The 139,994-nt window shown below is 45.5% G+C and overlaps 12 protein-coding genes and 1 pseudogene across 22 annotated transcripts in view; 7 read left to right on the top strand and 6 right to left on the bottom strand.

Annotated features, from left to right (window-relative positions):
• LOC8082355 (protein ULTRAPETALA 1) overlaps window positions 1-1,507 on the top strand; it is a 4,573-nt gene extending 3,066 nt beyond the window's left edge. For all 3 annotated transcript variants that reach the window (XM_021458024.1, XM_002458552.2, XM_021458025.1), the window contains one exon: window positions 1,047-1,507. In XM_021458024.1, coding sequence (XP_021313699.1) covers window positions 1,047-1,221 — 175 coding nt within the window. In that variant the 3' untranslated portion in view covers window positions 1,222-1,507. The remainder of the gene's footprint in view (window positions 1-1,046) is intronic.
• LOC8054710 (BTB/POZ domain-containing protein At5g03250) lies at window positions 10,418-13,239 on the top strand. The gene is made up of 4 exons (XM_002458551.2): window positions 10,418-10,632; window positions 11,011-11,080; window positions 11,159-12,484; window positions 12,564-13,239. Exons 1-4 carry the CDS (start codon window positions 10,574-10,576, stop codon window positions 13,062-13,064), a joined length of 1,956 nt encoding a protein of 651 aa, XP_002458596.1. The 5' UTR covers window positions 10,418-10,573; the 3' UTR covers window positions 13,065-13,239.
• On the bottom strand, window positions 13,347-18,947 carry LOC8054709 (secretory carrier-associated membrane protein 2). Its single transcript, XM_021455288.1, has 12 exons — window positions 18,675-18,947; window positions 17,645-17,758; window positions 17,288-17,350; window positions 16,410-16,443; window positions 15,896-16,018; window positions 15,276-15,338; window positions 15,095-15,188; window positions 14,956-15,001; window positions 14,813-14,880; window positions 14,321-14,369; window positions 13,954-14,019; window positions 13,347-13,786 (listed from the first exon to the last, which is right to left on the bottom strand). The coding sequence occupies exons 1-12, from the start codon at window positions 18,729-18,731 to the stop codon at window positions 13,700-13,702; spliced, it is 864 nt and encodes a 287-aa protein (XP_021310963.1). The 5' UTR covers window positions 18,732-18,947; the 3' UTR covers window positions 13,347-13,699.
• Window positions 19,854-28,813, bottom strand: LOC8082354 (katanin p80 WD40 repeat-containing subunit B1 homolog). 2 transcript variants are annotated; one of them, XM_021455286.1, is made up of 17 exons: window positions 28,491-28,812; window positions 27,759-27,889; window positions 27,542-27,659; window positions 26,306-26,635; window positions 26,001-26,071; window positions 25,558-25,632; window positions 25,343-25,486; window positions 25,104-25,275; window positions 24,326-24,988; window positions 24,184-24,240; window positions 23,963-24,099; window positions 22,305-22,430; window positions 21,370-21,444; window positions 21,173-21,285; window positions 20,816-20,932; window positions 20,466-20,534; window positions 19,854-20,320 (listed from the first exon to the last, which is right to left on the bottom strand). In XM_021455286.1, exons 1-17 carry the CDS (start codon window positions 28,519-28,521, stop codon window positions 20,251-20,253), a joined length of 2,499 nt encoding a protein of 832 aa, XP_021310961.1. In that variant the 5' UTR covers window positions 28,522-28,812; the 3' UTR covers window positions 19,854-20,250. The 2 variants fall into 2 exon arrangements, with proteins under 2 accessions (XP_021310961.1, XP_021310962.1); XM_021455287.1 differs by lacking the exon at window positions 22,305-22,430 and having other exon boundaries at window positions 28,491-28,813.
• On the top strand, window positions 32,586-34,128 carry LOC8082353 (serine/arginine repetitive matrix protein 1). The gene has a single exon (XM_002458550.2). The coding sequence runs from the start codon at window positions 32,933-32,935 to the stop codon at window positions 33,800-33,802; it is 870 nt and encodes a 289-aa protein (XP_002458595.1). The 5' UTR covers window positions 32,586-32,932; the 3' UTR covers window positions 33,803-34,128.
• Window positions 47,418-59,168, top strand: LOC8054708 (helicase-like transcription factor CHR28). 5 transcript variants are annotated; one of them, XM_021457638.1, is made up of 13 exons: window positions 47,418-47,811; window positions 50,441-50,510; window positions 50,617-50,763; window positions 50,870-51,055; window positions 51,163-52,073; window positions 52,801-52,872; window positions 52,956-53,033; window positions 53,109-53,991; window positions 55,021-55,151; window positions 55,532-55,753; window positions 56,947-57,507; window positions 57,592-57,801; window positions 58,660-59,047. In XM_021457638.1, the coding sequence occupies exons 1-13, from the start codon at window positions 47,629-47,631 to the stop codon at window positions 58,762-58,764; spliced, it is 3,759 nt and encodes a 1,252-aa protein (XP_021313313.1). In that variant the 5' UTR covers window positions 47,418-47,628; the 3' UTR covers window positions 58,765-59,047. The 5 variants fall into 5 exon arrangements, with proteins under 5 accessions (XP_021313313.1, XP_021313311.1, XP_021313312.1 ...); XM_021457636.1 differs by having other exon boundaries at window positions 47,419-47,811; window positions 50,870-51,079; window positions 58,660-59,168; XM_021457637.1 differs by having other exon boundaries at window positions 47,419-47,811; window positions 50,635-50,763; window positions 50,870-51,079.
• LOC8054707 (L-type lectin-domain containing receptor kinase IX.1) lies at window positions 60,547-63,024 on the bottom strand. The gene has a single exon (XM_002456398.2). The coding sequence runs from the start codon at window positions 62,770-62,772 to the stop codon at window positions 60,730-60,732; it is 2,043 nt and encodes a 680-aa protein (XP_002456443.1). The 5' UTR covers window positions 62,773-63,024; the 3' UTR covers window positions 60,547-60,729.
• On the bottom strand, window positions 67,056-78,966 carry LOC8054706 (insulin-degrading enzyme-like 1, peroxisomal). The gene is made up of 26 exons (XM_002456397.2): window positions 78,566-78,966; window positions 78,329-78,404; window positions 76,947-77,014; window positions 76,198-76,289; window positions 75,996-76,069; window positions 75,499-75,542; window positions 74,961-75,012; window positions 74,430-74,549; window positions 74,250-74,362; window positions 73,976-74,138; window positions 73,773-73,865; window positions 73,573-73,658; window positions 73,257-73,343; window positions 72,923-73,026; window positions 71,990-72,092; window positions 71,783-71,878; window positions 71,446-71,635; window positions 71,272-71,333; window positions 70,993-71,097; window positions 69,588-69,789; window positions 69,286-69,494; window positions 68,548-68,672; window positions 68,367-68,418; window positions 68,179-68,265; window positions 67,685-67,807; window positions 67,056-67,466 (listed from the first exon to the last, which is right to left on the bottom strand). Exons 1-26 carry the CDS (start codon window positions 78,719-78,721, stop codon window positions 67,212-67,214), a joined length of 2,937 nt encoding a protein of 978 aa, XP_002456442.1. The 5' UTR covers window positions 78,722-78,966; the 3' UTR covers window positions 67,056-67,211.
• Window positions 82,083-87,395, bottom strand: LOC110433904 (vacuole membrane protein KMS1-like). 2 transcript variants are annotated; one of them, XM_021456957.1, is made up of 8 exons: window positions 87,017-87,395; window positions 86,413-86,624; window positions 86,185-86,263; window positions 84,984-85,286; window positions 84,108-84,265; window positions 83,707-83,823; window positions 82,756-82,941; window positions 82,083-82,644 (listed from the first exon to the last, which is right to left on the bottom strand). In XM_021456957.1, the coding sequence occupies exons 1-8, from the start codon at window positions 87,090-87,092 to the stop codon at window positions 82,465-82,467; spliced, it is 1,311 nt and encodes a 436-aa protein (XP_021312632.1). In that variant the 5' UTR covers window positions 87,093-87,395; the 3' UTR covers window positions 82,083-82,464. The 2 variants fall into 2 exon arrangements, with proteins under 2 accessions (XP_021312632.1, XP_021312633.1); XM_021456958.1 differs by having other exon boundaries at window positions 86,185-86,254; window positions 87,017-87,363.
• LOC110433751 lies at window positions 101,937-104,238 on the bottom strand (annotated as a pseudogene).
• LOC8079293 lies at window positions 104,694-105,728 on the top strand. Its single transcript, XM_002458548.2, has 2 exons — window positions 104,694-105,100; window positions 105,236-105,728. Exons 1-2 carry the CDS (start codon window positions 104,992-104,994, stop codon window positions 105,367-105,369), a joined length of 243 nt encoding a protein of 80 aa, XP_002458593.1. The 5' UTR covers window positions 104,694-104,991; the 3' UTR covers window positions 105,370-105,728.
• Window positions 127,631-136,521, top strand: LOC8054704 (protein STICHEL). 3 transcript variants are annotated; one of them, XM_021456993.1, is made up of 8 exons: window positions 127,631-128,113; window positions 128,231-128,290; window positions 128,771-130,792; window positions 131,420-131,639; window positions 133,128-133,691; window positions 134,771-135,452; window positions 135,796-135,871; window positions 135,955-136,521. In XM_021456993.1, exons 3-8 carry the CDS (start codon window positions 128,837-128,839, stop codon window positions 135,985-135,987), a joined length of 3,531 nt encoding a protein of 1,176 aa, XP_021312668.1. In that variant the 5' UTR covers window positions 127,631-128,113; window positions 128,231-128,290; window positions 128,771-128,836; the 3' UTR covers window positions 135,988-136,521. The 3 variants fall into 3 exon arrangements, with proteins under 3 accessions (XP_021312668.1, XP_021312667.1, XP_002458591.1); XM_021456992.1 differs by having other exon boundaries at window positions 128,225-128,290; XM_002458546.2 differs by lacking the exon at window positions 128,231-128,290.
• On the top strand, window positions 136,682-137,274 carry LOC110433912. The gene is made up of 2 exons (XM_021456994.1): window positions 136,682-136,930; window positions 136,988-137,274. Exons 1-2 carry the CDS (start codon window positions 136,888-136,890, stop codon window positions 137,269-137,271), a joined length of 327 nt encoding a protein of 108 aa, XP_021312669.1. The 5' UTR covers window positions 136,682-136,887; the 3' UTR covers window positions 137,272-137,274.

The raw sequence follows: 139,994 nt of genomic DNA, 5'->3' as shown, positions 1-139,994 counted from the left end.
TAGTTCTCAAGCTTTTGTGGTAATAATCAATGCTATAGCCTAGTTTTGTACGTTTTAGATTCATCTCAGCTATTGTGGACTTTTGTTGTTTTCGTACTATTAGTTTGGTTGCTTTTAGTGTTTATTTCAAATCAAGCTAGGGACTGGTACCATTTACTAAAATTGCAAGGAGACTTCAGCTTTTCTGCTCTCTGTGTTTACTGTTTAGTACTGATATGAACTGGGCCTGTTTGCTTTCCACCTTCCTTTAGGCTTTAGCTCCTGAAACATCCTATTTTGTCCATTATAATAGTGACAGCAAACCCTGAAAGTCCAACTCCTGGCTCTACCAATGCAAGTGGTTGATGCATATCAACTACTACATCCAAAAATACTCAAATTGCACATTGTTGGTAATGTCCCTTGTGATAGCAGACCACTGGTAAAGCACATTGTATAACTGTTGCATACTGATGGCTGGTAAAACACATTGTAGAGGTACTGCTGATGGTTGTCAGTATCCTACTGTAGGTAAGTACGTAGAAACTAGAAAGTGCACGGCTCTAGTACAATCTGTGAACTGTTGCCGTCCAAGTTTCTGGCCGAATACCTCTACTGCAGGTTCCTGTCACTGGGCAGTGGGCATAGCAGTACACTGAGTGGCATTAGTGCTGCATCCCTCAGCTTGCCTGCAGGGATCAGGCAGAAAAATTTACCAAGGGTATCTGGCCATTCTTGTGTACAGTGTACAGAACTGTATGGTGCTGCCTATTATTCAGAAGAGAGGGGGTTGCTATATTTCAGATTCTTGAATTTTTAGAAATTTTCAGAAAACAATCTTACACAAGCAACTGTTAACAAAAAAGGTCAAGTTACAAGAGACACTTCATAATTCTTTTTCGACAGCCAAACAAGGATAAAATTGCATGTTTTGAATTAACAACAAAAAATCAGACCCTAACATATAGGAGGAGTGCAGAAGAAATAATGGTTGCTTTGTCTAGGGTATTTTGCTGTGACTAAGTACTTGATTCATGTGGCACTTATTCTATTTTCTTCGCCACCAGGGTCACCTGTGACGACGAAGAGGAGCGTGCAAGCCGTAAGGTCCTGCGAGGCTGCTCCCGCGCACCGTCCTGCTCCGGCTGCATGAAGTGCGTGTGCTTCGGGTGCGAGACCTGCCGCTTCAAGGACTGCGACTGCCAGACCTGCGTCGACTTCTACCGCAACTCCAAGGAATAAATAATAGGAGGATCTAACACCATTTTGGTTGGTTCCATTGGCCAAGACAGCAAGAATGCTTCTCAACCATGTCGAGGCCAATGCAATTGCACCCAACGATCTCGCCCACAGGACTGTAGGGCAGGCTGCTATTCTAAACAATTCCATTCGCCTAGTATTTTCCATGGCTAGTGCTATCGGTTGAGTAGCGCGGGATGCCAGCCAATTTTGCTACATTACTGTAGTACAATCTGCCAACGGTTCCCGTTAAAATGCGCATTATTCACATCGTTTAAAGATCCTTTTATGTTCAAGTGAAATGCTGGTTTGCTTTGATGCGCAGGTAGGACTACAGGAGTATAACTATTATCAGGTACTTTGTCCGTCCATAAAAAAAAATTGAAATTTTACATTTTGAGAAGTCAAACAGTGTAAAGCGTGACTAAATTTATATAAAAAATATACTAACATTCATAATAATCATTAGATCAGTTATAGAATATATATTTATTATAAATTTATTTACAGACATAAATATTAATATTATTTCTATAATATTAATCATAGCGCAGATCCAATCTTATATAATCATTTTTTTTCTGAGGGAGTACTCCTGTGTATGTCTCCTTTTATAAAAGGAAGAATCTCTGACATGTTGGGCATGGCAGCCACAAAGATTGACTTTTCCCTGTATGCTCGTCAGCGCATGTCAGGACGCAGGGCTATAGCTGTCTCTGGTAGAGCAGGAGTACTCTCTCCGTATTTGACTTCTATAATTCATGTTTCACTATTATCTTATTTAAAATTTTTAATAAATATTATTTATTTTTTATGACTTATTTTACTGTTAGATATATTTTTATAATAATTTATTTATTTTATTATTTACATAAAATATTTAAATAAGACGAATGGTCAAACATAAATTGTACAAGTCAAAAACATATATTTATTTGTGGGATGGAGGGCGTAGCTGTGAAGATGGGTGCTTTGTGAAATTTTTTAGATTTGACTACCTAGCATTTTTGTTTAGATTTGATAATTGTTGTCTAATCATAAATTAATTAGACTTAAAAGATTTGTCTTTCAAATTATAGGCAAATTGTGTAATTAGTTTTTGTTTTCATCTATATTTAATGCTCTATGCATGCGTTTAAAGATTCGATGTGATGGAGAATCTTGAAATTTTTTTGAAAACTAAAGAAGGCCTATAGCTGTGTTTGGTACATTGTTTTTTTAGATTTAGCTACAGTAGAACTTTCGTTTTATTTGATAATATTGTTCAATCATAGATTAACTAGGTTCAAAAAATTTGTATTAGAAATTACAATTAAACTGTATAATTAATTATTTTTTATTTATATTTAACATTTTATACATGTGCCGTAAGAGTTGATGTGATAGAGAATCTTGAAAAAAAAAATTATATTTTAGGTTGAACTAAATAAGTCTAGAACTAGAGTAGGAGTAACATGTTGGGAGAATAGAAGTGAGAGTGTCAGAGCAACGGCCATGTTTAGTTCACAGAAATTGTTTTGTATTTGATAATTATTGTTTAATTATAGATTAATTAGACTAAAAAATTATCTTTCAAATTATAGATAAATTGTGTAATTAGCACCGGTGGAGAGCAGTAAAGGCGAAGTTGGTCGCTTGCCCCCTTCCTCCATGGGCTAGCCACTGCTGGTCCTAACTCTGACATGCAGAAGCAAAGTGAGCTAGTTCCCTACCCAAAAATTTTTCATCCATCCCATCGAATCTTTAGACACATGCATAGAACATTAAATGTAGATAAAAAAAATAAACTAATTACACAGTTTAGTTAAGAATCACGAGACGAATCTTTTAAGCCTAGTTACTCTATGATTAGCCTTAAGTGCTACAGTAACCCACATATGCTAATGACAGATTAATTATGCTTAATAAGTTTGTCTTGCAGTTTCCTGACGAGTTATGTAATTTGTTTTTTTATTAGTTTCTAAAAACCCCTCCCGACATTCTTCCGACACATCCGATACGACATCTAAAAAATTTTCATTCCCAATCTAAACAGGCCCTTAAGCAATACGTGAGAGCTGTAGCCTCCCTTTAATTAGTTTCACGCTCTGTTGCTGACAATTAGTTTTTATTTTTATCTATATTTAATATTTTATATATTTGATGTAATAAAAAATTTATTTTTTTTAAAAAACTACTGCGACCGTCTTGTTAATGGGCAACGCGACAGGGTTTTGCTGCATAGGCAGGGGCAGGCGGACCTCGGGGGCCACGGCCACCCCGGCACCCAAGGCCGGCACTGGCCACTGCTGCGAGCTGCTGGTACGAAAACAGTGGCGAGCGCTCCTGGCCCTGGCCTGGTCTGACGGTGTTTACGACAAGTGGAGCTGCACGGGTGGCAGAGACCTTCCATAAAGAGGGTACGGTCATACGGTGAGACGCCAAGGGAGTACGGTGTACAGTATCGGTTCAGATACATACGGATATAACTAATCATATAATTTTTTTATATTTTTTCTTTGGATCTAGAGTCGCATAGCTAACGATATATAAACATGAATACGAATAAGTGTATACCGAGTACGTAATGGGTTGGATACGAATAATATCCGGCCATGAATATCTCTTTGAATAATGAGTAAAAGCAACGCTCATATTATCATCGTCATCGTCACACTATAAAAAAGATCTTACATATAATATCAGCCACGAATAAGTTTCCTGGCTCGTGCTATATAATATCGGCCACGAATAAGTAGTTCTTTTTGTTCTCTCTATATATAATAACTGTTTGATCATTTAGGCTTGTGCTATATGAGGCATTTGTCATCTACGATCTTACATATAGTGTTTGATTTAGACTCATGCTATATGAGCCATCTAACTTCTACAATCTTGCATATAAAATGTAAGACTCCTAGTACCAAAACAACTGAAGCCTATCCCACCACGTCTGGATTCCCCCTTCCTATGAACCTTGAGTCAGAGGTCTTACCTTGAGTCAATAGGTAGGGTCAACTATACCAAAGTGGAAGGGCCACTATCTAAGCTATTAGTGGGCTGGTTTGAACTATTGATTTACTGAATCGAGTGAAGTCCTTTTTCCAATGCCAAATCGACGACCTATGTATAAAAAAGAGAAATTTTTTGGATTTGAAGAAAAAATAAAAGGAATTCTATCAATTTTTATTTTCCATTTATTTAGTTTGTTTTTCTTAATGAAATTGAAAGATTCCTCCTAGACCTCAAACTTCAACACCCATGAGCCAAATTATCATGTTCGTGGATTTCGATGCCAATACATCATCCAAGGTCTTACATGTAACAAGACTTCTAAACAAAGGGCAATCGGTAAGGAGATTAAGGATGAAGCATGCCGATGGAATTTCATGCATGCCTCATACGTTGCGGCTAGCTATGTGCTAGAGTCCGAGCTTTCAAGGAAATAAAATTGATTGACTGTTGGTCACCAACGTGCTAGAGTCCACGCAGAGAAAGCACCTGCATACATACACCGATACACGTTACTACCAGGTCTCGGAATAGGAATTGTAATGCAAGGCAACGACCAGTACTTGTATGACTATTATTGATGTTTTTTATAAACATGTGCCTGGTGCACATGTGTATTTGCTAGTATATTATATGTTGCACTAATTCGATCACTCTATCTTTTGCATTTCATCCAAAAAATCGATCCATACATCTTTTGTCGTGTGTTACAATGTGGAGTGATCCCAAATATTGGATCTTTGATTATAATGTAATAAAGGACTACCAAAGGACTAAGGATTAATTCATAATATCTGGTACTCCCTGCATCCCAAATTATAAGTCATTCCAAGAATCTCGGAGAGTCAAAACATCTCAAGTTTGACCAAAATTATAAAATAAATTACAAAGTTTTGTGGCATCAAATAAATATACTATAAAAATATAATTAATTAAGAACCTAATGATACTTAGTTGATATCAGAAATGTTATTATCCTACTATATAAATTTGGTCAAACTTAAGGTGCTTTAACTCTCTAAGATTTTTGAAATGACTTACAATTTAGGATGGAGGGAGTATGTCTGAGGGTGGGTGGATGTGGTTATGTGTTGGGTTGGGGTGGTGGTGGTGGGTTGGGGGAAGAGGGTTGTTCACAACACCAACATTTAAGTTGGAGTAGTTACGTATATGATTATTATAATACATTTGCACATATTATATTTGTTCAATTTTATCTATTTTGAAGGAGTGGGATAAACCCGGATACAGGTAATATTTCCTTGTGGTTGCACCCAGTTCTCGTGGCCTCAAATACCCTGAAAAATAGGTTCAATCCAACACAACCCTCTTCAATACCAAAAGAAAAGTCGTGCTTATTTACTAGCCAATCAAAGAAAAGGGTTGAATAGTTATTGAAAAGTATTTTTTTGGATATTTGTGATTATTTTCTGTAACAAATATAGATATGTCGTTGATGTTTTACCATCGATAGCCTGCCACGAGGATAACCGGGACAGTTGTTCAGACTTGACGTATACTGAAACTCGATGGTTAACACAAGAGACAATCGATTTATCTTGGTCCGGGTCCTCGAGTTCAATATCGAGTAAAAGCCTTTATGTTACATTGATCGTATTGTATTGTTTGTTGTTACAAGAGGTGCTCTCACCTTCTCTTTATGTCAATAGAGACGATTGTGGGGTGGTTTGTTATCCTGACAGATTCATGATAGTATTCCGATTATAGTACAAAAGGTACTTTCTACAAGAATCCGGCCAATCCGGTCTTATTCTACTTGGAGTCCGAGCCATGCCTCGCTACACTTCTTTCTGGAATTATGGGCCAGACCGAGGCCCATTTTTGGGTATCCTGCCAGTGGGGAGCCCTGAGGGCCCGTATCGACGTATATATATTGAAAATACCAAATACAAGAAGAATTTAATTATTATATCTACCCATCCATATATGATGATTTAGTTTGATATATCTAATCAATATCCGGTTAACACGACATCATCCTCGAGCGCGTGGGCAAGCGCTATGGGGTGCGGCGCCCTGGAGCTCTGTGAGCGGCAAGGGTTTCTGGAGCTCGAGGGCGCGGCGGAGCTCTAGGGACGAGCTCAAGGGCACACGGTGAAGCTTCGGAGCAAGTGGGCAGAGCTCAAGGGTGAGGTTGGAGGCGCAACAGAGCTTCGAGTTCAGTGCATTCAAAGCTCCGAGTGCGGCGAACGATGAGTATAGGGGCGGCGAGCAAGCATGGGAGAAGAGAGTTAGCGCAAAAAAGAGGAGAGAAGATAATGCAATGCAAGCCCATGTGCGAGATCCTCTATTTACATTTGTCTATAGACTGAACATTAAACTTGACTTTTTTTTTTGAAAAGATCAAAACCTGAGATAATATTATCTCTCTAATTAAACACGAGATGAGATGAAATCAATACCAACCTAGTATTTCACTTTGTTATCCGATCAAACAAATACTGATATCTCTACCGTTTTACGCCGCCGCCGCCCCCCCCCCCCCCCCCCCCACACACACACACACACACACACCGGAGAACGCGCGTTGAGCTCGCGTCCGCTCTGACTGGGTCTGGGAGAGCAAGAGCAAATACGAGGGCGAAACGTGGAATTGTTTCATGACACATATATATATTTCTTTATTAGGAAACATGAGTCGCATGCACCACCATGACATGCCGACGTGGGTGGAAGCGATGTGACGGTGACGGACCTGGCATGCATCAAAGAGATTCGCTGGGCGAAGGCGACAAGGGCGGCAAGGGATACGATACGAAGAGGATCGTACGTGCGGCGATCATCGGGTGTCCGATCTCCGATGCCGGCCACGATGAGCTGGGACTGCGAGTCCGCGACTGACCCACATGACTGACTACCTGAGGCTTTTGCTGGCTCGCTGTCGCAGTGCAACTGCGCAGCCCGGCTACACGCCAACACCCGCCACGCGCCTAGCTAACACTGAAAAAGAGCATCGGCGCGCATCATCGCGCACTTGCATTCACGTCTCTCCCTCTAGGGCGTGAGTAGTCGCCCAGTTTTAATGTGGTTTGACTCATTTGACCTTGTGAGGAACTAATGACTCTTTTGTTGTTCGGACAACCAATCACCTCTATGAGACTTGACTGTTGTAGTAAAGTTTGATCATGTCATTAGATGCTCTAATGTCATTGTCAATGCTAAGGCTGGTGAATTGAGGCAATTTTATCTTGTAATGGTCTGCCTTCTTGCTCACTCCATTGCTATTCATGCATTCCAGCAAGCTAACTATGGACATGGCGGCGCCTGGACATGACACAAACATGGTTTCGGTTTGGTAGTTGGAGTTAGTTGGGTGATTGGCATTTGTGCCTGGCCCGTTGGGTTCAAGGAGGTAAACAACAGCACTTGCGGCGGTTGGGGCTGGTGTGGCCTGGCCTAGCCTAGGCCTCGCGGACAGACCGGCTACCCTCAACCACCCCCACGAACACGCCCGTTGTGCCTACAGTTTCACTGTTCCAATACATATAGGGCCTACTTGGTTTTTTACATGTCTTACCCTACCTAGCCAGCGGTGGGGCAAGAGGGGCTCAAGCCCCCCCTACCGCTGCAAATCCCACAGAGCCCCCTTTTGAAGTTTCCTTAGAATTTCTAGCTTTCTGCCATTGTTGTACTGTATAGGAGGGGCTGAGTTCGAAGGTTGAAGACGACCTCACGACTTGGGCCTACCTGGGCTTTAGTTTCCTTCTCATTTCAATGCTTGTAATTCAACCGAAGCCCAGTAAGACCATGCGGTGTAAATCAACACATGTGTGGCATTGCGGTAGGCCTGTCAGTGCCTCACATGTGTGGCCGGCTGGTTGTTGTTTCTTTTTAATTCTACTTGGCACTACTACAGAAATGAACTTCCGTGACGTTGCTACTGTTCACTCCGTGACGGGCGTATTTTTTCCCCGCTTTGGTAAATCGTGCGATTTACCGCAGTGGACACTTTTAATTAACTGTGACAGACATTTTTGCCCGCTGGGGTAAATCGATTTACCGCAGCGGGCAACCTATTATGCCCGCCACAGTAAATTATTTTTAGTGGATGAGAACTTTAAATGAACCGCTGGAAAGAGAGAAGCAGCCCAGTCCCTTCCTTCCTTCCCCACTCGCGACTCGACTCTTCTCTCTTCTCTCACGGTAGTAGTGGGCACCAAGGAGGAGCAGGAGGAGAGGAACACCGAGAAGAACAAGGCCTCCAAAGGCACATCTATCCCCATCCATCCCTACCCCGATTCCTCCTCCTCCCTTGCTCGCCTCACCATCCAATCCCCATCTGATCTGACTTCGTCCATCGATTTCGTCTCTGTGTTTGCTTGCAGGCAGCTAGCTGGAGATCAACAAGAAGGCCATGAACATCCAGGTGTGTACCTAGTCGTCACCGCCGCTCGCGCCCTCCCGATCTCTCTCTCTTTTTCACTCATCTCACTATTCTTCCTTCTCTCTTTCCAGATCCGGTGAAGGAGCCACCATGAGCCAGATCTAGGAGGTGGAGGCCGGTCATGCCCATCTCCGCTGGCGGCGGGGGTCGTGGCTCTCCCTCCTATGTGGGGGGCGATTGGTTCCAGCGTGAGAAGGTGGATTAGAGCGGATCCATGGACAACGACGGCGACGACCCTGACCGGCGGCGCTAGGGTTTCCCTAGCAGCGGCGACAACAACCTGGATGGGCTCGTCGGGCCCCTAGATGGGCTCGGCGGGCCTGTCTAGGTTTTTTTGTTTTTTTAAATCATTAACCATGACGGGCAACATAAGGCACCCGTTGCATTAACCGCGACGGACAACATAAGGTGTCCGCTGCGGTTAATGGGATTAACCGTAGCGGGCACCTTATGTTGCCCGTTGCGGTAATTCCATTTTCCGCAGCGGCCACAGGCGCCCGCCACGGTGAGGCCACGATTAACCGTGACCTTTCATTCGTGGCGGACGCCACTGCCCGCTGCGGTAAATGTAAAGTGCCCGTCACGGTTAACAGTTGTGTAGTAGTGTTGGGTCCTATGAATTGAATGTGAGTATTTTGATTTGTAATTGGTATGGTGACATAGGAATTTTCAGTTGAGATTGTCGAAAACCTCAAAATGTCAAAACTCAATAAGAACTTTAGACTGCTATACATTGCTCTTGTATGGAGGGGTCAAAGTGGAGCTATGTAGTTGGCATTTTTGTTAAGCCCCTCCTAAAATTTTTTCCTGCCTACGTCCCCGTTGCCTCGCATTAGTTCAGCTAGGATTCACTGTTTGGTTACTTGTATCTTAGTCTAGTTGAGAAAATACTTTGTTTTTATTGATTGCCTTATCAAGTTATGTTGTGATATAAAAAATACAAGGTTATGACCATGATTTTTATTTTTATTTTATAATTATACTCTTAAAGTAATTATTTTATTATTTTATTTTATAATACCTTAGAATTCTTTAAAATATATTAGTATCATCTTATATGTACACATAATATGTACTGATAATATCATTAGTTGGATAAGAGCATTTTCAAGAGATTAGCCAAAAAGACTAGCCAAAAAGACTAGCCAAATTTACTGATTTAGATACCTCTAAAATAGATTTGACAAAAAAAATACTAGAGAAACCAAGAGATTGGATGGGTGGTGAGATAGTCATTCTAAAAGTAGATAGAGAATGAAGTGGGACGAAGAGCTAATAAATTTAGAGAGTTATTTACAGAGTCATTAAAGATATTTTTCCATTAATAATAATTTAATTTATCTTTAAAAAATAATTTAGCTAATCTGTTAAAGATACTCTGAACTCTTGCATCTAGCGAGCCATCAAAGATCATGGCTTCCCTTCATCAGTCTATAGTTTCACTTGCATGCGAATGGTCGAACAGACAACCCCCTGAGAAGTGGATCTTGCTGGCCAGGTGGCGCAAGGCCCAACAGCGAGTGACGTGCTCCTACGTCTCATGCATGCATGGCCGATCCATCCCCTTTTCCGTGGATCGCCTGGCAAAATGACCACGGGGACGTGGACGTCTGCCACCGATAAGCGTCTGACTAGTGGGGCAGGAGCTGGAGAAACACACAGGGTCCGGCACTGGCCGCACAGTACAGTCTAATTTTATCCAGTGCCCGCTCCCTTGGACCCGGGCCTAGCTTTGACTGTCCGCGCCATTTTCTTCTCGCCATTGTCTGCATGAGCACATCGACTTCTCTGATCTCTCCCGTAAATACTTGGCCACCGTCTTTCCTGGCCATCCTTTCAAAAAAAAAAAAACACAAGCATAAAGCAGTGGACACCCCTCCATCAGCCTGCTTTGCCTCGGCCGGCTGGCAGATCATCCCAGAGTAGTCGACTGGAATAACGAACTGGCGCAGGAGGCGAATGGCGACCATGAAGCTGGGTTCCAAGCCGGAGATTTTCGTCCTCGAAGACCTCACATGGTTATCTCGAATTTTCTAGTTTCCTTTCAGTTGTGTCGTTGATTCATGATACGTTCTGACGTCTTTCAAATTACTGGGATATGTAGGCCAGATTTATACGATAAATATGCCAATCTTTTTTTTTGGCACATAAATTATGTCTCTTTTTTTTGGAGGGGGAGTTTACCATCTCTATCCTTGTTGCCTTCAGTTTAAAAGCAAAATTTACTCCTGATGTCACAGTATGTGGCGTTTCAATGAATTTTACTTCAGTTTAACTGCATGTGCAAACGTGGCCCATTTCTACCGGATCAGATATCTTCCTCGGATCGAGCATTCTATCCTTATTAGAATTCAAAAAAAAGTTCACATTTTCACCTTGATGTCATATATTCCCAGGAGAAGCACGACCGAGCTTGAGAGTGATGTTGTTGTCGAAGTAGGAGAGATGTCCTTTTATCTCCACAAGGTTAGTGCCACATTCTTGAGTCTTGATTTCGGTTTGCTCTGAATCTGAACCACCGCGCGCTCTTGGGTACGCATGCAGTTCCCGCTGCTCAGCCGGAGCGGCGTGCTGCAGCGGATGATCAGCGAGTACCAGCCTCCGGCGGGCGGCGGCGGCGGCGGCATGTGCACGCTGCAGCTGGACGACATCCCCGGCGGCGCCAAGGCCTTCGAGCTGGCGGCCAAGTTCTGCTACGACGTCAAGATCGAGCTCAACGCGCTCAACGTGGTGTGCCTCCGCTGCGCCGCCGAGTACCTGCGCATGACGGACGACTACGCCGAGGGCAACCTCATCACGCAGGCCGAGTCCTTCCTCGCCGACGTGCTCGCCAACTGGAAGGACTCCATCAAGGCGCTGGAGACCTGCGAGGGCGTCCTCCCCACCGCCGAGGACCTGCACCTCGTCTCGCGCTGCATCACGGCGCTCGCCTCCAGGGCCTGCAACTCCGACGCCGCCGCGCCGCTGGTCAGGAACGCCGGCGTCGTCGTCGACAAGGACGCGCTCTGGAACGGCATCCGGTCGGGCGACACGGCGTCCGCCGCGGCGGCGGCGGCGTCCGGGATGGACTGGTGGTACGAGGACGTGTCCTTCCTCAGCCTGCCCATGTTCAAGCGCCTCATCCAGGCGATGGAGGCCAAGGGCATGCGCGCCGAGAGCATCGCGGGGGCCATCATGTTCTACGCCGGCCGGTTCCTCCCGGGTCTGAAGCGCGACACCAGCTTCAGCAACGCGCTGGCCAGCTACGGCGCCGACGGCGCCGGCGGCGGCGGCGCCGGGGGAATGAGCAGCCGCAACATCACCCCTCGCGCCGCCAGCGTGTCCGCGCCGTCGGAGGGCGACCAGAGGTACTTCCTGGAGGAGATCGTGGCGCTGCTGCCGACCAAGAAGGGCGTGGCGTCCACCAAGTTCCTGCTGGGGATGCTGCGCAAGGCGATGCTCCTCCACGCCAGCCCGCTGTGCCGGGAGAACCTGGAGCGCCGGATCGGCGCGCAGCTCGAGGACGCGTCGCTGGACGACCTGCTCGTGCCCAACCTCGGCTACCACGTCGAGACGCTCTATGACATCGACTGTGTGCAGCGGATCCTGGACTACTTCATGTCGTCCACGGACGGGATCGGGACGGGGTACACGTCGCCGGCGCTGGCAGAGGATGGTGGCGGCAGCCTCGGGATACCCCAAGGCGGGACGCCGTCGTCGTCGCTGTCGCCGATCACCATGGTCGCCAAGCTCATGGACGGGTTCCTCGCGGAGGTGGCGCCGGACACCAACCTGAAGCTGCCCAAGTTCCAGGCTCTCGCGGCCGTGGTGCCCGACTACGCGCGCCCCGTCGACGACGGCATCTACCGCGCCACCGACATATACCTCAAGGTACACATGGCTAAGCTGTGGGCATTCGCATTTCTTCTCGTGATCTTATCGGCATGCACCTGTACTGTACGTATTTCAGTCGCACCCGTGGCTGTCAGAATCGGAGAGGGAGCAGCTGTGCCGGCTGCTCAACTGCCAGAAGCTGTCGCTGGAGGCGTGCACGCACGCGGCGCAGAACGAGCGGCTGCCGCTTCGGGTGGTGGTGCAGGTGCTCTTCTTCGAGCAGCTCCGCCTGCGCACGTCCATCGCCGGGTGGTTCTTCGTGTCCGACAACGCGGCGGGGGGCGACGGCGCGCGCCCACACTCGGGCGGCGGCATCGTCCCCAAGGGCGCCGCGGCCATCGCAGGCAGCGCGCAAGCAGAGGCCGACGATAGTGACGTAGAGGGCGACGCACCCGAGGGGAAGGAGACCATGACCGACGTGAAAGCGCGGGTGTCGGAGCTGGAGAAGGAGTGCAAGAGCATGAAGCAGGAGATCCGCCGGCTCGGGAAGCCCCGGAGGTCCTGGAGCCTCCTCCCGAAGAAGTGCGGTTTTGGGGCCAAGGTGCAACAAGCTCAGACCGCCATGAGTGGCAAATAGATCATTTCCCTACTTCATTTGTTTATATTATATAAGCAGGAGCCTCGATTTCATTCCCTAAGTCCTATTATCTGATTGTTATAGTAACTGTTTCTGATCTAGCTAGCCCTAGTGTTATGCAATAATTACGTGCAGATGATTTGCACGGGATGATAATAAACTTAGCTTCAGCACAGCCAGCAATATCTTCTCATGTTTCTGTTGTTACTGGAACTTCTCTGTTGCCTAATACAAATCTGAACCAAACCTTGATAAGCAAAGACAAAGGAAAACAAAAACAAGAAAGGAAAATTACCTGAGTATGCACTTCAGCAAGAATTTGACAAAGTTCGGAACCAAGCGGTTTAAGGCCGTGCAAAGAATCACTCAAGATAAAAAGAACAACAACAATTGTCTCGCAAGTTAAGAGCACAAATCAGGTAGGAAAATGTATTACCAAAAAAAAAAGGAGTTATCTATAAGCACATCTGAACCTAGGTATAAGAGATCAAACTCTGGTGGGTAGGTGGTATATATTGCATGAGGGGAAGAAGGCTATAAGCTAGTATAAGTAATCTCAGAGACGAACAGCATATGTACATGACGCAGTTACCCATTGTCACACCCTGTCTCTTCCAGTCACCTAGGCCGCTCTATCAAAAGGCATTCCTCATAGCACCACGGGCTGCCTCTCGCTTCATCTCTGCAGCTTTTCCACTTCCACGGAAGTACATGTATACTTGCTGTATTTCCACAAGTTCAGAATAAGAATATCTCAGAAGAGTTCACTTCTAGAATAATCGAAACTTGAAGAGAGATTATGATGCATGAGTCATGGACAGCATATTCCTAATGAATGTCCCTACACATCAGTTCTAGGGACAGCAAAAGGTAAAAACATGAAACCCACCTGAATAACAACGATGCTGAGCAGTGATTCAAGGCAGAACATTCCAAATCCAATGAAGTAAAATATCTGGCAAACAGAAAATGTGACATTGTAAAATGAGTGAGCAGTTACCAGACACGATGTGAATTTGCTTACTCAAGAATAATTGAATATATTCGATCAGCCAATCAGAAAAAAAGGCAAAGCGTCAGGTGCCAGGCCTAGGACTGGTGCAAGATGCAAGAGGTCCATCACATATTTAAAGGTTGGATAATGTTTAGCTAGGGATCCCTGATATATCAATCGTTTGCTGGTATTGTATAACTTCGTATGATGATCCAAATTAACTTGAATCAAACCCCCAGTAAGTTAAACAGTTTAGACTTACCCCCACAATAGCACTCCTGCCTATGATATCAATAGCCGGCAAAATCCCACTGTACAGACAAAAAATGGAAATGCTGTTAGATATTAAATAATATGAGTGAGTTGTAACCTCAAACAGAGATAATAGTCAGAAATATAGTTGCTACAACGTTCTTAGCACTTTACTGCAGCAATAGAATTGGTCTAACTATACAACCTAAATTTTAGCAGCACTACCAGTACCAGGTGACCGTTAAAAGTAACACAAAACTAGTTATTCAACAAACAAAACAATTTGACACATCACCAGAGTAGTACATTAAAATCCACTATGGCTTGTGAAACATACGAAAAGGCCATACAGCAGTAAATTTTGCCCTAGTGCAAAATGGCACCAGTAGACTCAAAATTCTTTCAGGATCCAAGCAGTGCCTTATCCTCAAGTAACTACCAGATTTGAGCATGACCTAATAAATAATAACTTCATTTGTACTCAAAATCACATAACACTTACGCCAAAGATTTTCCTTTGAATGGAAATGGAGGAGCCACAGCTGACCAGACACAGAATAGTATATGGAGCTGGAAAGGGTAAAGATCATTAGCAAGGAGTGAAAAGCCTTTTTTGTCTAATATATGACATGATGCTAATCTTACCAGGTAAAACAAGAAAAACCACCCAAACTTCAAAGCACTTTCAGTCCTGTAATACAAATTTAAATAAACATGATGTGAAATGAGTAAGGTACAATGTGGCAATGAGCATGAATAGCCAAGGCAGAAACATATATGCAACCTCATCGCATTGTAAAGCGGGCGATACCAAAGCACGTAGGCCCCAGGGACACCAGAGATGAAGTAGATGATTGCTAGCAACCAGATCATGACACCTATTCAAGCGAGCCACTGGATTAGTTCCAAATTGGTAGTTTGATTCACAAGTTGTAGAAATGAAGTGCTCTGCCATATGCCCATACCTTCTGATTTAATCCATGCTGCTGTAGTTGCAATGATGTTCCAAAAAAGGCAGGCTGTCAATCCTGCATAACATCAAACTTTGCACAATAAGGACCTTGATCGAGCAATGCTAAGACAATGCACAATGGTGTCTAGATATCGTCTCCCATCTTTAATGTCTGCTAGCATGCTTGTCATCTGGGGCTACCACTATACTGATTCCAAACTACAACTTGTAAGAATTGCTTTGGACATTGATCGATGATGATGAGAAATTTAAGCCATGGCGAAAAGAACAGTGATATTGTTTACATATGTTGATCAAGGAACGCACAGGATTCACTATCAAGAACTGCATTTTGGAAATAAGGCCCAGGCTTTGGATTTGTTTGAAATTCTCTACCTCAGAAGGTAAATGCAGTCAGCAGAAAGAGAAAAATGAAGTCAAAATTCAGATGAAATTTCTCGGTATTACAATGCCATTTCCCTTGTGACAATAACAGTTTCATATACAAGATAATGCTGCGATGCCATTTATTTCGACATACTGGATGTAAAAAAAATGAGGCTTACCAAGTAATTTACTCCTTTCATCAAATTATTTCCCACGATAGGAGGGCAACAAGTAATTGACACTTACCCAACAGTGAAGAAAACGCCAGGTACTGCATCCTTTGTAGGTGAATTGGTATCTCGTTTGCAATGTCATGATGAATAATGGGCATAAAGGGTGGCCAATTCTTATCTTCAATGACAATACCAGCTGCCAAAAGAAAGGAAAAGGACATATTACTAAAAGATACTCTTAACATGTAAAATTACTACAGCATGAGCAATAAGCAACACAGTAGCTTAACTAGTTATTCTAGGTGAGAAGGGAGATAAATGAAGTGGCTTTTGCAAGAATGGAGCACACAAAAGTAACATTTCAAACAAAGGAGCCTCTATAAACCACCAGTAAGTGGGAGTACTAACAAAAAAGAGTAAACTAAAGTCCTAACCTCTAAAGCCTTAGAGAGCATCACATAAATGACTAGACCACTCGAAAAAACTTCCTATAAATCCCTCATTCACAAACTATCAGTTTTATACCATTACATTATTTCTGTTTTCAAATATGTTCTGTTCAAACCCAGACATAAGTAATAATCTACCTCTGGCTGCAGCTTCCTCCTTCCTTTTCAGTTCCTGAGGTTCAAGGAAACAAAGGGAAGAAAACCAGGTCAGCATCTAAAGAATTGAAAATTTGGGTGAACAATTATAAACGGTACTGTCTTTTTCTATAAAATTATAAAATGAAGTGCTTGGGGATCTCCCCCACAGTTTTTGCCTTCAAAAAAAAATATAAACGGAACTGGATTGTTCCAAATATGAAAATCGCAGAAGCAACTGTTGATTCTGGGTAAAACTGGTCGACACAGGTCACTGTTAGGTTCAGTATATTGGACCAATGTGTCACAAAGTCTCTCATGTGAACAACACAACAAATATTCTATAAACAAACAAAAAAAAAGAACAAATGAGTAGAAGAACTGTTGGTAACAATGTGCAATTGGCAAATACATTGTTAGCCTTCACCTAAAAGCACTATAAGTGGCTGCATGGAAATGCCATGTTCTCTGTGTTACTCATTCTTTAAAAGTTTCAGCCCAAAAGTGAACTTATTGATGATCTAATTAATGGTTAGGAGCGGTCTGTTAAGTGTGTCATGTCAACTTAAGCTGCATAGCTACCATATTGCATCATGGTTAATTGGTTACTGTTTCAGTAACTCTAGAAAAGTAAACTTAGTACTTTGCTGGCTCTGTACTGCTACATATTTAAGTTCAATAAAATCACAATATCCAGGAGCCTTGCAAGATATCATCCAGAAGTATGCCATGATTTTTATCCAGGAGAGTAAATGACTATTGAAAGCAGTAGGACCACTTTAAGAATTCGTAACACGTGGTTTGATAAAAAAAAACAGGGCACATAGGATAACATGCAAGCGCATATTGTGGTTTCAAGTTTTGATCACAAAGGCACATACCCTTTCCCGTTTGTTTAGCTCAGCTTCCCTTGCCTGCAGTTCTTTCTCCTTTTTACTAAGGTCCTACATTTACATACAAGCATCACATAATCAAACGACCATAAACACATCAATGAAAGAATATCTGGAATTTATTTTGAATCCAACATTTAAAAATGAATAACATGACCTCCACCCTTGATCCATAACATTGTACATGACCTTCGGGGAAAAAAATCCAGATGGAAACATATATGCACAACAATTACATACTTACAGTGTTAGAATGAATGATCATGTAATATTTTTCTTAGGCAGAGCAGATGATGTCAAATACAGAATCCCACAATAACAACAGAAACAATGGAAGTCTGTTACCTTAGTTGAATCAAGAGGTATGTCCACTGTCGCAACACGATCATTGTAGAAGCCTGCTGGTTCATGAGGAAGAGGTGGCATCCGAGAATTAGAAGCAGGAGGTACACTTCCACCCTGCAGAATAGGATGCAATTGGAAGATCGATAAAAAATTTAAAGAAAACAGGTGGAAAATTAGAACCAGCTGGAAGCATGGTTTGCATTATCTAGAAGATATCAGAAAACTATGGCCCTAAAGCTCTGAATTGACAGTACTGTAAGTGTTAGATGGAGCACATCAAGCAGGCATACAGAGTCACAAACTCATGATGCAAGAGCACAAGCAGCCACATGTCAATTTCCCAAGGAGAAAGAACTTCGGCAAATACCTGATGCTACAAACAGCCCTCAATTCCCTTGTGCCCTTAATAATTCTCACCCCCAAAAAAAATATGCAGTCAGCCCTCAATTCCCTTGTGCCATTAGCATATTGTAGCTTATTAATATTGATGCCAACAGCCCTATGTGTAAATTGCCCTATAAAATAAGTTTTCACACGTCCACTACAATGAGTAGGTTCCTAATATAACCCCGCAAATCCACGGCTGCGAACCCCACACCCCCCCCCCCCCCAACCCAAGCATCAATTTCCATGTTTAAGCATCATTCCTCCCTTGAAAACCCCAGAACAACAGCTACAAGCACAACCAATCCCTATCCTTGCAACAACTCGAAATCAGCTAGCAACACGCAAGCACAAGCACAAACACGGCACCCCATAACCGAACCCGATCCTCAACCACCAATTCTAGCGCCAACTATTCGACAGATCCGAGCATCAACACCTTCCAGGGGTCTCAACGAAGCGTCAGGGCCAGAAACCAGCGCCAACGACCTCAAACCCGGACCCAAGCCCAGCTCTGATTCTGATTCTCTGCATACAAGCAAGCGCGGGACCAAACTTCCACAAGGCTACTAGATGAATCGCGGCCTAGTCGCCTAGAGCGGGGAACAATTGCTACCCAGCTACAACAAGTACAACGATTACTCACCGCAAAGGGGTTGACGTCGTCCTCCTCGAACGGGTTGCGGTCGTACCTCCCCGCCATGGTTGCCTCCTCCTGCTGGAGCGGCAGCTGAGGCGGCGGGGTCTCCGGCGGAGGAAGGCAAGGCGACGAGCAGCACCAGCAGGGGGGCGGAGTCCAACCTCCAACGTGACGGTGGCGACAACTGCTACGCGCGGCCGCTTTTAATTCTAGCCGGTGTTGTTTACTTGACGAAGTGGGTTTGGAATTTCTGATTTGTTCCTAGTCCTTGTGCAGTGCAGCCGTGCAGGTGTGCTTGTTGCGCTTGCGTTTGCGTTCCCGTGCTGACTGGTGCGATTTTACGCGTGCCGGTGTGTAGCCGACAGGTGGGGACGGGCTGGCAGCTGGGTCTAGGTGACCCGGTAAGGTCTTGTTTGGATGTTGTCGGATTCACTTCACATGCGTTGGAGTGGATTGAGGTGGAATTTAGTTCAAGTTCCACTCCAATCTACCCCAACACATGTGGATTGATGCGAATCCGACTACATCCAAACAAGTCATAAGGTGGAACAAAATGGCGGTACGACCGCAATGGCGTCTCTTTCAACCCTGAAGGACAAGATAACTGTCAGCGATTATCAACGGGTACTGGCAAGTTTAGTAATGTTCATTAACGAAAGAAGCTTTCAAGTTTACGTATGCTGGGCTCTTTTTTTTTTGAGACTTTTAAATTCATTACTCAAACCGACAAGTCATTGTCAGAAACTATTACAAGAACATCTTTAGGGACAGAACTTGTGACACTGTCAATGGCTAATTTCAGCCATGACTTGTCAGAAACGATTACAAGAACACTGATTATATATTTACAAGTCATAATTTTCCCGCTAGGCAACAAACAAGCTGAATTTCCAGGCTAAACAAATGGAAAATCCCAGGCGGAACATTACTTTGTCCTGGCATGTCATCCGCAAACTAAACAAACATGCCATTGGACTGGAACCGTGGAAAAGAGTAACATAATATGTGTATCATTTCTTGATACACGGCAGAAGAATGATTCACAACTACCCAAGAATGTCATTAAAAAATGTACTAGTAAATAAAGGAGAGAATGTGCTATACTGTTTTTTTGTATCCTTAGCGCTGAAGGCAATGCAAGTCCAGGACACATTCGCACGCTAGGCCTTGTAGCAGACAGTTTGGTATATCGATATCCGATCCAAGTCAGACTGATCATTGGTCATTCCTCATTCGTTCAAACTTTACTGGGTTACGATTACAATGGAATGAACAAACACCACATGCTACATGATGCATCCTATCACCTGCATCGTAACCAAAATGGTCCCCTTTGTGATTGTTTCCTCTCAACTAGTCTTTGTTCAGGGCTGCCCATACAGCAGATGTGGCTAATTACAGACTGATGCACGGCCAGGCTCACATATACAACAGGGGACCAGGCTGAATGCCAGCCCAAGTCAAAACACAACTGCATGGCCCACTTGCAAAGCTATGACAAAATTACAAGCTACACAACTGTGGGTAATTTTTGCCAAAAAGAATGGTATCTACTCTGTCGTATACATGAACTTCCTCCGACCTAGATCACCACCAAATCTTGCAATGAAAGATTTAGTTCTTGAGCAAGTTGTGCAGCTTGACCACCCCGCCTGTACCAAAAAGGAAAAGAATATCATCAGGGAGGTGGGGTGGGGTGGGGGGGGGGGGGTTAAGAGACAATGTCCCATTGCAGCAACTGATACAGAATTGAGAAATGGAGCAAAAGATTGTGTAAAGTGAAAGGGAGAGAGTTACATAATCAATGGATTCAAAGTTTGTTGAATCTTTTGCAGATGGTTAAAGCACCGTGTGCAACGTTGCAACCTGCATTAGAAAAGCAAAGGTTTAGTGACTTCTATGTTCTATGGTTTGATTTAGTACAACAGTCTCTCATGACATCTAGTATAATCCAGCTTATAGGTGTGGAACAAATAAGCTGGGTCCAGGGCAGCTTATAGGATTATTATTATATAAGATAAGATGGGGTGCCTGGATTATAAAAGCTAGTTAGAATGTTTGTTGATCACTAGAGCTTGTGTAAGCTGGATTATACAAGATGGGGGTAAACAAGCAGGTCCTAAGATTTGCAGCTAAGCTGACAATACCTCTGCTCAGCCTGAATGTTAACTCCAACGCCTAAATTTGCTGATAATGTTGAATGAATTACTGGTCCAAAAATCTTTATAAGATCCAATAACATTTCCAAAGAAACTGTAGCATGCCTGCAAATTTGAGGCAAAGCAATGGCATTTTGTGAAACACGGTTACTGCTCAATCAATTGTTTTTTTTTCTAAAGTAGGATGACAATATTTGCATGAGTCAGAGATAATGAAGATGTTGGGATGTTTTCTCTTTCAAATAAGGATAGACTTGAAATGAAATAAAAAATCCAACACATTACCTTGTTTTCTCTTTCAAATAAGGATAGACTTGAAATGAAATAAAACATCCAACACATTACCTTTCAGTCTTGCTACACAGTAACCCGGAAAGAACAGGCAGAAAGCTTGAGAAAATTTCCAGGTTGAAAAGATCAAGCTTCCCTTTGAGAGCACTAACAACATCAGCTTGAACCTGTTATAATCTCAACAATCAGTAGCTAAAAAAAATTATGAAGTACAGCCATGCATAATCATCATACATCTTAAAGAAACTTACAGCATTGTCAGGTAGCTTTGCCACTGCAGCAATTGCTCCTTTGATACCACTTTGTTCAAAGACGTGCCGCATCATCTGAGCACATAAAACACAAAGATTATATCGGTTAATCACAGAATAAATGTAGGAGGCTGGTCAACATTACTTCAAGGGAGCATGTGTATTCTCTACATGAGCCTAAAGGATGTGAAAGATACTAGACTATACCACAGAATAAGTTTACATGTTCACAATTTGCCACTAATGTCATACTAAGGCCTTGTTTAGTTCCCAAAAAAATTTGGATTTTGGTACTGTAGCAATTTCGTTTTTATTTGACAAATATTATCTAATCATGGACTAACTAGGCTCAAAAGATTCATCTCGTGATTTACAGGCAAACTGTACAATTAGTTTTTGTTTTCGTCTATATTTAATATTCTATATATATGTCACAAGATTCGATGTGACAGGGAATCTTGAAAAGTTTTTGGTTTTTTGGGTGAACTAAACAAGGCCTAACATGTGGACCCATGAACCATAGGGGCTGTTTGGTTCCTGGCCATAATTTATTTGCCACCACTAACCTTAGGGGAATCTTGCCACACTTTTTAACTCTATGACATGTGGAGCCCAAAAGAATCTTGCCTAAGTTTAGTTGTCAACCAAACACTTGCCAACTTGTTCAAACTTGACTAAGGTAAAGTGTGGCTAGCAACCAAACACCACACCCCCATAGATAATACATTTGGTGTTCAACGTTCTAATTATATTGAAAAACTAACCAGAATGATTCTTCCTTCATGACATCTTCTTTATTTGTTCGAAGTAAGTTCACAGAGAATTCAATGAAGCTGTTATGGCAAGTAGACCAGTCCTCGGCTGGTCTACTCGCCATAACAGAAGCACATGAACTGGTAACAAGCAACAGTCAGCTAGTAAATAACAGGAGTCACCTCTAGCTTTGTCAACCGAAGTTTTACAGCATTTATGAATTCATCATGGTTCCGTACTAAATTGACAGGAACCATCACCTCATCCACTGTTGACAGATCCTTTTCATATGTTGTACTTGGTTCTGCCTGTTAATTGCAATCATCACCAAATTTGAACAGCCAAAGATTTTTCAAAAATGCTATAGCATGAAAAAATAAAAGTAGAGCAAAGTTGAACAATGTTCAAGTTGTATTCTGTACTAATATTTTATGAATGTTTCAGTATCACTTTAATCTCCAATCCAGTTCCAAAAAGAAAAAACTTTAATCTCCAATGGGAATACGGGATAAATTCCCTAAACATTAAAGCACAAGCTGTCCCAGCATTCTGCATCTAGTTTGTGAAAATACTTTCTGTCATTACTTCTTTCTGTAAAGGAAGAAGTCTACTTTTGGCCATCGAACTACCGCTCATGTCCAATTATGGCCATCAACTCCAAAACCAGACATCTTTGGCTGTCAAACTATCAAACCCAGACAACTTTTCAAAGGTGATTTTGCCTATATATGTATTTTTCTAAATAAAAAATATGGTTAAATCTCTGAAAAATCATAACTAATTCATTTTTAAAAAAATACAAAACAGGTACCAATTTTTGTTCTAGAAATAGAATCCATCTGATGGTACTCTATTTACTTATTTAGAACTCTTTGGATCTGACTTGTTCCTGTTGCTACTGTTTTATTGCTTGTAGGCACAACCGTTATTTATTTAAATTATCATTTTGCACTTTACTTTATGTTGATTGCATGATGTTTGAGTTGCCTTATTATCATTTTGCACTTTACTTTATGTTGATCCCATGATGTTTGAGCACCTGCCTTATTTGAAACCTAGGACTTAGGCCCTGTTTGGTTCCCCTTGTTAAATTTTAGCTAGCTAAACTTTAGTCATTTTAGTAGCTAAAGTTCCAAACACATTGACTAAAAGGAGCTAAAATAGTTTAGTTCCATTAGTTACCCAAGAGTAGCTAAAATAATTTTAGCTAGCTAAAATTTAGCAAGGGAACCAAACAAGGCCTTAGTCAAGCAATCAAAATAAAGTGAAGCACTAGCCATGCAGTGACTAAATAGGATCTACATGTGGTGACATATTCGAGAAAGGATCTACATGTGGTGGAACATGGCATCTGCGAGGTAAGCATCACCTTCGAGAAAATCCATTGGATATTTTTGGTTGAGCTCCTGGTTTAATAAAGTGCAAAGCGATAATTTAAATAAATAGTGATTGCTACTACGAGCAATAAAACACTAGCAACCTTTTGCAAGTCAGATTTTGATAGTTCGATGGCCAAAGGTAAAAGCAGACTTCTTCCTTCTCTAAATGCATGTGGCAGTCGGGACTCAAAAGATTCAGAGTTCACATCATTGTAACTAGTATAAAAATATGAAAGCGAAATAAGATTCAACGTAGCTGCAAAATTACTATAGCAAGTAAAAAATATAGAAAATAGGTAAGATCCAGTGTAGCTGCAGTAGTTTAAGCAAAACAGTTGTAATTCTTTAGGCATGGCCAAGACTAGGAGAGCACATAGGAGTAAAGATACCACAATACAAGTTGATCAAGATGAGCTACAAATAACTATGAATAACTATACTCAAAATGTATGGATACATACCAGATGGGACGGAGGGTTGTCATTTCTTGATGCCCGATCACCACAAGAACCAATTTGTGGTGAATAATCAGTGCTAGAAGACTCTCTCTTTTCCCATCTCTCAACAAGAGACTTTGTTTTCCCCAGTGGCACAGCAACTGAAAGGAGTTCACTCTATCATTAGAAAGCTATTTTTAGGCCATGAAGAATCCTTGACAACATCAATTAATATGCATACACACCTCCTCTAACATATTTGACCTTGGCAGTCTCTGTTGTTGAGCATGGAGATTCAAAGGCTGCATGAAACAGAGTTATACTGTTACATTACCATACTAGCAAAACAGCAGGTCAATGTTTAAGAACAAAGAGAAAAGGCTATACATTTATCATCATTTAACTGTGGAGAATGGTCCAGCAACACTGTTCTGTCCATCTTTTCTGTTATTTGTGCAATACCTTCATTATCCACATCCCCAAATTCTTCTTTCTTGTAATATGGAGTTAGCCCAAAGGAGAATTTTAAGCTAGACAAACCCTCTGAGCAAACATCAGGTTCAGTGTATACTGATGAGCTATCACTATCAGCAGCACTGCCACTAAGTGAGGGTTTTCTTTTGTGAAAAGGGGTCCGAAAATCATCTGGGGCTGCAGCTGTGTCTCCAGTCCCTCTACGAACATTGCTTACTGTTTTGTCCTCTAAAATGTCTCTGGGCACAACAACAGGTGCAGGAACAGCCTGAGATGTAGTGTAAATATCTTTCACTAAAGCTGATTCTGTAAGATTGCTTTTCTTAGCAGTTGCAGAATTATTAGCTCTCGCTGCACGAGATGCTGATGAAATGTCTCTCTGTCCAAAATTACGTTCCATGATTTTTGGGTTGGTGGAAGGACTATCAACAAGCTTCATACGCCTCACCGGGGTGGAACCCTGAACAGATGATTTTAAAGACGAATCAGGTCTTCGTGGAATAGTACTGCTCCTAGCTTTCTTGACCTTATCTGTAGTTGCTGGAGTCAAATGTGAACCACGAACCCTGCTTTCAGCTGCTATCACAAAAGAAAGAGAGGAGGGAAAGGTCGTTACTATGGGTGCCAAGCAGTAATAAGGAAAAAGAAAAATCTCAATACATATTAAATATATAAATAGTTTGAAACCTACCAATCCCAGATTCCTTGACTTTGTATGAACTTTTTGAATGTGCCATTGCTAAAGCAGGACGAGAATTTGCAGTGCTATCAACTGGTTTCACAGGGTTATCATCCATAGACTGCACAAGCTCAGCAAAAAAATTTGCTTTGGGCAACACACCAAGAGCATAGGGTCCAATGAGCTGGATCAAATAATGGAAGTTAGAAGAGGCAGGAAAATAGATATGGCATGGAAAAAATGACACTCACTGATATATCAGCAGCCCATAGACCAACACGGCGTTCATGGTAGGAGCATCCCAAGAGTTTCCCTTCATAAATACTAAGGTCAGCTAAATTACTCCACCCCATGTCAACAACATCATGGCACCTTACTGGTTCCCAAGAGAATACCTGAAAATATCCATGTCCTCAGGTACCAAGCAAATAAACATCAATCAAGAACCTATGAAAATAGGACCTACCTTTAAGCTTTGGTCTAATCCACAGAAAAGGGTTTTACCATCTGGGTGAAAGACCATAGAACGTACACTGGTACCCTGGAGATAGGAGTCATGTAAGCTATCACAAAAGACGAAAATGGATGTTCTCCTCATGTGTGTTTAGAGCAAGGGTTAAGAAACAGGGAACAAGACATAAGTGAAGCTCAGGCTAGATGTCAGACCATCTCTTACAATATTGAATCAACCGTAGGGAGATATGAGCTAAAGTACTCTGAGAAAGCTCTTACAGTTATGATTTATAGAAAGACAAAGACAGTAATACAAGGCCGGCAGCAAAGAATGTACTGTAGTTACCATGCCTATAGAATATGCACACTAAAGAATTGAGCCATAGTTTGTGGTCTTCAAATTATCGATTTCATAATCATAAGCAAATCTAACTTGATTAAAAAAACTTGCAATACCTCAGGTCCAGAAGAACCTATCAATTCAAAAGTTTCAAGATCCCAAAATTTCACCGTCCTATCAGCAGAGCCTGAAAAATGTCAGGATGATTCACTCAGAACACATTTCTACTTCTTTAAATTTCACTTCAGATGTATCCAACAAAACAATTTCTTTTCTTATTAAAAAATGAGATTTCAAACTATTACACAACAAAGATGTGAATCAAAACAAAGATTGAATTCATTTTTTTCTTGTGATTGCATTAGGTCATGCTTTGATAAGAAAAGGGAAGAAAAAAGAGATGCTGCGTATAGATCGTTACCTGTTGCAAGCAAAAATTCTTGAGGGTGAAAATCAATACAGTTGATTTGTCCACTGTGAAACTTGAAATCATGTAGAAGCTTTCCAGCTGTCAAATCCCACACCTTCACAATGCTATCTTCTCCTCCAGTGACAACCCATCGTCCATCAGGGGTAAATCTGATTGTTTTAATTGCTCCTCTGTGACCCTTATATGTGTGTATACATCCTTTTTTCTTTATGTCCCATATCTTCAGGTCTGTATCTGACGAACCAGATGCAAAAAACTCGCCAAATGGATGGAATTCAACAGCAGTGCAACTCGATCTGTGCCCAGCGAGAGACCGCACAACTACATTTCAATTAAAAAACAAATCATATATCTATTTTCTCCAAAGCATGTCATTATCCATTCACAGGAAGCGTTACTATACATGGTTAAACTTGATGAAGTTGGATGAGTTTCTGATGCAGGACAAAATTACATAGATCCGAGAACGCTTAACAGAAATTGTTAAGACAACATTGGCAGGCAATACTATCGGCCTTAGCTCAGTAGACCCTGGCCCCTTTTTCATGGAACCACCAAAGCGCATACGTTAAAAGTGGCCATTCAAGACATTTTGAAATGACTTGGAGGCTTGACAAACATATAATCATGGTTCTACCACAGGCAATCAAAAATGAAAAGGTAACGCAACAGAACATTATCCTCATAGAGCATTTTCCATCTGTATAACTGTATCACAATAAATCTAAGGTGCCGTTTGGGACTTTGGGTCCCTTCATTTTGGAGGAATTGAAAGCTACTTAATGGATTAAGCTATTTGGCTTGGAATTTGAGATTCCAAAAGTTGCCAAAATTCACATATAAGCCTATCTCAAATTCATAGGGTGGAAGATGGAAATCGATTCTATAGATCATCATGCTATGTTTCTACTCCGCAACTTATAGCACGCTCTTCAACTCACTTCTCTATAGTAGAAATGCAACATATAAGTATCTCCCTTGTATGGCTAATAATAATATACAAATATATTCCATATACAACCATATTAGCTTAATTAATTTGTGCCTAAATTATAATTATTAGAATGAATTCAATTCCAAGGATCCAAACAGGCTCTAAAGGGATTTTTGATGAAGTAAACATAAAATGGCCATTTTCATATTATGCACAGACAATAAATTAAGTAAGAAATATGTTATTAGGGTATAATCCAACTGTGGGGGCCTTATATAATTATATAGCCACACCTTTAGCTTCCTCCAAGTCCCAGAGCTTGATGGAACCATTAGATGAGCCAGCAAGCACAAGCACCTCTGCTGAATCAAACTGCACAGCCTCCACCGCACTTGTGTGGCCAGACAAGGTCTGTGCAAACAATTAGACTCCCATTCAGAAATACAGCATGATCAAATTTCAAGATAGCCAAAAAATGATAGCAGTGTCATTGACATAGGGGACACATACCAGAAGTGGTGTTTGCTTGCCAATTGCCCACAGGTTGACCTTGCGATCATTACCGCCAGTGATGAACACACGGCTAGACTTCTTGCCAATGGACAGGGACCTAACTTCAGCATCGTGCGCCACAAAATTCTCTAATTCGGGATGCTGAGTTAAGGAGATGCCAAGATTGAGCAGCGCTTACTTACTGACAGTTAACTAGTAGTCGTGGTGCTAGTTGTTACTATTGCTTGCATTCAACAAAAGTGACTGAAGAATTAGCTAAAACAGGACTAGCACATGTATTTCCGATACACATTAATGGAAATGGGGGCAAATGCTCGTCTAAAAGAAAAGAAAAAACAGAGCCAGAAATAGCTGAATCATCATAAAGATATTCGCATTCAGTTAAAGCAAAACAGATTTCGAATTGGCACTATGACCTAAATTGGGGGCAGAGGGGAAACTGTTAAATGAACCAGTTCCAACCTCTTAAGGTTTAGCTTGGATGCTTAAAACGATTCTTTCTTGACGCCGATTGCCAACAAAGTACAGGGGCGGCCGGAAATTTCAAGAATCTAATACAGGAAACAGCCCAAGACTAAGGGAATACGAGAAATTTCAAGAATCTACTCGCACTCTACTGCTGGAGCAATGCCCGCCAGGGTTGCTTCACGGGACGGCTGCTTCTTCCTCCTGCGAGCCAAATCGAATCAAGAAACACACCGGCAACTCGAAGACGGAGTGAGAGGATACGGAGCTCGTAGCCGCGCTTCTCGGGGTCCATCCCTCCGGGCTCCCTCCCCAGTCCACGGGCGCTGGGTGGCTGCGGGGCTGGCTCGCCCCGCGGGACCGTGGCGTCGTCGCCGACGTCGACGACGAGTAGGACTCGGATTGGGATCCGAGTGGTCTTGTGGAGCAGGGAAGTTGGCGAGAGCGCGTCCCTTTTCCTCTGGTTGTTTTTGTGCAGGGCAAGGGGCAGTGAAAACGAGAGAGGGGTGGAGCGGCGTGGGTGGGTGGGGAGTGGAGTTCTTGTCGTCTCCCCCCTCTCGCCTCTCCTACGCGTCGCTCCGCTTTTGCTCCCGTCCCTTTTCTTCCTGTACCGAGAAGCAGCAGGGGCTAAAAGCAAAGGTTCCCTCTTCTCGCGTTCCTTGAATCGGGAAAAGGCAAGGCTCACATGAATCAGGCGTACGAAACCAACCGTGGACCTTTCGTTGCTGCCAAAATAAATCCAACGGTTGAGAGCAATCTTGAGGTACAGGGGAAATGGAGACCAGTAGCAGTGGATTATTACTCCTCCTATTGACGAATGGCGGTCAAGGTTGGCAAAGACAGCGCACCGCCACGGCAATTCCCTTCAGGTTGGCCCACTGCCCGCCCCCTGGACAAGGGCTACAGTTTAATGCAAGCGCAACTGCGCAAGCCCTCCTTCGCTTGGCAGGGTGCGAGCCCCGAGGGGGCCGCGGCCGTCTGGTGGGACGTCGCTCGCGAGCGCCGAGCAGGCGGCGGCAGGATCCACTTTCCGGTCCACTCTCCCCCCTCTCTTTCCCTTCCCGCGCACAAACGATTCGAAGCAACCAAACGAACAAGGAAAACGCGCCATGCCCGCAGCGGAAGCAAGCGATCGCTCGGGACACGCGCGGCCGGTCGCGGAAGGTAAAACGTGCGCGAGGTGGCGAGGAAGGCAACCTGAGCCGTGGACGCCCCCGCGCCCTCACGGCTGCCGCCAATGGGGACGGAGGCCGCGGCGCACGGGCACATGCCGTGCTGGTTTCGTGCGCCGCAGGGAGGACGGGCGGCGCGGGGTCCCCCCACCCCAGCGTGCGTGGAGGGAGGAGGACGGCTTCCACCGCGGCATGTGCCGCCGGAGGCCGACAGTCGAGCGGTGACACGTGGTCAGCAGGAATGACAATGATTGTGCTCGGCGTTCCTCGATGACGGCTTGACGGGTGGCTACAATGCCCATACTTAAAAAGAAATTCCTCGGTATGACGCGATTGTGGTTTTTTAAGGGCTTGTTTAGATGTGAAAAGATTTTAGATTTCATTACTGTAGCATTTTTGTTTGTTTATGTCAAATATTGTTCAATTATGGACTAACTAGAATCAAAATATTCGTCTCGAGAATTTACAGTTAAACTGTGCAATTAGTTTTTATTTTTATTTTTATTTAATGCTTCATGTATGCGTTGAAAGATTCGATGTGACAGAAAATCTTAAAAACTTTTTGGTTTTTGGGGTGAACTAAACAAGGCCTAAGCAAAGATTCTAGCCTGGTTAGCGTCGTTCTGTTTGGTGCACAAGGTTAATTTTTTTAATGGGCAACGTATCTAGTGCAAACTCATCTCCCGTACAAACTATGCAAACTCTAATCTGGACCGCAGGATGTTGATCCAAGGGGGCGCATGAGAGAGGTGGAAGGAGAGATTTGTAAAGGTGTGATTAAAAGCGGGCGGTTAAGTGCAAAATTACCCAATCTTTCCGCGCCCCTTGGATCAACATCCTATGGTCTAGATTAGAGTTTGCACCGGAGATGAGTTTGCACTAGATCCGTTCCCTTTTTAATCACCTAGTTTTAGTTCTAGTAACTAAGGTCCTATTTGATTCACCCAATAAAGTTTATAGCTGGTTTAAATTTCAAAGGTAAACTTTAGCTGATTTAGAAAAAGTATGTAAAATTTAGCTGAGGTGTTTGGATCCTTCGTCTGATAGACTCAACTAAAATTTAACTGAGTTAAAACAGTTGAACTATAGTTGATCTTTTTAGTTATAATTGTTTAGATCCCTTTTAGCTAAATTTAGTCAGCTAAAGTTTAGTCGGTGGACCCAAATATAGACCCTAAATAGAAGAGCTGATACAGTAACACCTAATGATAGTTTCTTTTTTTCTGCCAAGTTTCTAACTAATTGTTGGTTAACTACTTGGACACCCCTAGCTATTTTTTTATTTTAGCTAATAACTACAGTAGCTCTAGTTAATTGAGAGAAAAACTGGTAACCAAATTTAGGCATATCCCTCAATGGAGGACTTATCATCCCTAGACTATCTCTACGTAAGCGAGAGTCGTGTGCCAAGTTTAAGATGTAATTGGGCCACACTTAGTTGTATTCAGCTATTGGATTTTAATGAAAGAACAAACTGGCAGTGCCGCCGTGGGCCGAGCCTGCATTAGACAATGATCTTGGACTGGAAGTTTATTTTCTCTTCTTGACACCCTCACGGACCCGAGTTCAGCTAAATGGACCAGAATTAACTTAACAAGGCCGACAGGACTAGAAACAACTTTCCTTGGCCCGAAAATTTTATCTGGCCCGTGCTGGAAACGATCCTATGGTCACGCCATCTCCCACGCGGAATTTGCAGTTTGGCAGGGGAGGCCACGGCGGTTCTTCTACAGAGCCCTAGCAGCACCGCGTGTCACGTATTCCTACACACGTGCTGCTCGAGTGCTCCAGCGGTCCGTCCGGCCTTGTGCTGCTGTATTGGATCATGATCTCCCAGGGCCTCTTTGGCTCCTGCCTCTACTTGCCTCAGCCGCAGCGCTGTGCTGCAAGTATGACAAGCAAAAACTACACCAAACTTTTGGCGAGCCACGGCGCCAAAATGAATCAGCACCGTCTAAGCAAAGTTTGGCACGCCATAACTTGGGTCACAAAGCAAACACTAGTTGGCTAAACGTGCTGGGCTGTGTCGAACCAAAGACACTCCAAATCCGAGGAGGCTCCCCAATCACTAGTTTCCAGCTATCTGAACAGGCGTAAATTGCCTCTATTCTGGTCTGCCACTTTGTCTCCGAGCCCTTCTCTTGTTTGCATTTGAATTGGTGGTAAATTTGTTGTAAAAATGCCTCAATATTTTATGAACTTGGAAATTAGGCTGTTACAGCCATGCTAGGTTGAAGCGGAAATGTGTCAAACTGTCAACGTCTTTCGAACTTGAAATAAGGTTGCCATTGCCATATTAGGGGCAAAATAATCTGGTGCAGGAACATTTCTTATTTTCCCTTTTTTTTCTGAAATTTGAAACGCTGAAAGACCATTTTTTGTAAGCAGGGGCCGCTAGCTGGAGATTATAATCATCACATTTGTGCTTCTCTCTCATAGCTGTGACAAACAAGTGTTGTCCTAAAGAGGACTAACCAAACTTGTCAGTTTAAATAGTAGTATCTATTTGTAAGGGTAATCTAACTGAGCTTTCTTTGCTTTATTTACTAACAACTTGATGTGACAACATATTATATTTTATTGGCAATAGAAAGTAGAGACTTTGCATTTGAGGCCTTGTTTAGTTTCCACTAAAAACCAAAAAGTTTCCAAGATTCCCCATCACATCGAATCTTGCAGCACATACATGAAGCATTATATATAAATGAAAACAAAAACTAATTACACAATTTACCTGTAAATCGTGAGACGAATCTTTTAATTCTAGTTAGTCCATGATTGAATAATATTTACCACAAACAAACAAAAATGCTACCGTAGCAAATTTCAAAAACATTTCACATCTAAACAAGGCATGAATGGTTGAGTCTAAATTGCACCATCTCTCATCTAGAAAAAAAAAAAACTATACATTGGGAGTGCTCTTTATGGTCTATATTTGATCACCTAGAACTAAACTTCAATTAAGTGATGTTTGGATGCCGGCTAACTTTAACTATGTGATGTTTAGATGCAGATGGTGCTAAAGTTGCACCATTGGCCTCTCTCAACACTCCTATGGCAGATCCTTAACAAGTCCATTAATTTGAATACTTTGAGTGATATTTTGTTTAACTGGATTTGGTATGTTTTGTACGAAAGTACACGATGCACGCCAACTTCCGTCCATTAAACAGGTCGCCACTGTTTAAATACTGTATCAACAGGTACTCATGTCAGACAATAGTACTGTACCTGGTTGCTACTGTTTCAAGCCAGCCAGCCCCAGCAGCACCAGCACCACTACTCCGGCTAGACCATACTACAGTCTTCATAGACTAGTTGGCCACTTTCTCCAATTCCCGCTGAACCTACTCGACCACCAGTCCCCCCCACGCCACGCTCCCATCCTCCCGCTCAGAAGCACCCCGTGCTGGAATCCAAGAACCCGCCCATTGCTTTCTGACTTCTCTCGCTCTCACTGATCTCCACACTGCAGGGTCCAGACCACGGCCACCGCGATGGCTGCTTAGTGCGTCCGCGGCAGCTGGAGACATGGGCTGCTGCTTCAGCAAGAAGCGCAAGACCCGTCCGGTGGCCGGGGCCTCCGCCTTCCCGCGCCGGTGCGAGCCCGAGAACCGCGACCCGCCTTCGCCGGAGGAGGAGACGGTCAAGGAGGTGCTCTCGGAGACACCGAGCGCTAAGCTGAGGGCCGAGCCCAAGCCCGTCGGCAATGCCGTCGTCCCAGCCGCGGACGAGCGGGTAGTGGAGAAGGCGAAGAAGAAGAAGCAGGACAGCGTCGTCGACGCCGCGGTGAGCGACCTCACGGGCAGCTGCGTGTCGCTGTCGTTCGCCACCGACGAGCGGTCCGAGGCGGCGTCGGAGTCGTCGGTCGCGACCAGCTCGGTGGCCGGGCCGGAGCGGTCGCCGGGGAGGAAGCCAGCATCCAGGAGGCGCCCGGTCTCCGCCGATCTGGGCCCAGCGCGGCGCGACCGCGACCGCTCCGCCGCGGCTGCCTCCTCCTACGGCGTCCGCTCCCGCAGCGCGCGGGCGTCGGCGTCCCCGCCGCCGCCGCGGCACGTGCCACGGGACCGCTCCGTCCGGCGTTCGCCGTCGCCGGCGGCGAAGCGGCATTCGTCTGAGCCACGCCGCGCCGCCAGCCCAACTGCGCCCGTAGTGCAGCGGAAGCCGCCTGTACCGGCAAGGCCGTCCGGCCGCGTCTCGCCGCGGCGGGCACAAGAGGCAGCGACTCCTCCTCGTCCCGCCTCCCCACCGGAAGACGACGACGCCGTCACCGCGGCATGTGAGCCCAGCATCCCGGACGGCAGCACCGGTGGCGATGTTCAAGGTGGCCGGGGCGGCGACGACGGGAAAGAGTCGTTGGAGAACCCGCTCGTGTCATTGGAATGTTTCATCTTTCTGTAGCGCTGCGCTGATGCAGTGATGTGTGTGTGTGATCTCGCGCTATTTCCCTTCGAAAGCCTTCGCGCTAATCCAGTTTAGATGGTAATGGAGCAGTTAGCTGTAGGGCATGGTGGTTCAGAAGCAGAGCTACGTACTGCCGCTGCCACCTTCCGTTAACTTTGTCCAAGGAAATGCCAGTAGCTTTTGACTTTTCAGAATTTCAGAGGCGTGTCTGACGATGTGCTTTGGCAAATGGCATGCTTGACGATACATTTTGCAGAGTGGTTTCTGTAATCGTCATGTCTTTTCCTCTGATCTACTCTACTGCCTTGCTCCATTTCATCTACGAGACCCTCCTCAAACTATGGTGGCATACTGGCCTTGTTTAGTTCACCTAAAAATCAAACCCAAAACTTTTTACATCGAATCTTATGACAAATACATAAAATATTAAATAAAAATAAAAATTAATTACATAGTTTATCTATAAATTGCGAGAAAAAATTTTTAAGCCTAGTTAATCTATGTTTGAACAATAATTATTAAATAAAACCGAAATAGTATCTAAAATCTAAAAGATTTGGGAACTGGACAAGGCCTTCGAGAAGTGTAGCAGCACGAATCTCATAGCATATTTGGATGGTCCAGATAAACAATGCTGAGCATGTACATGCTGCATTGTATTATTGTTTCCTCTACCTATAGTCCGACTCCGAGTCTCCGCAATAATACACCTCGCTTGCTTTGCTTCCAATACGCTTCGTCAGGCTTCCCAAAGTCACACTCACACAGACATCGGATACTTCAACTCTATACTGCTGCCCCATACCACGTTGCCACCCACCGATGTTTCAGAATTCAGGAACATCCGAGCAGCCAACTTTATGATCCCATCAGATTCGTCAAGAATCAGATCCACGCCGACAACGAGCTCATCCACCACTGGATCTGCTCATTCCCTCGCCTTGACCCGTATCCGAGGCGAGCCGGATGTGCTGCGGCGGGTGCGGCCGAGGCGCCGATCATTAAAAAAAGTTGGCGAGGCTGCTCATTCCCTCTGCAGGGTCGCGTGCGCGCGGCATCACGTTGGCACAATGGCCCTGCACGAGCTAGCGGCTTGGATCACGAGACCGCCCACGATCGCCTTGTTGTTTGCTGATTCGCTTGGGAGTGAAGGCGGCCACGGCCACGACGACGTCTTTCCGTTGTCGCTTGCCAATTGCCATGTACACGTACTCGAGTGCACAGGCGCAAGGGACTCCGGCTCGGTTCACGTCTCAGCATCAGCTGCAGTTGCTGCTTTGCAGCCTTGCCAATACGAGACCTGGTGGCACATGGCGGTAGCCCACCGGCCGCGGCCAGCACCACCAGTCCACCACCCAGCATCCCTGCGCAAACTCCATCCTGGCGTTCGTAGTGGCATGTCGTTTGTCTGTGGGCGGATTTCGGCTCTTCGTTTGCTCCTATCATTAGACCGGACGAGATGGGCGCGTGATCGCACCAACCAGGTCGTTGGATCGTGATGATTGGTGACGACTGCCCCGGCGCCATGCCATCATCGTCATCCTCTCGGTCTCGGCTTTGCCTCGCTGTATTAATTGTAGTGTAGTAAGCGCGGGACACTGGCACGAGAGAGAGGGCCGTCACGGATCAGGGTCTGTTTTGATTGCATCGGATGTGTCGGAAGGATGTCATGAAGGGTTTTTAGAAACTAATAAAAAAACAAATTACATAGCTCGTCAGGAAACTGCAAGACAAATTTATTAAGCATAACTAATCTGTCATTAGCATATGTGGGTTACTGTAGCACTTAAGGCTAATCATGAAGTAACTAGGCTTAAAAGATTCGTCTCGCGATTCTCAACTAAACTGTGTAATTAGTTTATTTTTTTTATCTACATTTAATGTTTCATTCATGTGTCCAAAGATTCGGGCCTTGTTTAGTTCGCAAAAATTTTCAAGATTTCCTGTCACATCGAATCTTTGGTCGTATACATGGATCATTAAATATAGACGAAAATAAAAACTAATTGTACAGTTTACCTGTAATTTGTGAGATGAATCTTTTGAGCCTAGTTACTCCATAATTAGATAATGTTTGTCAAATAAAAACGAAAGTGCTACAGTAGTCAAAAACCTAAATTTTTGCCAACTAAACAAGGCCTCGATGGGATGGATGAGTTCACATGGACATGTGGGCTTGTTTCTCATCACATGCCTCCGGCGGCGGCGGCCAGAGTGGCCTGTGACTGGGGTCGCAAAGCTCCCAGTTAGCAAAAGACAAAGGGACCATGCCATCCTATTCCTAGCTGAGCGCCCGAGCGTACAAATCAGCGTCTCCGTCCCCTGATTTTGCGGCTGTGGGAGATCGAGAAATTGTGCACTTCAGGTCCCAATTTTTTTTTTTTTGTCCTCAAAAGAAGTGCGGCGGCGTCTTCCTCGGCCGCTGGGTGCGATAAAAATACGGTGAAATCCATGCATAGGGACATGGGCGTTCCAAAGTCTCCAAGACAAACGAGACTTCTCTGTTGTCTTTTGGCCCCCTTGGAATCTGCAAGACGTGGTGGGCTTTGTTGGGCTCTATTTTGATCCTCTTGTTTTTTTTTATGCAGAGACTTGGTAGCCCATGAATCTTGTAGAGTTGGATCATGGCCCAACAAGATCGGCCGCTGTCCAACCCAATAATCGGAGCTAAACAAGATTTTACCTGCAAAAGCGTACCAGTATGACACTATCTCTTCTCTACTATAATTGAAATCTTCTCCAGGCAAATCCCACATACAAGATCAACGACTCACAGCACATATCCTATAGATTAGACGGCCCAGATTAGAAGTATGATCACGACCTTACACACTCTCATCCTCGCGTCATCTATACTCTCCGTGAAAACTCCGTATCGCAGAAAACCTCCACCACGCGTGCGGCTCCGTCGCCCGCCGCGAGCGCGGCCGCCGCTGCTCGGCCGCCGCTGCCCGCCCCGGTGCTGTGCCGCCCGCCGCGCCCGCCGGAGCTGCGGCAGTCCGCTCGCCTGCCCATCCTCGCAGCGCGCTGCCCGACCATCGCCCGCCACCGCCGCCCGACGCCGCCGATTGTAGAAAAAAAGAAATAAACCGCCCGACGCCGCCGAGGGGTAAGTCAACGGTGCCAAGGGTCTGGCTGTGGCACCCAACGTCGTGCCTCCGCAGCACCGCGAGGTGCTCTCCCGCCTCTGTGAGCATCGTGGTCGGTGACGTACCATCAGGGCACGAGCACTCGTTGATCGATCTCGCCGCCGCTGCTACCACAACTTATAGGGCACGCCGCAATCCTGAACTGGCTCGGCCACGTCCCTTGGTGCATCCGCGCTGTGCCGGTCCCAGTGTGACGATGTCGCTCCTCGCCGACGACGACCCCTCCGACGACGCCGCGCCGAGCCGCCCCACCACTTTCCTCAACGAGGCTGAGCACCCACCCTGCTTTATTTTTATTTTTATTTCTTTCAGATGAACAACAGGGAAACTATCCCTAGGTGTCCAATTTTATGCGTAGTGGTTGCAAATTAAAATAACCATAATGCTTAAAAATATCTAGCTAATTACAACCTATGTCTCCAGCACATTAGCTTCCTAATAAATACTGATTATGGCATATGACTATTTTACTTATTAAAAAGAAAATTTCTAACCTGAAGTGTACAGCTAGATGTGAATTTTGCGAAGAAAATTGTGCTTTATACTGGAAATGGTCATCGATCCATTGTTTTTTAGTTGAAACGTGGCTTATTTTTTTTTCTTGATTGGGCAATTGTTCTCTGTTACTTGTTATCAGACCAGCCTTTTATGGGATTCACATTATTTTAATAATGCATTGTTGGTTTTTGAAGTTAAGAAGAAACATTTTTTATGGATATAGTTTCAATTGCATGGATATGATCATACATGAAAACAAGACGAGACTCAAGGATAGTGGCGTGGTGCTGCTCTCTGCCTGTTGCCACGCTGCTGCTGTTGCTCCTCTCTTCTTGCCGACACAACCAAGGTGAGTTGGAATGTATTTCCAGATTTTCATAAAACGAGTTTTAGGTACCAATTACCATGTAGTATTTCAATATCAATGCATCAACTATCCTATTGAGAGAAGTAGGCTTCACTTGTTTTCATGAAATGAGTTTCAGGTAGCAAAAGAAGAAACTGCTCTATTGCAGTCCCATGTATCTGATTGCTGCTAGCCCCGATTGAGAAGTAGGCTTCACTTGTTTTTTTTTCATGAGAAATAGAGGTCTTCAGTAGTAACACTTGTCCGATGCATCACATTATCATCAATATATTATACTAAATCTGGCACTTAAGAAATAATTGCTTTACCACTTTATTGTTTGGTAACAAACTGAATAGCTGGTGTAACAAAATGTTTGCTCTAATTAAATGTGTAAACAAACCATTGAGATGCAGTGTTGCTTGTATTTATGTGGGACTGCAATAAGGAACTTGCACTAAGAAATTTCTCGCAAACAGGTTGCTGCTTCGAGAGAAGATGGTGGTGCTTGTTTTTTGATTAATTGTTCGAGTAGCCAGCTAGGTGTGTTGGATTTTACATGAATTTGTATTTGCTCGAATGGAGCTGATTACAGATGGGTTATATATGCACTAGCCTGCTCAACACATAGTCTATAGGTAAGCCATTCGATGAAATGCTCTTAAACTCATCCTAATAGGTTCTGTGTTGGTTGTACCATGGCCTACACCAGTGAAGGACTAGGGGTTTCCCCTCCTTCCAGATTTTAGCAAGTTGTGTTCACTGAATTTTACTGTTACGTTTCTGACAGTTTGTACTAAACCTTTGATTGGAGGCCTTTAAGGGCCTCAAATTATTTTTTGTTGTCTAGAGAGTTGACATTGATATGTAGGGTGCAACCGTCTCCAAGTGATCAAGTTCATCAAGAACTCATGTTACCTGGCATTTCTTGGCTATTTTCCTATAAATGTTTGGTCACTATTAGGTTTACTTTGCTAATATACAATATAATTTGCACTGAAAAGTATATACTATTTCGTGCAGAAAAATGGCCACCACCTCATAATTGTCGAGAAAGACACGTCATGCTGGGTTGCATAAGGCTTGGTTGAGCACGCGTCTGGCACTCATCCAAATACAAGGTAGTGGAACATGCTAAATTGTTATGAAAAGTCGAAGCTGATGTAAGTCCAGATGAGCCTCAAATTAAGATTTGCCAAAATTAGTGAGCCACAATGAAAGTGGTGTTTTTTGAACATAAACTTTTAGTTTACTGTATTATTAGTTGTTTAATTTATATTTATATTTAAATGTCACCGTAGCATTAGCATAGATAATATACTAGTATTATGTAGTACCACGGTTCGTGAAACTCGATGTCTCGTGTGGTGCTTCCCGTTCGTACTTGTTCGCCGCTGGCATATATCAAATAAAACCACAAAATCTTTTCAACTAGCCGCCCTCAGCCCTCGCATACAACCATAGAGAACTCGACTACTGGGGGAAAACTCCACGCCGATCACGCGGGGAGACTACTGGAGAGCTTGACTTCACCTCACTCTTTCTCCTTGGGCCTCGTTTAATTCCAAAATTTTTTTTGAAAAAACTATATTGTAGCATTTTCGTTTTTATTTAACAAACATTGTTTAATTATAGAGTAATCAGGTTTAAAAGATTTGTCGCACGATTTACAGGCAAATTATATAATTAGTTTTTATTTTCATATATATTTAATGTTCTATGTATATGTCGCAAGATTTAATGTGGTATGAAATTTTAAAAAGTTTTTTATTTTTGGATGAACCAAGGCCTTGTTTAGTTGCAAAAAATTTTGCAAAATAGGTACTGTAGCATTTTCGTTTGTATTTGATAAATATTGTCCAATCATAGACTAATTAGGCTTAAAAATTCGTCTCGTCAATTTCGATCAAACTGTACAATTAGTTTTTATTTTTGTCTATATTTAATACTCAATGCATGCGTCTAAAGATTCGATGTGACTGAGAATCTGAAAAATTTTACAAAATTTTTTGGGAACTAAACAAGCCCAAACGAGGCCTTGTATCTATCTAGAGTGCATGTGTAATGTGTCGGTGCAATCGTGCCGTGCAGGCCTTTTTTTTTATCCGGTTTTCCTTTTCCTTGAAGAGAGTGAGGACGCCGGCTTTGCGTTGACGCGACTAGCGACTTGTGCGTTTAGTTTCAAAATTTTTTTAAAAAACGACATTGTAGCACTTTTATTTTTGTTTGATAAATATTGTTCAATCATGAAGTAACTAGGCTTAAACGATTCATCTTACGATTTATAGACAAATTATGTAATTAGTTTTTATTTTCATTTATATTTAATGCTTCATGCATGTGCCGCAAAATTCAATGTAACGGAGATTCTTGAAAAGTTTAGGGTTTTTAGATAGTCTAAGGCCTTGTTTAGTTCCCAAAAGTTTTGAAGATTCCCCGTCACAAACCCAAAACTTTTCAAGATTCATCGTCACATCGAATCTTACGGCACATGCATAGTGCATTAAATACATATCAAAACAAGAACTAGTTGCACAGTTCATCTGTAAATTGAGAGACGAATCTTTTCAGCCTAGTTACTCAATGATTGGACAATGATTGTCAAATAAAAATAAAAGTGCTACGTGTCGAAATCCAAAAAAATTTGCGAACTCAACAAAGCCTAAACAAGGACTTGGTTAAATTTGGAATGGTTCGTCACTGGCCTTTTTGAGTTTTCATTTTTTTTTCTTTGGACTACCGTAGTATTTTTATTTTTATTTAAACAATATTGTCTAATCATAGACTAACTAGGCTCAAAAGATTTCTCTCATGATTTACAGACAAATTGTGCAATTAGTTTTTATTTCTGTCTATAATTAATGCTTCATACATGTGTCAGAAGATTTGATGTGATATAAAATTTTAAATTTTTTTGGTTTTTTTGGTTTTTTAAACAAGGCCAGCTATGGTCCTTTGCCTTGTTTAGTTCACCCAAAAACCAAAAAATCTTTTCAAGATTCTCCGTCACATCGAATCTTACGCCACATGCATAGAATATTAAATATAGATAAAAATAAAAACTAATTGCACAGTTTATCTGTAAATCACGAGATAAAACAAAGCCCTTGTCCCCTCAGCCGAGGGAAAAGGTTTTGCAGACAGCGGTCAGGTCAACGAAAAAAAAAGCAGAAAAGGATCTGCTCTGCGATGCACCGACGCAAAATCAAGGCCTTGTTTACATGCAATTTTTTTTTTGCAAAATGTAAATAGTACAAATTTTGTTTGTATTTAATAAACATTGTCCAACCATGGACTAAGTAGGCTCAAAAGATTCGTCTCGTCAATTCCAACCAAACTATGTAACTAGTTTTTATTTTTGTCTATATTTAATACTTCATGTATACGTTTAAAGATTTGATGTAACGAAGAATCTAAAAATTTTTTAATTTTTTTTAACTAAACAAGGCCCAAACGGCGCTCTTGGCAGGAACGCGAGTCTTCAAGTTTCAAAGAAACACGAACGGGGTTAGGCCTTGTTTAGTTCACCTAAAAATAAAAAAATTTCAAAATTTTTTATCATATTAAATCTCGCGGCATATGCATGAAGCACTAAATATATATATATATATATATATATATATATAATTGTACAATTCATCTACAAATCACGAGATGAATATTTTGAATTTAGTTAGTTTATAGTTAGACAATAATTATTAATAAATATAAAAATAGCAAAAATAGCAAAAAAAAAAAATCAGAACTAAACAAGGCCATAACTGAAAAAACAACAGCAAGCGCGGGTATCCAGCGTGCTAGAGGCCTGGAATCTGTCGGCATCTCGCGCAGTTTGTAGCGAGGATGGAGCCGGAAGGTACTCCGGACTTGTCTAGGCCTTGTTTATTTTCATTCCAAAAATCCAAAAAAAATTAAAATTCTCTATTACATCAAATCTTTAAACACATGTATAGAATATTAAATTTCTACGAAAATAAAAACTAATTGCACAGTTTGGTCGGAATTTACACGATAAATTTTTTAAACTTAGTTAGTCCATGGTTGAATAATAATTACACAAACAAACAAAAATGTTACAATGTCGTGAAATTTCTCCACTAAACACGGCCTTAGTTGACCCTAAAAACGAAAAACTTTTTGCACAGTTTGCACAGATTTCTCGTCACATCGAATCTTGTGGCATATACATAGAGCATTAAATATAGAAAAAATAAAAACTATTTGCATAGTTTGCCTATAAATCGCAAAACGAATCTTTTAAGGCCTTGTTTAGTTCACCCAAAAACCAAAAACTTTTCAAGATTCACTGTCACATCAAATCTTGCGGCACATGCATAGAGCATTAAATATAAATGAAAATAAAAACTAATTACACAGTTTGTCTGTAAATCGCGAGACGAATCTTTTAAGTCTAGTTGCTCTATGATTGGACAATGTTTGTCAAATAAAAACGAAAGTGCTACAGTGTCAAAATCCAAAAATTTTTATCTAAACAAGGCCTTAGTTCGTGAATTTTTTTGGGTTTCGCTACTGTATTACTTTCGGCTTTATTTGACAATTATTATTTAATTATAGACTAACTAGACTCAAATGATTTGTCTCACAAATTACACATAAAATATGTAATTAGTTATTTTGTTTATCTATATTCAGTGCTTTATGCATATGCCGTAAGATTTGATGTGACGAGAAATCTTGAAAAAATTTTATAAAACCTAGTTATTTTATAATTAAAAAATATTTATTAAATAAAAATGAAAATACTACCATATCAAAATTCAAAAACATTTTGAATCTATAAACAAGGCCTCCGCTGGTCCGCTGTCTGCCGCGACGCGCTGTTTCTTTGACTGAACTCCGTAAGGCTGTCTCCAATAGGAGACCCATTTGGGAACCCAAACTCAAAATGGGTCTCCAACACAATACCTATAGTCTCCAACAGAGTACCCATACAGAAAACCCATTTTAGGTATCAGGAGAGGCATAACCCAAATTTGGGTATTCTCTTTCCTCGAGACCCATTTGCAGAGAGTGTTTTCTTTTAGGTCTCGTTGCTGGAGAAGACTAAATATAGGTATGGAACTTTTTACCTGTAGCGCTACCTAAAGGATAAATGAGTCTTGTATTTTGGGTGATGATTGTTGGAGATAGTCTAACAGAAAACCCTGACAACCAGCACAGTAGGGAGCAGGGTTAAGGCCGGAGATGAAAATTTTGAAACTTTTTTAGCTGTCATATCGGATATATCGTAAGGATGTAGGAATGTGTTTTAAGAAATTAATAAAAAAACAAAATTACATAGCTCGTCAGGAAACTGCAAGACAAATCTATTAAGCATAATTAATCTGTCATTAACACATGTGGGTTACAGTAGTACTTAAAGCTAATCATGGAGTAACTAGGTTTAAAAGATTCGTTTCGCGTTTTTCAACTAAACTGTGTAATTAGTTTATTTTTATCTACATTAAAATTTTCATGTATGTGTCCAAAGATTCGATGAGATTGGATGAAAAAAATTTAGGTTAGAAACTGCGTTGTTTAGTTCGCAAAATTTTTTGTTTTTGGCTACTGTAGTATTTCGTTTTTATTTGACAAATATTGTCTAATCACGGAGTAACTAGGCTCAAAAGATTCATCTCACAAATTACAGTTTAGTTTTTATTTTCGTCTATATTTAATGTTCTATACATACGACTAAAGATTCTACGGTTTGAAAATTTTTGCACCTTTCGCTTTCGGTCTCCATGCCGGTGCGGCGTTCAAAACCCCTGACAACCAGCAGGAGCAGAAGCTAGTACTAGCGCGTCTCCATGCCGGTGCGGCGTGTGAGCACGGCGATGTCTGGCGTGGACTTCTGTTGTCGCGGGCGAGGGTCTGCTTCGCTGCTTCTCCTGCTACTGCCCCGTCCCCGAGTTTCCGTGGAATTTACCGCCCCCCGACCCCGCTCCGATGACGCGGCAGAGCCGCGGCTCGCGGAGGGAAACCCGCCGGCAATCAAAGCACCAACCACCGCCAAACCCGAGCCGTCGAATCAGAATCAGAGACGGAGCGCTTCTCGTCAGATCACGGCCTTGTTTAGTTCGAAAAAAATTTCGGATTTCGCTACTGTAGCACTTTCGTTTTCCAATCATAAACTAACTAGGATCAAAAGATTCGTCTCGTGATTTCCAGACAAACTGTGTACTTAGTTTTTGTTTTCGTCTATATTTAATGCTTAATGCATGTGCTGTAAGATTCGATGTGACGGAAAATTTTGAAAACTTTTTGGATTTCGAGGTGAACTAAACAAGGCCCACACTTGCGTGCGCCGCGCGGCTCTGCCGGCTGCCGCAGCGAGGCTCCGCCGGAAGAACGGAAACGGATTCCCTTTCTACTCTTGCGCGCAGCCCCTGCCAAGTGAGGAAATTGCTGCGAACTCCCTTTTTTTTACATTGGAAAATAGTATCCGGTTTTTATCCTTATCGAAGAGGGTATTTTTTTTAAAAAAAACAGCCATAAAATTTTCACAAAACAAATTTAAGACCTAATTATTCTAAAAAATAAATAAAGGTCATCCGAAGGATGCAAAGAGGCACACTACGCTGGAGGCTGGACTGGTGCATTGCATTATATATCTTCAATCTCAGTTCATCTATTGATATCCCTAAAATATCATCAATTGGTTCTAATTTAGAGTTTATTTGGAGTTTTTTTGTTTCTATGTTTTTCATGTGAAATCGAATTGATTCCTCTAAAATGCATTCTAAACGTATTGACCTTATCTTCAAATATATTTTGATAGTAGACATTTTTTATCTATTATAACTTAGTATTTGGCCATATAAAAAACATCTACGTTACTTGTCATGGCCTAGAAATTACCCCATAGTTAGAAGGAATAAAATCAAAAGGCCCATGGGCATGTCCATAAATTATCCACCATTGTTACAAAAGTGCACCCTTTTACATATTCCACAGTTACCTATGCCACCATCATTAAAAAAACATGAAGACGGTAATGAAAATAAGCCTTTAAATCACCAAATTTTATCATAACTGAAACAAAACTAAAATAATCCTTTAAATATATGCCTACGTGGCTATGTTACTCATCACATTGCTACCGTAAAAAACAATAAAGTTTATCTATAAAATAACTCAAAGTAAACATACTTGATGTGTCCCACCACGTAGATCAAAGAGATATGTATGTTCGATTACTAAGCTATATTTCTACGCTTTAGCAATGAATAAAACAATTATGTAGTTAATGATGGTAATAAATTTTGTACATTGCAACTTTACATAAGTTCATACATTTTGAAAGACACTAGAACATATCTAGTATAAACTAATGTGGACAATTAAATGTATACTAGTGGATGATGAGTCTCACTGACATGAATATTATAATTATGTGTACTAGTGGACTTTAATTACAAGTGATAGTGTACATAAAAAATATAGATAGATAGGTAGATAGATATGTAATTTAATTTTAAGCTATCCATTTTTTGTAAAAAGATGTTGCATTGATAGTAGGCATGAGCAAATTTGGTCCGACATAATTGGCATGTGCTAGAAGCCTGTTTCATTAGTGGACACGGTCGGTGGAGGTTTGGTTGCTGAAACCTTGCGGCCGAAAACGTGGAACAGGTCATGTTGCTTGGTTCGGGAACGTCCTTATTCCGATTCAAGAACATTTTTGTTTGTACATTATAAAATGACACTTTAAGTGTCCTAACATATTTTTTATTTTGGTATTTTAGTTAATTAGGGTTGTCATCAATTACTAAAATGTGGGAGATAAAAAGTGCATCTAGGTCCTAAGTGATTTTTTGATTGATCTACAACATGATTAAAGGACTAATGTACTTCATGAAAATAATTCATCTATAATACTATATAAGTAAGGAGTGATGTCGTAAGCATCACACCAAGTCATAAAATAAAAACCCTAACAGTCTTCGGAACTCAGAGGGCCCAGAAAAGTTGAATCATATCTAGATCAATCCTGATAAGTCTATCTCAATTCTACATTGATAAAAGGCATCTAGGCAATCAACCGATGCATAGGTAAAATCTTCTACATTTATACAACGTTTTCATTAAAGATGGCAACGGATACAAACCCGCTGGGTTTTGCTATCCCAAACCCATGCCCATTAATATAAAACGTGCCCACTAAAAAACCATGACCCGTCACGGGTTTGATTTTGTGCCCAAACCCATACCCATTGGGTCATAGGTATTTAGCGGGTTGCCCGTGCCTATCACAACATGTCATAAGATGGTCATCCAGTTAAGTAAGCAAGTCTACTCTATAGTGCACCAAAATACTTAAAGTTGAATCAATTGGCAATGTGGGATTCATGTTATGTGTTATTGCACCTCCACACTAGAAATTTGCGAGTTGTGACACAAACACTCACCTCTAGCATGCACTGGGCCATGACTTGCTAATGCTCGGTGCCAACATCTGTCATATCTTTAAGTCCAGATGAACTGAGTGCATGCACTAAGACACGCTAGCTAGCTGCAGCTTTCACTTAAGAAGCTTCTACTAAAAAAGTATGGAGCATGCATGTTTTCTATTTCGTTTATTTTTCTTGTATTTTGTACTTTATGTACTAATTATATGTGTGATGATAGGTGAACCGGGTTTAAAAAACCCATGGGTTTGCGGGTTTGGGTCCCATAAACCCGCTGGGTCTAGCTTTTGCCCCATTAACAAACCCACGGGTAGAGAAGTTGACCCATATCCTTACCCTAATAGAGCAAAAACCCATCGGGTTTCGGGTCTCGGGTACCCATTGCCATCTTTAGTTTTCATCAACACCAGAGGCATACATTCGAACAAATAGCTTTGGCATGCTACTTATCTTAGCATTCTCCATTTATACATATGAGATATATAAGATTACATTGTTATTTATATGCTATTACGTTGTGATTTATATGCTATATACTATCTTTATAAATAAAGATACTAACATGCTGGGGCATAAGCAAAGAAGAATTTTGAAATAATAATAACTGTAATTCGACCGTCCGAGCTCACGAGGGCTCAAGTATAGGCCTTGTTTAGTTCGAGATTTTTTTTGTCAACTACTGTAGCACTTTCGTTTATATTTGATAATTATTGTTCAACTATATACTAACTAGGCTTCAAAAATCCATCTATTAAATTATAAACAAACTGTGTAATATATATATATTTAATACTTAATGCATGCCGCGTTTTAGTTAGGCGGGAAGTTAATTGAAAGGCCTGTGAGCCTAGATTAAAAAGAAGAAGTATAATGCTGTCATTTAGTAAAACCATATTTTCCAGGGACTCACCTGGAAAAGACCGTTCGCTCCACTCCACGGGTAACGTGTGGCACACGCGCCCGTCCCACGACGACTCGGAACATGGCCTCGTCCAGTCGTCCGCCCGGACCACACCACCGGCCGCCCGGCCACAAACGAGCCAACCGTCCTGGCTGCACCGCCTCGTGAGCACATGGCGATCACCTCCGGGCACCAGTCCACCACCCACCCCATATCACCCCGGTGCGCCTCCGAACGATTCCGATTCCGGCTCGGCCATTCCGAGCGCCAGCCCACGCCGACCCGTTCCTTTTAAAATCCCTATCTCGAAGCGAATTTTTTCTCCTTCGACCACTTCGGTTTCGTTCGACGGCCGACGCGGATGCCATCTTCTTTTTAGCCCCCTTCCCCGTCGCCACCACCACAGCCGCCCGCCCGCGCTGATTGGAAAAAAAAAGGAAAAGGGGTTTCGCTCTTCCGGAGAAGGCAAGGCGTTTGCCCGCCGCCGTGAATCGTATGGTCGAATCGCGCGGCGGGTGATGGCGGAGGAACCGGCGGTCGGTTACGATGGCTTCGAGGCCGCCGGCGATGCTGGCGCCGGTGGCGCGGAGGACAACCTGTCGATGCCCCTCGGCGACTTCATGGCGTTCCTCGAGACTGAGCCCGCGCCACCAGAGGAGGGCGGGGAGGAGGAGGAGGAGCAGGAGCAGCTGCAGCCTGGGGTGAGTTGCCTCTCGCCGTGCCCTAATTCGCTTTGCGTCGGATTTCGCGATGTCGGATCGGATTTGCTGGGATGGTGGGGCGGCGTTTAGGCTAGGGTTTTGGGCTGCGCGGGGACCGAATACGTCCAGTTTGTAGTTGATTTTTTGCGCTCGGCCTTGCGATTTTGGATGATTTGGGCCTTACAGTTTAGTGATTCTGTCGTGTTGAGGTGTAGATGAACCGCACGGCCTGTTGTGATCGAGGCATCGAGCTAAGTGATTAGTGTGACCTTTTTAATTTAGCGTCTGTTTTGTTTTTGTTTTTGTTTTTGTTTTTGTTTTTGTCTTTGCTGTTCATCACTTGTTGGATTTTCCTTGTTGTGCTATTAAATGCTTTTCTCGAAACTATATCTATATGAAAGCACTGTTGTTCGGGAAATGGACACCATGTGAGCGTGGTTGCTCGTCAATTATTGGACAGTGCCGTTTTTTCTGAACACGGACGAGGTTCCTGTGGTTCCCTCTGTTAACAGATTTGGAGGGCCGATGGCTGGTGGCACTGTCAGCTATTGGCAATGTCTGCCAGTGAATGTTTCAGGGCTAGAGATTGTTGCTGTAGCAGGACCAGCTTGCAGCTAAATTGATGTTGAGGTGAACCTGCAATGGTGGGTTCTTGGGCAAAGTGCTATTCATGGTCAACAGTGGTGCCGTTGTGCTGTGTGCTGTTTGGCGAGGGATCATGGATACGTGAATGTGATGGTAATTGGTTTTGGGTACTGGGTGGTGATATTGCAGTCCTGGTGTTGGATGTATGCAACGAAAGGTTTGGTTTGTGATAGAGGCAGCGTATTGTTCTAAGTTCTAACTAGCATATGCTGCATCTGGCAACCTGCAACATTTTTGCAGCACACAGCCTTGAAATCAGATTTACAAGCGGTATAGATATATGTTAACAAATGAATATTCATTTGTAGTGTAAATTATAAATAAAATCACACTAAGTCGAGGCAAGTTGATGTTGAAACTTTCAGTGTCAATCTAAAATTTTAAAATTGAAGTGGTATAGTAATTAAAAAAATGAATATATGAATATTTGAATGTGCAATGTGAATTGTAAAAATTATACACATAAACCAGTTGAGTTTGAAATACATCATTATAGTGTTTCCCATTAGGGTATGTGAACTTCCAGTTCCAAGAGATGTAAGGAACCTTCTCGAGAAAGCTGCATAACTGAAAACCTTTCCTTTTGGTAGAAATTAATACCTCTGTAATAGTGGTCCAAAACCACACTACATTGGCCTGACTGGATTCTTCAATGTTGAAATTTGACTGCTATGCTGGTATCAGACCTTGAGAGTGGCCACTATCAAGGTAATGAGGTATGCTATCAAGAAGAAAATATGTACCTTATTGGTGAGCAAGTGCCTTCATTTGCTGCCTCATGGTGGCCAAAAGTGCAAGGGTTACAAAGAGGTGGGGAAAAGAGAAAAAGAGAGGAGGGGTAGTTAGATGCATCTGCCTTCACTTTTCCACAGTCCAGACTTTTGCATAAGTGGGAGGAGGAAAAGTTTAATTTTGTTGCAGCTACCTGTCTAACCTAGTAGTATTAGTTATAAAGGTTGACAATAATAATTGTTTTTCATTGTTCAGTGGTGTTTTAGGATAGTAATTAGTTACTCACAGCCTGTTTTGCTTGAAAGGTAGGCCTTGTTTAGTTCCCTACGCTATTTTTTGGTTACTGTAGCACTTTCATTTGTATTTGGCAATTATTGTCCAACCATGGACTAACTAGATTTAAAAGATTCGTCTCACAAGTTACAGGTAAACTGCGCAATTAGTTATTTTTTATCTATATTTAATGCTCCATGCATGTACCATAAGATTCGATGTGATGGAGCATCTTGAAAAGTTTTTGGTTTTTGGGTGGAACTAAACAAGGCCGTAGATGAATCAAACTGGTTTGATCTGGTGTTATTGTTATTGTTGAACATTAAATGCTTTGTGCAAGTGCTGTGACAATGCAAATCTGTCCATTGCTTGTAGGTTTGTGGCAGCTAATGCTATTGATTAATCTTTGTTTTTTCTTTATCGATTGATCCTCAATTTTCATATTTCTATGGAAAATTGATAGAAGCCTCTAGCATTAATTGCTTATGTTTGTTTGGCAATATCAAGTCTTTGGATGCCTGATTCACTTGAGATGGTGATGTTTGTTATTGTTGGACCAATGCCCTTATTTTTTGTACTAGGAGTGGAACAGAAAGGAATTTAAGAGTTGACATTTTTATTTTCCAGTTTTTTCTTGCATATCTTGCATTATGTATTGCTTTGTTTGTTTGATCCTAATTGGTCATTTTTGGGGGTGTAAGCAACCAGTGAACCGTATCCAGGGTATCCCTCCAGCCCACCACATAACGGCCTGTTTGATTCAGAGCTTCCAGGCAGCTCTGTTGCCAGGCAAGGATGTCATCACCAGGCGCCCAAAATCAGACGCCTGGGGACACCCACAGTGCCTGTCAAAGCTGCCTGGGAGCAAAGCAAACAGGTCCTAAATGTTGTGAGAAAAATAGCATATAGAATATTTTATTTTGTGTTTCGAGTCTTGTATAACCTTAGGCTGTCGTATTTCTTATGTTGCTGAATACAGGTCAATCAAGGTTGTTTCGAGATGCCTGCCAACACTGATGGTTCTGAAGATTTACTCCAAAGCCATGAAGGTATAATGATCTGGCCATTTTAGCATATGATTTTGCAGGATGCACAGATTTTCTTCCCCATAATTTTTGATTTGTTGCTAATCTTGTCACTTTGTGAGATGAACAGAAATGTTTGAGAATGCAGATCTTTGGTCAAACTACTCCCATGTGGACACTTCAGAGTGCCATATGGAGCTCAGCGGAGGAGAACAAATGATTGATCACACAGAGGCTAGCCCTTATGAATTTTTTAGCAACGGTGAGAAATACAAAGGTGGCTGTAGATGAAACTGAATTGCTGTTAACTTTTTCATTGCTCACTGAATAGCAAATATATATGTACAATTTACAAAAAAAAAAATTTGGTTACCGCCTTGCAGATCTGCAGAACCAATCAAGAACTTCCAACTTGGACAATGAACATTTTCCAAGGGATGCATCAAACCATGCTAATGTTGAAGAAGTTGCTGGACCTCCATATGAAGATCTCTCAAATGGTTTGTACCTTCGACAGCAAACTCTATACTCTGGCCAAACACAATTCCAAGTGGAGAACAACACAGAAGGCATGGAGACACAAATGAACACTTGTATGCTGTTTTCCTCTTCAAAAATATATTTTATATATCAGTTCCGAAAAGGAACAATTAATTATTTAATATACCTGGTGCAGATTTCTCAGGTGGTATATCCACAGAGCACTCAGATTTGATGCTTGGTAGTACTGGTCAGGATGGTGACCATTTCACTTCGATGGGCATGTTTTCTCTTACCCATAAAACAGATGTTCCTGATATTTCTTGCACCGAGTTCAACATGGGCGAGGGAACTGAAAGCATTCGCAATGGCAACAGTAGTTGCCTTACTATGCAGGAAGCAGAATGTGGAGGATATCCTCATCCAGATTGTATATCTGTTGATATGGTTGATGAAAGATCACTGCATGATTTGCCCCATGGGTTTTCACAAAACAATGAGCAATATGAGATGGAGCAGTTCCCACAGAGTATATGTGAAAGCGGTTCTATGCAGATGGGCTCTCCGGACCAATATTGTGATGATACATCTTTATCAGATTTTTACATGGATGTATCCTCCCCAGAGTCAATATCCTGTGAGCAGAACCAGTCTGAAGATATTTGTTTCAAGAGCGAGTCTAGCACTGACTCTTCTCCAATACCCTCTAGCAGAAATTCCACCACAGAGGATGCTGATAAATACTTAGGTCAAACATCAAAACAATTGCTGGACTCCAAAATTGTTCCTTTCAGCAACCAGCACACATTTAAGAACATGGGATATCAGAAACCTCTGGCATTGCATAAACAATATGCATATAGAAGTGACAACTCTTCTATTCACAATTCATCAAGAGGTTGCTTCAATAGAGATGGGGACGGGGCTTCTGATTTATGTGTGCTCGAGGGTAATAGGAATCCTGCTCCTGATCACCGATTGCCTTACCAGGGAAAGTTCCATCATAATTTTCAGCAACACATGTATAGCAATTCCATGATTCCTGCATTTGGTGGTATGAGATACAAGCCACATGATGAAAGAATCACTCTGCGCCTCGCATTGCAGGTCATATAGCCCTCTAGACTGTTGCTTGCTTATTTTTCCCAGCTTAATACTTTGTTTAGCGTTCTCATACTAATCAGGCTGCAGCTAAGTTTAGCCCTTTTACTGCACATGACATATAATGAATAACCATTAGTAAAACATTCTTTGAAAGAATGAAATGCTAAACCTTGGTTGAATACATCATTTTGTTTTTGATGATGATTGACCTTTTCATGCATTGTGTTTTGTGCTATAGTTTAGGTTACTAGATGTAGGAAAAGTGATGTCTTGATTTTTTAAATCATTATTATTTTTCACTGTACTAACTCAACTCGCTACTAGAGTTACTTGGCTCTGTCTAAGTCTTACCTTTTCAAGCTGTAGTAGTGCTCACTGCTCTGATAGCTTGATCTGTCAAACTGTCATAAATCAACAAGCTGCGTTGATGTTTCATGAGCTCACAAATTGCAACCAGACTTTTTGGTTCGTTGACATCTCAAAACCTGGTAATACTAGGTTTTTTTTTTAAAGTAGGGCTTCCGTCTTCAATCATTTTAGTAATTGGCATATAGACACTTATTTTTCTATTTTGAGTCACAGGTGCTAATATCTCCAATCCAATCCTTTTGTGTTTTCCATATTCTTATATACTAAAAAACATTAGCTCAGAAAAATTAACAGCATTGGATTTTAGTGCTATCTTTCTTTTTGCTTCTTCAGCACACTTGACATAATTGGTGATTGGCAGGATATTTCACAGCCAAAATCTGAGGCTAACCCACCTGATGGGGTTTTAGCAGTTCCTTTATTGAGGCATCAGGTTCGCCTTGCAGCTCATGTTGTGTAATTTTATGATGAAAATAGTATTACCAATCCTTGGGTAACTGTTTTTACTTTGGACAGAAAATTGCCTTGTCATGGATGGTGCAAAAGGAGACAAGTAGCTCACATTGCTCTGGTGGAATTCTTGCAGATGATCAGGTATACTAGTTAATACCTTCAATGTTGCCAAGAAAAATGGTCAATTGTGTCTTAAGGTCATTCGGTACTTTTCAGGGCCTGGGTAAAACTGTATCAGCCATATCACTAATTCTTACTGAACGCTCACCAGTTCCACAGTCATCTACTATTAAAAATGAGCCATGTGAAGCTGTAACTCTAGATGACGACGATGAGGATGACTCTGTTGAACCTCATCCAAAAAAGCTGATGCAGACATGTAGCTCTAAAGTGACAACTAACACAGTGAAGCAAGAAAATCCTTTTGTAGCGATTAAGACAAGGCCAGCTGCTGGTACTTTGGTTGTTTGCCCAACAAGTGTTTTGCGACAGTGGGCAGGAGAACTGAAGAACAAAGTTACAAGTAAAGCTAATTTGTCTTTTCTGATCTATCATGGTAGCAATCGCACCAAGGATCCTAATGAACTCACCAAATATGATGTTGTGCTTACTACATATTCCATAGTAAGCATGGAGGTACCAAAACAATCAAATCCTGATAGTGATGATGAAGAGAAAGGGAAGCCTGACCGATATGGTGCACCTGTGTCCTCTTCAGGCAGCAAAAAGAGAAAGGCCCCTTCTAAGAAAACAAAATGTAAAAGTGCTGCAGAGAGTTGCTTGCCTGAAAAACCTCTTGCGAAAGTTGCTTGGTTTAGGGTTATTCTTGATGAAGCACAAAGTATTAAGAATTACCGAACTCAGGTTGCCAGGGCTTGCTGGGGTTTGAGAGCCAAAAGAAGATGGTGTTTGTCTGGGACGCCTATACAGAATGCTGTTGAGGATCTCTATAGCTATTTCAGGTTTCTCAGATACGATCCCTATGCTGTATATAAGCAGTTTTGCACTATGATAAAGATTCCAATCAGTAGGAACCCAACTAATGGTTACAAGAAGCTTCAAGTTGTTTTGAAGACGGTAATGCTACGCCGGACTAAAGGTCAGTCAATAGGTTATCATTGCCCTACTGATCTTGCTTATTCATATGTGACACCTTAGTTGTAGGTTGTTTTTTTACAAATAATTTATGGAACCGTGTCATGATTTCAGTAGTTAGTTGAGCTTAACCAATATAATTTGAATAGATGTTAAGCAGAATAACAATTATGGGGTAAACATTCGCTCTATTGTTCAGATCTCATCATGTTAATTTTAGTGAGAAGCATCTAATATTCTCCTCACTGTGTGTTTGTATTGACAGCAAGGTTCTGTTGTTTACCAAAGTAAAATATCCTGTATTTTACTAACTCACTTTCAAAATAAACAGATTAGAGAAACTAGTAAACTGTGATGGAATGTTAAACTATTATTGAAACTTATTATTTTTGATCAACTGGTTTTGTAGGATTTTTTTTTCCAGAAAACATTAGCATATAGCTTCACATATTACTTGTGTTGATTTTCAGCTAAAAATTCTTGTTTTAAATTAACACCTGTGTCATAGATATAAAGTTGCAAGGGCCTAATGTGACAACTTTGTATTGCTATGGGGCTTAATTGAGGAAAATTGAATACAGTGATTCAAATAAACTAGATTAAATTTGATGGGCTTGACGCATAAATGTAGAGTTTATAGTTTACATAATTAAAATTATACAACTTTGTTTCACAATATGGTATAGGTTGTGGGCTTATAGTGCAGTTTTTCTTATCCTGTGAAAACTCTGAAATTTTCCTGATTGTGAGTACTCATATATCTAGCTTGGTTGTCGACTGTGTGCATAAATGGTCATTGTGGTAGTGCTCTTCCACTGCACAAAAAATATTCTCCATTGCCGAATTGTTATTATCTTTGCAGTTGGTATTGAATGTTATATTTGTTATCTTTTGTATTATTCCGTTCGTTAAATATGTGACATTTAGGACAAACTAATTTTGAACTGATTAGCTTGTCTATTTTAAAACGGGAGTGTATGATTTGTTCATCTCTTAAGTTTTGATTTGTCATTTATGATTTATCATCTTGTAGCAACCATGCTTGATGGGAAACCAATCATATCCTTACCGCCCAAGACTGTTTCACTTAAGACAGTGGACTTCACTGGCGAAGAGCGTGCTTTTTACAACACTTTAGAAGTTGAATCACGAGAACAGTTCAAGGTCAGTTCACGGTATTTGATTAATAGCCTTGTTTCTTATATTCTTCTGTTTTGTCACTCAGCTTGATTTTTGGATATTGTATTTAGATATAGGGACTTTTTACATGGGGCAAGATAAATCAATTAGGAAATGTTTGCAGATGTCAGAACCCTACAAAGTTGAATAAGTTTTACATGGCCGCGATGTGTGGTAGGTAGATCGACATTATGTTGCTGGATTACAAGTTAACTTTAGAGGACTATGATGCATATGGCGTGTAACATGATTGATTGCTCATCCAGTTGTCTTTTTAGGTCACTCTAAAGTTGATATATTGATGCAAGCTTACCTGTTTCATTTGCAACTATTAGAAGGCTATGCTCACTTCAACTGCTTTGCAGGAATATGCAGCTGCTGGTACTGTAAAGCAAAATTATGTCAACATTCTATTGATGCTTTTACGGCTAAGACAGGCATGCGATCACCCTCACCTAGTTAGAGGCTATAACTCCTCTTCTAGTTGGATGTCTTCGTTGGAGATGGCAAAGAAACTTCCCATGGAACGACAGCATGAATTACTTAATTGCTTGCAATCTTGTTCTGCGTTATGTGCTCTCTGCAATGTAAGTGATTTCCTCTCTTTTTTTTTTTCAATTTTCACGTCATTGTGTGTGGTTTTTCTATGTACCTCGCTTATGTATTATATCTGAGTATTTGGTATCATGGTCTGGACTGATGTTCTTTGTTTGAGTACCTGTTGCGACCAAGCTTGCATAATTAAGTTTGTTGGCAGATAGACCCTGAGCTATCATTACCACGTGAGCATAAAATTCCAGAAAGTCTAGCTTGTGTCATATAACCAACAATTATTAATGCTTGTACTCAGCACTGGATGATGGTTTTTCTGTAGTTGACCGCTTTCCAACCTGCGTGCTGATGACAGGGCCTCTGGCCTGTGTTGGAAGAACTTCAGTAGCTGTAGTTGGGTTGGTTTTTGCTGGCAAACTTATTTGTTTTGCTATCTTGATTGAGGTTTTGGTAGGGCCAGTGCAGACTGATCCCTTAGTTATCAGACTATCACAGGCGTGGGGAAGTTAGTGGTGGGAGGTTCTTTCTCTGCACTAGCGAGCTTTGTAATTTCATTGCTGAGGTAATGAAATTCAGCCTCATCATGGTGGAGAAACAATTATTAATGTTCTGTTGTGCTGGTTGTTTGGATGTGTGATATTTATTGCAGTTAATGGTCAACTTCTTAGTATTAAGTTTGTGTTCTGCCAATGCAGACTCGAGTTTTTTAATTGCCAACTAGCTTGAACTGAATCGGAGAAATTAAGGGCTTGTTTGGCACAGCTCAACTTCACTAGTGAAGCTGTTTTTTAGAAAATAGCTTCATGAGTGACTTTCTAGATGAAGCTGAGCTGTTTTGGAAAAAGTGTTTGACAAAATAGCTTCACCAACTACTTCATACATAGTTGAGAGAGAGAAATGAGAGAGAAGCTGCAATAAGCTACTTTTTTCCAGCTTCATCCAACTTATGTCTTTGTGAGAGGAGGGGAAAAACAGCTTCACCCATGAAGCTGTTTTGGAAATAAGTGTTTGGCAAAAAATCAGCTCACAACAGCTCATGAAGCTGTTGTGAGCTGTACCAAACAGGCCCTAAATCTCAGCAAAGTTCATACTTTTTTACTGGTTTAAGTTTTCTTGATACCAGCTTGATAGTCGATACAGGGTGCCTGGGCCCTGGTCATATCCCAATTGTAGTGGATATTCTGGCTGTGGAAACACTTCTGGTTCTTAACATATGTGAATTATGCAGGATGCGCCAGAAGATCCTGTTGTCACTATATGTGGTCATGTTTTTTGCAACCAGTGCATACTGGAGCAACTCACTGGTGACGATAGCGTATGCCCAGTGTCTAATTGCAGAGTCCGACTAAATACAACCTCACTATTCTCCAGAGGCACCCTTGAATGCTCTCTGAGTAGATTGACCTGTGATTTCAAGTCTGATGATGATACCTGTATGGAAATGATACATGCTGAAAAGCGCCCTGGGATAGATTCATCCTACGCTTCTTCAAAAGTGAGAGCTGCACTAGATATTCTTCTCTCGTTGCCCAGAATAGATCCCACCCAAATGACTGATAGCAAATGTTCAATCGGGCTTGAATCTGAGAAGTTTGATGGAAGGGGTACTTCAGAACAAATTGACACCAAGTTGACAGAGAAGGCCATTGTTTTCTCTCAGTGGACTAGAATGCTAGACTTGCTTGAAGTCCATTTGAAAGCTTCTCATGTGACATATCGAAGGCTTGATGGAACAATGTCTGTTGCCGCACGGGATAAAGCCGTGAAAGACTTCAATACGGTTCCAGAGGTTTGCATTCTACAACTTCTGGCATATGAAATACATAATATTTTCAGGTATATGAGTTATGGTTTTGACTTGCACTATTGGCAGGTTACTGTTATGATTATGTCACTCAAAGCTGCAAGTCTCGGCTTGAACATGGTTGCTGCTTGCCATGTACTTATGCTAGATCTTTGGTGGAACCCGACCACTGAGGACCAAGCCGTTGATAGAGCACACCGTATTGGCCAAACACGACCTGTCACAGTATCACGATTAACTATAAAAGACACCGTGGAAGATCGGATTCTGGCTCTCCAGGTAAGTTTGAAGTTTCTTGGCTGAGTTATGTGCATTTATATTCATGAGCAGGCATTAAGCTCCAGTTTGGATTCTGGCAAGAATCCTATCCAAAACCTTCCTGGAGGTCAATATTGATAGAGCAGTGTGAAAATTATAATAAAATCTCTTAGTACTACTCTCTCCGTCCCAAGAAGGATGCAATTCTAGAACAGTGATATGCTAAAGTATGTCAAGTTTGACCAAATTTATATAAAAAATACTAATATTTATCATACTAAATAGGTATCATTAGAATCGCGATGAAACATATTTTCCTAATTTTGGTTTCATACTACACCCTTGCACTCTTTTTGGGATGGGGGTAGTAAGTTCATACCATTATTCTGTATAACTTCTTCTCTGGTGATTTTAGATAGCATTATCGTACTAAATAGGTACCATTAGAATCGCGATGAAACATATTTTCCTAATTTTGATGTCATACTACACCTTGCACTCTTTTTGGGATGGAGGTAGTAAGTTCATACCATTATTCTGAATAACTTTTTCTCTGGTGATTTTAGATAGCAAGGAGTTTTTTTTTCATTGACATGAACTGGAAACTATGATTCAGAATATGCTTCACCTAAATAATAAAACATAGCTTCTTCACCTAAATAATAAAACATAGCTTGCATTTCTTGTCTCGAATACCACTTCCTGGAGTTTTATTGTCTTAAATCTAACATTTGCAAAATTTACATTGGCAAAATCTTTACCTTGTTTATTTTTGGTCATACAAAATATAAACTATTGTTTTGTTGTTCATTTGGGTGGTAGTGTTAACTTTGTAATCTACAGTATCTTGATGCTTACCTAAGCTGTACAATGTCTCAGGAGAAAAAGCGGGAGATGGTTGCTTCTGCGTTTGGGGAAGACAAATCTGGTTCCCGACAGACTCGATTGACTGTTGAAGACCTGAACTATCTGTTTATGGTGTAGAATCGCTCCTGAGAGTCTAACAGTTTTGCTCATTGGGTGGTGTTAGACAGTGGTAGACAAAAAGGATCTAAAAAAAATGCTTTCATTTAGGGATTATTAGTTCTTGTAGCTTGTACAGTTGCAGAGATTTAGGGGTTATTAGTGACATGTCTTCCAATTCTTTTTGCACTGAAAGCAGCAAGATGAACTAGGTGAATTCTTCAGATAGCTGCTATAGTGCCTGTTGACTTAATATCATGAAGATAACGACAGTCAAAGCTAACATGATAAAAGTGTGTACATATTTTTTTTTTGTCGGCACGTCTGACATGTGGGTCGCAGCATCTGCCAACGCGATAAACCATCGAACATATTGATCTCGGTTTGTCATATTGACTTGTTATATTATGGATTACTTGTTCTCAGTGGTCGTTACGTGTTCTCATTGGTCGCGTGTTCTTTTATCTTAATTCTTCAGTTTGAGGCGGCAATATCTGAATCGCTCCGGCAGCAATAATGGTTTGTATGTTCCATAACCATAACACCATGAAACAACTCCAGCAGCTATATGCACTAATGCTATGGTGGTTTCTGTATTCCACACAATAAAACAACTCCAGCAAGGCAGCAATAGATCAGAGATCGAGGGTTTTTCCTAGAGACTAATATCTTCATTTCTTTCTTAAGACGCAGCCTGAAATTAGTCTCCTAAATTATATTTTGTCAATTATTTTTTTGTTTCAGTTTAAACTTTTTATGCTTGTAAATTTATGATAATTATAGGGGATACCATGTTTGTATTATAACAGTTAGGAAATGTTAGTTAAATTAACCTTTAAAAGTTTGAATCTTGATACGTATGTGTCTTATAAATGTTAGTTAAGGTCTTGTTTAGCTCCCAAAATTTTTTAGATTGGAGTATTGTAGCACTTTCGTTTTTATTTGACAAACATTATCTAATCATAAAATAACTAGTTCAAAAGATTCATTTCATAATTTATAGGCAAACTATACAATTAGTTTTTGTTTTTATATATATTTAATGCCTCATGTATATGCCGCAACTTTTAATGTGATAGAGAATCTTAAAAAAATTTTGGTTTTTGGAGTGAACTAAATAAGGCCTAAATCTAGCATGCCTCTATTTTGGTAGGAGAGGGCTCCCAGGTCCCAGCTCATCTACGAAAAATAGGTCCAGATTCAAGTCCACGAAATCCTAGAAGGTTCTTTTCTCACATTCTTTTTGTATTAGACTCCGTACCTATTTGACCGAACATATAAATTCAAACAAAAATGATAATAGTTTATACAATTGATAAATATTCAAATAGATAATGTGAATTTAAACGATTTGTTCACATTTCATCAACTAGTGTAAAAGTAAACTTTGCCATGGTTAAACCCCATAGGATTTCAACAATTTTCCTTGAAAGTTTCTGTATTTTACAACTGCATTTCTGTAAAATTCTGATAATAATAATAATTCTCCCTATTTATGTCCCAAAAGAGCCCTAGTAAGTATATCAGCAGCATTTCTAACCTTAGCACCTGAGGTCTTGTTTACTTCCTTCCAAAAACCAAAAAATTTTCAAAATTCTTCGTCACATCGAATCTTTAGACATATGCGTAGAGCATTAAATATAGACGAAAACAAAAAATAATTGCACAGTTTGCCTGTAATTTGTGACATAAATCTTGTAAGCCTAGTTAATCTACGATTAGACAATATTTACGAAATACAAACGAAAGTGCTACAGTTACTCGAAATTTTTTCGGGCAGCAACTAAACAAGGCCTGAATCTCGTAACACAATCAAAACTGCATGTGATGGGAAACTTGTAACACAGGAGAGCTTGTTTTTGCCACCGTTACCTATGAATCAACAATCAACACATTTCGATCACCACGCAGCACAACAATCACGTTTTCCTGTTGGGGGTCAGTAATGTTGTTTTGGTTTCAGCTCCAGAAAACTCCACCATGGCCTCATGGCTGCAGCAGCCTATCCCTGACTGATGAAACGATACCTGAGGACCCATGATCACTAACACCTGGATCCTCGGTGGTGCTCGAGGTTCCCGCAACAGAGATCGAAGCAACCATATCAGGCAAGGGAAAATACGTCGGCACCGGCATCTTCGGCGGCAGCACTGGCAATGGCGCCTCGAGTTTAAGCACGTTCAGGGCCTGCCTGATGCTTGGCCTATGCGCATAGTCAGGGTGAGCACACCACAAACCCACAATCATCAGGCGCTCCATCTGCTTCTCATCGAATCGCCCCTTCAGCCTCCAGTCTGCTGCTTCCAGCAGGGCGTTCTTGCCATACAGCTCCCACACCCACGGCACCAGTCTCGCCTTGCTTGGCTCCTCGTTGAGCTCCGCCGGCCGTCGGCCGCACGCGATCTCCAGAGCCACGACGCCGAAGCTGTATACGTCCGACTCCCGGCTCGCCTTACCTGTCATCACGCACTCCGGCGCCAGGTAGCCCAGTGTGCCGGCCAGGACAGTGGTGTACGGCAGGCTGCCGTGTTCCACGAGCTTGGCGAGGCCAAAGTCCCCGAGCTTCGCGCTGAAGGTGGCGTCCAGCATGACATTGCTCGGCTTGATATCCCGGTGGACGATGCACTGCAGACACTCCTCGTGGAGGTAGAGCATCGCCGACGCGAGGCCCAGCGCAATGTCGTACCGCATCGGCCAGGCGAGGAGCACGCCCTTGCCGTAGAGGTGGTGGTCGACGCTGCCGTTGGGCATGAGCTCGTACACGAGCAGGAAGTCGCCCCGGTGCTCGTGGCACCAACCGACGAGGCGGACGAGGTGCCGGTGGCGCAGTTGGCTGATGATGCGCACCTCGGCGGCGTACTGCTTGCGCCCCTGCGTCGAGCCCTTGGACACCCTCTTGATGGCAACCTCCAAGCCCAGCTCCTTGAGGAACCCCCGGTACACGGCGCCGAACCCGCCTTGCCCGAGCTTCCGGTCCTCGGCGAAATTCTTCGTGGCCGCTGCCAATTCGGCGTACCTGAACCTTCTCGGCCCGCTCTGCACAACGAACTCGTCTGCGAGCTCGTCGTACTCGCCTCCCATGACGTCGTCGACCTCGATGTCACCGTCGTCGAATTGTCCGGCCTTCCTCCATTGCCTGACGAACCAGACGATGCCCGCGGCGACGAGTACGAGGAGCAAAGCGCACAGTCCTAGCACCACCCACAGGACCACCGTCTCCTCCCTGGGGTCGACGGTGGAGGTGAACTCCCAGTAGAGCACCTGGTGCAGCTCCGCGGCCTCGCCCGTGGCGGCGGAGAAGCCTACGGCGACGGAGTCCGGCAGGTGGTCCCTCAGATCGACGGCGTACCAGAGAAGGACGTCACCCGTGGCGTTGGGGCGCGCGGAGCCGTAGGAGAGCGCGACGGTGAGGTTCTTGGCGCCGCCGTCGTACTCGACGCGCGCGTGAGCCGTGCGGCCGTCCTTCATGCTGGTAGGCCAGTCGGCGGTGGCGGCGGAGACGATTCCCCCGAGATCGACGCCGACGTGGTCGCCGCTGGGGTCCCAATCGTTCTTGTAGGTATCGAACTCGACGGCGACGAGCGTGCCGGCGCGGGCCGAGGAGGAATTGAAGAGGCCGAGGAGTCCCCCCGCGGAGGATTCGGGGAGGGCGGAGGGGAACGGGGAGAGGAAGAAGGCGAGCCCGTCGCCCGAGGCGGAGGCCGGGTCGGGGGCGGCGATGGAGAAGGCGAAGGCGGTGACGAAGGAGGCCGGGCGGCGGGAGACGGGGTCGGCGAGCGGGACGGCGCGGGAGTAGAAGGCGCGGCCGGTGCTGCTGGTGATGGGGCCGAGGCGCTCGTCGCGGGTGAGGCGGATCGCCTTGTTGTAGAAGGCGTCCCCCTGGAAGGCAATCCCCGGCGGCGGCGTGTCCGAGGGCGAGGTGAAGTTGTACGTGAAGGAAAATGGCGCCGCGGGTTGCAGCAGCAGCAGCAGGAGGATGAGGATCGGCAGGGCGGCGGCGACAGCGGTGCCGCCGGCGGAGATCCCCATAGAGAAGGGGCGCGCGAGCGGGGCCAGTTCAGCCGCGGAAGATGAGCATGAGCAAATGGGGACTGTTCATGGGGGGTGTTGACCACCAATGAGGTGTCCAGGTGGGATTTCTTTCGTCGAAAAAAAAAAGCTCGGAATGGGATTGGTGTATTGTTTCACTGTGTGCCATTTCTCTCTGGACGTGATGTTCCACCGCGAGACGAACTGTAAGGCCACATTTGACATTTGGAACGCGTTTTAATTTTTTTAAGGAAATAACTGTCTAGCAAAAACATTCCTGTATTGCTAATTTCGATATCGTCTCTTTGGAATTTGGATTGGTTATTTGTGTTAGTTTTCTCTGCGCGTCAGTACTCGATAGTGTTTCACACCCAGCTAAAAACAGATGATCTAACTTGTGGAGATAAGACCAAAGTCAGCATGAAATGTTCGGTGATTTTCTTTCTTTTTTTTTGGAAGAAATAAAATATCCAGCAAACTCATAGTATTTTTGTGTTCTATAGTTGATCCAATGAAAAGGCGTCTATGTTGCCTGCTAAGACGGTCTCCAACAAGGAGAACCCAAAAACAACACCCATTTTATAGTTTGGGTCACCTACAACAAAAGAGTTGAGAGCATCTCCAACAACTCCTCAAATGAACTTGCTATTTTTATAAATTTGGCAAAACCATAAAAATCCTTCTCCAACAATTCCTCAAATACACTTGCTATATTTTACAACTTGCTATTCAGCGTCTCGCACGCGGATATATCCGCGCGCGGCTTCGACTGCGAATCGCATCCACGGCGCCGCCTCCCACGTCGTATTGTCTCCCGTACACGAAATCCCTCTCCCCGGCCAATAAAATTGTCTCCTGCGTCGTATTCTTGCCGGCTGCTAGGCCTTGCTAGGGCGTCGGTTCTCTGTTCTGATGTCCATCTCTCCCTCTGATCTGATAGGGCGTCGGGCTGCTAGGGCTTGTTGCTGCCATTGCGCCGTGAACCCCTTGGCATTTTTATAAGATACTTAGTTTTTGTTAGTTTTTGTTATAGATATTGATGCATTTTTTATAAAGTTAATTAAACTTAAAAAAATTTAACTAGTATGAATTCTAAAAGTTAAAGCTATCATGGACAGAGTAGTCACCAAAGCGTGTGTGAGAGCAGACCTAGTGGCTAGTGATCCGACTAATCTCTAAGCTAGTTAGACACTTAGGGCACTCACAATGCAAGACTCTATCACAGAGTCGAAGACAATTAACTACATATTATTTATGGTATTTTGCTGATGTGGCAGCATATTTATTGAAGAAAGAGGTAGAAAAAATAATACTCCAAGTCTTATTTAGACTCCAAATCCACATTGTTCGAGGTAATAAATAACTTTAGACTCTATGATAGAGTCTGCATTGTGAGTGCCCTTAGGCTAAGGCCTTGTTTAGATCTATTTTTTTTTTAATTATGACATTGTAGCACTTTCATTTGTATTTAGTAATTATTATCTAATTATAGACTAACTAAACTCAAAAGATTCATCTCGTAAATTATAAGTAAACTGTGAAATTAGTTATTTTTTAATGTATATTTAATGCTTTATACATGTATCGCAAGATTTAATGCGATGAGAATCTTAAAAATTTTCACGTAGACTCATCCCCTGGACACGTCACTCTACCCGGATATGGACCCACAGCAAGGCTCTCTTTCTCTCTTGATGTTCGCCGGCTATTTCTTGTCTTGAGTCCTCAAGGTCCTCTGGATTTCGTAGAAATCAAGGCTAGACCGGTCACAAATCGTACCTGCAACTACAATGAAATCGTAGGAGGCAGCGTTTTTGCAGCTCTACGCATTTGTACTGTGGGCCGATCTAGAGATCTGCTGCTCGACGCTCGGTATGGAGCTGCCTGGCTTTTATAAACTTTCACTTGATAATTTTGCTAGCCGAAATGCTCTGATGTAATGTTTGCATATCTGGTTGCTCCTCTCGGCGAGGCTTGGCAAAGCCCAGTGAAAAGACGGCAGCAAATTTGCAGCCAACTTGCTTAGTGTGAGTGTGACCGTGATTAGGGATGGCAATGGATAATTACCCGCTGGGTATGTGTTACCTATACCTTTACCCACGAGAAAAAATTTTACCCGTTAATTTACCCATACCCGTGCACGGGTAAGAGTTTTTTTTCCATACCCTTACCCATGCGGGTAACGGGTAACCCATGGGTTATCTTTACCCATGATTTTAAGAATATTTGCTATGAAAAAATACATGTTTTAATATATCAGGCTCCTAAATTTAGCCAAAATATCACAAATCATTAATAAACTCTTCAAATATACAAGCTACATGAACGCACAATCAAATGATCTAATGGGTAAATCCATCATTACTAGATAACAAGTCATAAAATCCACAAGTTCTATGATTCTAGTATAATTTATCGGGTTCAATTTACCCATGGGTTAACGGGTATGGGCAATGCAGTCCCATACCCTTATCCGCTTTACCCGCTGGGTAAAGCTTTTTTCCCATTATCTTACCCATGGGTAAAAAAAATAGCCATACTCTTACCCTAATGAGGTAATTACCCATCGGGTTTCGGGTTTCGGGTAAAAATTGCCATCTTTAACTGTGATGTCTGTGCGTGATTGCAGTCTGGAGCAAATGTCCGTTTGTTGGATCTGATAGATCAAAAAAAAAATCAGTTCAAGCGTTGAGCTGTTTGTTTTGCAAGTAAGATATATGTCGAAAAATGGAACAAATAGGCCAGGTACAATGGTCAGTTCAGCCATCGTTCTCTCTTGCAACTGCTCAATCACATAGAAAGGAGAAGCGAGTAGTAGAGTTTTTACACAAATGCAAAAGGTTCACCACACTGCTTCCTTGAAGGCCATTTCCTTGTTACCACCTGAGACTGAGGGTGATAGCAGTTTCGCGACGAAATGTACATACGAGGACGATCGTTTGCTGCTTTGCCTCTAGTTCTTGTAGCAAAGAAAGGAAGCCCAACACTACCCAACTGTTGCTCTTTCCCGTTAACCACCTTGATGCCATGATGGCATCGTTTGTCCAAAGCCCACGCCTCGTGCTCCCTGCTATTTTATTTTGCTATTTTGATTCGACCAAGCCATATAAAGCTATTTTTTTTAAACAAATTTCCACCAAATTAAAAATACCAATATGAACAAGAAAAATGAGCACCATTTTCATGGTATCCTGGGAGGTAACATCCCTCCCTCAGTGTCTGGCCCGCAACATACCGCTTCTCGATAGTCAATTTTGCAAGACGGACGTCCCAAGCAATCTGTGGGGCCCCACCACGCCAGTTGGCTCGGATGAAACGAGAGGATAAGAAACGCCGCCGCAAAGTGGCAAAGAAGCTGCGGGAGGATGGAAGTAGTACGTGCTTGTGCAGTTCTGAGCTATACTACATGCTCTACCGTCTCCTGTGCTGTCTCCGCCCTGGTCGCGTGGAAGAAGCGAAGAACCAAAGCAATTGCCACGGCCGCACCGGTCCTTACGCGATCCCAGCCGACGCCGCCCGCGCCACGCCCTCCTCTCCCGGGCGGCCACGCACCCCACCTTTCCCTCCACGTCACACCGCCTCGCAAAACCATCGCCTGCGGGCTACCATACCATACCAGTATACCACCCTAGCCCACAAATATTCCCCGCCCTTTTTCCCACGTCTAGTCATCTCCCACCACCTGAAAAAAAACGCCGGAACCCGATTCCATTCCATCCTTCGGCGCCTCCGTGTTTTATAGCCGGTGGAGCTGCCGATCGTCTCACCTTTCGTAGCCCAGAAGCATGTGCCATCCGGGGCTGCCGCCTCTGCCGCCGGGCTGCGCGGTCAGGCGGCGGGAGCGGCAGGCGGCCGTGGCACCGTCGCCCTCACCGTCTGCGCCACGTGCCCGTCAGGCCCAGGCGGCGCCGCACTACTACTGCGTGTGCTCGCCCACGGGGCACCGGGGCTCGTTCAGGTGCCGGTTGCACCGCAGCGGCTTCGAGTGGGGGCGCCGGCGGCCGGTCGCCAACACGCCGGGGCGTGCTGAAGCCGGGCCGGCGATGCACGCGAGGATGGCGGCGCCTTGACGGTTCTCGGCCGGCGCCGGGCACGGGGAGCCAGGTTGAAGCTGTATATTTGTGTGTAGATGCTGTGTTCATCTCTCGGCGTCGGCTAGCTCCTCATGGCGCCTTCTAGTTCTAGTGCACTGTGGATATGTAACTGTACAGACTGCATAGCTGTCGGAAGAAATGCAAAGAGACATGTGCACATGACTTTATACAGGTCCCTGGATTTGCCCAGAAAGTGATACGCTGTCGTGGATTATTGGTTAAAACCAATCAGTGAAGAATAGCATCAATCGTGCAATCGAATCTGATGCAGGATTCAGAATCGAATTCATGCGTATATATGCACAGGCCATTACACTAAGTACAGGAATAGCTGCATGATGGCTGTCAGTCCATGGTGATCCTGCCCGGACCTCCCTTGAGTGAGCTGTACAGCGGCCTCGATCGTTTGAAGCCGAATATGTCTGTAACTCTGTACATTTTGGGCGGATCGGCTTCGGCGATCGCCTTCTTGAATTCTGCCGAATGGTTGCCGCCGAAGACTTGCACGCTTAGTGTCCTTCTTTGAGGTGCGTCCACTTTTATGTACTGGTCGAAGTACTCAATGAATTCTTCTTTCTTGAGCTCTCTTAGCAGTGCCACCTGTTACATTTGTTAGCAACGGTCATATATCTTGACAATTACTGGCACAATCTTCTTATTTCTGTTTCCTCTGAATATAAGCTAGCGACAATTATAAATTTCGTGAAAATTTTCAACTATTACAGTATTATCTGTTAACTTGAAAGGCTACAGCCTGTTTGCTTTATACTTGATACAATTTCCTTTACAGGCATTGTTGCTGAAAGGAGAACACTTACCTCAGATTCCACTCTATCAAACTTTAGAGTTCCAGCCTCAATCTCTCCCCAGTAGAAATGAGATTCCTCCCATAAGTTTTTAAACTTCTCCAGTTTAGAATCAATTAGTGATTTCACATTTCTCTGAAATAACAAAGCCCATGTCAATGCTTCAAGCACAAAAAGATCTAGTCCAGTGATATGAAGTAATGTCCTTTGGTTATGAGCATACAAATAGTCCAACATTACAGGAAAAATAAAAAAATGAGGATAAACTTAGACTATCACGTAATATTTCTGTTTTTTTAAACCCATAGTTTCCCATCCTTTTGATCCACTATCTAGGTCCACATGTTCTGGTGGATGTGGCTTCTTTCAATCCAATGGTGGAGATGTTAAAGAGTGTTGCATGATATACTTAATGGAACAACAATTTTGCATTGCAAAGCACATGGTTTACTGGAAAAGTTCATTAGGCGTGAATGGAACGGGAAACCATAATGCAAACCACTAACCTTGAAATCCTTGTCGGAGAGTTCATAGATTTTGCTTTCAAACATCTTAAAGAATTCATCAACTCTACCATCAAGGTATGAAGGATCCTAGGCATCCAACAAAGTATCAGCAGGAGCAACAAGTACTGTAGGTTCTTTCCAAAGAAAAGAAAGAAAGAAAGAATAAACTACTCTAGGTTCACGTGTACCTTTACTGTGGACTGGATAACAACCTGGAGTGCCAGGACTCCATAGTCGAATCTGTAGAATGTCGCAATCATTGAAAGCTAAGATCTAAATGATATTTCAATTTTCAAATGTGAACTAAATCTTCATGTTATTCCTAAAAGGAGAAATTGACAAGCAGTACATGTAACCTCAAGCATATACCTCATAGAAAGACTTGTTATATACCCAAGTTGTTCAACAGTTCGTAGCTGGTTGAAGGCTGGCTGGCTTGCTATTAGAGAGAACAGCTCAAGTTTGATATTCAAAATGGCGTCATCCTGATGCACCTGAATATATTAAAGATACTTAGTATCTGGAATGCTTACAGTTAGTTTGAATGTCCCTAGCAAGGTAAATTCCATATATAATCAGAAAATCAGATATACTGAACCAGGGAGAGTAAATTCTTACATTAACTATGGGTCAGAGAAGACTCCTTTAAGTCATTCTGACTAATAAATAAATTCTTGTTGAGTTTGAGTACTTGATATTAGTTTGGACGTAAGCATAATATTGTATCACAGCTTTAAAATGTTAAATAAATGGGGTAAAACTTGCTGAATCTAATGAAAGCTACAAAGTACAAACCACCAATCACTTAAGTTTTTGATTAATTTTCCCTCCCTTTTCAAATATATGACGCTTAAGACAAACTATTTAGTTTATTTTTAACTAAATAGTTTGTCCTAAACGTAATATATATTTAAAAATGGAGGTATGATTGCACTTGGTTGGGAACCTGGCCTGGGCAGCACCACCAAGGCAGCTTCATCCAGCCCTGCTTGGGAGAGCTGCCTGCGCCAGACAGGTCCAGTCCACAAAGCAAACAGGCCTTTACTGCATGGAAGGACACAAGACATCTATACCTTCTTTCAGAAAAAAAAAAGAAGACATCTATACCTGTATATATTGGATAACTGATGAATTTTCATTCTTCTGGTTTAATCCCTCGGTTTGGTAGTAGCATTTCAACTCATTTTCAAGCATGACGATCCTTTTAGTCAGATATTCTGATGGAGACATGGATTTGAACAAAGAATTGGGGGCATTAAATATAGTGTTCTCGATCTCTTCTACGACAGATTTTGCTTCACTTGGTTCAATGTTCCCTACAAGGAGAATTGTAAACGTGCAATTAGAAATATTTTCCACTCAAGACACACATAAATAAATAAACACTATGATCGATACAAATGCCAAACCTTGAACATAACATTCCAAAAATGTTTTCGACAGTAGGTGTGGTACAAACTTTGCAAAAGAATCTGATTCAAGCTTAGAAAGAGCTTCAAGTTTCTCAGCTACAGGCCATCTTTTATCTTCCAATATCAAAGAGACATAGTATGAAGCTTGAGAATAAGGTTGTCGAAAATTGAAATTCTGGTAGTCCTTGACAGAAGTTTCCTGAGATTTAAGATGTTGGTCAGTAATTACTCATAAGAAATTACGATAATCCTTAGCATCACTGCCTTTTTGAAATGTGCATATTGCTCTATTTCATCATAATCATGATGCAATGTGCCACTTGCTATGCATGAATGCATAAAAAACTGCACCAACACAAAACAGTTAAACCTTGGAACTAGACATGGTTGCGTGATAGCACAGGCCCCCCCAAAATTAAGGACCCCCAATCACTACTTAGTCACTAAGTCCAGTTATGTCAAGCCTAAAATTTGCTCCAAGGTATGGGTTAGGTTCCACATACGGCCAAAACCCGCATTGTTACTACTCTGGACGGTGTGTAATATCTTTATGGCTTCTTGCATCCTGGACGTGGATGCTTAGGGATTCAATTCTATTGACCTTGTGTCAACAAATTTGCATCAAGGTTTGATCACATTCAAAACTTACATCCTTTATTGGTTACATGAACTTCACTTTATTCTTAATTTAGCTTTGTTCTATTTGTGAAACGTGAAACAAAAAGTTCATTACTTTTCCACGTCTTGTAGAGTTAGAAACTACATACCAGCTATTTGTATTTCCCTAGTTTAGGGTCACATTTTGTGTTTCACACACCAAGGCCTCAAAATCCTAGGCACGGGCTTGATTAATAGGATATATGCTTAATAGCCTTTTTTTTTCCTGCACAAATTGTGGTGTCTTTTTGTTAGCTAGGCCCTCCGTCCCAAATTATAGGTCATTTTGGCTTGTCTAGATGCATAGCTTTTGCTATGCACTTAGATATACGATATGTCTAGAATCTAGATAGAAAAAGCCAAAACAACCTATAATTTGGGAAGGAGGTCACATTTATTAGCATCTCTAATAGGTATTGACTAAGACTGTAATACTGCATGATTAGGTGCATAACTTGGACACCAAAATAAAAAGAATTATTTTAGATCGCTTCATTTGTATAAACTAAATTTAAGTGTAAAGACCTTCTATTTAGCTAGATGATTTTTGGAAGCCTGCCATAACTTCCTTGTAAGCCAACAAATATATCTCAATAATGAATAAGAATAACACACATGCAGAGCATAGGGTCCATGGAATATCATGTCAACAACTCAAATCTGACATATCATCTGTAAGGTTAAATGCGGCTTAGAAATATTATGAAAGGGAACAATAACGAAAGTAATAAGATCCACATATTACCTTCAAGGCAGAAAATCTGTTTGGCTTAACTTCAAAATTCGCAATTTGCACTAGTATGGCATTTAAGAGAACTCTCATCTTGTCATTGTAACCACCTAAAGAAACCTTTGGCAAACATTTAAAGTTAAATGGGAGAGTTCTAACAGAAATTAGCATAATAGCAGTAACTTCACGTTGCAACAGAATTTCAACAGTCAGCATGATAATTATAAATGCGAAGCATATATCTGTTAGTAGTGTGCACTGAAGATATAAGCAATCATAGTAACTTAAAAATACCTGGAATCCAGCTGAAGTAAGATATATTGAATAGAATAAACCAGCAATTTGAGCATCATAAGCTGCAAAAAATGCAGATAGTATACATGAACTTAAAGTTGGCAGTACTCTTTAAATTGATTGCTATGCATGGAAAAATATAAAAGTACACCAAATTTACAGATTCGTGCTTACCATAAGCATTCAAATAATCTACTAACAATTCAACAAAGAGCTCAGTAGCAACAACTGCTTCAGGGGAGTGGCTGGATAATGGACAGTGGAAATCAATGATAATGTGAACCTTTGGTGTGGAGAACAGCATATCAGGCTTATACCACAACTGTGAAAGTGGGCTCTTCCTTAACACTGTTGGAAAAATAACCTGGTAAAACATTACCCTTTTCATTAGAGTTATTTACTACACAAGGTCCCAACGATTTCAAATGAATATGAGTACGCAGATGATTCTCCTGCATGTTCGAGTAAAAAAAGTACAATGATGTTAGCATTGAGGTACTCTAAAACCGACCTTTTCATGCACTTCTTTAAGAGATAAATCCTTTGGTATGAAGATATTAGATTTTGGGAGATGGAGTTTCTCAGTAGGAGCTTTTTTAATCCATTGCTGTCAAGTAGAGAAAATCAATAACAATATGTTAGCACATCAACAGGTTAGGTGAAATAAGATGAATTCAATGAGGGAATACAAGAAAATGGGACTTTTGAAAAGGTGAACCTGTATCACAGAAGGAGTGACATTTTCAACTGAATATGGTGTGTTGTACCAGGGCTCAGCAGAACTCGTAGATCCTTCAAATTTTTTGGACTCCCAGAATATCCTAAATAAAGAGAAAGAAGGCATAAAGAAAGAACAAATGCATATGGTACAATGGGCAAAGTACATGGAAAACAAATTCAATTATATGAAACTGAAGTGGAATAATCAGCTACTGGGATTAACATTTTAACTACCACCTTTGAAAGAGTTACCCAAATTGTATGGACTATAAGAGTCAGTTGACTGAGGTCAAGTCCTTGTCAAGGCAAATTTGAGTGCCCTATTTTCCTCTTAATATAAAGCCACCAAGTTAGTCCTTGGTCTTTTTTTTGGGGTGGGTGGGTGAGTATGGATTATAAGATAGCTAGGCCAACACGTGCTTACACTAAGCATGTGGAGCTTCCCAGATCATATTTTTACAAAATTAAACACAGTATACATCCGGGCACAGTTCCATCAACTCCCAACATTTTCCGATACATATATGCATATGTGAATGAACAAAATCATAAACCAAGATTTCACAAGATTTGCCAGAGTTACGAATGTATCTCCTACTGCAAGTAGGCTTTTGTATTTGGCCCCCAGTGACAGGAAGGGAGATTTCACAAGATTTGCCAGAGTTACTAATGTATCTCCTACTGCTAGCTGAACTATAAGATTGAAGAAGGTACTCTAGTTGACAAAGTTTATTACAGCTTCTGCTCCCTTTTTTTTTTCTTTTTGATCTGCATACTCATCAGTAACGGAAGTGGCAAAAGGGAAGATAATTTTGATTCTATTGCTTGATTTACAAACTCTCCTCCTTTTATATCTTAGATTAGAAAAGAATCATTTCATGTATATGTGTTTACAAGGATAATGATATAGATGGCAGACTGCAGAGCGTACCTTACTGTTTCAGGTGATAGTTGATCGAGTATCATATTTATTCTTTGTGGTGCATACTTTGATGGTAATGCTGCTCCAACTAGCCATTCTTCTGGTGGGAACAACTGCAATACAGCTTACAAGTATTTGAAACTGAAGTCTAAGGATAATAATGAACAGTTACAGTTCAACAGATGTCTGACACAATAATGAAATTGTACTCAGTAGAATGTTTGTTGATTAGTGTTGTCAATGAAAGAGAATACCACAAGACAATATATTATCTATAAGGATAAATTTATATTAGAAATAACTGCAAAAGCTGGATCATGCTATAGGTTGTAGCGAAATATACCCGCATAGTTGAGACAGTATGCATCACATAGTTGATTGGATGGACTTTGTCTTGATAATGGAACTCCATTTCATTTATCGCCACAAGCTAGAAAATGACAATATTAGCATTTACTTTTTGTGTAACCGAATGTAAATCAATTAATTTGTTCCACAAGATGCTAATCACATGTAGAAGAGTTGATATTATGACTTATCAACCGGTATTGGCAACAAACAACCTCTAAATGTTTTGTGAAAGGAAAAGATAACATGAAAACAAGCAATTCATCGAATATAATATTACTTGATATGTAAGCCATCACCCTTTCCATTACCTCATTAAATATCCACTCATGGACTCCATCTTCTTTTAATAGATGAAGATATTTGAAGATCAACCCAACAATATCCTCCATGTGTTCTACAATGTACAATCATTGCAGCATAAAAGGCTTAACCGCTTAAGTAATATCTAAGTGCTTCAAATTAAAATAGTTATGCTACTTCAAGTAAGCAAATATGGATCAAAACTGACCATGACCAGCGTCAGTGAGCCTCATGCTTACTGAGAAAAAGGAATATTCATTACTGTCAGTGCTCTCTCCAGCCATTAAGTTCATGGCCCATCCTACAGTAGTCAGATTAGATATGTTACAGGTTGACAAGTAAAGGATGACACAACTATATATCTCGAGTGGATAAGGTCAGCAAAACAACCAACTGTGGAAGCAAACTTACCTAGCTCCTTTATAATATGGAAGATGGACCCCTCGCCTTCATGGCCAATGAGGTGACTCAGGTAACGGCAAGGACCTTCTTTGTAAAACTGGATGCTAGGTATAATTGGCCATATAATTCTTAGATAGTCCCCTTCTTCTATTGGTAGTGCTTTGACAAGAAGCTGTATATATGAGAAATCACCCACATTTGCCATCATTAAACCAATTTTCTCTAACAATTAGAACTGTCAAATGCGCTGACAAATAGAACTGTCAAGCATTCCATATTCTACCTGCAAATGTTCCTCTGAAAGAGGATGACTTGGACATTTGAAACTTCTCTGATCAGTGTTTTTTATGTCACTAAACATACGCTCAACCAAGCCCTGAATGCAATCGAGGCTCTCTGCAAAATCATTTTATCAGTAACAAATAGGCTTATGTACTCCAATGTACTAATTTGCAATACTTACCCTTTCCATAAACAACAAGATGCATAAGGTTCGCTGAATAATTCTCGTAAAACTTCAGAAGTTCAAGTCTGATGTCCAGGCCCCTCACTTTTGGTTTAGTTTCTAGTGTTTCCCAACTTCCTGATATATTAAATGGAAAATTCGAAAAATCAAAATGACAAATCCAAAACTCATTACATATTTGGGATTGAAAATTCCCATGAATACACAATAATGCATGGCCAGAAGATGTCCCTAGATTGCTAGCTTGAACTGAGTTATAACAGTCTGAGATCTATGCTTCTAATGCAATGAATAGCAGCTGTGTTTGTGCCAGAGAGAGAAAAAAGTACTGATAGAAAGTTGGTTACTGTAGCTATGTTGTTTACTGAAGCAGCCAGACCTAAATGCCTATATAAGAACTAGCTCCTTTGGCTCTTCTCCTTTGCATAATTCTTGCTTCCCAAACTAGTTAGGTCCAACAACTAACAAAGATAATAAGCTGCCAAAATGAGTACCCATGCAACTTATCTGAACATAGAGCATTCTTACCTGTACTGAATTTGTGGTAAGGGTGATCCTTTGAAGCCAGATGCTTTTGAAGCTGTGAGAGTTAAAAAAGAAAGAAACTGAGGCCACAATGTAGCATGGCTTTTGGATCAAAACTTTAAAGTGAACTGGTAAGTTTGAAAACTGGAAGATATTTTGAGGATAAGCAAGACTTAGATAATGAAAAGTATGGTTGATTCTTGTTCCAAAGTGAGTATGATTGCTACAAAAAATTACAGTGGTGTTCTCATAATATGGAAGCATAACTTGTAAAGTTAATTTGATAAACTAGGATATTAAGAGAACCAAAACTTCGATAATGCAAACTATGGTTGATTCTGTTTGTAACATAATTATGACTGCCTTAAAGATTTAAACTGTTATTTTATTAATATATAGAAGCACACCTTGCAAATAAGAAAATTGTGTACTCAAAATGCCTTTATGCACTACTGACTGCTATTCCTGATAGAGAGATGGCACGGAATGCAAAATTATTAGCTGATGTATCTTGAACTGACAATGCTGAACTTCCAAGTACCTGATACATTCTCCAGCCATCAGACAACAAATTTTTCTTGTGTTCTGTAAGGTAAATAAAATAGACAAATTAGACAGGATGTGGAATTCTTTACTGCAAATTATAGTTATTATGGTTGTTAGCTCAGACTAGTATAAAAATAATCAACCATCAAAGCTAGTTGCTTTGAGACATATAAGGTAATTTTGATTTTTCCCTATGTCAAAATTCTCTAATTTTGAGCAAGTTAATTGAAGAATACACCAACATCTGCAACATCAAATTAGTTTTGTTAAATCCACCATGGGATATGTCTTGGTCGTGCATTTATTTTATATTGTAGATGTTGGTGCATGTTTCTGTAAACTTCGTCGAAGATAACGTAGTTTGATTTAGGGCAAAACTAAAACGACTTACATTTTGGAACCAAGGATTAGTATTTATTTTATTTGCAATACAAATAGAAGGATATGCATTATCAAATGCAAATAGTCACCACGCACAAAACAACTGCTCACCAGAATCAACAGCTTTTATCTCTCTAAGAACAGCATCCTGTGACATCAGTGGCTTAATGAAGAACTGAGCAAATCTGTGCACCAGAAATAACCACATTTTTATTCAATGAATAACCATGCAGTAATGCAGAACTGAACTCAGAAGCTTATCCAACATACATAGATAACCTGAGAACAAAATACTGCTCAACAAGAAACTTGCCTATCTAGGGCTTCTTCAAAATTGTCCACATTGACATCGAAAAAGAAATTTGTTGTCTCTGAGCTTGTATATGCATTGTAAGAGCCACCATGCTGGTATTTTTACACCATACCAAATAGTCAAAGTTGTAACCAATGTACACTAAAAGTGGCCAGGAATATTATTAAAAAATATAAGGTAACAGTCAACTTCAAAACAAATCATATAACAGAATTCCAGGCAGGAAACTGTCCGAGGTGTAGAGAGGAGAGCTTAGCAACTCACTGACTTATGAAAGTAAATTTTTATTGCCTTTTTTCAGCATTTGCCATGCCATGTAAGGGTAACAAGACACCACCAAAATATCCATACACAGACGAGCTGCAGGCTATAGATTTGCATTACTAATTTATGGTAAGACTGGTACGTTGAACCATTTGAGTTGTACTCTAACCACCATGCCCCTATGGCCTTTTGGTACAACCTTACAAACAGTGTTCCCTGAACAATACACGAGTCATAAAACGCCACCTGTCTAATAAAAGCATTTCCTCTCGTCTTTTCTCCACATTATGACAGGCTCCGCTTCTAAAATCATGTAGAGCACACTGCAACTGAGTCAAACTAATCGAAATCTATATGGTTGTGTGATTTGTGTTAATTGTTGAACTCAAAGGATGAAACCTTTTTGCAAAATGAAATGAGAATGAATCCCCCCCCACCTCTCTCCCACCCCCAAACTTGGATTGGAATTGATGAATAGAATGTACCTCTGTGATATATTTCGTGTACTCATGTTCTCCAGGATACTTCTCGCTGGCATAAAATAGCATGTGCTCTGTAAGCAAGACCATGGTAATAACTCAATACCAAGATAGGGAAGAAAACAAAGAAACAGATAGTGTATTGTCGACATTACAACAGACGGTAAGAAATCATGACTATGATTAGAAGGAAATGAATTTTGGTTCACTGACACTGGTATCCATCAAACATCTTTTTAGGCGATGTTGTCTCTTCAAGATTACAGCAACACTTTGTGCCAAAAAAAAAAACACTCCCCTCTAGCGTAGACTGTCAGGTTGCCTTGCATGCATGGCAAATACAGAGTAAGGTTACAATCCTGCAAGTGCTCGGTACTTGCGTAATTGGTAGTCCCACAACGTGTACCACAGTGCCACTTAACTTTGTGCGGTGACTAGTGAAACTCACCCGCCCGCTGCAGTGTACACAACTACACATAAAGATCTGCACGAACTGTCGTGACCGTCCCGGCGTCCCCCATCCATCATATAAATATAGGAGCGAGGAAGCTGCCAAGGATCCTACCACTACCAGGCAGCAAGGTCCAGGAGCAATTTGGATTTATTTGGAAAACAAGGTCCTGTCCTGAGTAAACAATTCCTGAATCGCTCCATAGTATGATGAGATTCAATAGTGTCACCGACCTGGCGACTTACTACGTTACCCTTAAAGACTTTATAAACTGACATCACCCACAATTTTTAAAACTTGTGAGAAAAATGGTGTATTGCCCCTGGGCCCTGGCCAAAAGAAGCTTGGGACACAAGGGAAGGGATGCATGTACAGGCCGTAGGATCAATCATCATGGACGCTCTCAAAAACAAGCACAGGTCTCTTGCGCTGATTATATCATTATATGCTGTGCATCCAAACCGTCAGTTGTTTGATCCGACGGACAGAAGACGCCGACCTACAAAAGGAACATCCATTGACTTGACTGAAAGTACGCAACGTCATCATTTGACCGAGGAAAGCACCACGAACAAAGGCAGCTCTAGTAGCCAAGTTGGCATCTCCGTGATTCGCCAAGAGGCAATTCGAGACCGCAGCCGGATCACAAAAGGAGATCCAAGCCAGGCCCGCACGCGAGCGATCGAGCGAATCGCAGGGGCGAAAGTGCAGCGCTGGGGCCAGGCGCAGCTTGCAATCCCCAACCCAATCATTGGCTACAGCCCTAGACCAGATCCTCACTCCACGAATCAACACGAATCAGACTGCTGATTCGATCAGCACGAGCACGCAACGAATCGAAGGCGAAACCGAAGCGTTGGCAACGAGCAGAGCGAGATGAGCGAGGGGATGAGGAGGACTGAGGAAGTGAGGAGAGGAGTGGAATCAGTGAACTCACCGAGGAAGTGCGCGAGGCCCTCAAGTCCCTCCGGGTCGCTGAACGAGCCCACCTCGACCTCCATGCACGCCGCCGCCTGAGCAGAGCGAGAAGCAGAGAGAGAGGTTAGCAACCAAATCAATCGCGCAAATAATATGATCCTTCAGCCCACAAGCATTCCTCGCTTTCGCGGCGCTCTGCGAGAGAGGAGCAGAGAAGGCGAACGGCGGCGGCCGGAGACGGGGGACGGGGACGGACCTTGTCGGTGTCGGGGTCGCTGATTAGTAGGATCTCGAGCGCGTTGGCGAGCACCACGCGGCGGTACTCCCGCTTGTCGCTGCGCGCGCGGATGAACTCGACATTGCCGGTCCCCGCCGCCGGGGCCGCCGCCGCCACAGCCGCCGCCGCCGCCATCAGCACACGCTCACAATCCCCCGCCTCCGATCCTTCTCCTCCTCCTCCTCCTCTTAGCTTCGGCTGGACGCGATCCTCTGATGATCTCTCGCAATGGTGTGGATGCTGGATTGGAATGGGGACCAAGACAGACAGGACCCGGGTTGGGAGACTTGATTAGTCTATCTCTCGTCAATCAATTTATATAGTCAGGGACTCAGTCAGGGTCTCGCACACGGGGCACGGGCAGAGAGCAGGGGCCGTCCGTGGCAGAGAGCCGTCCGGGGCCGTCTTGAGCAGCTGCAGAAGTGCCTTCTTCTATGACGTTCGCAAAAAGGACGTGCCAAGTAACCGTTCGTGCGCGTCTCATGGCGAAAGGCCTTTCCACGCTAGCGAATGACGTGACAGTTGACACGCTGCCTGCGACCGGAACTGGCCTTTGCTCCGGTGGTGGGGTGGGCGACGGACGGACGAGCTCGGCTGCTCGGGGACTCGCCGACTCGATCGGCCTCGTGCCACCAGGAAACCAGAATCACCATGTTTCCTACGAAAAATCTGTGCATCCACGCTCTGCTCCGTGCCAGCAGCCGCAGCAGCAGCATTAGTGCGGCCTTGTTTAACTACATCCAAAATCTAAAAAACTTTTCAAGATTTTTTCTATTATATCAAATTTTATGACACATATATAAAATATTAAATATAGATAAAAAATAATTAATTGCATAATTAGACAAATTTGTTAAGCTAGTTAATCTATGATTAGATAATAATTATCAAATACAAATGAAAATGATACGGTACTCAAAAACTTTCATCCACTTAATTAAACAAAAGGCCTTGTTTAGTTTTTAAAAAAATTTGCAAAATTTTTCAGATTCCAGTCCTATCAAATCTTGCAGCATTATGCATGGAGCATTAAATATAGATAAAAGAAATAATTAATTACACAGTTATTTGTAATTTGCGAGATGAATCTTTTGAGTCTAGTTAGTTTATGATTAGACAATGTTTGTCAAATATAAACAAAAATACTATCATACCCATTTTGCAAAAAAGATTGAAACTAAACAAGGCCAAAGCCTGCATTACTTTATACTTGTTCAGCTGACGTGCCACGACCGGTGGCAGTGGGAACACGCTTCATTCTTGGCCGTAGCGAATCTTCGAGGAAACTGCTCGTGTTTTGGAAGTGGCCTGATGTGAATTTGGACTTTGGAGTATGGCCTTGTTTACTCCAAAAAAATTTTGCAATTTTTTTCGTTATATCGAATCTTTAGACACATGCATGGAGTATTAAATATTAACAAAAATAAAAACTAATTGCACAGTTTGGTCGGAATTGACGAGACGAATCTTTTGAGCCTAGTTAGTCCGTGATTGGACAATATTTATCAAATACAAACGAAAGTACAGTGTCGATTTCCAAAAAAAATTTGGAACTAAACAAGGCCTATACCGTTTTGGAAGAGAGTTGTCCTTTTCTTTTCATTTCATTTCATTTCTTTTTTTTAATGCGTTTTCTGGAATATGCAAAAGCGTTGTGCATTTTTATATATATTGAAAAGAAAACATGGTTCGTCTACACGACCAGCCCTTTTCAGGGATTACTCCTGTAGATTACAATAACAGGCCTGGTAAGGCTAAGATATATTTATCACCTAAATCTAAAAAGGCAACATAAGTGCGATTCTTATTCTGCAATCCTCCCGCCCTCTTGCTTGATTGTCGACACTCGACAGAGACTGATTTGTTTTGTTTGTGCTGCCGCGTTTTTATGAAGATGCCCAAGTTTTGTTCCTTCCTTTCAGATTTTTCATCAAGTCAAACCGCCCTTCGTCTGCCAGCGGCTAACGCTGGACCGCCGTGGACCAACTCCCTAGTATGAAAATGGTCTGCAAAAACAAAAACAACTCCCTTAGGCACGGCGTCTGGATTAGCAATGAAGCTTAGGCACGGCATTAGGTAGCGTTCGCTCTTTTGTATTTGTTGCTTTCAGCCTTTTTCACACGAGACTAGCCCTTGTTTAGTTCCGAAAACTGAAAAGTTTTCGGAACTGTAGCAATTTTGGTTTTATTTGATAAACATTATCCAATTATAGAGTAACTAGGCTTAAAAGATTCATCTCGTGATTTACAGGTAAACTGTGTAATTAGTTTTTATTTTCGTCTATATTTAATACTCTATGCACGTGGCGTAAGATTCGATGTGACGGGAAATCTTAAAAAGATTTTGCTTTTTGGGGTGAACTAAACAAGGCCCTACTCGAGGAGAGACCTTTTATGCAAAGTATACAATGACTGTGACTCTGATCGGAGTCGTGCTAGAAACGCTTGGTAAACAGGAGATGTGGTGTCTTCTGTCTTCGTCTCCTCCCCGCGTGAGAGCACTAAGCTTTAAAGGTCTTGTTTAGATGTGAAAATTTTTTGGATTTTGATATTGTAGCACTTTTGTTTATTTGTGATAAATATTATCTAATTGTAGACTAACTAGGGTTAAAAGATTCGTCTCGTGATTTACAGATAAAATGTATGATTACTTTTTGTTTTTGTCTATATTTAATGTTTCGTACATGTGCCGCAAGATTTGATGTGATATGAAATCTTGAAAACTTTTTGGGTTTCGGAGTGAACTAAACAAGGCCCAACTTTGGAAAAATTTTCATTGATCTCAGCTACAACTTTCGGCGTCGTGCCGCACTACGACTGCCAGTAATATGTCATGCGCGTTCTACTTGTATTCTACATTTCTCTACTCCTATCACAGTTGTTTGGTTCCGTGGAAAAGGTCTTCGCCCGACGACTCCTAACGAGTCCCGGGCTCCCAGCGGCAGTAGCAGTACGTACAGCACAAAAGGTTGCGGTACAGTTTGCTTAGCGTGGTTTTTGCTGACGTGTAATCGCACTCTGACACGAGAGATCCAGACTCCAGTGAGCTGCACTGCACTGCACTGCACGTGTGCTTCGATCCATGACAAATCACAAGGTGACAGTGAACGACGAGCCGAACGCCGAAACTGCTGATTCATATCTTCGATTGTTCATATACCTGCTGATTGGCCAGGATATACCTTGAAAACGTTCAGATGAATGCCCGCTGATTGCACGTCAGCGTTTTTCGCTGGTCTGGATTCTGGTGAGATGACGAGCTTTTCTCGATTTCTTGGTGACAGCGCTAATTCTGGTGCAAAACGTATCTGTGGTACTCGTACTTTAAAAATAACACTAATAATTAACTATCATATCCATTAGTGCAACATGATTCGTATTGTTCTGCGGAGACTATTCACCACCTGCTCCGGAGCTAGCAAATTCGATGAGGTGCGCTTGCTCCTGCTGGCGCCAATTGCAAACCAAATGCACACAGTAAACTTGACACAATGATGTATCATTGTTGAATCCTCCCGGGTTTCTATTGCATTTCAAGTCCCCAAAATAAATAGGAACAGGTATGAGTGATACATCTCGGCAAAGCCAACCGTGGTCCATAAACAATCCCTACTGCTCATCCGTGTAGATGTCCGAAAAATAAACAGAATGACTCCTCGACAAACTGCCAGTACAGGATCAATGACAAAAGGTCGCAGCCATCACCTGACTAGTTAACCAAGCCCATGATTTTGTTCACTGTACAGATGAATAACTACTAATACTAATTGTTGGAACTTGAAATCATCTGCAGGGGCCTAGCCAGAAGCCCAGGAGTCAAGTCTACAGAGGAGAATCTTTGCAGCTAGCGGCTGTGAATAAACACCACTAGCTGTGCCACTAGTTAGTTTTCGAATGGTCCAGGAGTGGGGAATCGGAAATAAGTTCCATCTCCATATCCTGCTGCTTTTTGAGATAATCCTGTGCCGTTGACGTGATTATCTTAATGAAGAAGTTCAGAAGCACAAGCCACACTATAGAGTTCCAGACAAATGTAAAAGAGAGATTCCACTGTTTCCCCTGTACATGGTACAATTATCGAACCAATAAGAAACTGAGATGAATATTATGGGCAGGTAAGACAGGTCATTCAAGCTCAAACTGTCACAGATTTAAACTGAAGGTACTGACCTCCATTTGTGAGGACGGTGAGACTGGCGCTGGTGGTGATAGATACTTGTCCTTGGCAGCATGAAGTTTGGCAATCACAGTTGGAAGGGTGGCAGAAAACCCAGGAATGTGACCAAATATCCAGATTAGCTCCTTTTCAATAAGATACAAGAGCTGATTGTTGCACAGTGACACAATAAATAGTGTCTGCAAGAGAGAAAAATAATGCATGTTAGACCAGTATTGGAGTCAAAACCACCTGACAAAAAAAATGACTCAAAAATTCAGGAAGTCAGGTACCATAATAAGCTTAACCAGAGAAGTATCACAATCAATTTTAGTGAGTGCTTCAGAAATAGAAGTTCATTTTAAAGTTTGGTGGTTTTATATTCTCTAATTTGGATACCCAATAAACCTACAGAATCAAACCAAATCCAGATCATCACATTGTATTCCATTACTGAACTATAATTAATTTTATTGCAAGTAGGAATTCAAGAATTAATCAGGGGATAGGGAAATAAACAGGACACAACTCACTGAGCGCTCATCCTACTAATAGATCAAAGCAACTCATGAGAATCCTGACATAGTTTGTGCTGAAATCATATCCAAAGAGCTAAGCTTTCAAGGCCTAACATAAACAAGACTAGCATCAAGTCTAAATCTCATTATGCTGTTGGCTTTTTCTCAGATAAAAAGTAAGATTTCAAAATTTGAATCCAAGTCAATAAGAATGATGGCATACAAGCATATGAAACTATGCAACATGGAAGAACATTTCCATCTAATTAAGTTACTAAATGAATGTCTTCTCAAAGATTAAAAAGACCACTAGCCATCATTGAAATCTCTCCAAATGATTGAACACACGCTAACAATAAAGTGTGTGGCAACAAGTAGAACAAAGGCACACACAAATCACAATAAACATAACTACTGGCTATTATATTATAAGATTAGATACCTCACCTGAATATGAGTCTTGATGATGGCTTTCCCAATCAAAGTAGCAAAAAAGAACTCCCAGAAAGGCACACCAAATTGCCCACACATAATACCAGCAAGGTCAAAGAGTGGATTCGGAACCTAATACGAGCATCAAAATTAGGCAATTATTTTAAAAAAAATAGAATAAAAATCCTTCAAAGCAACTTATGGTAACTGCTGTACAGAGAATGTTCCATACGCTTATTTGTTGGTGTCATTTTATCTAGACAGCTTTCAAATGTGGAGCTAAAGCTTGCACATGGTACAAAGGTGCAAAAAAGATTAATTGTGAAGGCACAAAATCAAATGGTTCATAAATTATGGGTGTAAAATATCCACACTGAAGAACTTAGGTAACAAAGGATGGAAGATGGGAGACTAACCGAAGCAAGTATCAAGATAGAGAAGAAATTGAGATGTTGAGAGTGAGAGAGAAGCCAACGCTTGGTTCGATTAAGAGTGGATGATACTGGCCCATCTTCTTTGGAAGTAGCGGCATCAAGCTCCTTAACAGCTTTTGACTTGCTACCTGATAAGCGAGCTGCAACATGACACAACATCCATTTAGGTTAGGCAGCTCAAACTGATTAAAAGAACAGAAACAGAATGCCACAACTAGCCTTCCAATTCTTCCCAAGAACTCACAGGCAACATTCCTCTAAATAGTTATTTCCCTAAAATCCATCACACAATTGAAACTCCACAGAACCTCAAATGCTACCTAAATAATCAGCATGGGCACAGCCTTATGCACATTGGTCTATTATTCAGTTATACGATGAGTTTTATGAATTTAAGGGGGAAAACTCAACATAGCAATATATCGTATACTGATTATGCAAAAATATTCAGGGGCCTCTAGAAGGACATGAAATCAAAGTTAAATGAATGCAGCGACAGCAAGCCAGCATGCTACATAGTAAAACTGTAGGAAAGATGTATCTGTTGTTGTTGAGATAATTTAGTTAGAAGCACTACAGAGGCTAGTAACACTTCTGTTCAGCGATTGGCAAAAGTTGTGGAGGAATATAGCATAGAATATCACTGAACAGGCATAACACACAGTGATGAAAGTTCATGCAAAGGTAGGGTTTAGGAAAGGTTTCTAGACAGCTCCCTTGCCAATTTTGCATTGAGGCTGGTTCGAACCTGAGACCCCAGACCCCATGTGGAGGATCTACCACTGCACCAGGCCCACTCCTCTATATAATAATCACTACTTAATTTTAGACGGAAAAATAAAGGCATTGCAATTTTACCTGCTCGTGATATAAAATAAGGGGGGAGCTCGCCAAGCGCAGTCCCAATTCCCCAAAGAACTGCTTCCAGCTGTATCTGAGGTAGTAAGTCGAAGACTGGGATCCTAACTGAATGAGCTGATGCTGGATACACAGGCGGTCCAAATTCTGAACATTTCTTGTCAAGCCATGATGGCCCAACCTTTAGCTGTATGGTGTCATATGGAGCCATTTTCAGATCAATTCGACCACATTGGACAGCCTTAATAGTGAATAGAGCAATATGAGGACCCAGATACAGCACAAATGTATGCAAACCAGAACCTGCATTTAAAATTTCAAATCATCAGCTTAGAAAATGAGTTTGCTTCTCTGTTGCAGCAATAAAACATTCCAAATTTACATGTCCCAGTTTACAACTTTAACAAGCATTAATTGTAGGCAGTAAAATCCAGATAACAAACAGACCATGCTTAGCAAAAAAGGCATGACTACTTGCATTGATTAAATAACATTACAGAAGCTTGACAGAATAATGTCTCAAGAATCAAGACTAACTGGCCATAAATAACCTTCCAAATAAGGGAAAGAAGGGATCAGCTTTCTGCATACTTATTTGATGTGGCTGCTCTGCATAAACAGCTAGGTACATGCAGGAAAAAAAGGTGCCGGCAGCTCAGCACAGTAAATTGTTCGAGGGTAACTAATCTAGTGTACTGAAATTGATGAAGAATCAGTTACAGATGAAACATTCACAAAAAAACTGGCAAGGATCTGGATCATGTGACAGCTAGATATTGAGAAGCAAATAATTATGGCATGAAAAAGGCAAACAGTAAAGCCACTATTCACTCAAGCTAGTGCCAGTTATTTCTCCTGTTGTCTGTATTTGATATGTAATCTGGCAATTGGTGCCCACCTTTAACTGTTTTCTTTATAAAATCCTAATATGGTTGCAAACACGAACTAAGCAGGCATAGGATGGTCACTCATATCATTCCTTTAATACACTATTCAGCAACGAAGACCAAATTATTAAAGAATATATGTTTCAAAGCCTTCAAGCATACCATACTGACTATACAGTTAAGACTTAAGACATGATAACCAAATATTTGTAGGACAAGACCAAAGAGGTCAATAAGTAAACTCCAGCGACATTTTATTAATTTGCTTTTATTTTAAAATACGCAGTGTTGAGAGGTGTGAAAATACAACTTGCCTAGTCCAATTGACGAGGCCACACCTAATGAAGCCCACCACAACACAAATTTAGCATAATTAAGGAATTCCTGCACATGCTGCATACTTGTCAGCCAAACAACATTAGCGTTCAAAACTTCAAATACATTACCAAGATGCTATAATAAAACAACAACATTGTTCTTATAAAATGACTATCCATATCCCATAGATTAAGACAAAGACATGAGAAGGATATGCAACACACCTTCTTATTCTGGCCATCCGAAACGGCGAGTAAGATTCCAGAAGCTACCAACAGAACAATTAGGAGAAAGAAGAAACCACCCTTACTCAGGATATACGTTGCTAATCTTTTCAAGTATCGTAACATGGCTAACAGGAAAAAATGCAATGTTCTGAGTGGCTGTTTTGTCAGCGTCAAATTCTCCAAGTCCATTTTGTGTTTCGCTCGAAGTTCTGCAAAATAAACAAATACATGATATAAAAGGAAAACAGACAAACAGCATTAGTCATCGGCTCGACGCCTAAACCAAAAGCTAATAGGGTGTTTGGTTTGAGAAATGGGTTAGTCCATCATCTTTTCACTCCTCATCTTAGTTTGTGGATAGAATGGGCTATTCATCATCACATAAATCCTTACGAGCTAATAATTCATTCCTCGCAACCTAATAATTCATTCCTCGCAAACTAATAATTAGTATTATGAATGGAGTCATTCCACCAAATTTGAGGAATGGACTCATTGCACCACCTCATTTAGAATGGTCACCAAACACCCTTAAGTTAGCTCGACATGAAACCAAGCCGATCCACAAACGCCACACATAGAACAAAGCCACGGATCTCACCGGGGATTACGCTTCCGCCAACGTTGGACCAGCTCCGAGACGGCGGTGCCGCCGCGGACATCTTCCGGCGCCCCATCGCTCCCAGTCCCAGTCCCACTCTGCGGCGCGCGAAAACCCTACATCACGCGGCTCAACGGCACCGGAGCCACCCTGGGCCGCGCCCGCCCGGATCTGACTCGAAGCTCCAAGGGCCTCGCGAGCTGACGCAGGGAGGAGCCGGAGCGGACCGCGCTCGAGATCGGAGAGGCTGTCCGCCGCGGAGGCGCCGAGACCGGTGGGAGTTCCCTCGCGTCGCGGGTCGCGCTGTTCGTTTCAATTCATTTTCTCTTCCCCTTTTTGCTCTCCTCGCTCCGGTTGGTCTTTTTGGGGGGTAAACGAAGGCCGTTGTTTCCGTTGTTGTGGGTGCGGGAAGGAAACAAAAACCGGCTCGCTTGTGGGAGGCTTCTGACTCTCGCACACGGGGCCCACAAATTGTTTAATAAGTGGGTCCTCCGTGTCGGTGAGCGTAGTGGCCTGGTGGGTGAACGTACTCCGTCGTAGGATTAGTTAGCACTGTAGAGATAGTTGAGCTGCGCACCGAGATGCTGGCCAAGTCGGGGACGTGCACGGGAAGAACGAAAGAGTGGTGCGTGGGCGTTGTCGTTGCACTGCGAGCGATGCCTTCCCAGATGCGTAGGGAAAAAGAATAATACTATACCTCCCGATCCAGTTTTGGTAAAACAAATGCCGGTGGTCCCGGGCTTAAAAAAAAAATTTTAAACAAGAGGCTTAAAAAAATCATCTTTCACTAAACTCACATTAAACATGGATAGGGAGGAGAAGCAAAGTCTACAGTTTAGTAGAGTCCAAAAACCCCTCGTGTTTGTTAAAAAAAAAAGCACGTCTACATCTCTGCGATATACTTTCGTATTGCTTTACCAAACTTCCTATTTAGCTCAAAAGCGTTACAGCAGACCATATATAGCTTGGAAAGAACAAACCAAACTTTGGTTCCACAACGTTAATGTAGACATCGGCTTCTGATATGGGCCTCAATATGTGCAGAAAAATACTTATCCATCCACTCAAGTTCTGAACGAGAAGCGTGGGGGATAGTAACTGGGAAGAGACGACATCTACAATATTTAACTAAGCTTGATGTGGCACGCGTGTAAGATTAGTGTTCGCTTGGCTGATAAGTCATAGCTGGAAATATTGTTCGTTGATTTATGTGAGAGAAAAACACTGCTAAATGACTGATAAATTCGGCAGATAAGCTCAAGAAAACAAGCTCGGTTCGGTTTACTCTTTCTATGGTTATATTTTCATCTAGTGCTTACAATTTGATTTGCTCATTCTATGGTTATATTTTCGGTAACACTAGATTATTGGCTCTTAGTTATTGTTTGCTTTTAAAAAAGCTACTCAATCCATCCCAAACTATAAGACGTTTGATTTTTTTTACATCAAATTTGCTCACTCGTCTTATTTAAAAGTTTGCGTAAAATATCACTTCTTTTATCGTGGTTTGGTTTATTAATAAAAGTTTTTCAAGAATGACTTAAATTTGACTATGTTTGCACAAATCTTTTGAATAAGATAAGTGGTCAAACTTGGGATAAAAAAGTCGAACATTTTATAATTTGGGATAGAGGGAGCATGTCTAGTAAGAGGTAAAGAATATATTTCTTTTTATATGCTTTTCACTAAATTATAAACATTCTTGGGGGTTGTTTAAAAGCTAACCGCTCTGCACATTTGGCGCGCCTCCCTCTCCATAGGTTGTAATGGGTAAGGGCTTTGATGCATTACAACTTAGTCAAGAATCAAACAAGAATGAAGCTAAGACATGGCGAGTTGTAACCAGCTGAGAGTGACAACTAAACAGAACCTAAGGTCATGCCCTAACCTATATCTCTTATAAGAACAAACCTCACTATCGTTCAGTCTCCACATGCAAGCTATCCATATATCGTCTTTCACTAAATGCCACATCATCCTCCCTAATAAGTGCTACAATATCTTCCAATGCAATACAATTACTGTTTTCAACCTACATACAAGGCATGCATGGCATCACATTCTCCTATCATTCGATCTAATATTCTATAAATATTTTATTTGATTTTTCCATTAGCTTATCCAATTTTGACAACATATCTCATATCATCAATGACACAATCATTTTTTTATATAAGAAAGTCCCGCAACAATACACAGGGTATTTGTCTAGTTTATAATAATGAACAGAAGTATAATTCATGGGAGAGAATTGGATTCCAGGTCCATGCAATTTTACTCTGATATAGTTAATGAAAATGATGATCTCTATGAAGCTAGAGACAACAACACAGTTCCCAACCCCCCCTGTGGGGGTATAAACCCCTATACCCTTACGGCTAGACTTCAGCCAGGAAGCTTGGCCCACTACGAGACGAGTTCAAGGCTTGATCCGACAGCCCGAGTTTCGCGCAAGGAAACAAGACGTGGAGATCAAGCAGGATTCTAGTCGGTTAGAATAGGAATTGATATCGAATTATCTATGGCAATTGTAACCGGCTAGGATTAGTTTCTAGATCTGTAACCCTGCCCTCCAGACTATATAAGGAGGGGCAAGGGGACCCCCTAGGACAGATTATCTCTCAACACAATCCAATACAACCAGACGCAGGACGTAGGTATTACGCCAACTCGGCGGCCGAACCTGGATAAAAAGCTTGTCCGTGTCTTGCGTCACCATCGAGTTCGTAGTTTGCGCACCGTCTACCGATAAACTACTACCGTGGGTATACCCCAAGGTAGACTGCCGACCAGCTTTCGTCGACAGTGGCGCGCCAGGTAGGGGGTGTGCGTACAACTTTTCCGGCGAACAAGATGGCCACGATCCCAGCTTCGGCGACCGTGCCCGAAGGCCTCACGTTCACCGTCGGCCAGATCACGTGGACGACGTGCAGCGGCGGTTTCGCGACCACGGTTCCGAAAGAGATCCAGATCCAATCTGAGATCACGCCGTCTCCGACCACACGCACGACGGCACCAAGCTCCCGACCACCGTTCCCGCTCTACAAGGGAAAGGAGATCGACTGCTCGGACCTCCTCCAAGCGCTCGATCGCGCTGACTCCAAGCTACTCGAAGTCTCCCAACTAATAGATGGAGTTCTGCGCCAGCCCGACCAAGCCGCTCGAGCGGATTTTTCGAAATTCCGCCGGCCAACTCGTGTCGCCACACACGAACGGCTAGGAACGTCCCTGACGATAACCTCAACCCCCGCAGGACGATCCGTCGAGCTCAAAAAGGAAGACTATCCTTGCGGCCTGAACAACTCGGCCTCTGTTCACTCACAGCATGTCCAATCCGTCTTCAGCAAAGCGGGCTGGTCGCCGACAAGGAACAATCGTCACCATGTCAACATGGTGACCATCCGAGAGCTACGGGACGGCCAGGTGTCTAGCACCAACTCAAGCACCGGCTCCGTTCCCACCGAGGTTGTGAACACCGAAGACGAGGACTACGACCTGGATTTCCCTTCACACCCTCCGGGTTTCGACCGGTTCCCGATATTCCCCCCCCCCCCCGGGCCCCCCCCCCCCCGGCGAGGGGATATTGTATTCAATGTCAGCGCCGACGAACCGGTTGTTGACGGAGAAACAGACGACCAGAGGCAACTCCGCGAACAGCGTAACGCCGATCGCGCCCGACGGCGTGCGGACGAGCAACAACAGACGCCACCAGGTAACCTCAACGATGCCTTTGACATGGTCGGGGACCAACCGGTCTACAAAACACCAAGCGCCAACGTGGCTGTCGCCATGGCCAACCTGGATCGGCTTCCTGACACACCCGAATGCCAGGGAGTCCGAACCAGTATCCGAGCACACCTGATCGCCGCGATGGGACAGACAGCGACTCTGCTCAAGAGAGTCCAGGACGTCTCTTATACGGAAGCCGCCTCCGACCAGACTCATCGTAGCCGGGCCTCGCCCAGCAGGCGTCGCCGCAGCCGCTCCCCCGACAACCGTCGAGGGGACTCACGGCGCGACGATGGTGGTCGAGACGCCGATGGCCGCCGCCAGCAGAACCGCGTACGCGGCCAGGAAGAAGAAGATCAACACAGGGATCTCCGCCAAAACATCCCTCCCAAAGATGCCCGGGACCGCATCAACAGGCGCGCCGCAGAGAGAGCAGTCCACGAAAACCTGCGCCGCATCGAGTACGATGCGACCCATGGTCCTCCGGGCCTAAGGCAGTTCTCCTCACACCTCCGCCAGGTCGTGTGGCCCAGAAATTTCAAGCTCGAAAAACTTAAAAAATACGACGGCAAGGAAAATCCAGAGAACTGGATCACCCTCTACGAAATCGCCGTCCGATCAGCGGCAGGAGATGAGCACGTCATGGCTAACTACTTCCCCGTAGTCCTCGACCAGGCTGGTCATCAGTGGCTTCTCGGCTTGCCCGAGGACTCCTTCGACTCTTGGGAAGAGCTACGACAGGCTTTCATTGACAACTTCATCGCCACATGCGAGCAGCCCGGAAACAAGTATGACCTTGAAAGAATAAGAGACAGGAAGAATGAACCTCTGCGTGATTACATCCGACGATTCTCGGACATGCGTCTCAAAATCCCGAAGATTTCTCATGACGAGGCCATATCAGCCTTTATCAAGGGCTTACGTTTCCATGAAGCGCTGAGGAACAAGCTGTTGCGTAAGCGTCCATCAACGGTAGCAGAGCTCCTCGCCACGGCTAAAAATTATGCCGATGCTGATGACGCAGAAAAACTAATCCGAGACGATGCGAGAGGCACCGACCAGCCCTCCCGGCGAGACGACGGTCGTGGCCGCTACGACAACAGAAATCACCGTCGCTCCGACAACCGCGATCACCGAGAGGGTTGGGATCGGCGGCGCGACAGCCGCGACGACTTCAGAGGAAAGCGCCCTCGCGAATACGACCACGAAGTAAACACGGTCAAACGTCCCAATGGACGACGGGACTACCAAGACGACTATAACAAAACGTTGAAGGGACCGTGCCAGCTACACCCAAAGTCTAACCATACCATGGAAGAGTGCCGCGTCCTCAAAAATATCTATACACGGCGGGCCGCCCAAGAAGACACCGCCAAGAAAAGTAACAAACGCGACGGGCACGACCACGAAGATGAGGATGAGGACCAAGACAGGGACCCCCGACACCAATACGTCAGCCCCACCGACGTGGTCCACTCCATTTTCGGGGGCAAGGTCTCCACTGAGTCCAAGCGAGAAAGGAAGCTGTTGAAGAGAGCCTGCCTCAACATAGACAGCACGGACGGGCTGATCGCAGATCCGAAATTTCCCGCCTGGTCCCACAGGGAGATCGCGTTCAGCAGGAAGGACCAGTGGGCCGCTATCCCAGAGCCGGGTCGTTTCCCACTAATTCTTGATCCCTGCATCAATAGCATCAGATTCGAGCGCGTGCTCGTGGACGGGGGAAGCTCCATTGACATCCTCTTCCGCAATAGCCTGCCCGCCCTCAAGATATCACCAGCGCAACTAAAACCTTACGACGCCCAATTCTGGGGGGTTCTGCCAGGTCAAAGTTCGGTCCCCCTCGGACAGATAACATTGCCTGTCCAATTCGGCACACCCGATCACTTCCGGACGGAGTTCATCAACTTCGTAGTCGCGGACTTCGACGGGACCTACCACGCCATACTGGGCCGCCCATCGCTGACAAAGTTCATGGCAGTCCCGCACTACTCATACCTAGTGCTTAAGATGCCCACGGAGAAGGGTGTCCTGACCGTCAGAGGCAACGTCTACACTGCGTACACCTGCGAAGAAGAAAGTTTCAAGATCACCGAGGCAATTGACCTCTCAATCCGCATGGCGGAAACAGCAAACCAAGCCGCACAGCTGCCCCCCGACCAGCTCCGATTACCTGAGCAGGAGACAGCCAGAAAGAATTCGAAATCCAAGGAGTACAAAGAAGTGCAGCTGGTCGAAGGCAACCCCGAGAAGACAGCCCTCATCGGGGCTAACCTGGATCCAAAATAGGAAGACGCGCTCGTCAGGTTTCTAAGGGACAACGTGAGCGTTTTCGCATGGAAACCCGCAGACATGCCCGGCGTCCCACGAAACCTGATCGAGCACTCCTTAAACGTCTCGAAGACCGCAAGACCAATCAAGCAAAAACTGCGACGGTTCGCTCGCGACAAAAAGGAGGCTATTAGGACAGAAATAACACGGCTTTTAGCAGCTGGATTCATAAAAGAGGTGTATCATCCCGATTGGCTCGCCAATCCGGTTCTTGTACGCAAAAAGAATAATGAATGGAGAATGTGCGTTGATTACACCGATCTCAACAAACACTGTCCTAAAGATCCTTTTGGTCTTCCTCGCATCGACGAGGTGGTCGACTCAACGGCCGGATGCAAACTCCTCTCCTTTCTAGATTGCTACTCTGGTTATCACCAGATCTCGTTAAAAGAAGAAGATCAGATCAAAACATCCTTCATCACACCTTTCGGCGCATACTGTTACACTACCATGTCTTTCGGACTTAAAAACGCCGGGGCCACTTATCAAAGGGCCATCCAGCAATGCCTCCACGACGAGATTCGCAATGACCTCGTCGAGGCCTATGTGGACGACGTGGTCGTAAAAACAAGGGATGCGAGCACCCTAATCGACAACTTAGACCGAACCTTCAAGGCACTCAATAGGTACAAGTGGAAGCTCAACCCCAAGAAATGCATTTTCGGGGTTCCTTCCGGTCTACTGCTCGGCAACGTCGTCAGCTGCGACGGCATACGACCAAACCCTTCAAAAGTCAAAGCCGTACTCGACATGCGACCACCGAAGAACGTCAAGGATATTCAGAAGCTAACCGGATGCATGGCCGCCCTCAGTCGTTTCATCTCAAGGCTGGGAGAAAAAGGCCTCCCCTTTTTCAAACTATTGAAAGCGTCAGAAAAATTCTCCTGGACAGAAGACGCCGACGCTGCGTTCACTCAGCTTAAGACCTTCCTCACTTCACCGCCTGTCCTCACAGCGCCTCAGCCCAATGAAGACCTGCTCCTTTACATTGCTGCAACCGACAGAGTTGTTTCCACGGCAATAGTGGTCGAGCGAGATGAACCAGGTCACGTCTTCAAGGTCCAGAGGCCCGTTTACTTCATAAGCGAAGTTTTAAACGAATCCAAGGCCAGGTACCCACAAATACAGAAGCTTATATACGCCATCCTGATAACGTCAAGAAAACTGAAGCACTACTTCGACGGCCATCGAGTCCTGGTGACAACCAGCTTTCCCCTCGGTGACATCCTGCGCAATAAAGACGCCAATGGCAGAATCGTGAAATGGGCAATGGAATTATGTCCATTTTCCCTGGAGTTTCAGAGTCGCACCACTGTCAAGTCCCAAGCCCTGGTCGATTTCATTGCCGAATGGACGGATCTCAACGAACCGTCCGTTCCCGATGTCTCAGACCACTGGTCAATGTTCTTTGATGGGTCCTTGAACATCAACGGTGCAGGCGCTGGGATATTGTTCGTATCACCAAACAAGGACAAACTCCGCTACGTCCTTCGGATCCTTTTTCCGGCGTCAAACAATGTCGCCGAATACGAAGCCTGCTTACATGGCGTACGACTAGCCGTCGAGCTGGGGGTTAAGCGCCTCTATGTCTACGGGGACTCCGCTTTGGTCATCAACCAGCTCAACAAGGAGTGGGACGCAACCCACGAGAAGATGGATCTCTACTGCAAAGAAATTCGCAAATGGGAAACTAACTTCTATGGCATAGAGTACATCCACGTGGTCCGGGATAAGAACCAAGCAGCAGATGCGTTGTCAAAGTTAGGCTCGTCTCGGGCCCAAATCCCGCGCGGTATTTTCGTCCAGGACATCCATGAGCCGAGCGTAAGCTCCCCCCTGGTCGACAAGCAACCCACCGAGGCAATGCTCATAGATGACGCCACTCCGACAACCGGTGGGCGCGACTGGCGTATCCCGTTCATCAAATACATCTCAGACGGGACAGGTTTTCAGGACAAAACAGAGAACGAGCGTCTCATCCGACGATCAAAGAACTACATCCTGGTCGACGGAAAACTCATGCGGAAAAACGCAAGCTCCGAGGTACTGCTCAAGTGCATACCCCAAGACGATGGTATCAAGCTCTTGGAGGACATACACGCCGGATCCTGCGGCAACCACGCCGCATCTAGAACGCTGGTCGGAAAGGCTTTCCGAGCAGGTTTTTACTGGCCGACCGCGGTCAGCGATGCAGAAAAACTGGTTCGGCGTTGCGAAGGATGTCAGTTTTTCGCTAAGAGGACCCACGTACCTGCCCATGAAATTCAAACCATCCCGTCGTCTTGGCCCTTTGCTTGCTGGGGGCTTGACATGATCGGACCATTTAAACCAGCCCCGGGCAACTTCAAGTTTGTCTTCGTGTTAATCGACAAGTTCTCCAAGTGGATTGAATACATGCCCCTGGTCAAGGCAACTTCCGAGAAGGCTGTGGAGTTCCTCAATCAAATCATACACAGATTCGGCATCCCGAACAGCATAATCACCGACCTGGGCACTCAGTTTACTGGCACCACTTTTTGGGATTTCTGCGATGACAGAGGCATAGTCATAAAATATGTGTCAGTGGCACATCCACGTGCCAACGGTCAGGTCGAACGTGCTAACGGAATGATCGTCGACGCCCTAAAGAAAAGATTGTACACCGAGAACGACAGAGCACCCGGTCGATGGATGAAAGAATTGCCGGCAGTGGTCTGGGGCCTCCGAACTCAGACCAGTCGAAACACGGGGGTGTCTCCCTATTTCATGGTGTACGGCGCAGAGGCGGTTTTGCCGTCCGACATACACTTCGGATCCCCTAGAATCGAGCACTTCGACCAGGCGACCGCCGACAACGCTAGAGAACTCGAAATCAATTGCATGGAGGAAAAGCGTTTAGTTTCATGTCTCCGAACAGCAAAATATCTCGCGGCAGTCAGGCGATACTACAACAGGAACGTCAAGGACCGTTCCTTCGTGGTCGGCGATCTGGTGCTTCGATGGAAAACAAGCCAGGAGGGAATGCACAAGTTATCTACTCCCTGGGAAGGACCCTTCGTGGTGACCGAGGTCACACGACCTACGTCCTACAGATTGGCATACCCAGACGGAACACGAGTGCCTAACTCTTGGCACATCGACAAACTGCGACGTTTCTATCCATAAAGTTTTAGCGACTTTCTTTTGTAAGTGTCTTATAATTTGTAACAATAAAATTCTCTATTTTTTGCCTATACCTTGTCATACACAGCACTCGGCAAAAACTCCCGCAATGGATGCTCTTGGCGACAACCAAGACAAATACGGTGACACGTCACTCAGATATTTTTACAGCGCTCAAAACAACAGTCATGACAAAAAGAAAACTTTATTACAAACTTTACATACAAAGTTTACAATAAATACCCTGACGGGCAGATACTAGTCTATTCCTACAGACTACTTTATTGGCCTAGCTGCTCGGGCTGATCACCCGCCTGGCCCTGCTGCCCGGACGAAGGGGTCGGGGCCACCGGCGCCTGGCTGGTCGAGACCGCAGGCGTCGACCGCCCATCTCCAGCAAAGGACGCGCCCGACAACTCCCTAGCCGACCTATCTGAGCTCGGCTGGTCTGGAGGAGTGGCCGTTCCGCACAGGTTGATGTCGCCGATCACTGTCGACGACAAGTCCAGCAGACTACCACGAAGTTCGTCCGCTTCCTGTGGGCCGACTTCCTTCGGGTACCCCTTCTCCAGCCTGCTCAAGTCGACCAGGGGGTAGTGGGCGCGTACCATGCTGAGGACGTGCGCGCCGGCAAACTCCCCGGCGTCCTTCACAAACTGCTGGAGCCAGTCCCACGCCCGTTGCGCCTTTTGGACCGGGGTCAACTGCGGCGCGCGGGGCTGGCTCTCCGGGAGCTCGGGACTGATCAGGTCCAGGACCGGGGACACTCCCTTCCAGATCCTGCAACAGTTGACCTTCCAGGAGTCCCGGTCCTTGACCAGCTCATCCAGGTGCTTTTTGGCGTTCACCTTGAGCACTGCAAACGAAACGAAACGTTACTTTCGGCATACCAGACAAGCAAAGGGGCAGGTAGCAACCAACAAGGCGGCACCCATTACCAGCTAACTCCCGGTCTTTTCGACTTAATTCCTCCTCCGCTCGCCGTCCGGACTCCTGTGCACTGGCGAGCTGTTGGCCGAGCTGCTCCTTCTCTTGTTGGAGGCTCGCCACCTCCTCCTCCAAGTCTGCGTGAATCCTAAACTGGTCAGCAAAGCAAACTATACAAGTATGCGAAACTGCTCGGAGCGTGTGACTAACCTTCCTGCAGCCGGTACTGGTCGGCCAGGCGACGAGCGAGGTCGAGACGACGCTCCTTTTCGGCGCTCATCTCGACCACCTTCTCTCCGACCTCCGCCCGCAACCGGTCTACCTCCGCGGCAAGGGCCTTGTTCTCGGCCATGACGCCTTCTATCTGGTCAAAGCACCGTTTCCGGTACTTCGCCGTTTTCATAACGTCCTACAAAGCAAACATATAACAATGCGCAGAAGACAAGGCAAAAGAATGCGCGGCAGCTCAAAACGCCGCTTACCTTGACTTCGTCGACAAGGCGCTTGGCCGCGCGCTCCACCCTGGCGGCCTCTTCGGACTCGGCGAGCTCCTCATGACCGATAAAGTGATCCCCGCGTTGGCGCCACACATACACGTGTTGGCGGCCATCACGGGGACGACCCTCGATCTCTTCTACCTCGTCGTCGGAGGCCGCCCTGGTTTCCTCCTCCTGGGCTGCGTCACCCCCGGTGGTGGTCCCAGGCGTCACCGTCCCTTGGACCAGACCTGGGGAGCCCGCAGCCGGAGAGGCTCCTGCTCGGGGCGGCGGGGGGACTTCACTCCCCCCGGCAGGAGGAGCGGTCGGAGACCTTCCCTTCTCCGAGGAGTCAGTTGGGGGAGCCTCCCCAGCCCTGGTCGGGCTGCTTGTTGTAGTCGGCGCCGCGCTCGGGAGCTCCTCGGTGCTCCCAGGCGCGACTGCAGCAGTCGGCTGTTCTGTGGTCTGGGGGGCCGCTTCCCCAGAACCGCGGGCAGGCTCGCCCGTTCCCTGGCCGGGAGTTTGGCCAGGGTCGACATCCGATGCCGCACTACAGGAACAAAAGTTAAAAAAAAAGGAGTCCAAAATACGTAAGTTGAACACTTACAGGTCTGACCGGCGATGGGTCGCGGTGAACCTCCTCCTCGCCCGGCCGGTCGGCGCCTGTGCCCCCACCTCGGCAACTTGCGGGGCAGCTGCGCCGCTGGCCACTCGATCAGTGGCGACCGGCGCAGCGTCTGGGCGGCCCCGAGGCTGTCGGACCAACGACGGCGCAGCCTCTTCGTCGTCGTCGTCGTCGTCGACGATCCGCACGAGCCGACGACGCTTCGGCGCTTGGCTGCTCTCCGCCGGCAGGTCTGCCGGCAGCTCCGGCGTCGGCAGGGGATCCACCGGCAATGGCCTTTTCCCCGCTACCCTCTCCTCGGAGGTCGGGACGGGGCGGGCTCGGTCTTCCTCTGGCGGGACCTCTCCCACAGGATCTTCCATCCCCGGTGCCAGTGATACGTACACTACGCACCGGTCGACATCACCGACCTGCAAAAGTAACAGAGATGAGCCAACTACAGACGACATACGAATGATCAAACGGAGTCTGCTACATACCTTTGGTGCTGGTCGTCCTAACTTGAAGGCTTGCACCCGATCACTGCTACGGGTGAAGCCCCCATCCGCGAAGTTAAACAGCTCGTTCAGCAGCTGTTGTACCTCCGCTTTCTCCAGGATCTCCGACCGCATCCTGGTCGGGTCTGTGCTTCCGGCATACTCATACGCCGAGTGCACCCTCTTCTGGCAGGGCATCACCCGGCGGCAAATGAAGTTGCCGACCACGCCAAGCCCATCCAGGCGCGACCAGTCGATCAGCTTCATCAGATCCGCCACTTGACCGTCGAACTCTGGGCGGTCGGTCCAGCTCGACCTCTTCTCGGGAATGTACCCCACGTCGCAGAACGTGGAGCTGCCCGGTTCCTCCCTGACGTAGAACCACTTCTTGTACCATTCGGTCAAGGAGGTGTTCCATGGGCAGTGCAGGTAGCGATTCTTCATCCCATCACGAAGGTTGAGGTATACTCCACCTGCAACCTTGGAGCCTCCAACTGCTCCCTTCTTCCTCAGACAGAAAAGATACCGGAAAAGATCAAAGTGCGGCTCTATGCCAACATAGGCCTCGCACAGATGGATGAAGGTGGAAATAAGGAGAATTGAGTTCGGGTGCAGATTGTAAATCCCGATCTCATAGTACAAAAGAAGACCTTGAAGAAAAGGATGAACAGGAACACCAAAGCCTCTCTTGATGAAATCCTCAAAAACGACGATCTCACCAGCGCGAGGGTCGGGGTAGCTCTCCCCCTCCGGTTCCCTCCAGCCGCCGAGCTCTGCGCCGTGCAGAAGCCCCATATCGACGAGGTCACCGAGAGATTTTGTGGTGCTGCGAGACTTCTTCCACTCCTTGGCCATCAGCTCGGCCCTCTTCCTGGAGTCGCTCTTCGCCATTAGAGGTGCGAATGTGGGATGGAGTTAGGAAGATTCAGGAGGTTGGAGAAGATGAGAGCGGAAGGTTTGAAGGCAATGGCAGGAGAAGCGGTACAGACGGTCCTATTAGGCCCTTATAAACCCGCGACCCCACCTCTCCCACTTCCTGTATTCTCGGGAAGTGGGCAGGCCATGCGGCGGACGCGGCGTTTCGGTTTATAATGATTATAGACAATTAATGCGGCGAAATTTTCGTACCAATTGATGGTTTCCTTTTCTCAAACCATGCAAAGAGCGGTTGTACAGTTGCCAGGTGCAGCTTTTCATGCATCCGTCTGACATATCGTCAGGAGACCCCGTCACGTCAGCTTTAATTGAAAAGATCTTTTCAAAAGTAAGAAGGCACATACGCCAGTGAGTCAGCAATCCGGGGACTGCACCGACCACCGAGCACTCGACGCTCGGGGACTGGTCGCCCAGTCTATCAGCTCGGAACTTCAAGGACTGCACCGACCACCGAGCACTCGACGCTCGGGGACTGGTCGCCCAGTCTATCAGCTCGGAACCTCAAGGACTGCACCGACCACCGAGCACTCGACGCTCGGGGACTGGTCGCTCAGTCTATCAGCTCAAAAGCTTTAAAGCATGCACCGACCACTGAGCACTCGACGCTCGGGGACTGGTCGTGCAGAATAGCAACATATAATTCCAGGCAGCGTACTAAGTGCCTGGGGACTGGTCGATTGGTCTTTTCGATTGCAGACGAGCATGACATGCTCGGGGACTGCTGAATTCAATTTTTTAGACCTTGCTACAAGGCTCATACTTCGCCTTCCAGCAAGCTCGGGGACTACATCGGTACGATGCATCTAGCGATGCATCTCAGTCTCAAAACTACTTTGGGGAATTTTCTTTTGACCCTGGCACCACGTGCCTACGTCACCTACTACCAGGCTCGGGGACTAAGTGGGCACACTTCACCTGGCGGTGAATTTGCTTGCCTTTTTTGGATGCTGCTACCTTTCAAAAAGGGCAAAGTGGGCACACTTCACCAGGAAAGAAATTTTTTTTAGAGCACCATGCATTCTTCGAACAACCTGCTTCTTCGATGACAACGTTGATCAATGAACCGTTTGGGCGATTTCCCCGCTCATTGAGGACGACAGGCCACGCTGATCGAAGAAGCTCAAGACGGAGTGTTGCATCACAATACATGGCGCTCGGGGACTAGCTGTGGGGGTATAAACCCCTATACCCTTACGGCTAGACTTCAGCCAGGAAGCTTGGCCCACTACGAGACGAGTTCAAGGCTTGATCCGACAGCCCGAGTTTCGCGCAAGGAAACAAGACGTGGAGATCAAGCAGGATTCTAGTCGGTTAGAATAGGAATTGATATCGAATTATCTATGGCAATTGTAACCGGCTAGGATTAGTTTCTAGATCTGTAACCCTGCCCTCCAGACTATATAAGGAGGGGCAAGGGGACCCCCTAGGACAGATTATCTCTCAACACAATCCAATACAACCAGACGCAGGACGTAGGTATTACGCCAACTCGGCGGCCGAACCTGGATAAAAAGCTTGTCCGTGTCTTGCGTCACCATCGAGTTCGTAGTTTGCGCACCGTCTACCGATAAACTACTACCGTGGGTATACCCCAAGGTAGACTGCCGACCAGCTTTCGTCGACACCCCCCTCTCCCTAAATAGAAGGAAAAAACATGTCTAAAACCTTCATGCCATCAATAGTAATTTGCAATTATCATAGCAAATGCTCGGTAGCCCAGGTATAGGCCTCCTAGCCGACGCCACAATTTAGGTTGATCTCTGATGCAGTACACTAGGAAGGTTGGGCTTTATGTACAACTTATTGATCCCCTAGAGCGCCACTAAGATATGTTGTATTGAACATTGCCTTATATAAAAACGCACAAACTTTTTTGTGTGATCGAGAAAAATTACCATAGCAAATGATCGACACAGTTTGCTTATACTAGGAGTACGTACATATGTTATCTCTGAGGGCTTTACATAACATGGGAAAAATAGGGGTGATCGGAGAGGGATTTGGAAATGACACGAATGCTCCATGTTGGGTGATTTAGCAAGTTAGGACTTATTTAGTTAGTGAAAAACTTTTAGATTTGGCTACTATAACACTTTGGTTTGCTGTCCAATCATAGACTAACTAGGCTCAAAAGATTCGTCTCGCAAATTACAGGCAAACTGTGCAATTAGTTATTTTTTAATATATATTTAATGCTTTATGCATACGTCTAAAGATTCGATGTGACGGATAATTTTGAAAAATTTTGGGATCTTAGGGTGAACTAAATAAGGCCTTAGCTACAAATTCATTTCCACCAATTGCCTAAGAGATACAACACTCCATCGCTCGATTCCTTCTCGAAGTTGTGCGTAGACTACTCGCTCCACGGAGTCTAAGCAAATATTTACAGAGCCAAACTCGTACACAGGCATGCCATTGTAGAACCTGCCGACTCTAGGCATAAACAACATACCTTTCTCCATAGCGTATGCCTGGATACACTCCTTGAAGCTTAGATCCGGCTCGGTTGCTCCATGGCAAGAAGTGAACTCTGATGCTTCCTCTGCTGCATGAACTTGAAGTTTCTCTGCACTATCAGTACCTCTCGCGTACTCGAGTATGCCATATCCTCCCCAGTTCCAGGCTGAAGAACCTCAAGTCCTTCCGCGGCTCGGTCCATCAGGTCCAGCCCAAGTGTCAAAAGCATCCGTATGCGCGTGTCAGTAAGCAATTCAGGTGGGAAGATCTCCTTCCAGACCTTATACCAGTTGACAATCTCATTGAAATCAGGGTTTGGTGAACACAGCAAATGGTGTGACCTGATGCCACATGCTGAAGAAATCAACTTTCCAGCAAATTAATGGACCATGCAGCGCTCCGGGATTGTAGAGAAGCCCAAAGCATCATCCACCTGAACTCATCGAGCTTCTGGTCCGCCGGGTTGATCTGAAGCTCTTGCAGTGCCATCTTCAGTTTCTGGACGATGTAATAACGAGCAACCAGGTCTTCCCAGAGTGCAGAATCGAAGACGTTTCTCCACGGAGACAACAGAGCGTAAGCCGAGGTGTCGTGCGCTTGGGATGTGCGGAGGACGCTGCTCAGCTTGTACTCGATGGAATGGCACAAGGTCTCCATGCTGCTTTGCTCTAGCATCGGCAACCATGGGTGTACGGTGTACCCACAATGGATTGGCCCCTTCTCCCTGCGTGGATCCCATAAATCCACAGCAGCCGAGCCACGCCGCACAACTCTTGGACTCTTCCGCGAAGCGCGCCTTCAGGCCCCTGAACGTCAGAAGCAGTCCTTCCAGGGTGAGGACGCCGGCTGAATCGTCCATCCGGACCTGCTCTAGCGCCCCTGCAATCTTGTAGGAGTATACGCGTTTGCTCTTGAGCCCGAGTCGGTTGTTCGGTCGTCAGTCCGGGAGACTCGGTTCATCGCGCATTGGACCTTTTTTTTTTCTTCTCTCTGCAACTTACTCGGTTCTACTTCCTCCGTCTCAAAATCATAAGACATTTTAAGAATCTTAAAAAGTTAAACCATCTCAAGTTTGACCTTAAATTTATATGTTGCTTCATAAATTATTCTCTCACAATGAACATGCATCACTCTTTTTTTTTGGCTCTTGGTGATGTCGAATATGTATAGGTGCACGTGTATCCTCGCGTGTTGGATACATATTTGCACTATTATCGAGTAGCAGGGACGGCCATCTTTTGAGCAACAGTAGCTGCTTCCAAGTTCCAACCCAACCAAATGGAAGGTACAGCGTCAAGTTCTCCGTCTACAGAGCTGCTGATGGCTCAGCTACTGATCGTGCTAGCAGATCAAAATCAAACGCATGTAACATATTTAATTGGCCGAAAGGGATCACATCAGAGGATCCTGGACGGCCCACCCGGGTAATCATGCCTGCTAAATCAAGAAACAAATAAAAAGCGTGTTTGACGAATCTCTTTCACGACGCTGGCTTGTTAAGTTTACGCAGATCCTTCCTTCGTCTGGTAGATCGTGAGCCAGAGCCAGACACTTGATAGAGCACGAGAACAATGGTCACACGACCACCACGGCCGCAATCCATGCGATGGGGTGCCAGAGAAGAACACGAAAACACCTTCCATGTGAGATAACGAGCGAGCCCGTCTCCATGGCCAGACTTGATGGAGGTGCCATCGACTCACCAGCCATGAAAACTTTTTAGGCATTGTTTAGTTCCTTCCCGAAATTTTTTCATGACACTGTAACACTTTCGTTTGTTTGTGGTAATTATTGTCCAATCATAGTCTAACTAGACTCAAAAGATTCGTCTCGTAAATTTCGACCAAACTGTGTAATTAGTTTTTATTATTCATTTATATTTAATACTCCATGCATGCTTCTAAATATTCGATGTGACGGAAAAATCTTGAAAAGTTTTTAGATTTTGGGTGGAAGTAGAGACGTGAGCCTGTCTTGCTCCCTCGCTCGCTCGCTCGCTCACCTGACCTCACACCTCACCTGTCTGGTAAAATCGGTGCCGTGCGTCGTAAGAGTTTACCCAAGCAATGCAATGCATGCGTTCACACGCCTCCGCGGCGCGTCGGTCCAAGCAAGCATCATGGACGCCAAGAAAAGGAGGAGCTTCCGGCGCACGCGTCCGGCGTACGTACCCAACGTACGTACGTCCTCGCACGCCCGACCCTGTATCTTAATTTAGCCCCGGGGGATATGATGCATCTTTGCTTAATCCACTGGTGAACAAGGCGCAGAAGAAACTGATTAACGACGACGACGACTGTTGTCTTGTTTTTTTTTTGGCCCTGATTGGTTTCTTTATTACATGAGGCAAAGAAACAAGCTAGACGCTGCGGCGTGCACTAGTTTAATGGGGGCACGGTGACGATCTTGAGAGTGAAGGGTCGTAGTCGTACGTACGCGAGGGTTCGATCGATCCGCGACAGCGACGGGGCAACGTAAAGATCAGGTGCGGCCTGCGGGCGCGCGCGGCTTCGGCCGTTCGGCCGGCGCCGTAGCATGATTGTGCGGCAAGGGAGTCCGTTGTGGTTGTGGCAGAGGGAGAGGGAGAGGGAGAGGGAGCACTCTCTCCGACGGAACCCAACGCAAGGAAGAGAGAACAGTGTGGGAGGCTTTACCCAAGTGTAAAGCAAGCCAAAGGCAAGCTCTGCGGGTTACTTCACCGGCGCTCATATACACAGGCACCACTGCACTCACTGACCATGACCAGTGACCGCACCACACCACCTGCCCTGCCCCTGCCCTTCTTCCTCTGCAGCAGCAGCTCTTGTTCTTCACGTGCTCGTCTTCACGACGAACCAACCCACCACACGGTTTGGCTCTGGCTCTGCTATAGATATGAGATGCAGGAGGCGGGCAAGGCTCGGCATGGGGTGGCTCCGGGCCGTGCTCTCCCCGCTCAGGAAGCTCTGGTGCCGCGTCAACGCGGTGCAGCAGCAGCGCAAGAGTACGTTCGCCATGCATGCCCATCACACGCTCTCTTCTGTTCTGTTTCTGTTTCTGTTCTGCTCTGCTCCTCCGGTTCTCTGATGAATGTCTGAATGGAGAAAAATCCTCCTTGCTCCTGCTCTGTGCTGTGCAGAGAGAGGGATCTACATCCTGTACGACGACGTCAAGTCGTGCCAATGCGAGGACGTGCACGTGCTGTGGTCCATCCTCGTGGAGTCCCACGGCCTGCCGCCGCCGACCCCGATGCCGTCGCCGCCGGTGCTTTAGCGGCCGGCCTGAAGCGATGTCGATGAGGTCACTGCACCCCTGAATAAGCGAGAGGTCGATGGATTCATACGCCTCGACATGGCTGGCTGTGGGAGGTGAATTCAAGTAGTAGTGATTCTGAATTCTGATGTGTGTACATAGGGATAAACCGATGTGTGTGTGTGTGTGTGTGTGTCGCCGGTGTGCTGCGCGCTGCCGCGCTCTGCTGTCGGCCTGGATTGGCGCCTCTGTTGGAGGCTGCCGAGACGAGGAGTGGCCTGCGGCTGCGGGGGGGAATGTAGGCTGCTGCGCGTGTCCCCTTGATGAGTGTGGTGATGAGCTTCTTGGAGTTGGAGCGCACCCCTCGTTCGTTTGACTTCTAATAGTTTACGTACGTATAGGACTGCATCTGGATCGGATGCGGTCCTTCAGCCCACCTCTATTGGAATTTGAAAGGGAGTAGCAAGAAAAGAAAAAAAAAAGAATCCTCAACGGTTTTCTGAATCTGGTACCTCCCGTTTTTAGTCTTCGCCTATGTATTCACTTTGCACTAGCTGAATAGCACAATGCTTCTGCCTGCAACCTCATCGTACGAGTTCAGGTTCAGGAAGAAGATGCTTGTTCAGACAACCATCATAATTCTCTCTTTTGAAAGGAAGTTGCTCTAGGTTGTCTTGAACTTGCTCTGTGCTAAGCTAGAGAAAAAGTTTGATCTGGGCTGACCTCGGGGGGGAAATGGGCTCTGGACTCCTCGTATTTGGTCGCGTCCAGGCCCAGTTATGCAAACTAGGACGGGAGCCAGTCTGCGAGCCAGAAAGAAGCCCAGTAGAGGTAGTTCAATGGCAAAGGATGATTGTAGAGCCTTTGAGCCATCTCTCTCCTCATATATATAGGCCGGCATTGCAGAGTTGCGCTCATGTGCCCCACTCCGCCAACCCTCACAACAGTCACTCATGAATCATGATGAACCCGGGAACAGCCAGCCATAGCAAGGCAAAGCGCCCACCCGGCACCACGCCGAACCAAGGCCACCTACGTGACCACTGTTAACCTGATGGCCTCTCCCTCCGGCCCAGGCGCCCAGCTCTATATAACGCTTGCCTCTCCCCCTGTTTGTGCATCCGCCGAAACAAGAGCGACGGGACAAGAATTCTGCTTCTAATCTCGCAGACGTCGCCACTGCTACCGAACCATCCATTCCTCTTCCTCGCATCATCTCGATCGACAGAAGCAGCTACCGTCTACCGAAAAGATGGCAGGGCAATTGAAGGCCAAGGTCCTCGTCGTGGCCGCGGCCGCCGTGGTCATCGCCTCCTCCCTCGTCGGCGCGGCCTCCGCTGCCGCCGACGCGCCCGCCCCGGCTCCCACCTCCGGCGCCACAGTCGCCGCGCCGGCCTTCGCTGCCGTCACTGTCGCCGCTTTTGGCTACCTCTTCTGCTAAAAAAAACACATAGCATGCCCTGGTTCGTTCTGAGATTGTTTGCCGATTCTTTCATTCTCGATGTATATTCATGTATTTCATTTCATCCCCCAATTCGAGGAGTATACGTGACAATGTAAATTGGTTCGTAATATACTTTCCAATAGCTACACTTTTGCGGTTTGCATACGCAAGATGTCTACAACAGGTCTGCAAAATTGAAAACGCTTGGTTAAGCAAACGAAGAGCACAGAGCACTGAATCTGAATGACACAACCAGTTAACCACCCACCAATGCGATAGCACGCGATGCACGTGTTTTTAAATCGTTTGTGTAAGCTCATGCGGAATGCGGTCGTCCATTTGAATTTTTATTGGTGAAACTGAGAAAGAAGCGACCGGTGAGAAACCGTTTTAAATTTTTAATTTCAAACTGACAAATTAGATGTAGCTGTGCTGTTCATTACGAATTTGCGATGTCTCCCCACATATAAGTTCTGTTTGGATCCACTTATTTTTCAGAAGTTTTTTTTTTCTCACAAATTCGATATTCTGGAATGGAGGCAGGAACCAATCCAGCTAATAAATACTAAAAAAAACACACACAGTCATTCTAGCCAGGAATAATCCAAGCCATGAATCCGAAACAACCGAACAAGTTAGTTTTTAAACAATTTCATGCATAAAAAGCTTTCGGAAAAAGCCAACCTAAAATGTTTAGCATGTCATTTTATGACAAGCTTGCCTTTCTCTTCTTGCACGTGTCACTAGAGGTGAGCTCGATGGTGGCAATTGGGGGCAAGCTCAAGGGAGAAGTGCCTGGTGGAGAGACAAGCAGCAAAGAAGCCCTTTGTGAAGTGCTGAGCTCGCATAACATTTTAAAGAAAAGAGTAAAGAAGTAAGTTCTATGAGAATGAAACTTTTGTATTATGATTACTAACTCTCTTTGTGAGTCATAAAATTAAATATCTATATATAAAATTATAGAATAAAGCTTTCAATTATACTCCCTCCATACCTGTTTTAGTTGACATTCTGGACAACTCAAGTTGTCGGCGTCTAGACTCGCGGTCTAGGCACTAACAAGTATAAGTTGCGTGACTGACCAAGCTTGGATGGTGATGCAAGTGAGACACAGAGGGTTTATACTGGTTCGGGCCAAGAATGCCCTACGTCCAGTGTGGCGGTGGATTCTGTATAACGTTGCACCCAAAGGTGCTTGCAGTAGGGGGTACAAGCTGGTTGCGAGAGAGGGCTAAGTCCCAGGTCTCGGCTTGGTGTGGACAGAGTGCGGGCTGTTGCTCTGTGAAAGAGTGTTGTGTGCGTGTGTGTTTTTCTAAACTTGTCCGATCTCTCTCTAGTTGTGAACCCTGGCTCCCCTTTTATAGTCCCAAGGGAAGGCCAAGTATTTACATGAGTAGATTTCTTTTATTGAAGGGTGAAAACACAGTCCCGACCCTGTTGAGGCTGGTCCATCTCGTCCTTGAGGGATGGTTGACAGCATGGCTACTCCTATAGAGGGTTACCGAACCCTGTAGGGGTCGTGGGGGTCGGATCGCCGGTACTGCTGCATATCCTGTCAACAGTGGGAAATGACCACAAACAGTGGTGCTGATTTACCTCACCCATTCCCTTTCTACTGTGCGGTAGTGTGCTACAGTGAACAGGGGTAAGGGTGTATAGTGACAGAGGTAAGGCCACAGTGACCGGGGTGGTTGAAACAGTCGTCGCCTTGCCCTGCCGCGTTATGGGGGCCGTCGCGTCCGTCATGTCGGGGGAAGTCTTGTTACCCAGGTGGAGTGGGGTCCGGCGCCCGAGCCTGGACGGGGTCGGGCGAAACGGAGCTTGCGTCCGAGGCCATGAGGGGTCGGGCGAGTCGGAACTGGCGTCCGAGGCCCTGAGTAGGTCGGGCGAGTCGGAACTGGCGTCCGAGGCCCTGAGGGGTCGGGCGAGTCGGAACTTGCGTCCGAGGCCCTGATGATTGTAATTAGTATGTTTTTTTGTGTTTTTTAACTGCTCTGATTTGGGTACCCCTTATTATGGTACCCAACAGTAGCCCCCGAGCCTCTGAAGGGGTAGGTTTACCTCTTTAGAGGTTCCTTCCCCGGGGACTGCTTTGTAGCTGACTAGGAGCCTTTCACTCTTCTCCGGGGGGTGCGCGCGAGCGCACCCGCCGGGTGTAGCCCCCGAGCCTTTTGGAGGAATGATGTCATTCCTTCAAAGGCTTTTACCCCTTGACGGCTTTAGTTTGGAGTGTTTCAAGGGATAGGTTGCGTGTTCTTTACACGTAGTGCCTGTTCCCATGGTGCGAGGAAGTCCCCGAGCCCTTTTCCCGTAAGGGTCGATCAGGTTCTTTCTCGTCTTGTAATTACGTCCCTCATTCTTCCTTTCGCTCGGAGGAGGGGTGGGTCGTGCCGTACTACCCTCGACGGGCGAGTGACGACGCTTCCCGGGAGCTGCAGGCGGGTAAATCCAAGTGGATGTCCGAGTCCCGTTCGATAGGGGTCGGCTAGTGGCCTTATGGGCACATCTCAAAAAGTACCCGAGGGCAGTCACGGTGGATGTCGGAACCGTTCGCTAGGTCCCGAGGGCTCGATGCCTCCCTCGATGGGATCCCACTCTCGTGACACCCGCATGGGTCTCGGATATGACTTGCAAAGATGTGCCGACTCCCTGTAGGGTTCGGACCTTGGCCTCTATTGTGCTCATCTTCAGTCATCCCTCGCTCAGTTATCCTGAGGCGACTGTTCGAACCTGCGTTGCAGGTCAGTCTCGCAACCTCTGGAACGTAGGTGGCCATGGCCTGGGGATTTTAGGCCTCGAAAGGCTTTTTTCAGACTCGTTTTATAATGTTAGGGGTCGGGCGAGACGGAGAACTGCGCCCGACGGAGACCGCCTTGCGACGCTTGGTCAGCGAGGGGGGGTCGGGCGCCGCGTCCTCTGGAAGGAACCGCCCTGACATAACTTTTCAGGGTGCTCCTTTTGAGGCGCGGCGCGTGGGGACTCGAAACGGCCGTGCCGTCTCGCCCCGGCTGGATGGGACGTTTCGTCTGTGAAATTAATGCGCGCGTGCGGCGGGCGCGGGAATCGAAGGGAGTTGGCGCTTCGAGTTTTTCACCTGAATGGGCGACGGTTGCTCTCTCTCTCTCTCTCTTGGCCTTCCTCACAGGGGCGTGGTCGTGGCTCGCTCCTTCTATAAAAGCGGCTACTGGGGGTCTTGGCCTTCCTTGCGCCGCCGTCCACTCCACTTTTACTGCGCAGACTTTCCTCTTCCTCCTGAAGCCATGGCCGGCGTCGAGGCGTGGCCGCCCAGCAATGTGACCAAGTCCGCGCTAGAGGCGCGCGTGAAGGCCGGGATTCTCCGTCCTCTCAAGGACGTCGGGTTCTCGGAGTGGATCGTTCCCTCGGCGAACGACAGGGAGCCAAACCCGCCGCCGGGCTATGTGGTGTGCTTCCTGTCGTTCCTAGACCGGGGGTTCGGAGTTCCGGCCGGCCGCCTGATCAGGGCCATCCTCCACCACTACGAGGTGGGGTTACACAACCTGAACCCAAACTCGGTGATGCAGGCTGCCGTCTTCACCACGGTCTGCGAGGGGTTCCTGGGGGTTCCGGTCAACTGGAATCTCTGGCTCCACCTCTTCAAGGCGGAGATGTCGGCTCGTTACGTGGGGAAGGAGAAATTCCCCCTGCGGGCCGGCGGCTGCACGCTGCAGCTTTGTCAGCAGCGGGCCGGGCTGTACATATGGAGCTCAATGCCTTCGTCGAACCGGGGGTGGCAGAGCGGGTGGTTCTACCTCCGGAACGACGGCGGCTTGCTCCCGAAGTACACCGGGAAGATGGTGACGGAGGTTCCCATGAAGTGGGCGTGGGGTGCTCCGTCCGAGGAGCAGAAGAGGCTCGCCCCGCTTCTCGCGGGGCTTCAGAAGTTGCGAGATGCCGAAGTCACCGCGGCGACGGTGGCAATCGCCTTCCACAAGAGGAGTTTACTTCCGCTGGCGCAGCGGCGAGTGCCCATGTTCGAGATGACCCGGGGGGTCCCCTGGGCCGGGACGAGGATGTTGGCCGAGCCGATTTCGGCCTCGGACATCACCGCCCGGGTCGAGAAGACGACGCACCCAGAGATGAAGAATTCCCGGGTGTTGCCGATGCGCCCTGAAAAGGGCTACATTTCCCTGGTAAGTATGGATTTTTTGCGCCTTCTTTTCGTTTCCTTCTCGTCATGTCCTTGACTCCCGATCGTTCGCAGAGGATGGGGGTCGTCAAGGACTCCCTACCCCCTGTCCCAGAGGACAAGGGGATCCGGGCCCAGAATCGGGCTCGGAACGAGGAGCAGAAGAAGGCCAAGGAGGACAAGAAGGCCAAGGCAGCGCGGAAAGCGCAGCGGCGGGAGATCTCCGCCAAAAATCATCGTGAAGCCGAGAAGGCAGGGGTTGCCCCACCCCCCTCTCCCGAGACTTCGATCTCGGAGATAGAGGGCGGGGGCGGCGACGTCGACTGGCTTGACGAGCTGATGGAGGAGGACGACGTTATCCCTCCGGCCGGCGGGGGAATCGAGGCCCCGGAGGGGTCGAAGACTGTAAGTGCAATCAAGCCCTAGTTGTGGGTTTTGGTGATAATGACCACACAATTAGAGGACAAATGAGATTTGTTGAGATGGTAAGCAGGTAAAATAAGAATGAGGGTAACACATGATATGTGAGATGGCAAAAGCCCAATTACCAAATGATGTGGTGATGGACTCAAAGGCATTTTAATTATTTAATATTTAATCTTGAGTTTAGGCTATGCCGCACTATAAAGAGGGATGCAAATTTAGTTGGTCTGAGGAAGATAGAGTGCTCAAGTATTAAAACTAAATCAAAAGAGAGACACTCTAGCACTTCACGAGCACGTAGAATAGTTTTTTAAGACTTGTGGTGTCGGAAGTCCCGACGTGCGTCGGAACTGATGACGCATGTCGGAACTGATGACGTTCGTCGGAAGTCCCGACACCTGGCCCTCTTGCTACCTCTGCTCGCGCTTTGCGTCGGAAGTCCCGACGCGCGTTGGAACTGATGACGCATGTCGGAACTGATGACGTTCGTCGGAAGTCCCGACACCTGGCCCTCTTGCTACCTCTGCTCGCGCTTGCGTCGGAAGTCCCGACGCGCGTCGGAACTGATGACGCATGTCGGAACTGATGACGTTCGTCGGAAGCCCCGACACCTGGCCCTCTTGCTACCTCTGCTCGCGCTTGTGTCGGAAGTCCCGACGTACGTCGGAACTGATGACGTGTCGGAAGTGATGACATGTGTCGGAACTGATGACGCGTCGGAACTGATGACGTTGACTGGTTTTGTATAGACTTCTAACCAAGTGAACAGTGTTTTTAGTATATGTCGGAAGTCCCGAGATCCGCGTCGGAACTTCCGACGTAGATCTAAACGGTTAGTTTTCAGCTTCTTGTATAAATAGCTTTCTCAACGTTTCTAACCGTTACGGACTTATTCCAAGCAACTCACTCACGACCCCAACAGCTCTCAAGCTCTCAAGGCTCTCCTCTCCTCTCCCCTTTGCTCCAAACTTCGATTCCCCAAGGATTTGAGTGATAGGAGAGTAGATTGAGTGAGAAAATCATCTAGCAAGCTTGAGCACTTGAGTTCTTCGTCAAGCCGGTTGGATTTGCGTCTATTACTCTTGGGTTCTTGGAACCCTAGCCGGCTAGGCGTCGCCCAAGAGCTCCCGATCTGTGGGAGGACCTTGGGAAGTTTGTATTACCCTTGTTTTTCTAGTGAAGAACTCAAGTTTACCTTTGTGGTTGCTTGATAGAGGCAAGGAGGTGAAAGAGACTCCGACCTTAGTGGTCACCTCAACAACGAGGACGTACGCAAGCCTTAGTGGCGAGCCGAACCTCGGGATAAATCTTTGTGTCCCGTGTGCTTATTGTTGTTGTGATTACTTGAGATTACTTGTTCTTTGTTGTCTCTTTCTCTCTCAAGCCATTTCTTAGGTTTTGGTCCCGATCTACAAATTGGTGGCGGTTCAAGGTCAAGGAAGCACTTGGATTACTTCATCTTACCACTAGAAAATGGGGTTGTAAGTTATTGCCTTCACAAAGTTTATTTAGGCACTTGTAGTTCATTTCCCGTAGGCGTCGGAACTTCTGACGGTTTGCGTCGGAACTTCTGACAGTTTGCGTTGGAACTTCTGACACTTTGCGTCGGAAGTTCTGACCTGAACTGTCATAACTTCCGACAGTTGCTGACAAGTGACTTTGAGTTGTGTAGAAAATTAGTAGATACGCCTATTCACCCCCCCCTCTAGGCTTACCAAGGATCCTTACAAAGACCCGAGGGGGGTCGGAGATCCGAGAGGGGTCGGAGGCCCCCCAGGCCGCCCCCCACATCATTGTGGATGATGAGGACAGCGCCTCTCGTGAGGGTTCAGCCCCGGTGGGTCCTCAAGAAGGGGGGAAGGCGTCGGAGGCCGGATCCGAGGCGCTACCTCAACCGGTAGTGCCAGAGGCTTCGGCCGAGCCCGCCCCAACGTCCGGGGCGGGAACTGGTGCCCTGGTGGAGGCGTCGCAGGCTGAGACCGCCGTGGTGTCTCCTGCGCCGTCGGCAGGCGAGGCAGGGGTCGGACCGGCGGCCCCTGGCGCCGCGGGAGGCCCCCTAGGAGCTCCGAGCTCCCAGAAGAAGTGTGCTCCCCGAGCGAGGTATGTATAGGATTTCTGGTTCCTCTGCTGATTTTTTGTTTTTCTCTTTCTTCTAACTTGGTGTTGTTTCCCCAGCCGTAAGCAAAAGGCGCCTTCGGTGGCGCTGGCCCCCCTGAAAGCTGTGAAGAGGGCGGCTCAGACAACTCTTGGGTCGGCTAGGCCCGTGTCTCCGCCGCCTCCAGGCTACCCGGGGCAAGACACGGGGGCGCCACCCGGGGCAAGACACGGGGGCGCCGAAGCCCCAAGGACCGGAGGACGCTGACCTCGGAGGCGCGGCCCGTCCTGCGTGCGCTGAGGAGGGGCGAGCCATCGTGGTGTCCAGGGCGGCGCCCGAGGCCCCCGCGGCGGGGAGGGAGGAGGAAACCGGATGGGGCAAGAGCCCCGTAATCTGGCCCAACCTCGGCGATGCTGAGGGGGGAGCCAGATTTGTCCTGGACGACCCGTCAGAGAGTTACCTCTGTCAGGGTCTGGATGCGTGTGGGCGCGCCGGTGTCGAGGCCCTCAACCGAGCTACCCAGCTCGTGGGTCGTGACATGTTTAATTTGGCTCAGGTAAGATTTTTATCCGTGTTATAAAGTAGTTTTGTGCTTACCTTTGCGGTACTCACCCCCTGTGTGACCTCTGATCTTGCAGGCGCTCAAGGCCACCTCCCAGGAGAAATCGGTATTTCTCCGTCGGGAGAAGGATGCTTGGGCGTCCTTTGAGAAGGAGAGGGCTGCCAGAGAGGCGGCCGAGGGGGAGCTCGCGAAGGAGTGCGAGATTTCTGCCGAGCTTCGGCAGAAGTGCTCGGTACTGGCCACCGAGGCTCGGGAGGCCCGGGACAAGGTCGCCCCCCTGGAGGAGAAGATTGGGGTCCTCGCCCAGGAAACCGAGGCGCAAAAGGCGGCGGCTGAGGGGTACAGGGGTGAGGTCGCTCGGCTTGAAGCTTTGCTCGCCGAGAAAGACCTTGCCTTGAACCAAGCTCAGACCGACCTGTCCGAGGCTCTGAGCGAGGTGGCCCGCTGGCATCAAAGCTCGGCGGAGCACGAGAAGCGTGCCGAGGGTAAGACTTGCGCCCTTTACCCTGGACTCCTTTATACCTTTTGAGTTAGCTTTTCCTGACTTCCTGTTTCTTGTTCTGTTTTTCGATCAGATTTGGAGAGGAAGGTGGTCGAGGCGGCCTCTGCCGCCGAGGCCCTGCAAAGGTCCCTCGACGCCGAGGCTTCAGACCGCTCGGCTCTTGAAGCCGTGGTCACCTCGGCGTGTGAGGGGCTCGGGGTATCGGCGTCGGGGTCGTCGCTGCGGAGTCGGGTCGAAGCCCTTTACTCCCGGGCCGGGGAGAGGATGAAGGAGGCACTCCACGCCGGGGTGAAGAAAGCCCTGGCGGTGGTGAGCTCTCACTATGCCGGTATTGATTTGCCGGCAGTCTGTGAGGGCTACGTCCTCCCGGATGATGAGGTTGAGGCCCAGGAGGAGGTGCAGAGGCTTGAAGATGCCGTGGCTACCCCCGGAGATGCCTTGGCCACCTTCTTCGACGACGAGGTGGAGCTTTCACCCCTTGGGGCTCTAGGACCTGAGTAGACAGGGCAGCAGGACCCTTAGGTTTCTTTTCTTTTTGTGGGTGTTGAGGCCGGTGGGTCTTGTAACATATATATATATAATGTTAATGTCGAATATAAATATAACTGCTCTTTTTGAGCATTTTCCCTAAGTATCTTATTTCCTTTCTCTTTATACCGATCCGACCTCGGCAGCGCGGGGTCGGGTGAGCTACTTAGAGTTATCGCGCAAGCCGGAGTCCCCAAGCCTAAGTGCTTTTCCTTTTTCCTTAGTAACTCTTGGAAGCCCGAATTTGTTCCCGAATCTAAGATGAGTTGAGGCGGTCTTTGCTCGTGAGCGCACATCCTTCCTCGGGCTCATGCATTAAGATTTAGGGGACGCATTTTCGGTTTCTTGAGTCTTTTTAGGAAGGAGGAGGAAGACCTTGGGTCAGGGTTCTTTTAACTTGTGCGAAAAAAGAAAAAGATTCGGAGTTGACATAGGGGGTTCCCCCCATATAGCCCCCGAGGGAGGTTCGGACTCTGCTTGGTAGGTCCGAGGCTCTCTGATAACTTAAACTTTGATTTATTCCTTGAAGGTAATGGATGAACAAAGAAATTTTTACAAAGTTCTAAGGGAAAAAGCGACGTAGCTGTTCTATGTTCCATGCGTTTTTGAAGACCTCCCCTGCTTCATTGGCGAGCTTGTAGGTGCCTGGTCGGAGAACCTCGGCGATGACGTAGGGTCCTTCCCAGGGGGTGTGAACTTGTGACGACCCTTGTTGCTCTGTCTGAGCCTTAGCACCAAGTCGCCGACTTGAAATGCTCGGCCTCGGATCCGCCGCGCATGATATCGGCGGAGGGCCTGCTGGTACTTTGCGGAGTGCAGGAGGGCTACGTCCCTGGCTTCGTCGAGCTGGTCCAGCGCGTCTTCTTGGAACGTCTTGCCGCTGTTTTCGTCGTAGGCTTGTACCCTTGGAGACCCGTACTCCAGGTCAGTGGGGAGGATGGCTTCCGACCCATAGACCATGAAGAACGGGGTGAAGCCCATGGCTCGGCTTCGGGAGGTTCTCAGACTCCAGACGACGGCCGGTAGCTGTTTGAGCCATATTTTCCCAAACTTGTTCAGGCGGTTGAAGATCCTGGGCTTCAAGCCCTGGAGGATCATGCCATTGGCGCGCTCGACCTGACCATTGGTCTTGGGGTGAGCGACTGCCGCCCAGTCCACACGTATGTGGTGTCTGTCACAGAACTGTAGGAACTTTCGTCCGGTGAATTGTGTGCCGTTGTCGGTGATTATGGAGTTCGGCACTCCGAATCGATGGACGATATCCGTGAAGAATAATACCGCCTGTTCGGCCTTGATCCTTGTGATGGGCCGGACCTCGATCCACTTGGAGAACTTGTCGATTGCGACAAGCACGTGGGTGAAGCCCCCGGGCGCTTTCTGCAGAGGCCCGACCAGGTCGAGGCCCCAGACAGCGAAAGGCCAGGTGATGGGGATCATCTGCAAGGCCTGGGCGGGCTGATGTATGTGCCGAGCGTAAAACTGGCATCCCTCACGGGTCCTTACGATTTCTGTGGCGTCGGCTACAGCGGTTGGCCAGTAGAAACCCTGTCGGAAGGCATTTCCTACCAACGTCCGAGGTGCGGCGTGATGGCCACAAGCCCCCGAGTGTATGTCCTGCAGGAGCTTGACTCCTTCCTGACGTGGGATACAACGCATGAGGATGCCCGAGGGGCTGCGCTTGTACATTTCCCGGTCGAGGAGGACGAAGGTCTTGGCACGACGGGCCACGCGTCTCGCCTCAGCCTGGTCCAGGGGTAGAGTGCATCGACCAGGCGTTGAAGCAAAGGGTAGCGCCAGTTAGGCAAGTCGTCAGTCGCAGGTGGCTCTGGCTCGATGTCCATGGCCTCCTGTTCTTGGGCGACAACGTCTTTGGGGTCGGCACTCTGTTTGTTTTGGGGTTCGTCCGACCCCCCGTCGTCCTTGTAGTCGACGGAAGGTTTGTAGAGATCGCTGACGAAAACATCCGGGGGGACCGTGGCCCGCTCGGATGCCATCTTGGCGAGCGCGTCGGCGGCCTCATTATACTTCCTTAACACATGGTTAAGTTCGAGGCCGTCGAACTTTTCTTCCAGGCGTCGAACTGCTTTGCAGTATGCGTCCATCTTGGGGTTATGGCAGGTAGACTCTTTCATGACTTGGTCGATGATGAGCCTGGAATCGCCTCGGACGTCGAGCCGCTTGATCCCAAGTTCGATCGCGACGTGAAGACCGTTAAGGAGGGCCTCATATTCTGCTGCATTGTTCGAAGCAGGGAAATGGAGCCGGATTGCGTATCGCATCCTTACCCCAAGGGGTGAGATGAAGACAAAACCTGCGCCGGCCCCGGTCTTCATCAAAGACCCGTCGAAGTACATAATCCAGCACTCGTGCTGGATTTGAGGTGGTGGGAGCTGAGTCCTGATCCATTCTGCCACGAAATCCGCCAGTACTTGAGACTTTATGGCTTTCCGAGGCTCATAAGTGATTCCATCGCCCATGAGCTCTATGGCCCATTTAGCAATCCTTCCGTTGGCCTCTCGGTTCTGGATCACTTCTCCGAGAGGGAAAGATGAGACCACTGAGACCGGGTGAGATTCAAAGTAATGGCGGAGCTTGCGTCGGGCCAACACCACTGCGTAGAGTAGTTTTTGAATCTGGGGGTATCGGGTCTTTGTGTCGGAGAGTACTTCACTGATGAAGTACACCGGCCTTTGGACCGGCAGGGCATGCCCTTCTTCCATCCTCTCGACCACGATTGCTACGCTGGCCACCTGATCAGTGGCTGCGACGTAGAGAAGAAGTGGCTCCCCCTCGGCGGGGGGCACCAGGATGGGAGGGTTGGTGAGCAGAGCCTTGAGCTTGTCAAGGGCTTCCTGGGCCTCGGGGGTCCAGGAAAAGTGCTCAGATTTTCTAAGTAACCTATACAGAGGTAGCCCTTTTTCCCCGAGGCGAGAAATGAAACGGCTTAGGGAAGCTAGACATCCCATTACCCTCTGTACTCCCTTTAGGCTACGAATGGGGCCCATATGTGCGATGGCCGAGACCTTTTCTGGGTTGGCCTCGATCCCCCGCTCAGACATAATAAATCCAAGGAGCATGCCTCGGGGGACCCCAAAAACGCACTTTTCGGGGTTGAGTCTGATCCCTTTCGCCGTAAGGCATCGGAATGTTTCTTCCAGGTCGGCGACCAGGCCGCTCGCTTTCCTGGACTTGACGACGATGTCGTCTACGTAAGCCTCTACCGTTTTGCCTATAAGGTTCCCAAAAACCTGGAGCATACATCGTTGATATGTAGCCCCCGTGTTTTTGAGGCCGAACGGCATGGTTACGTAACAATACATTCCGAAAGGGGTGATGAACGAAGTCGCGAGCTGGTCGGACTCTTTCATCTTGATTTGGTGGTAGCCGGAGTAACCATCAAGGAAAGACAAAATTTCACATCCCGCGGTGGAGTCAACTATCTGATCAATGTGAGGCAAAGGAAAAGGATTCTTTGGACATGCTTTATTTAAACCAGTGTAGTCTACACACATCCTCCACTTCCCATTTTTATTTTTAACTAGCACGGGGTTGGCTAACCACTCGGGATGGAATACCTCTTTGATGAATCCGGCCGCCAGCAGCTTGTGGATCTCCTCCCCGATGGCCCGGCGCTTCTCCTCGTCGAATCGGCGCAGGCGTTGCTTTACGGGTTTGGAGCCGGCTCGGATGTCCAAGGAGTGCTCGGCGACTTCCCTCGGTATTCCAGGCATGTCCGAGGGACTCCACGCAAATATATCGACGTTTGCGCGGAGAAAGTCGACGAGCACCACTTCCTATTTGGGGTCGAGGCTGGAGCTAATCCTCAATGCCTTGCCTTCAGAGGTCCCGGGGTTGAGGAAAACCAGCTTGGTCTCCTCTGCCGGCTCGAAGCTCCCGGCATGACGCTTGGGGTCGGGGACGTCCTGGTCGCAGTCACCGAGGCCGGTAAGAATGGCCAGAGACTCTGCCAGAGCCTCGGCCTGCTCGACGCACTCGACGTCGCACTGGTAGGCATGCTGGCTGGTCGTGCTGACGGTGATGATGCCCCTTGGTCCTAGCATCTTGAGCTTGAGGTAAGTGTAGTTGGGGACGGCCATGAACTTGGCGTAGCATGGTCGTCCCAGGATCGCGTGGTAGGTCCCTGGGAACCCGACCACGTCGAAGGTGAGGACTTCCCGTCTAAAGTTGTCAGGGGTCCCGAAGCAGACGGACAGATCGATCTGTCCGAGGGGGTGAGCACGATGCCCCGGCACCACTCCGTGGAATGGCGCGGTGTCGTTCCTTAGCCGGGACCTGCCGATCCCCATGAGGGCCAGAGTCTCGGCATAGAGGATATTGAGGCCGCTGCCTCCATCCATCAGCACCTTAGTGAGACGGGTCTCGGCGATGATGGGGTCGACGATGAGAGGGTAGCTCCCGGGATTGGGGATCCGATCCGGGTGACCCTGTCTGTCGAACGTGATCGCGCTCTCGGACCATTTGAGGTACAAGGTGAAAGGTCCTAATATGGCTAGAGGGGGGGTGAATAGCCTATTTAAAAAAATTCTACAAACTCACTAGAGCAAGAGGTTAGTAAATAATGAAGCGAAGCTTTTTGCTCTAGCTCTAATGGGGTAATTGCAAGCCACCTATTAACAATTCTAGTTGATATAATCACTAGGCACACAAGAGCTAAGTCACTACTTACACTAGAAAGCTACCCAAAGTTTCTATACAAGTAAGTAAGCTACTCTAGTTTGCGGGAATGTAGAAGAGATGGTTTGAACTTTATACCACCGCGTAGAGGGGATGAACCAATCAATAATATGAAGTCCAATCACCGGGAGAAATTCAAAGAACAATCACAATGGAGACACACAATTTTTCTCCCGAGGTTCACGTGCTTGCCGGCACGCTACGTCCCCGTTGTGTCAACCAACACTTGGTGGTTCGGTGGCTAAGAGGTGTAGCACGAACCTCGTCCTCACTAGGACACCACAAGAACCTACCCACAAGTGAGGTAACTCAATGACACGAGCAATCCACTAGAGTTACCTTTCGGCTCTCCGCTGGGGAAGGTACAAGACCCCTCACAATCACCGGGAGATGGCCACGAACAATCACCAACTCGTGCCAATCCTCCTCCGCTGCTCCAAGCCGTCTAGGTGGCGGCAACCACCAAGAGTAACAAGAAAACCGCAGCTAGAACGATCCCCAAGTGCCACTAGATGCAATCACTCAAGCAAATGCACTTGGAATCACTCCCAATCTCACAAAGATGTATAATCTATGAAGGAGATGAGTGGGAGGTGTTTGCTTAGGCTCACAAGGATGTCTAGTATGTTGGAATGCCAAGAGTGTGAGCCCCAAGCCGGCCAAACACGTATTTATAGCCCCTCAAACAAATAGAGCCGTTGGCTCTTTCACTGGGTGAAATACGGGGTCACCGGACGCTCTTAAAGGGGCACCGGACGCTTAACACCAGCGTCCGGTGCTCCAACGTCAGCCGCGTGTCAGAGTCTAACGGTAACCTACAGAGCACCGGACGCTGAGCAGGTTGGCACCGGACGCGTCCGGTGCACACCGGACTCATGCGCAGAGAGCTCCGCAAACTCGCAGGGTCACCGGACGCAAGCCACCGGACGCACCCTCAGCGTCCGGTGCTCACCGGACCCATGCGCAGAGAGGGTCGCAAAACGCCCGCACACCGGACGCTCAAGCCAGCGTCCGGTGCCTATCGTCTGGTGCCTTACCCTAGCTGGGCCAGGCACTGTTTGCACCGGACGCTCAGACGCAGCGTCCGGTGCTCCAGAAGCAGCGTCCGGTGAGTGTTTTCTCAGCGAGAAACACTCCCGTGACTTCTCCAAATTTCCCACCGGCGCAATAGAAAATATGCACTTCATTTTCTCCGGAACCCATCCTCTCTCTCTACCCTTCAAACTCCACCTCCTTCTCAAAGTGTGCCAACACCACAAAGTGTGTACCAACAAGTGCACGTGTGTTAGCATTTTCACAATCATTTTCTTTGAAGGAGTTAAGTTAGCTCACTAGGTTCTAAATGCATGCACAAGAACAATGACACCTAGTGGCACTTGATAACCGCTTAGCCAAAGAATTCCCCTCTTTATAGTACGGCTATCTATCCTAAATGTGATCACACCCTCTATGGTGTCTTGATCACCAAAACCAAAACCCTAAGCAATACCTTTGCCTTGATCTCCATAGGGTTTTATTTTTCTCTTTCTTCTTTTCCAAGTTGAGCACTTGATCATCTTGTGGTCATCACCATCATCACCATGATCATCACTTGCTCCATCACTTGGCATGTACCAACCTCATTAAGTCTACACGCACTTAGTATAGAGGTTAGTACTAGGGTTTCATCAATTATCCAAAACCAAACTAGGGCTTTCACAAGGGCGCGGCCGTGCTGACTGCGCAGACTTCTCGGAGTTCGCGCTTCCTCTGGCTTGCAGTGAGGCGAGCCGTTCGTCCCCCAAAGATCAGAAGGCAGTTCTTGACCTTGGGGAAATCCTCCCCCTGGAGGTCGTCGCCCTTGGGGGGCTCTTTGGCATTTTCTTTGGTGATGATGTCGGTGTAGTACCGACGGAGGACGGTGCACTCCTCAAGGGTGTGTTTGGTTGGCCCCCTGTGATAGGAGCACGACTTTTTCAACATTTCGTCGAAGAGACCGGGGCCAGCAGGAGCCCGCTTGGGGTTCTTGCGATCTACCGCAGCGACCAGGTTGTCGTCCGACTGTCCCTACTTCCCCTTGCGACCCTTCTTCTTCTTCTTCGGGTCGCGCGAGCCCGAGGCCTCGGTAGCCTCGGCCTTCTGCTTCCCTTTAGCTGCACCATCGGAGAAGATGGCGCCGACTGCCTCTTCGCCTGAGGCAAAGTTGGTGGCGATGTCGAGCAGCTGGCTAGTGCTCGTGGGGGTCTTGCGTCCGAGCTCGTGTACCAACTCCTTGCAGGTGGTACCAGAAATGAAGGCTCCGATCACGCCGGAGTCCGTGATGTTGGGGAGCTCGGTGCACTGTTTGGAGAATCGCCTGATGAAGTCACGGAGGGACTCGTCAGGCTTCTGCCGGCAGCTCCTGAGCTCCTGATGAAGTCACAGAAGTTTCCGACAAAGATTCTGACCAGGTCAGCCCAGTCATGGATCATGTGCTCAGGGAGGTGTTCGAGCCATGCCCTGGCCGTATCGGCCAGGTGGAGTGGGAGGTTGCGGATGATGAGCAGGTCGTCATCCGCGCCGCCCAGCTGGCATGCTAAGCGGTAATCCGCCAGCCAGAGTTCAGGGTTCGTTTCCCCTGAGTACTTGGCGAGGTTGGCGGGCTGTCGGAATCGCGCCGGGAACTTGGCCCTGCGTATGGCCTCGCTGAAGACGCGGGGACCCGGAGGCTCTGGTGACGTGCTGCGATCGTGATCGGGGTCGTACCTCCCACCTCGGCAGGGTCGGTAACGTCGGGACTCGGCTTCGTCCCTGTCGCGTCGTCTGGCCTCGAGGGTGGCCCGCACGTCCGCGCCTGCTCCGACGCGCTCGTGTACCGACGGGGCCTTGTCGCCCCTTTGGGGGTCAGGGGGCGGCGGACCCTGTACTGTTGGTGCCTTGTTCGGAGGGGGTCGGTCTCCACGACGTCTTGTGCTATGGGATTGTGAGGCAGAACTTTCCGCGTTCTGCACTACAGCCTGCTCCAGGAGGCCATGTAACCCCTGGCGCACTCTTCTTCCCTCAGGGGTCGATGGCTCGGGCATCGCCCTGAGGAGGAGCGCAGTGGCCATCACGTTCTGGCTGGCCGTGCTGAAGACTGGGGCGTCTCCCCCTTGGTCCTCGACAATGCGACGGTTAACATCACGGGCGCGACGCCTGGCTTCACCCCCGTCTCCGCGGCCTGTCGGCTCTCGGACCAGAGTCTCGCGGAGTTGGCGGAGGCGTGTGCGTTCTTCTTCGAGCCTGGCCTCCAGCTCATCGAGTTGTGCGAGGTCAGGACGGTGTCCTCCAACGGGGGCAGATGCTACCCCACGGGCCCCGAGATCGATTCCGGGAGTAGGGTTGGGAGGTGGAGTGGCATTCTCTTGCCTAGAGGGCCCTGCGTCTCCCTGGGCATTATGCGGCGTGCCTCCGACTTCCAAGTTGAAGCATTCTCGCGACGGGTCGTAGCTTCCGCTATCGGAGTCGGAGTAGCCGAAGCAGTAGTTGCTAGCTTCGAGGAAACGCATGAAAGTCTCCGGGTCGCCACACCCGGAGAAATCAGCGCCAGCCCACTCGTCGTCGCCCGAGGTGGGATCCTCAGGGTATGTCGAAACGGGCGGCGTACAGATGAGGTCCAGTGTAGACCTCAAGTGGTGCCCTGGAAGTTCCGCGTACGCACTCAACGAAGTGCTCACGGAAGAGGCGTAGGTGGCGGCGGCGTTCCTGAGCCCAAAAGGTAACTCAGGAGGTGTCGCTGCTGCTCCTTCATCCGTAAGTGGAGGAGGATGGGACGTTGAGGCCCCTTTGTCCCCCTTGCGGGGGACGGGCGCGGGCCGTGCCTTCCCCTTTGACCGGGGTGGAACGGGAGACCGCGATGATCCTCTGTTGGTCCTGGGGCTGGGGTTTGATGCCCCGCGAGCCCTTCCTCTAGCGCCTGTCGGGCCGGAGGAACGGGCGACCTGGTGAGGAATATGCGGGGGGAGGGCCGGACGGGCCCTAGCCTCAGAGGTAGGGTCAGAGATCCTAGATCTCTGACGCCCCCTCCGTGAACCCCCCGCATCGTGTCCCGAACGTCTCCCACGCACTGACTGTGGCGGGATCGGCTCGGGGCTAGGCTCGACGTCGTCACGTGGCGGGAGGAGGACCATGTCGTAGCCGGAACCGAGGGACATGAATTCTAAACTCCCAAACATCATGATGGTGCCGCGGCGGAGTGGGCGAAATCCATCTGCCATCCAAGCCTTCCCAGTAGGGACTGGCAAGCGTCACGCAGAAGGCCCCTACCTGGCGCGCCAACTGTCGGCGTCTAGACTCGCGGTCTAGGCACTAACAAGTATAAGTCTGCGTGACTGACCAAGCTTGGATGGTGATGCAAGTGAGACACAGAGGGTTTATACTGGTTCGGGCCAAGAATGCCCTACGTCCAGTGTGGCGGTGGATTCTGTATAACCTTGCACCCAAAGGTGCTTGCAGTAGGGGGTACAAGCTGGTTGCGAGAGAGGGCTAAGTCCCAGGTCTCGGCTTGGTGTGGACAGAGTGCGGGTTGTTGCTCTGTGAAAGAGTGTTGTGTGCGTGTGTGTTTTTCTAAACTTGTCCGATCTCTCTCTAGTTGTGAACCCTGGCTCCCCTTTTATAGTCTCAAGGGAAGGCCAAGTATTTACATGAGTAGATTTCTTTTATTGAAGGGTGAAAACACAGTCCCGACCCTGTTGAGGCTGGTCCATCTCGTCCTTGAGGGATGGTTGACAGCATGGCTACTCCTGTAGAGGGTTACCGAACCATGTAGGGGTCGTGGGGGTCGGATCGCCGGTACTGCTGCATATCCTGTCAACAGTGGGAAATGACCACAAACAGTGGTGCTGATTTACCTCACCCATTCCCTTTCTACTGTGCGGTAGTGTGCTACAGTGAACAGGGGTAAGGGTGTATAGTGACAGAGGTAAGGCCACAGTGACCGGGGTGGTTGAAACAGTCGTCGCCTTGCCCTGCCGCGTTATGGGGGCCGTCGCGTCCGTCATGTCGGGGGAAGTCTTGTTACCCAGGTGGAGTGGGGTCCGGCGTCCGAGCCTGGACGGGGTCGGGCGAAACGGAGCTTGCGTCCGAGGCCATGAGGGGTCGGGCGAGTCGGAACTAGCGTCCGAGGCCCTGAGTAGGTCGGGCGAGTCGGAACTGGCGTCCGAGGCCCTGAGTAGGTCGGGCGAGTCGGAACTGGCGTCCGAAGCCCTGAGGGGTCGGGCGAGTCGGAACTTGCGTCCGAGGCCCTGATGATTGTAATTAGTATGTTTTTTTGTGTTTTTTAACTGCTCTGATTTGGGTACCCCTTATTATGGTACCCAACACAAGTGTTTTCATAAAGCTTGACATTCTGACCACATAACGTTCCTAATGGACCTATTTACCCCCGCTCGCTGCGCCGCTCGCATTCAATGCGCTGCCCACTGCCGCCTCGCATGCATGACCCGCCCAGCCACAAGCCGCGGCAGCCACCTCGTATGCATGCCCGCTGCCACACGCGGGAGCCGCTCGCCGCAGGGAAACGCGCCTGACCACCAGGGCTCGAACTCACGACCCAATACTCTAGGGTCTATGCACTAACCAGCTGAACTGGTTTGTTTATATGTATAGAGAACACTCGCAACCATATTTATTAAAGGTATACATAGAAAACTAACCTCTAATTAATCACTCTTTGGTTACCACGATCATGTCCTAAACGTCAAGAATTATAGATATGAAGGGAGTATGTAAAGGATAGAAACTCAACTTGCCAGGCCAAGAGCCGGTGGAACAAATCTGCAAACGGAACTCGACTACCCAGGCCAGGAGCCGGTGGAGCAAATCTCCAACCCAACGGTCAGTATGGTTCGCACCACCGACCCGACACTCAATGCCAGCACAATAGGTACTTGTTCATTTGGCTGATAAGTCGTAACAGAGAGTATTGTTGGCTGATTTGTTAAAAACACTGACATGTTTAAAAGCTAACACGCTCGCGCAACTCGCGAGTTGCGACCATGTGACGCTCGGTCGCGCTGCCAAAAACAATTCCGCCGCTCCAACTCGTCAGCCACAACCCACACTCCCACAGGCGAGGCACCGAAAGCGAACCGACACCAGCGCCGAAAACCACCCTGGAAGTGCCAACTGCCAAGGCAATCAAGTAATCAGCTACCCGACGCTCCCGAACGGAGGTACGCGACAGCCGGCCGCCCTCCTGTTCGCCACCAGCTTCCAGCAGGTGGCCGCCGGCGGCCGGCGCAGGCGCAGCTACTTATAACCTCTTGTGCCCTTTGCCCATCCATCGAAACTGGAAGCAACAACGGCAACAAGTTGATACTAGCTTCGTTGTTCTCGGCTGCCTCAGCTCCTCCCTCATCTAGGCAAAGACGATCGATGGCAAGGCAACTGAGTGCCAGCGGCAGGATCCTCGCAGCGGCCGTGGCCGCCGTGTTCGTTGCCTCGTCCCTGGTGAGCACGGCCTCCGCGGCCGACGCGCCCGCCCCAGCGCCCACGTCCGGCGCCACGGCCGCCGCGCCGGCCTTCGCCGCATCAGGCGGCAGCGTCTGTCGCCGCGGCGGTTTTCGGCTACTTCTTCTGCTAGGTGGCCGGGGCTGTTGGCGCCTGGCGGGAAGAAGAGAGATACACAGATACGCGGTCATGAACTCATGATGTGCGCGCCCACATGGTCTTCGTTTGGAGACCAGTTTTGTTCATGATGACACGTAAATAGTTATTTATCGGTGCCGGCCGGATTCATTGTACGTGATTATGGGTTTTACGGTGGGTGATGCTAAATACTACTGCGTACTCCTACTTCCGTTGCATATACTTGGAATCCATCGGTACTTTTTAGGAGCGATTCGCAGAATCAAGTGGGGTGGTCCCAAAACAAAAGCACGCGGGGCTCTATGACCGATCATACACATGATTTGACAACCAGGACAGATCGATTGGGATGCGACCGATCAAGCGTGCAACAGTACGGGGGTGTTTGATCCCGGACTGATGCCCTGTCACATTATTAATTATAAATCTAATTGCTTAAGTTGTGACTAATTCATGAGGCGAACATATTTGACTAATTAATTCATATTTAGACCCTTTATGATGCTACAGTAAATATATCGATTAATTAGGTTTAATAGATTCGTCTCGCGAATAGGCCATAACTTAGGGCTTGTTTAGATGCCTTCAAAATTCCAAAAGTTTATAAGATTCTCCACCATATCGAATCTTGCGGCACATGTATGAAACATTAAACATAGATAAATAAAATAACTAATTGCACAGTTTTTAATTCACACGACGGATCTTTTGAGCCTAGTTAGGCCATAGTTCGACAATACTATTTACCAAATATAAACGAAAGTGCTATAATGTCTAAATCCAAAAAAATCTAAACAGGCTCTTAAAAATCTAAATACAAACGAATCTTTTGAGATACTAATTAGTTTTATAATTAATTCATATTTAATCTTTCTAATTAGTATCTAAATATTATCTGATGTAATAAAAATTAAAGTTTAGTCCTATGATCCAAACGCCCCTTCTAATAACGGATGCACACCACGCCCACGCCGCGGCCACTAGTTCCTGAATATTGCAATTATGTCTAGCTAGTGCATGAGATCACCGTAGCAATTAGTGTTTCATAAAGTAACGCAATTAGTGTTTCATAACAAATTCTGCTTAATGAAAAAGTAACGCAATTAGTGTTTCACCGTAGCAACGTACTGTAATCCGTATCTCGTACTTTCTTTTTTTCCCCCTCCCGTTGGGTTGCTAAAAATCATATTCTTTTCCCGCCAACCACAGATTAGAAATGGAAAAGGCCCGGCCCAAGTTGCGGTTCTGTCCCCAGCCCTCCCAGCAGTCTTCCCTGTCCGTCGCCCATCACCTCACTCATCACTCCACTCCCTCACCACCCCAGCCGGCCCTCTGCGGCTCTGCCCCTCTTCCAGTTCCAGGTCCCAGCCGGCCAGCCCTGTCCAGATCCAGATGGGAGCTCCACCGCTGCCCTTCTCCCTGCCCCACGCCGCGCTCCTCTGATCCCGCACTCCGTCCCCGAAGTCCCCACTGCCGGCGCGATCTCCGCATTCCCCCACCCCACCGCCTTCGCCCCACCACCCGCTGATGCCGGCCATACAGGCCACTGCGCCGCCCGGAGTCCTGGCGTGAACAGCCGTCGCTGCAGCGCAGCCTGGAGTTCAGAGCACCCGCCTGTTCCCCGCTCCGCCCGCCGCCACCGTTCATCAAATAGCCCCTTCGCCTGCAGCGCAAAGCCGCCACCGCTGCCTCTCTCCACGGGACAGGGGACACGCTGCCGCCGGGAGGGAAGAACCCGACTACCGGGCTGAAGTTGCCGCACCCCTGCCGTCCGACGTACACAGGTGCGTATCGAGCGTCCACTTGGGTGGCGGATGATGCCGATTCTTTTTCGTTCTAATATGGATCAACAAGTACTGAAACGCCACAGTAATGAGGATTGTAATTTGTAATAGGAGCAGCTCTTGGAGAATCGGGAAGGATTTGGGTCTCTTCGACTCCTATCTGTCGAGATACTAAAGGTCATTGTACTTTTGGCTGTTTGGCAGGATCAAAGGCCAGACATGGCATCCCCTACGTCTTAGAAAACTGGTGGCATGAGCTGCTGCTAAGTTGATAAAATAGATACTTGCACACACAAAATGTGTCTTTTCTGTAACTGCAGAGTGAATTCCATGTGGTTACATGGAATAGCTCTATAAATCGTGTTTTTTTAATCAAGGTAGCAAAATACATGTGAATCCTACTGTTTATAGCACTTTCAAATTAAAAGGAATGTGGGTATTGATATTCAGACTTACACCACGGTAGAGTGCGGTTTGTGGATTGCTCTCTGGTTCATGGATCCATTGTTCCATAGTTTGTGCACATTACTCCTCAGATAGGAACTCTTATGTTTGTTAATTAATTGTTAAATTTGTTGTTCTTATATATTCTTTGCATACACCATTCAGGTTTAATCATGGTAATCTTTGACATTGTTCATAACTGATCTATTGCAGTGGGATATACTACACTGGCCTGCTTGGACAGTACAAATTTGTAAATATATCTCTTGTTCTTCAGTTATGGCCACTATGGTTGAAGGGTGTGTTGGTCCCAGTGAGCTTCACCTGAAGAAGGAACTTATTGCCTTGAGAAAGGCACGTTTTTTGCGTGATCCTGAAACATGCTCATCCTGGAGGTCTCCGTTAAGCTCTAAATCATTCTTGACAACTTCTGGTGTTATAAATCACAATGAGATAGGCAGTAGTTTGTCAGAAAAGCACACAGAGCCAGCTGCAGCACCGCCAAAAAGTGAAAAGAAAAGAAAAAACGTTTATCTCTACAACTGGAGACATCATTCTAACAAATCCAGTGAAAGTGGAGTGAAGTTAGATGCGGACGACAGACAAGCCTCAGCAGACTGTAGTCTGGAAAGCCCATGTATTTCTAATGGTATGGACTCTAGGAGTGACACATGTCTGGAAGTTCCTGTCAGCATATACAGTGTTCAAGGTTCAAATTCATGCACTCCTGTTAAAAGAACTGTTAGAAGGGTGAGGAGAAGTTCATTCTCAAAGAAAGGAGCTATGAGAAATTCGACTGTTTCAAAGTTGCTAGATCTCCATGTGAACTCTGGTGAGCAGTCTGAGGATACTGAGAACTACAACTCAGAGACTCATGAGCAGCTTCAGAAAGTAGGGTATTTTTCTCGCTCTACATCACCACTGTTTGCTGCATCAGGGTGTTTTAGCTCAACAAATCCTTCTAAGCTGTTGAGGGTGCCAAGAAGAGAAGGATCTTCCTTCTCCTGTACTCCGGTCTCCACTAGCTCCTATTACAGGTACAAAGGGAGGAATCCTAGTACTGTAGGCTCATGGGATGGAACAACTGCTGCTTCACTTGATGATGATGGGCTGAACCAACCAGAACTGTTGACAAATCAGAGGTGTGGCATTCCTTGTTATTGGTCAAAGAGGAGTAAACACAAGGGATCTGAAAGGAGTTGTTCTCCTTCACTTTCTGATACACTTAGAAGAAAAGGCAGCAGTCTTTTGTGTGGGAGTCAGACAATACATGGGAGAAAGAAATCATCGGGCTCCAATAAATATGGATATTTTAAAAAATCTTCCCAAGGTGTACCGCTGTTGGGTGATAGTAGTCATTTTGCTTATTCATCATTTGATTCAGCTAGTGATGAAGTATCGACCATCTTTGGAGAATTAGATCTGGAAGCTTTGAGCCGTTTGGATGGCAGAAGGTGGTCAAGCTGTAAAAGCCAGGATGGGATTGCACTCTCTGTGAGTGGAGCTGATCATGTAGTTTCAGATCACAGAAGTTTGAGCCAAAAATATCGACCAAGGTCATTTCTCGAAATTGTGGGTCAAAACTTTGTTGTACAGTCACTTAGTAATGCAATCGCAAGGGAAAGAATAGCTCCGGCATATCTGTTCCATGGGCCTCGTGGGACAGGAAAAACATCTTCTGCAAGAATACTTTCAGCAGCTTTAAGTTGTACTGCTACTGGAGAGACCAAGCCCTGTGGAGTTTGTACCGAGTGTAGTGACTTTTTCACTGGAAATGGAATTAATCTGATTGAGGTTGATGCTACCAACAGAAAAGGTATAAACAGAGTAAGGCATTTGATTGAAAATATACCAGCATCTGCAACTTCTTCACGGTACAAAGTATTTGTCGTTGATGAATGCCATATGGTATCTTCTAAAGTCTGGTCGGCATTTATGAAGTTTCTTGATGAACCATTACCTCGTGTTGTCTTCATATTTATAACAATAGACCCTGAAAACCTTCCCCGTTCTGTTGTATCACGTTGTCAAAAGTACATGTTCTCCAAGATCAAAGACATTGACATAGTATGCCGGCTGAGGAAAATTGCTATGAAGGAAAACCTCGATGTTGAATTGGCTGCTCTAGATTTAATAGCGCTAAATTCAGATGGATCGTTGAGAGATGCAGAGACAATGCTAGATCAGTTGTGTTTACTAGGGAAGAAGATAACACCATCACTTGTAAATGATCTGGTAAGTTATTTTTTCAGATTGTTGGATATTTTTTAAACTGTGAAAAATTCTCTATTCTGTTTCTGCAATGAGGTATTGTTGGGACTTGCATATGTCTAAACGGATTATGCTTAGATAAGTTCATCGTGAAGTATGAAGACATAATTATATATGAATGCCCTTTTTTTTTTCAAATGCGGATCCATGAACCTTCGCTTTCTGTTTTCTCTTGAATGAATGTTCACAAACTCTTCACAAACTCTTTGGATTAGATTGTTTGAACTCTCCCTCACTCCCTTCCTCACTGTACGCTTGTAGTTCATTCTTTAATGGAAAGCAGAACTAGAATAGGGTGTTTGGTTTGAGGAATGAGTTAGTCCATCATCTTCTTACTCTTGACTTTTTTGTTTGGTTTGTGGAATGGAACGGGTTGATCCATGATCACCTTGTTCCTCACAAGCTAATAATTAGTACTAGTATGAGGTATGGAGGCATTCCATCAAATTCAAGGAATGGACTCACAATGCACCACCTCATCTAGAATAGAGTGATTTCTCAAACCTTCCCTCTATGACTGTAGCAACTTGGAAGTCATAATGGCAATGCCATATTTAGATCAGTCACACAAACTTTAACTATGCTTTACAGGTTGGGGTTGTGTCTGAGGAGAAACTCCTTGACCTATTGGAGATAGCCATGTCATCAGACACTGCCGAAACAGTCAAAAGGTCGAGAGAGCTGATGGATTCTGGTGTTGATCCAATGGCATTAATGTCACAATTAGCTGGGCTCATAATGGACATCATTGCTGGGACCTATAGATTGGCGGACCCTACTTGCGGTGGAGATGGTATCGGTGGTCGAAATAGTGAGTCTTTAACTTTCTAATGCAATCCTTTCAAAATCCATCTTTTGTGTTGCTGACTCAGTGTTCATGCTTTACTCGTTATGTGTGTTTTCTTACCAGCCATTCAGTATCATCATGCTTTTTAATATTGTGTGTTAATGTACTTGGAGTTTCCACTCCTTTGTTGTGGAGGCAACACACTGTACTTAAGATTCTAATGCCTGATAAATGTTTATGGAATCTTTCCTTTTAGAATCAAGATGTTGATTCACAACTTTGTTGATCTTATGGAATTTCATTAGTTATACTATGAATACAAGTAAATGTAATTATCTGACAAAATAAACTGATACATTCACCTTCTCTACTATTATCTTGTCTGATTGCAACAGTAAACATACGAAACTAAGATAGTGATATTTGATGTTTTAGCACCTTTATAAAGAAAGTTGAGGGGGTTACGTAGACTTTTTCCAAATATGAAATGAATTGAGTTGTAATGCTTATGTGTATATTACTATATTAAGAAAATACATTGATAGATAGTACTTAATTTTCTTGCTAAGGAGATGATGAATCTTGCAAGGACTTATGTAGGACAATACAATTATGCGGTCATGCCCTCCATTTCAGATATAATTAATACTTTTTTCAGGAATCAATGCCTGCCTGGATGCCTTCAATGAGCATAATTTAATACACTTTTATTGAGAAACACAATTGTTTCCACTTGCATCATGTTTGGATACTGTGCTCTCTGTTTTACTAGTTTTATTATCTAACATCTTTAGTTTTAGGGTCTGACTCATATGGCTTTTAAATGTGTGCACCCCTTGATCATTTCCCACAATTTGTTTAAATACAGTGTATATAGGTATTTTTTTACGGTAAAAGACTGTCGGGGAGGTCCCCACAGTGCGAGAATTTAATATTAATTTAAGAAAAGATCGTGCTTACATACAAAGAATTAACTAAATGCATCCAACCAAACACAGAAAGTGTATATAGGTGTGTTGCTGGGCTACTTTTATTTCTTCTGTGTAACTGTCAGGAAATGAAATTATCGTGGTTTGTTTATGACTTACAATTACAAGGTTCCATATCCCTAAAGAAACAAATTGATTATGTATTCTTTACAGAATCAGTCGAGTTATTTCATTAGTGCACATCGGTATCGCTCTTATTAATAATGTGCATTTGCCTATCACACAACTACTCTTGCCAAAAGTACCAATTTACTTTGTACTTCTTTGCAATATCTTGGTGTGCCAAGAAACAGATGTAAACTTTAAACTTAGTAACCTGCCAGTATGGATTATGGATATGTATTTTTTGTGTGGCAACTGGCACCACCACTTGTAATCTATCTTGTCGCTCGAATTGAGATTGCTACAATGGATCTGTGGTCTGTCAATCTGTTGCAATATAGTGCATTCTTGAACGATGTGTTGATCTAAACAAGAAAAGTTTATCTGAATTCTGAAGTTCTAACATGTTTGTTGCCTTTAGTAACTGATGCTGAATTGGAAAGATTACAACAAGCGTTGAGGATTCTTTCTGATGCTGAAAAACAAATAAGACTTTCAAGCGAGCGTTCTACATGGTTCACTGCTGCTTTACTCCAGCTTGGTTCTGGTCATAATTCAGAAATAACTCAATCAAGAAGCAGCAGTAAGCAAAGTGCTAAAGCAACTAGTGAAACCATGATGGAAGCAGTGAGAGAATCCTCTGCGAGCAGGACTACATCTCATCATTTATCCACTTTTCCTGATTCAAAGAAAATAGTGGATCTGAAAACAACCAGTGGGCACTCTAGTCCTCAGGGCCTTGCTTCATTGTCCTCCAGGATGAGACCCAATGAAAACATGATTTATGCCGAGTGTAGGTCTGTTGATAGAGCATTATTGGAATCTGCTCAAACAGGTATTTCTTCTGAGCAAAAGGCTATGAACTGTGGAATCTCAGATAACCTTACCCGAATTTGGAGGAAGTGCATAGAGAACTGCCACTCCAAGACGTTGCGGCAGCTTCTCTATGATCATGGGAAACTAGCATCTGTCAAAGAATGTGAAGGTAAGCATATACTGTATTCTCATTCTTGTCCCAGCTATGTTAATGTTTTAAGGCTTTCCGTTTACAACTTACAAGTTTACTCTAGTACTTCTCACCACTGGATTAGAGCTGGAGCTACCTGACCATGTAGGGCATTTTTATCCCCCTGCATCATTTTAAAACTTTGATGGCCTAAAGCTCGAGTCAGAAACCCAGAATGAGAATTTCTGGATTCCCGACTTTACAATATGCGAAAATTTAGGGTAACTAAGCTGCCCCAAAAGCTGATTGCAGTTGCATTACATCTTTTGCTTGTGATCCCAACTCCATGACAAAATAAATGCAATCATCAGAGTTGTCAACACTTAAGTTCAGGTTCCAGCTTTTCGTTTGTAGCCATTTAGCTTCAAAACAGAAATTGTGCTACAGCTTGACAAACTGTACTTAGTTGAATCGGTAAATACTGAATACGAAGTCCAAATTAGGTGAAAGATGCAGAAACACTAATCATATTGTTACACACTAGCCCATGGTAACGTATGTAATTGATAAAATTCGTTCATTGTTTTATTGAACTAGAGCATATATATTTCAAACATTGGGCTTGAAAGGAATTCCACCTAATTATTTGTTGATGTATCGAGCTTAGTTCTATGGTTTAAAAGAAAGATGTAATAGGATGACAATTTATATTGGGCCCTTCAGTATCTGTATCTCTTAAGTTACTAAATCAACTTTTGCTTACTATGTTTCCTTGAAGAAGCCTATTTTTTATTGCAACTTTAAGTCTAGGTACCTTGAAGTCTCCAATTCTTCTAGCTTACATCCAAATTCGGCATTCTTAGTTACTGGCAGCGCAAGCAACAATACTGACCCTGCTGCTTGACAGATTCAGCATATTTGATGCGTAATTGTGACTAAATCTGTATGTTGAGCATGTAAATGATGCTTGAAAAATCTGTGGCATACACATAAGGACACTCATGAATAAATGAGAGATCAGCGAGGAAATTTTCTTCCTTTTTCGTGCCACTTATTTGTTCTTTCCTGGTACACAGCTGTCATCTTCCCAAACTTGACTTTGGTATACTTCATTTCAGGTACCATTGTTGCTTTTATAGCATTTGAAGACAACGATATAAAGTTTCGAGCCCAAAGATTTATTAGCAGCATCAGAAATTCAATGGAAACTGTACTGAAGTGCAATGTGGAAGTCAGGATTTGTTTAATGCAAGAATTTCTTGCTGGAGGACTAAAGCATGAGACATACCCGGATGAGACAGCTGAATCTGATGTCTTGAGTTGTTCAACGAACAGTGAGCGTCGAAAGGGTAGTCTCAATCTATCAGGTGCTGGTGCGGTGCAGTCAAGCAATGTTCCCATGATCATCTCTGATGAAAATTCAGGAATGCATAGAACAAGAGGGCAGGATGTTTCTGTTGAACAGTTGAAGCTATCAGCTCTTGATGAACAAAGGTTAGAGAGTGCATGGCTCCAGGCTGCTGAAAAACCCACTCCTGGTATGTTAAGTCAAGCTAGACCTGAGAGAAATCAAATTCTTCCACAAAATGGTGGTCAGCATCACGGGAGGTCCTCAATGGCCACCATTGTTCCCTCAAAGCATGTCGACAAGGATCTGTCTAATGAACTGAAAGCCTTAAAGATCAGTGACAGTCATGGTCCCCATAAAGGTCAAAATGTACAGATGGAGAATGGTTATGCCATTTCACCAAGCCTTTTGCATAGAAATAACCATTTGGCAAATTGTGACAATGAGAGCGTGTAAGTAACATATTTACTATTTGTAATCTGCATGAATCCAGCGGTATCTTTTGATCTTGTCTTTAGAGGATTGGCAGTGCTACTAGAAAAAGTAAACAACTGCATGTTACCTTGAGAGAAGGAAAATTTAGCTACATACAACTTACAAAGGAGAATCTTTTATTTTCTAGTCAAACTAAATGACTTTGGAGGTGGCACTGAAGCATCTATCCTTAGCATTATACATCTCCATAGTCAACTTTCAACAAATGTTTCTGTGTTTCATGGTTCACAAAAGTATGTGCCTTTTTTCCTTTCTACATTTCAACTTGTAACACTCACTATTTCCATGCCTGATTTACAGGGTTTCTGAGTCGGGAGCACCTGGTTGCCATGGACTCTTCCCATGCTGGAAAACTGAAAAAACGAAAAGGAGAAAGGTAAATCTGAAATGCACTCATATGAAGATATTTCTTTTGGCTATCACGCCTCACATTTCATTCGATTCATGTTCTGGGTTCAGGGAAAAGGGCAGACACGGTTGAGGTCATCTTAAGTTGGCAATTGACGACGATAAAACGAGCATTGTGGCCCTGGATTGTAGAGGAACGTTTGAAGAGATGCATGTGCCTCACGAAACTGCCTTGCTTCATTCTTTCTAGAGGATTTAGGAAGACCAATTCGTTAATTTCCATGCAATCAATTCTGCTGCTGAGGGTTCAGCATTTTCAGCTCGTGGACTCAGCACAGGGTGATAAAAGCTGGATACTTCATACTCAGCAGAGATGTTGGACATGCAGATTTGAACAAGTCATTCTGATCCATCTATGCTTCTTGTACAGACATTTGGATGTGTAACCCCTTGCCGAGTCGCAGGGCTGAGGCGTGAGGCGGTCAGCGGAATTAGGAAATACTATTGATTAGCGAGTTGATGGGACGCACTTATTTTTCAGCATTTTTTTTGGGTACTGTGTTTGAGAGCAGTTGAATTTACTTTACATTTGTTATTGTACCAACACTTTTTGTTAGAAAAAGGAAGACCTTACGTCGATAAGTTGTGATTTTATCAAGTATGTACAAAAACTATTAACTCCTGCATTTGTGTAGATTTATCATTTCGTATCGGTGGGTTAAATCTCTATTCTCTATATATATGCTAATACCGGTCATTCTCTATCTACTCTACCCTTTTACCCCCACCAGTCAATTGTATATGCTCAAGTCTTGTTGTGTTGCTACTTATATCTCACACAAAACGTAATGAATATAAACTCACTGCATTATATATATAGCTGTGTAAACAGGTCGATCAATGGAGAGTACATGAACCAAGAATCCAAGATGCACACACTCCCAACCGGGCGACTCGCGTACGTCAGCCGATCAAAACACACCCAACACGAAAATACTGGCAACAACAATCAAGTAAAAGAAGCGATGAACTGAACTGATATATATGTATGTATCACTCCGATCCGGGTCCAGGACTCCGGGGGGGGCGGCAACGCGCGCGCGGCTGCGGCTGCGGCCAGCAGCCGGAGACGACGACGCGCGCAGCGGCAACCCAGCTCAGCTGAAGAGGTACCCAACGGCGGCCACGGCGAAAGCAGCGAGCGCCGGGGCGGTCACGGCGGCGGCGGCGGCGGTGCTGGGGCTGGCGGGGCCGGGAGCCGGCGCCGCCTCGGACGCGGTGGCGACGCCGACGAGCGACGAGGCCACGGCGGCGGCGGTGGCAGCCGCGGCGAGGATCCTGAGCCTGAGGGTGGCCGCCATCTTCTCGCTAGCTGCTAGCTTCTCGATCGAGAGGTGGAAGGGGAGGAGAGGAGGAGCAGGAAGCTAGCGAGGTGATGAAGGGCGGGAGGGAGAGGCCGGGCATATATATAGTAGCTGGTGGCGGGGGGGCCTTGTTTAGGCGGAGGACGCGTGGCGTTGCATTGGCTGAAGTTTCACAGCCTGGCTGGCTGGCTGGTTGGGCTGGCTTAATTTTAGGCTTTGCTATGATTAGCTAGCTTGGGGTGATTAGTTGCGTGGGCGGTAGTATCTGAATGAATGGTCAGTTTTTGGTCTCTTGTGCCGGGACGAAGCAAGTACAACATGTTCGCAAAAGAAAAAAAAATGTGCGCACTCGGCAAGGCGCCAACCGGTGTGTTTTATTTGTGCTATTAGTGGTCATCATCACGTACTCATCAGTATCATCGAACCATTCGGTGGCTTTGTTGGTTGATTCAGCCGCCTTGTTGTTCGAGTATCGCAAGAAAACGTTGGTCGCCAGACGTTGGTTCTGGAGATGGTTTGTTCGGTTATGAGCCATTGTGGGTGTGTTTGGTTCGTTTTCAATGCTAGTAAAACTAAATCAGATTAGCCTAAGTCTGGTCCTAGCAAGCCAAGATAGACTTGTTTGGTTACATGTACTATATTAAACTGGCTAGTCCTAGAATGTGTTTGGTTGGCTGAATTGTTTTGATACAGTCACCTCTTATCTCAAATTGTATGGTTACCTCCATTGAAACATTTTATCAAACAATTGATAGGCATCGAGCAGTGTACACAGGCACACAACACGCAACAACGCAATTCCCTCCTTTTTCGCCTGTTTTGTGTGTTTGTAAATAAATCAGCCCAAAAAAAGGACGCAGTCGTGGACCCCAAAATTTCCCTTCCCCCCGCACCAAACGAACTCTCGATCCAATCCAGATCTCTGCAAGGCGCCGCCTCAGCTCACCGATCCGGCCCTGGATCCGCTCGTCGCCCTACGGGATCTCTCGATCGGTACCAACTTTGCCCCTTCTCTTTGATTCCGCAGGTGGTGCCCGTGCCCTCACGCAAACGCGGCAGAGAGGAGGACAAGGGCGACGAGCTCCTTCACTACACACCATTCCTGCCTCTCCAGGGGATGCGACGGCCGCACTCCGCCACACCGGCGGCGGCGACGGCGACGAGCGACCGGGAAGAAGAGATTTCGGCGGAGCACGCGCTGGCGTCGTCATCAGAGCTGCTACTGCTATGGCGGCAAATGGAAAGAAGAAGGAGAAGCACCGGGGGGAGAAGAAGAAGTAGCGGGCGGTGACGGAAACTCAGGCAAGAGCTGGTCCTGACCTGGCTAGGATCAAACGATCGGTTTGGTCATTCAAGTTGGACCAGGCCAGGAGCGTTTGGCTGGCCAACCCTGGTCAGACTCAGGAGGCCTTACAGGCAACCAAACAGGTCAAAATTGGCTCCAGTAAGCCATGGCTGGAGTTAGCCGTACAACCAAACACACCCTATATGATGCAACTGCGACGTGATATGGGGCTGACTGAGCTGAAACCACACTTCAGTTGGGTAGAATATTATGACTAAAAATACTGTATACTGATTTATTGTGATAGATTCGACAAATAAGATAGCGTGACCTGTCCCTACTAGCTACTAGCCTCACCCCACGCTTCCCCACTCTGCCTCGTGCCTTCCGCGCGCTGGTTGCCGCCCAACCTCTTCCCCTCCCCCATCGGCCATCGTGCTGCCGACGCCGACGTCCACGGTCCACCTGGCCGCCCGGGCATGCACCGTGCGCACGTTTCCCCGGCTCGGTCCTCTCTTCAGTCTTCACGCCCCGCCGACGATAATTACATGAAGAATGGCTGGCCGGCGCACCGTACGTAGCTTGCCTGCTACGTGCTCCGTCACGAATTCAACGTGATTCGTGCCTACATGTCGTAGGCTCGTAACTGCTACTCCCTCGCACCGTACGTACGTCATGATGGAACGAATGCACGTAACTGTTCCACGCGCTGTTTGCTTGGCAAAATAACTTCACCGCCCGCCACCCGGCTGCTGGCTGGCTGAGGCTGAGTGGTTGCTGCTTCCGTCACAGGCCGAAGACAGCCACGACAGCTTGCCCAGGGTCGTCGCGCCTACACCTAGCTTGGGCCCTCAGTCAACTGCCCATGGTGGGCCCGACGGCCTCGGGCGGAACGGAACTGTGGTGGTGCCGGTTGCCGCTGCGGCATATCAGCGTCGCAGCCTTATCAGCCAGCTGGGACCTGTTTAGTTCCAATTTTTTTTTACAAAACAGATAGTATTTTTGTTTGTATTTGACAATATTATTTAATCATAACTAACTAGATTTAAAAGATTTATCTCATAAATTACAAATAAACTATGTAATTAGTTATTTTTTTTATTTATATTTAATGTTTCATGTGCCGCAATATTCGATGTGACAGAGATTCTGAAAGTTTTTGTAATTTTTTTTAGAACTAAACAAGGCCTAGATTGTCACGTGCCTTCCACTTGGACGCCTGGCTACAACTCCGGTGGCCACCCCGCTGGAGAACATCTATGGTCTTATTTAGATCCATTTTTTTTAATTTTGATAGTGTAACACTTTCGTTTTTATTTGATAAAAAATATTCAATCATAGAGTAATTAGGCTTGAAAAAATTCGTCTCATGATTTACAGACAAATTGTGTAATTAGTTTTAATTTTTATATATATTTAATACTTTATGCATGTGGCACAAGATTCGATGTGACAGAAAATCTTAATTTTTTTTTGGTTTTTGGGGTGAACTATAAACAAGG

This window comes from Sorghum bicolor, chromosome 3 (genome assembly GCF_000003195.3).
Source record: "Sorghum bicolor cultivar BTx623 chromosome 3, Sorghum_bicolor_NCBIv3, whole genome shotgun sequence".
Taxonomy (NCBI): Eukaryota; Viridiplantae; Streptophyta; class Magnoliopsida; order Poales; family Poaceae; genus Sorghum; species Sorghum bicolor.
This window is presented reverse-complemented; position numbering and strand designations above follow the sequence as displayed.

Bases quoted from the DNA above. Each gene is read 5' to 3' on its own strand.
- LOC8054708 (XM_021457636.1), top strand. From the start codon at position 47,629: ATGGCGGAGGAACCGGCGGTCGGTTACGATGGCTTCGAGGCCGCCGGC. The intron at 50,764-50,869 runs GTGGCTGTAGAT...ACCGCCTTGCAG, and splicing joins CAACGGTGAGAAATACAAAG to ATCTGCAGAACCAATCAAGA. The intron at 53,034-53,108 runs GTATACTAGTTA...GGTACTTTTCAG, and splicing joins GAATTCTTGCAGATGATCAG to GGCCTGGGTAAAACTGTATC.
- LOC8082354 (XM_021455286.1), bottom strand. From the start codon at position 28,521: ATGGACCCCGAGAAGCGCGGCTACGAGCTCC. The intron at 20,535-20,815 runs GTATTGTCAGCT...TTTCTAATGCAG, and splicing joins AACATTCAGGCTGAGCAGAG to GTTGCAACGTTGCACACGGT. The intron at 20,321-20,465 runs GTAACTCTCTCC...TTTTTGGTACAG, and splicing joins ACTTTGAATCCATTGATTAT to GCGGGGTGGTCAAGCTGCAC.
- LOC110433904 (XM_021456957.1), bottom strand. From the start codon at position 87,092: ATGGGGCGCCGGAAGATGTCCGCGGCGGCACCGCCGTCTCGGAGCTGG. The intron at 82,942-83,706 runs GTGAGGTATCTA...TCTCTCTTGCAG, and splicing joins TCATCAAGACTCATATTCAG to ACACTATTTATTGTGTCACT. The intron at 82,645-82,755 runs GTCAGTACCTTC...TACCATGTACAG, and splicing joins CACCGTCCTCACAAATGGAG to GGGAAACAGTGGAATCTCTC.
- LOC8054704 (XM_002458546.2), top strand. From the start codon at position 128,837: ATGGCCACTATGGTTGAAGGGTGTGTTGGTCCCAGTGAGCTTCACCTG. The intron at 133,692-134,770 runs GTAAGCATATAC...ACTTCATTTCAG, and splicing joins ATCTGTCAAAGAATGTGAAG to GTACCATTGTTGCTTTTATA. The intron at 135,453-135,795 runs GTAAGTAACATA...CCTGATTTACAG, and splicing joins AATTGTGACAATGAGAGCGT to GGTTTCTGAGTCGGGAGCAC.
- LOC8054710 (XM_002458551.2), top strand. From the start codon at position 10,574: ATGGCGACCATGAAGCTGGGTTCCAAGCCGGAGATTTTCGTCCTCGAA. The intron at 10,633-11,010 runs GTTATCTCGAAT...ATATATTCCCAG, and splicing joins GTCCTCGAAGACCTCACATG to GAGAAGCACGACCGAGCTTG. The intron at 11,081-11,158 runs GTTAGTGCCACA...GTACGCATGCAG, and splicing joins TGTCCTTTTATCTCCACAAG to TTCCCGCTGCTCAGCCGGAG.
- LOC8082353 (XM_002458550.2), top strand. From the start codon at position 32,933: ATGGGCTGCTGCTTCAGCAAGAAGCGCAAGACCCGTCCGGTGGCCGGG.
- LOC8079293 (XM_002458548.2), top strand. From the start codon at position 104,992: ATGAGATGCAGGAGGCGGGCAAGGCTCGGCATGGGGTGGCTCCGGGCC. The intron at 105,101-105,235 runs GTACGTTCGCCA...TGTGCTGTGCAG, and splicing joins GGTGCAGCAGCAGCGCAAGA to AGAGAGGGATCTACATCCTG.
- LOC8054707 (XM_002456398.2), bottom strand. From the start codon at position 62,772: ATGGGGATCTCCGCCGGCGGCACCGCTGTCGCCGCCGCCCTGCCGATC.
- LOC8054709 (XM_021455288.1), bottom strand. From the start codon at position 18,731: ATGGCGGGGAGGTACGACCGCAACCCGTTCGAGGAGGACGACGTCAAC. The intron at 17,759-18,674 runs GTGAGTAATCGT...CCTATTCTGCAG, and splicing joins ACGACGTCAACCCCTTTGCG to GGTGGAAGTGTACCTCCTGC. The intron at 15,189-15,275 runs GTATGGGCATAT...TCGCTTGAATAG, and splicing joins AGCATGGATTAAATCAGAAG to GTGTCATGATCTGGTTGCTA.
- LOC8054706 (XM_002456397.2), bottom strand. From the start codon at position 78,721: ATGGCGGCGGCGGCGGCTGTGGCGGCGGCGGCCCCGGCGGCGGGGACC. The intron at 73,344-73,572 runs GTAATGGAAAGG...GTCATTTTCTAG, and splicing joins ATGAGTGGATATTTAATGAG to CTTGTGGCGATAAATGAAAT. The intron at 67,808-68,178 runs GTTAGTGGTTTG...TTGTTATTTCAG, and splicing joins TCTCCGACAAGGATTTCAAG to AGAAATGTGAAATCACTAAT.
- LOC110433912 (XM_021456994.1), top strand. From the start codon at position 136,888: ATGTATGTATCACTCCGATCCGGGTCCAGGACTCCGGGGGGGG. The intron at 136,931-136,987 runs CGGCAACGCGCG...ACGACGCGCGCA, and splicing joins GTCCAGGACTCCGGGGGGGG to GCGGCAACCCAGCTCAGCTG.